At 49.3% G+C, this 142,974-nt stretch overlaps 1 protein-coding gene across 1 annotated transcript; it reads right to left on the bottom strand.

Moving 5' to 3' along the window:
- Positions 1-5,834: 5,834 nt before the first annotated feature.
- Positions 5,835-109,352, bottom strand: LOC128946602 (sodium/calcium exchanger 1). Its single transcript, XM_054290504.1, has 9 exons — positions 109,287-109,352; positions 97,717-99,555; positions 18,835-18,941; positions 16,291-16,311; positions 15,543-15,560; positions 13,817-13,947; positions 13,105-13,204; positions 9,301-9,576; positions 5,835-7,277 (listed from the first exon to the last, which is right to left on the bottom strand). The coding sequence occupies exons 2-9, from the start codon at positions 99,546-99,548 to the stop codon at positions 6,901-6,903; spliced, it is 2,862 nt and encodes a 953-aa protein (XP_054146479.1). The 5' UTR covers positions 99,549-99,555; positions 109,287-109,352; the 3' UTR covers positions 5,835-6,900.
- Positions 109,353-142,974: the final 33,622 nt, after the last annotated feature.

Below are 142,974 nucleotides of genomic sequence, written 5' to 3' on the forward strand. Positions count from 1 at the left end.
TATCACAGTACCTGCAATGTAAGAGATATTATTGCCATCTTTTGCTCTCTTGAGCTGCAGAAAGTAGTGTGTGTTTCCTGATTAAGGAGCAAGACAAGCAGGGCTCCTGCAAGGCTCCCTGCATGGGCACATTTTCCTCAAGAGCTCGCAAGATGAAGGAGGCAACATGGGGCCAGCAAATGAAGACACAAACAGTCATGAGTTTGTTCTCCTTTGAGCAGGGGGAGTTCAGCCAAGGGCCAGCTCATCACAGCTCCTACTGCAAGGCAGGACAGGGCACAGGGCTGGAGCTGAAGCCAAGGCAGGCATCTCAGCATTACATGAAACAAGGAGACATCCACTCGTGCACCTCCCTACGTCCCTGGGAGTCACAAAGCTGCACGTTTGTGAAACCTTTCATTAATGTTCCCAATTAATGTTTCATTAATGTTCTGGGACACTTTTGCACCACCAGGATCCAGCCTCACCTGTGCCAGCACAGCGATTTCACAGGGACTTAGAAATTCTGCATATTTCTAAGTATCTCTGCAAAGCAGCTCATCTGCCAGAATCTCACATTTCTGTGAGTGAGGAGCCTGCCAGGGGCAGTGGGGCACACACTCCTGGGGATGGCAGTGCCATGGACAGGCAATTTCCATCAGGAAGGCAGAGCAAGGCTGTGCTCCATGCAGGTCTCATCCTCCCATCTCTCAAGAGACTCCTCTGAGCTGGAAGAAATGGAGGAGAAATAAATCCCACCCCCACAAAGAGGTTGGGAGGTGCAGGGACAGAGCCCCGTGGCAGTTCCCCACCTGCTGCAAGGGTTTAGGAGCTCCAAGTGTGGACAATCATCCCAAGCCATTGCAACTTGCTCTACTTCAAGTACCCATTTTGAGCAAGGGCAGGAAAGCCTTGAACCCCCAGATAAAGCAAATAAGTCTGTTTTGGAAGCATAGAGGGCATTTGGGTTGGGGAATGGAGTTGGAGCATCTGTTGGACTTGATAATGGTGGAAATTCAGCAAAAAATCTTCCACAGACTAATGAGTGAAGGACAGTGGCTCAATAAAAACTGTGCCTGTGGGTAGTGGCTGTGATGTGCCTGGGTAATGAGCAGGAGGGTTTGTGGGGTTTGTGTGGAAGTTTCTCTGCTCCTTGGTTTTGGGGGCTCAGGTCCATGATGTGGGGGGATTCATCTTGAGACACAAACAGCAAGGCTGAGCTAACAAGTGCTGCTGTTCAGTGCAGTGAGGAAGGAAATCTGTCCCACACAGGAAACCCCCAGCTGTGGGGCAGGAGGGAGGGACAGAGGATGCTCCTCTGCTGGGAGCTTGGGAGAAAATGGAATGTGAAGAGGCTTCACAGGGGAGGCAAGCACAGAGCAGGCTGCAGGCTGGATTGTCACTGAGTGTAGATTTGGGGACCTTGAGATGGCTCGAGGCACAATGTGGAGGACCCTGGCACCAGGTGGGGTCGCTAATGGTGGGTCACTAATGGTCCTTCCCATTGCCACCTGACCCTGTGTACTGGAGGGGCAGGAAGCTTTCCAGGCCAAGGGCTGTTTTGACTCAAAGAGACAAAAATCCTGTCTGGGGTTGGTGCCACGGGCAGCCAGAGAAGCTGGAGGCTGTGCTGTGTCTGTGCAGAATTCCAGGTGCATGCCCGTGCCCCTGGCAGCCAGGACATGCTGTGGCAGTGCTTCAACAAGGTTTCCAGGTCTGGGTGGGAGCCCTTGGCACTTCCCTGTGCCCTCTGGTGCTGGGCATCCCACTGGCACACCCAGCTCCAGCAGTGCTCCAGAGTGGGAACAGTGGGTGCCCCAGTGCCCTCTTCCCCACTTGTGGTGAGGGCAGCCCCAAGCTGGCATTCCCTTTGGGAAAGGGGAAGGAGCCAAGGGAGGGTGCAGAGCCTGCAGGAGAGGGTGCTGAACCACCCTGGGGGTGCTGAGTCCCAGGGGCAGCACTGGCTGCTCTTGAGATGCTCCAGAGAGAGAGCAAGGCCCTGTGGAGACTCCTTGGATGCTCTCAGGGGCATCCCACAGGCAGAAAACCCTGCTGGTAGCAGCAAGCTCCTGCCTGTCTTTGCTGATAACAGCTCCTACGTGGCCAGGCAGGCCCCTTTCCCTTGCAGTGTCCCTTCCCTCCGTGTGAGGGGTGCTGCTAGTTGGCAAGAGGTTCTTGGCACCTCCAGTTCCAGCAGCAGAAAGGCTCAAGTCCTTAAAAGGTGAGGAATCTCTCTGTATTTATTGTCCCTCGGCGCTTTTTGCAGGAATATGGACGCCTCTGGATGCTGTCCTGTGCGAGCCAGTGTTTTACAAGATAAACAGGCTTTTCCAGAGCTGTGCTGAGCACGGGTACAGGCATCAGTAGTTGGTCATTGAGTGCTCAGAGAGGCCAGAGAGGTTCCTGGTGCTCTGCAAACACGTTTCTCCAGGAGGGCTTGGGTGCCAAAGCTTACAGAAAATAATGCAAGGCTTTGTCCTGGAATTACACTGTCCAGCATTAAGTTTTCCTCACTTTCTGGCTCTGCTCAGCTCTGTCCCTCCAGGAATGTAGTTGAACTTCCTCCTGAGTTATGTATATGGCCACCAACGCCGCCGATTCTTAGGCGAGAATTTAAAAATAGCTGTAACAATAACAGAGGGGCTCTGCCTCCCCAGTGCCTGCCCACAGCAGAAACAGAGCAGAGAGTTCACAGCCAGGCTCGTGACCACAGCACGCTCCAGGCCTCCCTTCTCCCCTCTGTCCCTCCAGGGAGCAGGGATGAGGATGCACAAGGACTCTTGTGATGGTCCCTCGGCCCAGAGGCACCAGGGGCTGCCTGGCAGGGGTGACACAGGGGCAGGAGCCTCCTTTGGCTGGAGATGAGATGTTCACACCTTGGGATGGAGCAGTCCCTGTGCTGCCCTGGCACAGGTGGCAGTCAGGGTGGGCCCAGCCACGAGGCACTGCAGATCTGTGGCTCTTTCCTTTTTTCTTGTGCCTTCTCCCAGTGTTCAGGTTGTGGCTGGGATTTGCCTCCACGCCATGGCAATGTGGTTTGTCCAGGATGGCTGGGGCTGTCACTGGTGTGCTCCTTCTGTTTGTCCCCACGGGCTTGGCAGCGTGGGTGTCTCCTGTCCCTGAATGTCCTTTGGACATGTGCTGCATCCTTTTCCATGGAAAGGTTTGCCTTTGGCTGGTGGGGTGATGAGAGGGGGTGAGAGCAAATGGGGCAGGGAAATGAATGGAGGCTGAGGGTTTGAGCTGCTGCTTCTGGGAACATCCATAAACCCAGGCCTGTACCAGAGGTGCTCGATGCTCTCCCCGTGCAGGCAAGGGTGGGAGGCTGGATGAGGAAGAGATGGGAGAGTTCTGGCATTGGACAGGAGATCCAGGGAGCTGAACTGTGACAAGGCGTGACTGTGCTGGGGATGTGCTTCCTCCAGCTGCCTCCCAGTGTCTTCTGCCAGCCAGTGCCTTCTTGGGGAGGGCAGTTCTCTTCTGCCTTTGGAGAGTGTGTTTTGAAGAGGAGACTGTGCAGAAGAGCAGGCCTGGCACCCTTGGGAACACTGCTTCCCCTGGCTGCTCCCTGTGACCCCTCCACGAGCCACTGGGCACACTCAGGTCACACTGGGCACACTCAGGTCACACTGGGCACAGCCTTGGTAAAAATGCCCAAAGCACACAGCTGGCAGAGAGCAACTGCATGACCAGGGCTGGTGCTCAGCCTTGTCCTCAGCAAGCACTGCTCCATCATTGCTTTGGAAAGCTCTGTGAGCAGCAGAGTTATTTACTGTCTGCTAACCTGAGTGGCCACACAAGTCCCATTTGACTTGTTAATTACTTCAGCGAAGGCAATTCATTCTGAAGAAGCAAATGATGAGGGGAAAACACCCACATCACCTTTCAGCAGATGCAATTACTGGGTCAGAAGAGCTGCTTTGCTTTCACAATCCACTGCCTGGGAGAAGCTCATGGACACTGCTGGCTGTGCTCTCTGCCGGGAATGTTGAAGGCAGTGCTTGCCTGGGGCCCATCTCCAGGGCTGGTGTTTGAGTTCAGCTGTCAGAGCAGGACCTCCCAGGCATTGCAGGGAGGGTTTATCTGGGGACAGCTCAACAGATGCTGGATGAAGCACAGGGAGGAGCAACATCCCTGGCCATGGGGAGACTTTTCTGCTCCTCAGTGCTGGCTGAGCTGTGTGGAGGCACAGATGGGTCTGAAATGGCCCCTGGTACCTGGGCTGGGGCTTGGGCAGGCACCTCCTGAGAGCAGCTCAGCCTTGTGGGGTGCCCCAGATCTGCTTTGGCACCCATGGACACGGCCCTGGTAATGCACCTCTTGCATTCTCCCTCATGGTTAGCTCGTGGTTTAACCCTCACAGGTCACTGTGAGGCAGTAGTGAGAGCAGGGGCAGTTCTATAGTGGACACAAGCAGAAAGGGCTGCTTGGTACCTTGGGGCACCCCCACAGCTCTCCCCCAGCCTAGGGCAGGGCTTAACCCAGCACAGGGGCAGCTCCTGGCCCCAGCAGGGTGGGCTGCCCTGCAGCTTTGTCCCTGGGTGGTTTCCTGCCTCCCCTGAGAGTGGAGCAGGCTGTGAGCCGTGGCTGTAGCGCAGCACACACCGAGCCTGAGGCACCATGGAGATGGAGAGGGAGGAAGGGCATGGGATGGGGCAGGGGTGGCCGTGCCAAGGCACCACTGCCTCTGCCAGAGGCAGAAACACAGGGAAGGCAAACCAATGAGTCAAGGAGAGATGGCTACGATGGAAACAGCTGGAGGGGAGAGAAGGGTTTTCCATAGAGAATATGCAGGAGCAGTACTGGATCCATCAGGAATCATTACAAACTTTATTTCTCTGTGCATTGTGTACCATTGATAAGGATCATCACAATTAGTGGACTCACTGCCTATAGTGGTGGGCAATACACACAAAGAAAAAAATGAAGCCAAACAGATGAAAATGAAATCATTGTACATAAAGGTAATCATAAACCTGAACAACCTGCACCTGTGTTTGATTTTCCCCCCAAAACAATGAGAAACAAAAAAGAAAAACCCCAAAACAAATCAAAAGTGAAAAAAGGCTCGAGAAGAAAAAAAACAACCCACAACTTCATATTCCTAGAGAAAATCTTACAGCAGGTTAATTAAAATTTCCACAGATAGTTCAAGATGAGTACAAATACCCCCAGCCAGCTGGTTATGGTACAAGCATCAGACATGGTTTTCAGCTGAGTGGGAAGAGCTCACCATGGGCATGCAGGCTGGGAGTTTGCCTGGCTGGAATGTCAGGAGGCCTGGCAAAGGGCAGCGGGTCAGGAGACATCTCTCAACACCAGTGCCCAGTGTCTGCGCCCTGGGGAGCTCTACACCCACATTTCCCTGGCTCAGCTCTCAATCCCAGCCTGCACTCCTGGCACCAGGGGGTGATGCTGAGTCACACCTCCCTGTCTCATCCTGTCCAGTGACTTGGGATTTGGAGAGTGCAAAACACGACCTTTTCGTGGGGGATGCGTCCTGGTCACGCTCAGTGGAGTGGGAGATCTCGTACGGCCCTTCAGCTCTGCCTCCAAATGGCTGTGGGGAAGGACCAGCTTTGGGGACTGGTCCTGATGGCTTAACACTCAGAAACAGGGGTTGTCACTACACCTCTGGGGGTACAGGCAATAGCAGGGGGCCAAGGGCTTTGAGGCAGCCACTGACTCAAAAGGCAGAAGCATGTGGGGTGCTGGGAGTCAGCCAAGCTTGCTCCCCTCAGACTGCTCACCCCACTCCCTGGGACCCTGTGTAACACCTCCTGTGGGCAGAGGAGGCCTCACACTGGCTTCATCATGTCAGAGGAGCCCATCCACACAGCTGGACAGAGCCTGAGGGCTCTGGGGTGTGGGTTTTCCTCCCCTGAAAGCCTACAACTGCATGGCTGTTATTGCTTCTCATGGAGCCATGCCACGAGCAGTGAGTGGGGACAGCTTTCCATCCTTTCCACCCCCGCTAAGAGGAAACAAACAAACAAACGAGCAAAACCCTATGGCAAAACCGAACTAACTAAAAATAAATAAAACCCAGTGAAAAGAAAATGCTTGTAATCTGCAATGCTCAACCCACATGGTTGGAAGGACTATCGCTATAGGATGCTATATACAGATAGATTTCATTTCATTCATGCAAATGTTACAAGTACCACGACAGCATGCCCGAGGAGGCGGAGGAGTGGGAGGAAGGCTCCCGCCGCTCCGCGCGGCCTCGGCTTGGGACACGGGACACGAGGCTGCGGCTGTGCACCCCCAAAGCACGGACAGGGAAAGGTGAGGGGCATGTGGGTGGGAAATGCTACACACGCCAGAACGAAACAAAAAAACCAACCCCAAAGCAATGACGAAAACGGTTTGTGTTCTATCCTTAGAAAGCTCCCAGTTTCCCCTTGTCTTCAGTTCGGTCTCTCGCTCCTCTCCAGCAGGGCCAGAGGGCCTGTTCCCGGGTGGCGAAGGCAGCTGGATACGGTGGGAGATCAGAACCCTTGCTCTCCTCTCCTTCCCTTGCCCACTGCTCTGTTTCTCACCAGCTACTCTGGCCTTGCTCACACCGGCGCGCCCCGGTCGCCTTCTCATCCGTCTTCCCGGGGCCAGCGGGTGGGAGTCAGCCATGGAAGGGGCTCGGTGGCCATCGGCCGCTCCTGTTGGTCGAGCTGCAGACAGGGCCCTGCCCCTGGCTCCTGGCTAGGGCCGCTGCCTGGGGAGGGGTCCTGCTGGCTTTGGGGTCCTGCCTAGTTCAAAGGATGCTCCAAAGCCGCTTTCCATCAGCAGGTGTGTGAACATGGCAAATCTCTTCTATTCTTTCTCTGTTCATTATACACAGCTTTATATCTATATCTATACCTATATATCACTCTATATAGATATATATAGATATACACATATTTACTATCTCTGATTGTCCCTTTAGAAGCCCTTTATGTGGCAGTAGGCTTCCAGAGATGAGAAGAATATGTACAAGAGCCAGAGGAGGATAAAGAGTGAGGATGTGAGCAGCTTGGAAGTCCGCGGCCCGCCCAGCTCACCTCCGATCTCGGGTCTCCGCCGGTAGAGCAGCACTCCCACACTGATAAAAGCAAAAATGGTGAAGAGGGTGACGGAGAAGGCCAGTGTGCCAGGGGAGACTTGGAAGGCTTGTCCGTGCGCCGCGTGGTAGATGGCTGCAATGGACCAGGCCACCCCGATGCCCAAGAAAACATTCACAGCATTGCTGCCGGTGACATTCCCGATGGACGCGTCTGCATACTGGTCCTGCGTTGCTGCTACTTTGCTGGCAAATGTGTCTGCAAAGGAAAGATGGGGAGAAACCCTCAGGAAACACCCAGGAAAAGAGGGCAGCTTGGGGACAAATGTCAATGGCAACACCTGGGGAAAGAAAGTAATGGGTAAGGGAATAGGGTACGGCCCCTTCTAATGGAAATTCCAGGGAATCGGGGGACCATCTGGTTCTCTTGGACCATCAGGGTCTGGAAATGCACAGGAGGGAATTTCAATAGTCAGAAATAGCCTCTAGAACCTTTTGCCTCCCTGAAGTCCAGTGCCTTGTGCAGGCCCTGATACCTTGGTAAACCAGGCCATCCTCCATCCCTTGGGAAGAAAAAACGTGTGGGTGGGTGCATGCTTGCCCAGATGCTCTGCCAGCTTTAACACCAGTGATAAAACCTGGCTGGCCATTTTAATGGAAAACCTTGTGTCAGGCAGACCAGCATGACACTGCTCTGTGCCACAGGGAAGTGCTGATTTTACATCCAAACCCACTCTGGATCTGCAGGGGGAAGGAAGAGCAGGAGGGGTTAGCCTGTAGGTTGGTTCAGGTGAGCGCTGTCATCTAACAATGAGAAGGTCAGTCCTGAACATATCTGCCCTCCCAGATCCCCTTGGGTACAGGCAGCTCAGTGTGGCTCAGGAAAAAAAACAATGAGGTCATATTTCACATCTTTTAATTCTACAGAATTTGCTTTCTGTTCCTCCCCACCGGGCTCCAAGGTGTGACAGCAAAGTGCAGCCTGGCACAAAGATCCAGCTCCACGGAACAGGAGGGGACGGGCACATATAAGCACAGTGAGAGGGTCCATTTGCAGCAAAGAAATCAAAAGTCTGCTTTATTTAAAAAAAAAAGCTGCCATGGAAATGCACCTAAAGGAAGGAAAAGGCCTTGATCATGGTGCAGTGACAGAGCTGGGGGACAGTGCTGGTGCCTCCATGGCTCTGCAGCTGCCACTGGGGGAGAAGAAATGAGTGTAGAAACAACCACCTGCACTTCTGCAAGTCTGAGCAGCAGATCCTGCTTTCAATGCAGAGAAGGTCCCTGTCAGTGCTGATTTCTCTGCACCCTCCTCTGGTGCCTGCCCATCTCCTGGAAATCAGGGCTGAAGGAGCCCAACCAGCACCCAGCTAACACAGCATGGCCTGGGAGCCAACTGAAACAAGAGTAGCCCAATGTATTCTAAAAAAGAACTGCTTAAATGCCACCTTATGCCAGCCAAAGCAGGAGGGAAGATTTTCACTGTCAAACATGTGAAGAAGCTCTGCAAACCTTCTGCTAAAGCCTCTACTGCCAGAGGTCTAAAAAATGCTCCTTCTTCTGTTCCTTGCCCTAGATCTGCTCTTTTTTCGTTCTGCTGCTTCTTCTCTTTGCCTTTGCTAGCATTAGGACAATTTCAGGATCTTTGAGCATCTGGGTGTGATAACTGGAAGTTTGAAGGTGGTGAGGGAAGGTGTGACCGATGCAAAGGATGGTGGGGTGGGTCAGAGCCCCCTGCTCAGAAATCAGGCTCTGCCTGCCCAGCACAGCCCATGGGACAAGCTGAGTGAAAGGCACAGGCTGACATGGGAATCCACAGAGCTTCACAAGCTACATTTCAAGCAGCTCCCTCAGCTCAGCAACCTCACCTTGATCCATCTGAACCTTGTCTCATACAAAGGTGTCCATGCTGGAAAGTGTGCCCTGAGTACAGACTCACACTTAATTCACCCGGGAGCAAGGTGAAAGCAGCAGATGCTTAAAATGCAGGACTGCTAATGCTGGCAGCATTTTAACTGAAGACCAATTCCAACTCTGAAAGTGGATACCAGGGGGGCTACCCACAGAAACAGGTACTTCACAGTCTTTGCAGTGGGATGGGCCTTGAAATAATTCCCATGGGACTGAATCCACATCCTGGCTCTATCCTTCAGCCCATCTGCAAACCAATTTCCATCTATATCTCAAACCTGTGCTTTGGGATCCTGCAGAGCACAGCCCCAGCCTCAGCCCCAGCCTGGGTGGGGATGGAGCTTCACAACAAAGCCCGTGGCTGTGCTTACCTGGCACCGATGTCCCCAGGGCGACAAACACGACGGCAGTGACCGAGTCCTTCAGGCCAATGGTGCAGCCAAAGTGGGATGCCAGGTCGCCAATGAAGGCTGTCAGGAGGCCAATCATGAGGATGGAGACAACGAAGCAAGCCCAGCCATTCCAGTAGTCTGTCGGGGGCACGAAGGCAAAAAGGACCTTCCAGAAGACGGTCAGAAAGTGCATCACGTAGTCAAAGCAGGAGGGCAGCTTCTCCTCCCCACATTCATCGTCATCGTCATCTTCCCCTGGAGAAAACAGCAGTGCCTGATCAGGTCTGCTCATCCTGGGAGATGTTGGGCAAAGCTCCTGTGCAACTGCAGTCCCCAAAATGCTGTGTCTCATGATTTGGGCCCTGGAAGGCCTTGACTTCCAAATATCTTATTTTCTGAGCAATCATCAGAGTGGCTCGATGGCCTTTCCTTGCCCCTTTCCACAGCACAGGGACACACCCCAGAGGCAATGGCTGAAAAAAACAACCTGCACTTCAGAAAATGCAGGGCCTCGTGCTGGCACCTCTGCCTGAGTTTAACCATCAGTTGATTTCTAGGACTCAGCTCCTGCTCAAGAGCTCTTCCCCCAGAAGGAGTGGGAAAAAACCAAGCTCGTGCTGGCTGGAGCTGACCGGGGCAGGCAAACCCAATGAGCAACTCCTGCCTTGTGGAGACTCCCACAGGGAAGCCCCTTCTGGGCTGCTCTGAGCTGCTTTCTACAAGTGCCTGCAATTGCTTCCAGCTCTCTGGAAAGGCAGCTGGCTTTGATGGTGCTGAGCTGCTCTGGTGCTTCACCTTACCTTTGCTGCAAACCAGGATCAAGTGATGGATTTTTGCCCACCCTAAAGCCTCCCTGCTCAATCACTGCTGGCTGTCCTTCCCTGCTGCATTTCCCTGCCCCTTCACATGCTTCCCTATAAGTCTGGTTGCCCATTCCTTGCTGTCTGGTCTCTCCTGGGTCAGTGGGAACTCCCTTTCCTGCTCCAGGCATTGGCACCTCACCTGTCTCTGCAAAAGCCCTTGGCATCCAGCCTGCAGAGAGTCCCCACGGGGTGGGGGTGACCCCACCAGGGAGTCCCCTGGGGCTGGTGGCCCCTTGCCTGGCTCCTGCAGCTCTGAGGAGCTGTCTGGAGAGCCTGCTGGCCAGCCTGTGCCTTGGGCAAGCTGCATGGAAAATGTGGGGCTTCCCCAGCCTGGCACAGTGCACAACATCACTGCTGGGGCATGGTCAAAAACTCCTGCTCACACTGGAACCACTTCCAGACTTGAAGGGGAGGTGACACTTTTCCAACTAAGCCAGTGGGAGCTTTCCTGCTGCCCTTAAGGAACAAGGATGAGTTTCTAAGTCACAAATGTTCAGGATTCCAAGGCTAAGTCGTGCTAAAGACATCCCTTGCATTTTGTCTGGTGATTTTCCATGTCTTTCCATGCTTTTTATCTTCCCCCCAAGGATGTGGACCACCAGGTCTCCCTGCATGGCTGTTGAAAGAAACTCCTTAGCAAGGGGAAGATGCAAGCTTTGGAGCTTCAAACTCACTATGGCAGAAACAGCAGCTAATCAGTGTTATTGTTTTGGCAGATATAAATATCCATTCCTGTGCATTGTTGTGAAGATAAGGAGCAGTTTTCCAGCCTGGAAAACCTATGTTGGCCTGTGTTTTCCCTCAATGTGCAAAGGCTGCTAATGGCAGGATACACGATGCTGTGCTCGAGCTGTAATTCTGCAGCAGGTACTTCAATCCTCTGCCAAGCTCAGGGAGGCACCAGGACTGCTATGGACCTGAATCTTTATGGAGATGATAAAACAGACTGAAAAACTAACATGAATGCCACTGTCATAACACTCATCCAGATGTGCCTATCATTTTGTTACACAGCCATGATGTCTCTGTTTTGAAGAGCTGGCCAGATCTTGTGGAGGTGACTTGAAACACAGGATGGTGACCAGGGGTGCAGTCACAAACAGGCCTGCAAGCCCCAGAATGTTTTTGCTGCAGCAGAAGCTTTATGGCTTTTGGGAGCAGACTAAAGGAGCTGAGTGACAGGCTCTGGACAGCCCAGAATGGCACAGCACAGTGTGGCACAGCCCTGTCTGCACCTGCACTGCCCTTGCACAGACCTCACCTTCTGCTGCTCCACCCCTTGCAAACACTGCCCTGGGTTGATCATTGGGTGGGAAATGGGGGTTTAATGTTTCTTTTCTCAGCTGGGATGTTACATTTTGAAGTGGTGATGCGGGACTTTCGCCTGGTATCCAGAGGGAGCTGTGGGGGAAAAAACTCAAGCCCAAACTCCAGTGTTTAAGGCATTTTAACTTACTTGGCACAAAGCCTGAGGAAATAAAGCCTGGGTACCTCCAGAGCTCAGAGACAAACTACCACTGAGATCCACAACTGCAAGGGACAGCTCATGTCCACCAAAATACATCTCATTTATTAAATGCTTGTTAATCATCTGTTAGCTCTGATCATGGCTTTATATTCCAGATATGGGGGCAACAGGGCTTCCACATAACTGCAGTCTTTACATGTGTCACAGAAATGGGATCCAACCATCAGTGACTATCTTTGCTTCAACATGGGATGCAATTACATAATTGGTTCTGGCATAGATTAGTTTAGCCATGTTAGCTACAAAACCTGCAGCAAGGATTGTCTTGCATGATAAGTTCATGCTGAATACAAAATAATGGGAGGCTCTTGCCTGGAGGCTCTGAGAAGAACAGTGCTACAAGAGAGGGATCACAATCTGAGGAGAAAGCTGCTGCACAGTGTCCTGCCCTTGTTTTCCAGAGGCAGAGGGCAAATGGTACTGCCATCATTTTTAATTACCTGGTGCTGGGCAGAGGTTACCTTGTATAGCAGAGTTAGAGGTAGGAAGCTGAGTGCTCCCCCTTGCACTTCAGTGCACAATTAGCCAGATGAGAGGTAATTGCCTTCCCCAGGGATTTAACTTAAGCTGGTTGATTTTGCCCTAATGTGCGCACACAGAGCCCAGGCTGGGCTCTGGGGTTGTAACATCCAGCCAGTAACTTATAGTATTTCCAGCTGTTAAAACAACATCTGGAGGAGACCTTCTTTCTTTCTTCCTTCTTCCACATATATGGGAATGATAATATATCCTGTACTGGTAAACATGGCAGTGGCACCTGCGAGAATGGTACAACAAGGCATTTGAGGGAAAGGCAATTCTCCAAGGGAGGGAAGATAAGATCACACAGGATCTGGTTCAACCAGAGATATGATGTGCTGCTGCAGCTATTGGGCTGCTGAGCCATAATCCTCCAGCCACAGCTGGCTGGGGCAGCAGGAACTCTAGAAAGCAGGGTGTGTCAAGGGAGAATTTTGGCTCAGAGAGAGTGACTGCCTTCAGGGTTTGCACCCTCACTACTGCGTTGTCCTCACCACAGAGGTACAGGGAGAACCAGGAAAGGGGAGCACTGTTGCTTCACACCAGCCTTATTTATGCCACTCTGAATTTCCACACTGTGTTCTCCTCCCAGATCTCTCCCACTGAACTGACTTTTCCCCCTCTGCCGTCTGCTACCAGCCAAGGTGTTGCTCTGCCTGGTGCTACAGACACGCTTCACGCAGAAGGTTTCCTACACATGAGACAAGGTGCCCTCACAAAAGGCTTTAATCAGCTGCCTTATTTATGCAGAAGCTGTAAATAACTCTGCCACCTGCTTTGCCTCCTGCTGCTCCACTACAGCCTGTGTTAGTGATGCAGCCGAGGCGAGGCGAGGGTGATCGTAATTCACCTGGAGCTGCGGCCCAAACTCACCCGCGCTGACAGTAATGGCCTCAATAAACTGCTCCCTCCAGCTGTTTGTGCCAACCACCAGGGCCAGGTTCGTCTTCTTAATGAGCTTGTCCACTGTGTTCTGTGGAGGGAGATGCAGAGCACAGAATTAGGGGCTGGAGATACAGGGCTAAAGCCCACCAGTGCCACTGTTTATGGGAACGTGTTTATGGAACAAGCTCAGCAGATTTTAAGCTCAAGAGACCCAAATGTAAGTACTTGCAATTCCGTTCGCTGCTGCTAAAAAGACCTTAGGAAACCTGCTCATGGATGGGAGTTTAAACCATCTCAGAGCCATAGTAAGGGTGGCCTGTTATATTTTTATACTACAGAAAAATGGAGAAGATCATGAAATGACCAGTTTTCTGCTCTTGGCCTGGCACATGAATTCATGGCAGCTGAGCTGCACAACCATTACTTGCATTTGGGGTTATCAGCCCTTTGCACTGGGAGTGCCGGGCTTGGGGCTCTCTCAAGGCTGCCTGTAAGTAGGAGCAGTGTGTAGAACTCACTGTGACAACAGGGTCATATCTTAAAGCAACCTGCAGCATTTGGGACCTCAGCTCCTGTTTCCTGTGTGATTCCATGCACTGCCTTGCTTTGCTCCTATACCATCACCATGTGCCTCCCAGTGCTGCACAGACCCAGAAGGAGGAGGGGGAAGAAGAACAGGGATGCAGGATGTGAACAGTACCTTGAACTCATAGGATTCCTCAATGATGATCTCGAGTTTGGTGTGCTCCCCCAGGACTGGGCGCCCCATCTCTGCGATCCGACGCTCTTCCTCCTCCTTGCTGGTCAGGGGCTGCTTTTCCTCATTCTCCTCTGCAAAGCAAAGAGCCCGTGGGTGAAGCAGGCCCAGCTGGGCACTCTGGATCTGGCCTCCTGTCAGAGGGGGAGGTCAGGAGGCTTCCAGGTGGGAGCGTGAGCGACAGAACAGCAGAGAAGGAGTTCATGAAGCAACAGACAGGATAGCTGTATGGAATGCTACCAAGAGGTCTGCAACTCATCCAACCTCAGACAAGTCCTGCTCATCCTGGGGCTGGGGAATATCTTATTGCTTGGTAATTAATTGCTGCCTCTGCCACTGGGCTGCTGGGAAGGGGAAAGATCAACACTAAGGCTGCTCCATTCCCCAGCACTCCAGGTCAGCACTGAGGTATAGTCAGGGCAATTCCACCAGCCTGTTACAGCAAGAGAGCTCTGTCAGCAGCTCCTGGGCTGAGACACAGATGAAATCTTGGCTCTGCCTCCTTCTGAGCAGGCCTTTGCCTTGGAGAGGGGGCAGGCAGCCAACGCCTGCTGTGATGGTGGGACTGGAGGGAAGAGCACAGATGTAAGAAACCATCCACAGGCCAGTGCCTGGCTCCAAACCCTAAAAGAGGAGGCAGCAGAGGGAGTACAAGATCAGTGAAGCAGGTCTGCACCTCTGCTGTCATCTGTGTGACCTCTGGGGCATGGGGACTGCAGGCAACACTTCCTTTGTCACTGTCCCTTGTGCAGACCCCACTGAACTCCCTTCCAGTCCACCTGAGGGATGGGCAGGAGAACATCAGGGCTAAAAAGGACTGGAGTTAATCTATCAGTAGGCAAACACCCCAGTCAGTCCATGTGAGACTGACATGGTGCCACACCACAGGTACCTTGGATGGAGACCACGGTGCAAGGAAGAGGATGATCTCTAGCCTGGACTTTCCTGAAGACAGGTTTGCCTATTAAAGTGATTAGCAGGAGATCAACAGGGGGGACTGCACACACTCTACAAGCTGTCCCCATGCAGTTAGTAAACTCCACTCTTATGTCACACGGGGTTAGTGCTGCTCCCTTGCTGGATGCCCCTTGTCTGCTCAGAGGGCACAGAGCTGAGGGAAAGCCCTTCTCCTCCTGCAGGCCAGAGAGACCCACCTTGGAGCCTCCTAAATCTCAATTATGTTTCCAGGGCTCCTGCGGAGCAATGTGTGGGGACCCAGGACCTTCTTGTCCTGTGTTGTTCAGCTGAGGGAGGTAAGCTTGGCTGGCTCATGCCAGAGGAGCCATGGAGTCCTGCCCTTCCCGCAGCGCTTGGGCCTGGGAAGTGAGGAAAGGGCCCTGTGCACAGGGAAGGGACAGCTGGACCAAATGGAGAAGCCCCTCCTGCTCCAAGACATGGAGAGGGGTTGTTTGTGGCTTGGGGGGTGACAGGTGACCCTCCCTGAGGCTGAGTTAGGTGTGTGAGGCAGGCAGAGCACTCTGTGGGAGCACACAGGGTTAGCGGGACTGGCCGGGCCCGGCAGGCCGCGGCTCCACGCCTGCTTACCATAGCGGAGTTTCCCTTCAGGACAGAACAAAAGCAAAGAGGAAACCAAGAGGAAAGAGCAGGGTGAGCATATGGCCAATAAGAGAAAGGAACAAGGGGACAGGGGAAGAGTAGAAATCCATACCTGTGATAGTGAAGCCACCTAGATGAAACCAAAAATGAGAAAAAGGGAGAGAGAGAGAGAATAAATGAGGATTAGCATTTGCACGTGAACAAAGACTTCCCTGCCCCACTGTGGACATGGGGTCTGCTCCCCAGCACACACCCCAGGGATAGTGTGGGGAAACCTGAACACAGGCTTTTTAACCCACATCTGCAAGCTGCCACCCCTTGGTCTCTGATATATGGTGTGGATAGTGTGAAATCTGTCCTGGGGCTGCAGGTGCGTGGGGAATGAGGATGCCCACTCCCCAGCTGCCCTACCCTGGAGGTGGCCAGCAAGGAAATTCAAAGGTTTCTCAGGCTCTAAGTCTCCCCAAGACAGGAGGTAAAGTTTGTAAAGGATTGGCCAACTTTCCTGTCCAGCCACAAGCATCTCCCAGCCACCAGGAAATCCTGTATTGCCACGCCAGTTTAGAGGTGATGGGTTCATTTGTGTGGCACAGGTTTGTATCTCAGGGTACTGGTAGGTTTTCTCTGGCTGTAACAGCACCACCTCCCCCCAAAAATGCTCCTTGCACCACCTCTTAATATTGGTGACTTTGGGGCTCTACTCTAAGGAAAGATGGGGCATTAGGTACCTGAGCTTGCTTAAACAGTGCTGACCACCCTAAAAGAGAATGCTGTGAGCAAAGAAAAACATCAAGCAAAATTGATTGTCTTCCAAAGATATGCAAACCAGAAAAATGGAAAGGAAAAATGAATGCGCTTACCAAGCTCATTCAACAACAGGGCTGTGAAGGAGACAGAGACAAACACAGAAGAAGAAAAGTAAATGAATAATGAAATCAAAAGGGATATCCACAGAAAGACACCAGATCCCAGGGCAGAGATTTCAGATCTGTAAAGCTGCAGGATACCATTAGTGTTAAGAGAAAGACACTAAACAGAAATGTTTCATGGGATTGTGGATTTAAAATAAAAACCACTGCAAATATGGGGTAGGTATGGGATTAGAAGACACGCTCCCAAAAATTCATTTTCCCCCTTTGAACTGTATGTGCAAGATCTTCCATTGGTCTCAGAGGCAGTTCTGCCCCGGGGGGGACATAAGATGTCCCATGTGCAGCAGCTACTGGCTTTGACCTCCTCCAGCTGCCTGATGGGGAGCAATGGCTCCGGTGGCAGCTGCACTTTTGGCACAGACAATCAGAGAAGAAAAGTCTGTGGCAAGGCTTGGCTCAAGGGTCTTCTTGCTTAATATTTTAGATATCCAAAATAAAAGAAAAAGCCTCTCCCTTAGTGCCCTGGTGGCTCTTGGGCCCCACCACAGCCCAGGGGTGACATTTCAGAGATGCCCTCGTCTCTCTTGAGCACAGGGCTCCTCCTGCCTCACTGCTTCTTGTACCAAACCAAGTACAAAGAAACAAGTTTAAAACAAAAACAGATTTTTAAATTGCATGGCCAAAGCAGCAAATAGCTGCTTTAAGTAGTCCCTTAAAGTTTTGTCTTGCCTTCCACTTAGTGAGCCAGTAAGCCTGAGCTTCTCTCAGGTTTCCCCAGTTATCTTTGTGACCAGGAAGATAAGAATTTTTTTCCTTTTCCTTTTATTTTTAGATAAAAATTTCATCTGGGATCTTCAGAGCTGGGGTCACAATTTTTAAACCTTGGATCTGGAAAGCATGTTTGCTCCTGCTGGACTTGCAAGGCTGAGCCCACACTGGCCCCTGTGGGCAAGGATGGAGCTGCTGAGTTGAGTCCTCCATATGTAACTTAATCCTGGCTGTACTGTCCATGCTCCACAGATGCCACCAGCACCATTTAATGACACAGACCCCACCTGCAGTGCCTGAGTCATGCCAGTGTCTGATTTTTTAGCCCAGCTTTTGTTAGGTAGTCACGTAAACCATCAGGGAAACTGATGGAGGGGATGATGCAGCTGACTTAGCACCTGAGCTGAAGAGGAACGTGCTCCCACTCAGTGTGGGGACCACTGAGGGCCCTCTCTGTTCTGATCAAAGAAATATTACAGCCTAATGCCTGCTGGAGGGAGAGCTGATGTCCCAGAAACTAGAAAGCAGCTCCAAGGCACACAGACTGAATCTTCTGCAGAGGCTTTAATAATGGTTCATCTCTTAAGTAACTCTAAAACTGCTTCTTGCTCAGCCACCAGTAGTGTGCAGAACCAGCTGTTGCCATTAATCCTCATTTAATTTTCTAGTAGAAAAAAAAATAGCATGGGAAAATAGGTGAACTCTGTCTTTTTGGGAAGTTTGGCATTTGGTTTAGAAATGTGATGAAAGAGGAAATTGTTTTTATTATTCCTGTGAGAAGCTATTATCCAATGCAGAGCCATGAAACTTCATTTGAGCATAACCTGATTTACCTAAACTGATTGCATCTCATGATATTACCTACTTGGGCTGTGATTTTCGTCTATTTTCGGATCCTAGTGCCAGTATAAAAAGGCTAAAATTACTGCTCTGGCCATGCATTTTATCTCAAGTGAAAGCTGTTTTATCTTCTGATAAAAATGATGCAGCGCTGCCCTTATTACTTGTCGAGGCTGGATGTTCTCTTGGATTAAATGAAGGCACAGCAGGGCAGCACTCCCAAAATGTCTCTGGGGGCTGGTGACACTCCTGCTCCGGGGTGGTTGCCAGGAGCACTCCTCGCTCCCTGGGCTGGGACGGAGTCCTCTCCAAACGAAAGAGAGAAGAAAACAGAGCAAAAAGGTGCAGCGGCCAAGCTTCAGAGGAGGGAGGGCAAAACGGCCAGGAGCCAAAGTGCGAGGAGAAAGGAGTGTGAGAGTAGGGAGACACAGAGAAAGCGGCAGCGCCTCGAGAGCTGGTCTGGTTTTACTCTCACACCTTTCACTCCTCGTCGTAGCCACACCGGGTCCCCAAGCACAAGGAAGAAACTGCACTCTTTCTCATACTCCTCACGGTCAAGTACTCTAAGGGTAATGAATTTCCTGTGGGAACACAAGACAGAGGCAAACACATGATTGGCATCGCACACACATGCAGGTCACGTCCGCCCGGGTGCTGTGGTGACAGAGATGGTTGGATGGAGGAAGGGGCTGCACATCCCCCCTTTGGGGCATATGGGGAAGGGCAGGAGCATCCTCACCACCTGGCCCAGGTCGTGCCTTGCTGGCCTGGGGACAGGCTGTGCTCAAGGGGGATGGGAAGTGGCCTTGCTCCTGCCCTTTTCCATAGGCACCGGGGATGTGAGCTCGGTGTTGCAGGTGCCAGACATGAGTGAGCCAGACAGGGACACACAGGCTGGGCTCAGCCCCGGAGCACATCCCCCACCTTTCTTCTCACTCATCTCCACCAGCCGGGGCTCCCCGATCTCTAGGTAGAAGGTCTTGTTTTTCTCATACTCCTCATCATCTATCACCTTGATTGATATCGTTTTGCTGGAACAGAGAAGAAGAAATAGAGATTCAAGAGTAAGGGGGGAAAAGGGAGGAGGAGAAAGAGGGAGCAGAACAGGAGAAGGAGAAGAAGGTAGAGGAGGAAGGTGGAAAGAGTAGGAAAAGGGGGCTGTGGACAGAAAACAGTGGTTTTGGTGGCACAGGCTGGAGGGACAGCACAGTCAAAAGCAAAGGGCAGGAGCCAATAGGCCAAGCGTGTCTCAGGATGGGCAAGGACCACAGAGCACCAGCAGCCTGCAGGTGCCATCCTCCCTGGCATGGCCAGGCTGGGCCAACCTTCCCCAGAGGTGTCTTGGCAAGACATTCCTTTCCAAAAACCTGTGGTGTAGAACAGCCCCTTGGCAGCTTGCACACATTGCATGAGCACAAGCACTGGGAACCAGCACAGACCAAGCCCCTGCAAGCATGATGCTCAAGCTTGGGCATGGAAGGGGCTCTGTCTCCCCAGGCTCAGCAGATTCCTGAACAACATCATGATCAGCTGCTCAGTTCGGGCTTTGGAGGCTCTGATTTACAAGCTTGAAAGGGATGTTGGAGTTAGGACTTTTTCTGTGAACGGAGTGCAAAGGAAGAATGGCCATTCTGGTTAGGGCAGGCACATGGAAAGCTTCACTGACGGTGGGATTTTGTTTCTTAAATTTTACTTTACAAGCTGCACGCTCTTTCCCAAGCCTTCAAGGCTTAGTCCTCTCCCATTAGAGAGCTGAGTAGCAGTGCCCTCTCACATGACCCAGGGGTTGCTGAATTTGCCCCTAGAACATCATCGGGCCAGGTCTGAAGGCCGAGTCACTGCTCAGAGCACAGCCACAAGCACACACCACAGAAGCTGAAAGCTTCACAGGAGGCTGTGGCCACCAGGAGAGAGATCTGCTTCTTGAGCCACTCAATGAAGTAAAAATAGAGGAAGAAAATTAGCACAGAGGTGTTTCAGCTCTTTTCAGGGACTCACAGAAACAGCTGGCTGAAAGCTGCTCACCAGAAGGTGGCCAAACCTGGGGAACAAACATGGGGTGGTGGACCTGTGCTACTGTGGTCCTTCCTACAGCAAAGCCAGTGCAAAGACAGCACAGACAGAAATCCAGCAGCCTCTGCTCCTCCCTGGAGGCTCTGCTCACTGTCCTGGCACTGCTGTGGGGACAGGACCTCCTCCTGGCTCTCATCTCAATCCAGACAAGGAACAGCACCAAACAAAAAGCCAAGGCAGTGATTGTAGTCCTGTGTCTGCTTCTGGCTGGGTTTGCTTTCCCCCCACACTCACCTGACAGCACTGCCCTCCTGTGAATGCTTTTACCTGAACCAGCTTTCCCACTGCTCCCTCCCTGCCCAGGCCTGAATGCCTTTTCCTTCACAGAAATGTTTCCCATCCCACTCCTGGCTCCTCTGCGCTTTCCACGGGCACCCAGCAGAAGCTGAAGCAGCCCCAAGGCTGCTCCAAGACATGATGAAGGAGGTTCTTCTGTTCCTGGCAGGTCCCAGCACTGAAACCCATAAACATGGACGAAAGCCACGCTCTAGGGGAGCGAAACTGAGGCCACACTGCCATGATTTCTGGCTTTCTCCTCTCCTTGCACATCTGCACTGGCCACCCAGAGCCCCTCTGCTAAGCTGACAAGTATTTGGCAGCAGGGCCAACATTTTCTACTCATTCAGGGTAAACACCTCAAGCACTCAGAGGAACAGCCAGGATGATTTCTTGTGCTGTTTGCTGTGAGTCAGAAGTGTATTAAGTTTGCCCTTCATGCTTTTAATGAAACCATTTACTCAAGAGCAAGTGATGGCTGTGAAAAGTGTAACAATGCAGCACGGCTCAGTGTAATTGTATTTTATAATGAATATCTGTAATAATTTGTTCACTTTGTAATTATTGCTGCAATAGGTTTGTACACAGGAAAAATGGTTACCAAGCAGGCAGCTGATCTTGCGTTGCGTTGATGAGTTAGGGGAAATTATCATGTATTAAAAAACTAATGAAGGATATAAAAATGCTCTCAGTTAAGCTTTCAAAGACAACCTGATAGAATTACCAGAATGGCACAATTTCAGAAACATTACTAATCAAATCAATAATTTTCCTGACAGCTCCCATTAAAATGTACACTGCATCCTGGCCTCATGCAGGAAAATTCCCCTCAGGAAAGTTAATTAAGAGAGGTGCCTTTTTAAATTCTGAGGGCAGCAGAGACATCAAGACATAAACTTCTTATGGGTGTACTCTGGCTTGCCATGTGTGGCACTCCTCAAACCCCACAAAATAATTCTCTCTCACAAACAGAAATCTGTGTGCCAATTAAAAAGGAAAATAAAAATCTGATGCTTAGGTACAGCAGCAATAGTACTTCACAGAATAAAGCAGATAACGGGGCTTCAAGTGCCACTGCCAGGAGGTGGTGGTGTTATGCAGTTTTCCAAGTGATCACTCCAGGGTGTGAACAAGTGCCCTGTGCTGGGCAGACTTGTGTGCTGCTGCTGTTTCTGCTGCACAAGGCTGCTGGGAAAATGGGTAGGCAGAACAAATGGCAAGTCTGCTCTCTGGGTGAATTTCCAATCAGCAAAAATTGCTGAGGCAAATTTGTCCCTGGGATGAGACTGCAATCCTGGAGGAAAGGATTACCTCCTAATGGTGTTTGAGAAACAGCAAGGATGTGAAAATAACACAGGCTATTGTTAGAGAGTGTCTGATCTCCATCCCAGCCTTCTGCCTGCCACAGGGCCCCTTCCAGGGTCCTGCACACACGTGGCAGGGCTTGGGCAGTGCAAAGGAGGAGGGCCAGACAACTGCACCTTTTATCCTGCATGCAGTAAGGACTGCTGGCTACAGCAATCTAGGACAGGCACTGGTGTCCCCCTGCTCCTGCTGGACCCTTCCACGTGGTCCCTGCTTCTCACTCCTCTCCCAGGTCCAGGGCGTGGTGGGAATGAGGTGGGGCAGAGCCAGGATGGCTGCCTGAGGATCAAAGAGCAGCCACAGCCCTGCCTGCAGCATCTGTCCCTGCATTTTCCCAGCTGGACACAGCAGGATGGGGAGACCAGAGCCCCCACAGCACAAGTACCTGCTGAAATTTGTATTTTAGATCTCTGTCTCCTGTGCCTCAGGGGCTCTTCCAGAAAAAGCTGTGACAGCGCATAACAGAAAACCAAAGGGACTCTTATTAGCACCCTGAAACCCCTCATGCTGTGTGACTGCAGGGCCGGGATCCACGTGTCCCAAAGCCACAAGACAGAGGGAAAAAAACAAGGGATAAAAGCAGCCTCTAAACCATTACACATTTTCTTCACCTTATGGGAATCTGGGGTCAATATAGATGGTGTTTCCAAGCTCCCCTTCTAGACAGTGGCCAAGAATCAGCTTTGATTTGGGCTGGTGTTTTTGCCATAACCTAACGTCTCCTGGAGCTGAGTATTTAAGCCAAACACTCAAGATCCCATGAGTGCACAACACCACAGCCTTTGGAATGGCTGGATTAGTTTTCCCTCTTTTGACCCTCAGTCGTGCTGCAGGTGGGAAAGAACAATTTCTGAAGAATCCTGGGGACAGAGGTCCTGTGTTGACATAAATCACCAGTCTTGAGACACCTCCCTGTTCCTTCCTCCAGTGATACCATGGGACAAGTTAGCAGCAAACCAGGGCTTGTGCTGCTGGGTTTTCCTTGCACTGGTGCTGGGTCCATCTCACCTGAGCTAAGGAGCCCTGCTCTGCCATGAGGACTGAGGGCATCCATGACCCATCTGTGCCAGAAACTGCTCTTCCCTGAGTCTGCAGCCCAAGCAATTGCTGAGGGAATGAATTTCATCCCATTTCCATATACTGGAAATCAAAGAGTAAACAGGTCTTGCTGAATTTCAGCTCCAGCTCTTCTCCTCTTGCAGACACCCAGCAGCAACAGGAGAGAGGTGGTGACTTTGTGGGCTCTGCCCTCACTCCAAGTCCAATGCTCTCCATCAGGACTTACTTTTCATTTCAAATCACGCTATTTCATTCACACTGAAGAGGTCTTTTATCACAGCATTCCCACACATAACCCTTGGTTACCACAGCCCATGGAAAAGTCCTCTTGGCTGGTGATGCTCTAGGGAAGAGCTGCTACAACAATGGACCATGGCAAAAGCAGGACAAGAAGAGAAGCAAAGCTTAGAGCAAAGTGCCAGCTGGGGAAGGCACCCTGAAAGCAATGCCATGAGTGTGCAGGCACAGGCACATATGCAATGAGCTAGAACAGTCTGGCACGGGGTGCCAGGAGCAGGACAGAGATCAACAGCAAAATATTTCTCTATGAGTATTTTTTCGACCACAGGAGAGAAGATGAGCACAGCATGGGGCAAAGATATAAGGATCTGGGACTCCCAGCTCTCCTGTCTGCACTGGACTTTTCCCTCAAGGGATCAAATGGCATCAGAAATGATTGATGAGGATTTTCATGGACCTTTGCATTCCTTTTGAACCCAAACAACTGCACAGTCATGACACACCTGTGAAAATGCTGAGTGTATTTGCAAAACTCCTGCCATTCCCAATCTCCACTGCACTGCTTAGCCCAGTGAAATGGCAGAAACCCCTCTCCTGGCTCAGGCAAGCAACCAGCATTGCAAGGACCACGGGAGCCTGGAGGGCAGCAGCAGCCAGCTCTGGAAAGATTCAGGCAGGACATGCTGGAGGACAGGGGACATCATCCAGGGCACTGCTTGGCAGGGCCAGATCTCCAGGAGCAGAGATGTCCCAAGTCCAGCTTTCTTTCAGAACCACAGCCGTGCCAGAGCTGGATTGGCCCAGAAGTTCTGCATACAGTCAGTAGTGGTGTCTCCAGTGGGCCAGGAAAACAACAAACACACAAGCAGCTGTCAGAGCAGGCAGTAACAAGCCTGCCCACGAGAACGTGGCATGCTGCTGCTGTCTGCACAGACACTTGTTCCTGAATCAACAGAGGGAATGATGCACTTCTGCAGCTTGTCACCCATCCAGCTTCCACTGATTGCCCAGGAGAGCCACAGGAGTAGCTTGGAGGATGTTCAGCTGCAGATTCACAGCTACAGCATCCAGGCTGGGCAGCCAGGAGTGGGTTGTGCTGCCTAAGCCTGGTGCTGCCAGCCCTGGTGTCCCAGCAGACCAGCACTTCCCACCCAGAGGGCCATCAATTAACTGAGGAACAGCCATGAGGGATACATGTTCTGGAGGTGACATTGCAAAGCCACATCCATCGGTGCTGCCTGTCCTAGCACGGGCTCCCAGACTCCCACAGAACCCTGCCACATTGATTTCTCATACATCTGCCTGTCAGCCACTCACTTAATTAGCTGAAGTTAGAGCTTGCCATGGGAGATGGGCTTGGGCAGCTCCCAGCCTTGCACAGGTCACTGGGCAGTGACTCTGCCTGTGCAGAGGGGCTTTGGGGCAAGAAAACTCCCAAATCATCATCATCATCATCACAGCTGGGCACCACCTGAGTCAGAGAGCAGGGCCACACAAATGGCCCCCAGTCACAGTGAGGAGCCTGGACCAGACCCCTGGGCATGGTTGGAACAGAGCACCAAGAGCAGCTTTCCTGCTCAATTTCCTGACAGATACTCGAGGAAGAAAGTTGCTTGTTGCTGGGAAGAAAAGGAGGTGATGGGGCTTTTCTTTCACCAGTTGACAACAAAATTGCACCTTATGGTGAGGAGGTGGCAGCCTCGTGTACAGAGAGGCACCCAGGTCCATGGTGGAGGTGTTTGTGCCAGCCACAGGGCGCGTGTGTGTGTGGTGGGGGACACAGGTGAGGGCAACGTGACACCTGCTCAGCCAGCACAGGGACAAACCTTCCTGAGGGACAGAAGAGGGGCAGAAATGGGCCACATTATGTGAAAGACCTAGTGCCACACCTTGTTCTTTTAGCTGCTCAACAGTGGTCTTTGGCAGAGGAGAGGGTCTGTCAGGGTTTCTGTCCCTGCTGATGGGTTCCCATCTGTGTAAGATGTCCCATGAGTCACCCACGCAGGATCCTTTGCCAAACCAAGCCTTGCTGACACGAAATGTCTGTACTTAATGAAAATTCTGCCTGCAGCACTCTGCAAACATGACAGGGAAGGAAAAGGAAAACCTGCCTGAAACGAAGCATGACGCATGCTTTGGGAAGTAGGGATGTGAGCTGATCTGATGTGGCAGCTTGGTTTGCTGGTCCAGCAGCCCAGGTCTGCACGGGGCTTCACACTCCAATGCCTCCCAAAATGATTGAGCAAACCAGCCTGGACACAGCACACAAGGGGAGGGGGAAGTGGAAATGGTCCCTCTACACCTTCCCCCCACCTCTGGAGCCAAAATTCATCTGGCTACTCTCATTTTCTTGTGTGCCTTTCCACCTCCTTCCCCAAGGTCTCCTGAATCCATCAGACCGCAGGGCTGTGTTGTCATTTCCATGTCTGCATAAACCAACTGCTCCCCTGGCCTCGGGATGTGCTGAGTTTAAATGACAACATAAGGCTCAAATACACAACACCGTCCTGCTCCAGAGCATCACCACCAGGAAAACCCTGGAACAAGATCCAGCCTGGTCTTCCCTGGCCTTGCAGAAACACAAGGCACGAGACGTGGTCTGCAGAGACAGGAAGACTGAGGGCTGTTGCTGCTCGAATAGCTGGGAGATGACAGGCACAGCTGATGCTCAGTGTCTCAGAAAATACTTTTTAGGAGCAACGATTGCCAGGTAAGATGATTTCACATGCCAGACTGAATGCTGCTTGACTCTCCTCCTAGGAAGACCATATTGAGAAGGATTTGTCAGATCAGAAATGTTTTTCTGGCAAATCCTCAATGTTTGCTCTGATGTGACTGTGAATTCTGTGCTCTGACTAATGCACTTCTTCATCCATCTGCCAGTGTCACATCTTGCAAGGGACCAGCTGGGTGAAGATGAATGGGACTCTCTTCATCTGCCCCAAACCAGTGCCTGAGCCTTCGGTCATGCTGAAATGTTTCCACAGCTCCAGCTGTGGCCTCCTCTTCCATGGCTCTGGATGTGGTGACACCAGGAAAAAGATGTTTTCCTGCTTTTTCCCAATCTCATTGCCATGCATGTCTAGTGATTATGATCCACAGCCCTTAAAGCTCCCAGAGTGCCTGCTGAAGGCAGGATCCCTGAGGAATCAAACAGGAGACCAATCTAGATCAGTGTCTGCAGCTCCAAGGACAGCTTGCCCAAAGAGTGCAATACCATTGATGACTAGGAGGGAAAACACATTTGATGTGAATTTGATCAAGAACACCCCCAGCAGCAATTACTTAAGGTACCCAGGAAAGCTGACAGAGTGGAAATAACTTCTCCCCTGGCTGTGCACAGCCCTGCCCATGCCAGCTGAAAACTGCATTAGTCCTGAAAAATCCAGCCTGTGCTGCAAGCAAAGGATTGACTGCCCAGGGCTCAGCCCAGCCCAGCATCCTTGCTCAGAATAAAAGCCTGAAAATCCCCCTTCTAAGCCTACAGGGTTAAGAGCCAAAATCTGGCATTTCCCCCTGGTCTGCCTTTCTGGGATTTTCTCTCAACTGACCTGGTTGGGCAGTCGGGTCTGTGGGTATTCCAGGCAGGTAAATAAGGGGACAGAAACTTGGCACACAATTGCTTCTTGCACCCAAATACACATCCAGCTTTTCTCTGCAGCCAGGTGCCTCCTCATGACAATAATTGCTCTCACCTTTCAAATAAATATGACTTGCTCTTCCCCGTGTGCACCTGGATAGTTGCCATGACAATGCTCCTCAAACAGAAGACATCACTCTTATTTATATGGCTTTTGGCCTCCACAAAATGAATTTCAATGAGCAACTGCCAGCAAAACAGGACATTTTTGCAGTTCTGTAAATCATTTAGCAACTTTGCCGAGTTAAACCTGACAAAAAAAACCAGTGGCGACCACCAGAAATAATAGGTCAATGTCTAACAGCATGGCTTCAGCATCAGGAATCAGGATTCAAGGAAGCCCAAAATACATGTGCTGTGCATGAACTGCTCCAGCATTGCCACTACAGCAAGACTTTGTATCAATCCTGGCAGTGTTTTCCTCCCAGAGAAGGCACATTTCAATTCCTGCTTGCCTGGGTTTCAGGGCGAGGAACAATTTCCCTTCTTATTTGGGAAGACACTTGACAAGGAGTCATGATTGTGCCCTGCCACTCTGCCAGGGCTGCTGACAGCCAGCTCTGCTGCTGGAAAAGCAGCTGCACATGGGAAAAGAAGGAGAAGATGAGGGATGCTCAGTGACAGCAGAGGGCATGCCACAAAAATTCAAACAGCAAACATCAATACAGAATGTGCAGGTCTGCTTTCAAGAGCAGCATCCACCATCATTTCAGCTCCATGCTCAGCCAGGCATGAGTCTGACTCCTCTTATTTGATGGCTGGCCCCAAAGATCAGGCTCTGCTTTTCCAGACACTCCTCTGAAATCCTTGGTGTGGTGACCCAGCAGCAGGATCAAAGCCTCCTGACGGTGTGACAGGAATAAACACTTGGCCATCACTGCATTCATCATCCCCTGCCCAGTGAAGGACTTCAAGACTTGGACAGTGGACTCACACTGAACTTTTACTAGAAGAAGTTGTAAGTTATCCTCAGCCAGGGTTCTAGGGAGGCTCAAGTGGAATGCTCACAATTCAGCATTTTAAGTGACTGGATGAAGAATTCACCCCTGGTCCAGATTCCCTTTGGCAAGTCCCCCGTGCTGGGACAGTATCAGAGGTTACCTGATGCTATAAAAGACCAAGTGAAGTGTCTGGGTCCCAGCACATGAAATGCTGTCATTACATAGGCTTGAAACATCAGGGATGCTCATTTCTGAAGACCATCATCCAAGCTGAGAGCCACACCCCAGTGCCTTGCTGTGCTGTCACTGTGCCACAAGGAAAGCCCTGTGAGGGAGGTGATGCAGATCCTGCATTCTTGTCCTTTCTATCCAGGGATAAGGCCAGCAAGCTCAGACAATGCCCCATAAAGCATCATCCACCCCCAGAGAGGGGCTGCTGCTGGGAAAATGCTGCCTTAAGCAGGGACACTGTTTGGACCATTAAGTCAAGAGATGACCCCAAAATCTCAAGTCTGCACTAATGGTGATGCCTCATGTATTCACACTGCTATTTTCATCCTTTGGGGATGGCTCTGGCCAAGGAAAAGCATGTGCTGGGGTTGAGTACCAGCAGTGGGGTTCCTTGTCTCCAGCCCAGCAAATCTGCAGACAGCTTGGTAGTTGTTTGGTTTGTTGGTTTCCCCGCCCTCTTCCTTTTCAATGACTTCCATCTCCAGAGCTGAGATGAACAAAATGTATCGGTTGAGATGGGATTTTTCCCCTGCCTTTTCAAACACCTCCAGGTCTTTAGGAATTGCCAGGAATGAATGCCTTTACCCCACAGAAACGGCTCCAAAAAGACCCCAACGTCCTCAGCAGGAGTGTGCAGGGCTGTGGGACCTGGCTGGAGAGTGCTGCCACAGCAGGAGCCATTCCCTGTCCCTGCTGAAGGGTTTTGCCACTCTGGTGGCTGCAGCACCCTGACAAGGGCCATTCCAGTGGAGCTTCCCTGCTGCTGGACACTCTGGAGGTCAGGAGCATGCAGGCAACTTTAGGAGTCACCATTCACACTGTGACTGACACACCACCTGTTCACTGCCAAATAAATTCAGTCGTGAAATACATCCCTCTCACCTGAAACTCGGGGCACAAAAACCCTTTGAAAGAGACACCAGATATCCTGAGGTCCCCAGTGATCCATGGGGTTAAAGCCTATGGTGGGAACAAAAAAGCAAACACAGGTTTGCCAAGGATCCCTCCCAGTGCCGAGATAGGCAGGAGACCAATCCAGTGAGGAGAATGAAAAAATTCTGCTTCTGTCTCCAGTTACCAAGGAGATTGTTCAAACAAAGCTAAAATAAGAGGAACCAAGTGGCCAAGAGAAACGTGAGAGTGGAAGAGCCACTTGAATGCTTTGTGATGGCTTAGCTGGGCAGGGTGCCTGTGATGGGCTCAGCCTTGCCCAGCAGCTCTTTCCCTCTTCCCAGGGGAAAACCTCCATATTTTGGTTTGCAGGTACCTGTGTGAAAATGGCCAAGAGCTTTTAAAAATGGCAATTGAGAAAAGCTCCTGCCCACAGAGGTTTCAGCCATGTGCCAGCCCCGTTTATGGCCATTGTGGCAGCAGGACACAGCACTCGATGGCCTCAGCCTGGACCTGTGTGTCCAGGCTCTCAGAGGAGATCTTCCTGTGGGAGCAAACTAAATCCAGCTCTGTGAGGGGATAAAAATTCCACCCTTTGTGGCCAGCTCAGCAGCTCCAGTGTCTGTCTGTAAGGTCAGAGGGCTGGCAGATACATGGAATATGGGATGAAAAATTCCTACTGCAGAGCCCCATGGACACACATGTGCTGGATTTGCTCCTGTAGCAGCCACAGGATCCCAGAATCATTTAGGTTGGAGAAGACATTTAAGATCATCAAGATCCACCACTAAAGATGAGAAGACAAGCACCACCACAATGTACAAGAAGACAGGGCTCTCTCCAGCCCCACCTCATGCCAGGGCTGCACAGGGGCTGCCTCAGGTCCAGCTGCACATTTCTCTTGTGCTGGGAACTGCAGATTTTACATGTAAGTGGCAATTCCCACACAAACCCCAGAGCCTGTAAGCTGCTGTTCATCCCTCTGCATCCCTTAGTTAAGACAAGGAGAGGGAAAAGTTCCCAGATGCTGTTTCTCCAGCAGATCCTCATATCTTACACATGCTCATCCGGATGCCTGATGCAGTCAAGGGCTGTGAGTTAAAGGCAGAGCCTGTTGTTGAGCCTGCCCACAACTTTCCACTATTTTAGAGTCTGTCTCAGCTGCTTGGTGCTTTGCCAGACTTTAGCCATTCAGAATGAAACTTTCCATGTAGAGTGGCCACTGCTGAGAGAGTAATGAAAAGCCCCACCGTCTCAGCTTTGGAAAAAAAAAGAAATGCTGTTCTGCCCATGCAAACTTTTTTTTCCCCAAACACTATATTGAGTAATTCTCTCTTCCTTATGCTTTGCTGCAGAGGACAAAACTTAGCAGAAGGATCTCTCTCTAGTGCTCAGGATGTGCCAATTTGCTTAAATTAGACCAAGTCCTAAGACTCTAAAAACTTGCAAAATGCGTAGGCTTCTTCAAACTGGCAGCTCAAAGTCTTGGAAGATTTAATCTGCTCTGGAAATGCTCCATTCTTTCCCAGTGCCAAACCTGTTTTTGCACAGGCTGTGCCCTCAGCAGGGCTTTTCCTGTGCCTTGGAGCTGCTGGGAGCTCTGGCAGCAGCAGGAAAGCTGGCTGGCCTGGGTACCCATGGCAGGGGCAACCACGGGGCCTGAGAAATCCCACAGCCATTCCTCCCCTCCTCCTCCTCCTCCTCCTCCTTCAGTGCTGGCCTCTGAGCTATCAGTGTCTCCAGGAACACGGACTCTGCATCACAGACCCTGCATCTCTGCTGGGGGGATGACAGGTTCTCTGCAGTGTTTTCACCAGCCTGTGGAGGGAAATGATGAAGCTTGCTGGGACACAGACACTTGCTCCCTCATACGCAGCCTGGGATCTGCAGGGGATGATTCTCCTTTTCTGTCCTTTTCTGTCCTGATCCTGAGCTTGACTTAGTGAGCCAGGGCTGCTGGGGAAAGCTAGAGTTTATCGAGTTTATCTTGGCTGGGTTGGTAGAGCCTGCTCCCTGTGTTCTCTGGCTGCAGGTGCAGTGATGCAACCAAAAAATCCCTCCTGCTCCTGGAGAGGGCAATTTAATACCAGGAGAAGCATTTAAAGCATGAAAAGGTGGAAACTCAGCTCAGTATTGTGCTCAGGAGTTTCTCCCTGGTGTGGGCCTGGTGGAACCACTGGGATGGTTTAGGAGCTGTTGGGTGCAAGGAAGGCAGGAAGGAGGCCAAGGGGAAAATGGTTTCCCAAAGAGTCCTCCCAGTGCAAAGCTGGGGAAGGGGAGAGAGAGATAAAAGCAAAGCCAGCACGAGCTGCCTTTGGCTCCAGAAAGCCTCCCTAGTGATGGCAGCTGCAGTATTGGAAAAGTAAAAGTAGCTTTTAAGAAGTGCTCTGAAGACACTGTCAGGATTCAAGGAAACTGTAGTAAAGTGGAGTGAGAGGAAACCAAATTGACCAAAGCAACCAGCCAGGAAATACAAGCTGCCTTTTGTATCTTGCCCCTTTTCCTCTCTGAAACTCATTTGCTTTTCCTTCAAGCATGGACAAGTGCTGTTGTGGGGCTAATAACGCTTTCAAAGCAGAGAATGAAATCTCAGCTGGAGACTCCATTCAAAGGCAGGCTGAGGTGCCCTTCCAAGTGCTCTGCAATGCAGCCCCCCTGCTGCCCTTCATCACATCAATTCACATCATCTCATCATGATACCTAGCCTCCCATTGAATATCAGGATGCCAAACTGACCATGAGCATATTTATTTATTTACTGCAGTCAGGTAGGGATCCTCTAGCAGCCACACACAGTTAAGTTTTATTTCCTCACCAGTGTTCACATTTTAAAGCTATTTAGGTTAAATTAAACCCTAACCTCAGCAGGGCTCAAGCATGGAGAGTCAGGGTTCCTGGCCATGTGCTGGAGTATGATGGGCCAGAAGCTGCAAGTGCACCCAAAGACTCAGCCTATGTGCAGTAAAATCAGCGAGGACCCCAACCAAAGCTGAAGAGAGGGGCTGTGAGCCCACACAATCCAGTCAAATTTCCCCCTGCCTCAATCTGCAGCACATTTTGACTGCATTTCAAAATGAATTGGGAAAATCTCAGCAGCAAGCAGGGGATGAGACCCCAGAAGGGCTCTGAGTGTGGCAGCACCAGGAGAGCCGGGGTGAGCCCCAGCTCTGTGTGCTCAGGGCTGGGTTCAGCTGAGCCTTGGGGCCAGGGGCAGCTGCAGCAGCCTCGAGCTCTCCCTGGGAGGGAACATTTGCCCATGGCTGCTGTTTCCCCAGAGGCACCTGCACAGAGCCCCTTAGTGAAAGTCTCTTATTTTATTGGCACTACTCAGAAAAGATGTCATGGCATGGGAAAAAACAAACCCCAAAACCATAAGAATTTGGAATGGTGCTGCATGCATTTTCTGAGAGGGATTTTCAATTTGCTGCCTCCTTTTCTGAGAGCTAGACAATATATCAAAGAACATATTTGGGGTGGGTTTGTTGGGGGGTTTTTTTGGCCTTGTTTTGTTTCGTTTATTTGTTTCTTTTTTTTTTTTTTTTTTTTTTAAAGAACCCTCTAGCAATGGTCTTTATTGTTTTCCAATTCATAGCTGCCAGAGAGCCTGGAGGATTATTCTGCACAGAGCTATAAATGATGCCCCATATTAATGATTGCTTTCACTGATCTTTGGAGGAAAATTCCAGAGTGACTCGTGAAGATGAGATTTCCATTTCTACGTCTCACATAAACAGCTGCATGTCAAAATCCTAGAAATAGGCAGAAAAACATGTTTCCCAGCTCCCAGAAACCCAGATAAAAATGCCCCAGGTATATTCCAAGTGGACAACGATCTGTGTGCAGTGGAAAGCAGGGAACAGAAATGATTCCCAGCTGAAGAACAGAGAAACCTGCACCACATCCTTGGGCAAGGGGGACACCACAGCTTTTTCAGAGGGGCAGAAAATGCCATTGTTTCCCACCTGAAACAGCTGTGCCATGAAAATCATCGGAGGGAGGCTGGTTTGAAAGCTGAAGATGGTGAGATTTATGTCTGATTTGTAGAAGATGTGGGTACAGGCACTGACTCCTCTGGGTTTGCCATGGGACAGAGCCACTCCCACACCATCCCAGTGACTCCCCTGGCACACACCCTGTCTGTGTCCCACAAATAGCAGGGCCATGTATATTTAATAGGCACACACACACACAGAGGCACAGCCTGGAGGCACTCAGCCCCAGCACTTGCAGCTTCCTTGCTGGCTCAGGGTGCTTTTGCCTTTTCAAGTCGGGAGCAGCCCCGTTTCCCTGCTGCAATTCATGGCCAGCAGCCAGGCACAGGTAAGGGCTGCTTTCCCAGCACACTCAAGCCCTGTGTGCACGGTGTGTGCAGAAGGGCAGCGCCACAAGCAGCACAAACCTGTTTGCTGACCTGATGGGACTTACACACACCACGAATTTTGTCCTTTATTAGGTCTCCTCTATCCACTCTATTATTCATGATTCCAGCCTCGTTTTCTCTAACTGCAGGGGAAGCCAAGAGCTAATCAGGACAAATAATTTTTGGGCTGGCAGCCTTCAGCCACCAGCACACCATGGAGATACACTGGGTGCCAGGGAGCCAGGATTTCCATTCCAGGGTTGTTACGAGCTCTAGAAAAATTAGCAATATCCAGGCAAATCAGGACCAGCTGGGAAAGCTACAGCCACTGGGAAAAATTTGACAAGTCTGTAGGGCTTCCCCTTTTCCAGCATGTTGATAGCAACAGGAAACAGACACTTTTTAAAGCTTTCACAACCGGGTTTCAGGAGGACCCATCAGCCTTACTAAATATAATATTTCACTCTGTGAACCATTATTTATTTATTTCTCTTGGCCCTGCTGTCCCCACAAAGCTGCCTGGAAGTGAGGAAACTTGGCCTCACTGCATTTCACACTGAAGCAATGCTCTGGATCTGCAAGCCAAGGGAAAACAGGAATCAAGTAAAAAATATGCACATATTTTTGTGTATATATATTTGTGATTATTCTTTGTGGCAAGGGGTTGGGACTTTTTTTGCTTTTGACAGAACTGCAGGGAGGCCCTGGCAAATGAGAAAGAAGGCTGGGAAGTGAAGGATGTGCAAGGCCTGTTTGAGCTATTTAATAAACTGCTTGTTTAATAAAGATCTTTGCACAAGATCCGTGTACTGATGCACCCAAACTAGGTGCCACCCAAATTTGGTGAGTGCATTCAGGTGCCAGTTGATTTCCCCCTCTCTCCACACTGTTTGCTTCAGCTACGTGCTTGGATCACAAGTGGGTTTGTCCAGCTCCGCCACGTGAACATTAAAAGTGCCCAAATGCCTCAGAGGAAAGAAAAATGCCTGACTTTGGAGCTGGCTGTGCACACCAGCCATTTGCACCAATTTACATGAAATTTGCATTTCATCACTAATCACTACTCAAATGTGCGGAAAATATGGTTTTAATCAGCTGACTGTGGGCAAACAAAGTAATCTCTCTCCCAGTTTTAAGCCAGTGACCTTCTGTCCCAGCATCAGAAATGACACAAATTGCCACTTGGATGGCCCAGGCTTCTCCCAGCCTGAAGACATCAGGACATGCTGCTCTGCCCATTCACTCTTCTCTGGTTCCCTCTCCCTTGCAGTGATAATTTCTTCTAGGAAAAGGGGCACAGGACTCATCCCAGTGCTTCCAGAGCCAATGGATTTGCTCTCGGCAGCCCCCTCCATCACTGGACAGTTCAGAATGTCCAGGGCACAATATTCAGGCTGTCATGAAGCCACACACAGTGGATCACCAATGCACACTCATTTTCCTGCCTTGCCTCCCTCCCTCCCCTCTCCTTGGGATGTCCATGATGGCCTGGGCTTTTTACCCACGTTCAAAAATGCATTTTGGCATAGTGTTCTTATTAGATGGACCTTAGAAAGCTCTGGCCTGCGAGCAGAGTTCTTGGGACAGGAGTGGATGTTTGTGAGCCCGGGGCTGAGACATCCAGCAGAGAAATCCCAGCTCTGCTTGCGACGGACTCTATGAGGTCTCAGGAGAATGAGCCAGGCCAACATTTTGTTGCAGCCTTTGGAGGAGGATGCTGAAGTCACCCAGTCGAGCTGGCCCAGTGCCCAGTGGCCAGTGTCACCCTAGTGGGCAGCAGGCCAGTCCAGCAGCGCTGCAAACGCAGCCTTTTAACAAAAGTATTGAACTGGATCGGGATGTCTGGCCTTAACAAGCCCAGATTAACCAAGGACTGACTCCACTCTGCTGCTATTTTTAGCTTCCAAAAACAGTCTGACCATGTGCTGCCCCACCACATCTGCCTGTGAAGGCTCTCAGCCTGGACTGAGTCAGAAAGGGGCTTGACACGAGTGCTCCTGTCTCTGTTACTCATCCCCAATGTCCCCACGGTGCTGACCTGCCATCTCCCCCCATGCCGTGCCCACCTCAGGCTGTGTTTCCACCCACACCATTGAGTGGGTGTCTCCAAGTGTTGATGCAGTGCTTCCCCAGAGCTGCCCTGGAGCAATGGGAGCCAGGCCCAGTGGGATGCTGCTGAGCAAAACCACCCCGACACGCCAGCGGGGTCTCCTCTGAGCCTCAGATGCTTTGCTGATCTAACAAACTGCTGTGCATGCTGCCTCTCAGCCTCTTCTTGCTGAAATAATGACAGAACACACCTCTGCAAGCAGCAGCTGCTTGGGCTCATGCAGCAGAACACCTCAGCAGGCAGGAGACCCAAGGGATTGAAGTGGCTGTGAGGCAGGAATGGTGTGGATCTGATGGATCTGACCGAGCAGTCTTGGCAGGTGCCAAGTGAAATGTCCCAGCCAGCTGGTGGCATGGGGAGGGCTGCTGGCACATCAAGATGTCCATATCTGCCTGGAACACACTGGAGAAGTGATTTCCTGCTGGGTCCAAGCCAAACAGCTCCAGCTCCAGCTGCCTTTCTCTCAACACCTCCAGGGCTGAGTGCTGGCACACCAGGCAGGAATGCCATGTGTCTCTTCCCAAATAGGTAAGGCACTGCACAGGCAGAACTCTCTGATAGTGAGGTGTGAAATCCAGCACTCAGCCCATGTTTAAAAAGCAAAGGTCCTGCAAGGCTCCTTATCTCTGCTGCTCCATGAAATGCAGTCAGATGAAGACATGAAAAAGAAGCCATGTGGTTTTTTCCCCTCCACTTGTGATTCTCAGAGGAAGGCAGGGTTTTTAAAAGCATAGGCAATTGCTAGTGGTCTGCCTCTAGTTTTTCCCAAATCTCAGTCCATCAGAGAAGACAATTAAGTTTGGATCTAGATGTCAAAATCTACTTGAAAAAAACATGCTCAACCCAACCCTGAAACTCTTCAGCGAGAACTTAAATTCCTGCTGGACTGGGAGCTGCTCTAGCTACTGGATTTTATAAGTGGAAGGAGAAATTTTTTTCCACTTGAATTCAGCAGGGTTTTTTTTTTATGGTTTGGGTTTTTTTTGTCAGAAGGTATAAGATGTTAATTTATTACAAGTATGTATTTCCTGCAGAACAGATGGGGCCCTGTTGTGCAGATCTGAGCAACTAAGCCTTTTCTGCACCTCCCTTTGCAGCTGTTGACTGTAACTCCCCAAGGAGCAGTAACACACAGCCCACACCTGGACACATCTGTCTCCTCCTGCTCAGGACTGTGGTCAGCAGTGGGCTGCACACAGAGAAGCTCTGCTCTGGCTCAGCCTGGCAGGGGCTGTCCCCAGCTCTGGGGTTTGGCACTACAAGTGACAATGCCCTCACTGACACTAAAGGCTGAACTGGCTCTGTTACCCCTCCCATCCTCAAAACCTTCTTGCTCTGGCGGAATAAGATGCTGAAAGATGGGAGATCACCAGAGATTCATTTTCTCAAATATGGTGTTTGTGACCTCAAATATGTAGATGCCTCTTTTATTAAAAATGACGCATTTCCCTATGTCTGAGGATCCATTTAATGTACCTTATGCTATTGGTATTGCATAAGCTGAATGCAATATTTATATTGCATTTGCATTAATATTGAGCTTATGCAATATTGGTATTGCATAAGCCTAAATGCTTATGCATTTACTTGATTCATTTACAATCTTACTTTCCATGTTTGTAATCAAATAGAGGCCACAGCATTCCTATGAACACACTCAAAAGCTCCTCAAAATGACTGAAACTCTCACTTCTATGGAAGCAACTTCCCAGTCCTAAATCCAGCTGTTCTTATATCCTCATTAAACCATACATCAGTCCAGCAGATCACAAAAACTGCTTGGCCCAAGTGACAGATCTGCATTGCCTATGCTCACATCCAAGGCACACTCTGGGACTCCCATTTGTGTTGCACCACCATCCTGGTGGTTTCCAGCTCCACCCCTCTTACATCACTCACTAATCACAGATGGACTCGGCAATCCCAGCCAACAGACATGAACTGAACTCCCCGATATGACCAATCCTCTAAAAATACTGCAGTTTCACAAGGGGCAGGGCCTGGGTGGGAGAGTGCCAGCAGTTCTGCTCTGGCACATTTTGGTCTGGCCCTGCTTGGTTCCCAGCCTGTTCAGCAGTGTGGAACAGTGATCCTGCATCCCACAATTAAACAGGAACCACTCCCTCCTGCTGTGGGGAGAGCGTGTGTGAGATGGATCCCCTCCACGCTTGCCATCTCCAGGGCACCTGCACAAACACTCAGCAAATCCCTTTTTCTCCCCAGCTCCTGCCTGCGGACAGCCTGGATTTCAGGTGGGAATTGTGTGCAGGAAGTCTGGGGACACCAGGCAGGAATTTCATGCCCCTGTGAAACCTGAGGGAAATGTGCTGCCAGTGCCAGGTGTGGCAGTGCTCCCAAGCCCTTCCTCACAGCCTGTTCCTGCCAAGCACACCCATGCCACTTGGCTCTTCATTCCACGTCAAAAACAGGCAGGCAAAGGCTGCTGGTGCTCCAGGGCTGTGGGCAGCAGGCAGCACCCGTGGGTGTCTCAGACCTTGATAAACTGGGAATGATTTCCCCTGAGTGAGCAGGATCAGCCATCTCACAGAGTGCTCATCCATCCCCTTGAGTAAAACCTTGGTTTGTTGTCCCTGTGACCCAGGCACAGGGCAGTGCCACTTGCCAGGTATCATTCCATAAGGAGCAGGAATGACAGGGGAGGGGAGCCCCTCTTTGCACCCTCTTCCTGAGTGTGTTCAGCACCGAGCACCCTGAGCTGAGGCCACCACTGCTCCCTGCATTTCCCCTGCCCTCCCTCATCCCTCCCTCTGTCTCGGCAGGAGCTGCAGGGCAGCCCTGACCCCTCTCCCTGGAGGGGATGCTGGATTGTGCCAGAGTCAGCAGGGAGTGCTGCCTCCTTGGCTCATCCCTGAGTCTTGGTCTGCCAAGACAAACCCAGGCTGGTCACAGAGGGGCCCTGGGAATGTGTCCAGGTGCTCCTCTCGCTTCAGTTTATTTCCTCTGAGCCCACACCTGATGGAAACAAAGTAAGGAAGCCACACCCTCTCTCCAGGTACATCCCACATGCTGGCCCTCCACCGAAAGAATAATGAAATGAAATGAACACCTCGCCCTTTCTCCAGGGTTGGAAAAGGGCCTTTTCCTTTTTGGAAGAAAAGGAGGAGAGGAGAGGAGAGGAGAGGAGAGGAGAGGAGAGGAGAGGAGAGGAGAGAAAGAAAACTTTTCCTTCTGCGGAGAAAAGGGAAGGGGAGTCGTGTGATAACAGCAGCCTGCCAGTGAATGAAGGTGCTGTGACACAGCTGAGCCTGGGGACATGCCAGGAGCTGGCCCAGGCTGGCTGAGCAGGGAGCAGTGCCTGTTAGCCAGATATTATAACTGTGCTGTGCACACTTAGCCAGATATCCTGCCTTCCCTGCTTTCCCTCATTGCTCCAATGCTTTTCCTGCAGCGAGGAAAACCCTTCCTGCTCCTGCACCAGCTGTGAAGAAGGAGCAGAACTGCCCCCAGAAGCAGAGAAGGCCAGAGTGGGTCTGTGCTGCTGCAGGTTTTGGCACAGCAAACAGAGGAGGAAACCATCAGGTCACAGAGCAGCCCCAAGGAGGGGATTACAGAGCTCCTGTTGCACGAGGGACTTGACGTCCAACATAGTTAATGCCTTCTTAATCACTCATAAGCCATTCTGCTCTGAAAGAAAAATAATAATGATAAAAAAACCCTCTTTAGTCTCTTTGCTTTTTATTTTTCTGTTTGTAAATCCCAAGGCCTTCAAAACGCTGTCCCTGATGAGAGAACGTAACCATTAACCTACAAAGAGCCAACAATGATTATGCCTCTGAAAATAGATTTTATCCATTCCCTCCACTTGCCTCTACTGATCTAGACACAAATGCTTAGTGATTGTTACTTGGCAACCATGGTAAAAATGTTCTGAGCCACACGTGGCTACAAAGGATGAAATCACTGTCATGAAATTTCCAAAATAACTACTGTAATACCAGAACACTTATTCCTAAGAGGAACAAACAAACCTCTGCCTTATATATTGTTGTTGCTGGTGTGGTTTTTTTTTAAAGAATTCATTTTTTTTATGAGCAAGGCACAGTTTTTATTCTTGCTTCTTTGTGACTTCATTCAGCCTGTTTTGCTGTAGTGAGCGTCACATATGTGCATATATGGACACACAGCATTCAGGGAAGCACTGACACCCTCTGCTGCAGCCTGGACAGAAATACAGAGCTGTAGGAGGGCTCAGAGGTCAGGGCAGGGACCTCCAGAGGTCTTTGGCCAAAGCAAGGCCCACCCCCAAGCAAGGGCAGGGTGCTCACATGGGTTTCTGTATAGAGGCATGCAGGTGAACTTTCCAGGCTCTAAGAGCACATAATAAAAGGTGAATCCATCTGAGACTGCTTTAAACTAGAAATCACTAGTGCAGGGAAAATCTGGGGTGGATACCAGGCATTGATTAATCAACTGCTTGGACCTACAGTTGTCAAATGTCCAAATCAAGTCCCTGTAAATCCATTCTTCTGCTATGGCTAAGCTCCTGTATCCAAAGCAAGATGGTCCCACAGGCTACCAAAACCAAGATGCCACTTGCAGGAGATAGATACTTCTCCACATACCAAACATCTCAGCTTTAATCTTTGATAAAATATTTTCCAATGGGAAAATGTTTGTGTCGTGGCTCTCCCAAGGAAGAACTCTGTGCCTTTAGATCTGATTGAAAGCTGTCCTGGGTAGCCTTTGATTAATACATGTTTCTCTGTTGGTCTCTCAATAAAGCAGGGAAGAAATGGATGGTTTTGCTTTGCTCAGAGACCCAGGGGCTGGGGCAGCTTCTGGACAGACTGAGCTCCACACAATCAGAAGGATCCGAAACCAACGCACTCCAAGCTGAACCTTTCAAACACGAGCCCCTTGAAGTTGTCTAACTTCTCACCAGGGAAATTTTTAATTTCAGAGATTAAACACTCTGTTTGGAGATTCAAAGGCAAGATGCAATGCTGATTAGCATTTGTCTCAAAGCCTGATTATTCACACTGTTCCTCTTTTAGGGAACATACTTCTTTCAAGCTCGCACATAAATTTGTGCCCACAGATCCGCTTTCTCCTCTGATCAATACCCATTAGTTGCAACTTTTCCTAGATTTGAGCAGCAAGGGCATCTCCTTCTCCCCAGACCAGTGATTGGATCAGGAGCCTGAAATCAGATTCACCCTGGTTTTCAACGCAGCTCATCCCCTGAGCCCTGCATGCTGCACTGGGGCTGCTGGTGAGGACAAGGAGCACAGAGAGGTGCTTGTCCCTCTCTGCCATGGGAAAGGCTGCAAGGGGCTCCCAGCTCCTGCACTGGGAATATCTGCTCAGCTCCCTTCTGCCTCCTTGAGTGGAATTTTATTGGCAATGGAGACACCTGCAAGCAAGGGCTTAGTGAGCAGGGTCTGTCACCTCCCTGGGATATTTCCAGGCTGGTGAAGGCACTGCAGCATGCTTGCAGCATGCCATGAGTTGAATGCTCTGGTTTGCAACAGAAAAACCTTTCCCTGCTCTGCTGCTGCAAAGGAGGGAGAAGCCCTGGTGGCAAACACTGCACTGTGAGCCCCACAGGGGTGCAGTGTGACATCCATGGAGGATGCTCCCCTGGCACAGCAGGGCTGGCTCAGCCCATCACAGCTGGGGCTCTCCCTGAGCCCACTGCACCTTCCATGGCTGAGCCTGGTCCCTCTGAGCCCTGCCTTGGTGGTGTGGGCTACACAAGGAAACCCCTGAGCCCTGGACAGACCCTCGCTGACATCTCCAACCCACTCTCAAATGTTGCTTTTCTGTTTTTCTGTCTATAATGCAAGCACAAACCTACAAAACACATCCCCCCAGCCCTCCCTATGCAAGGGTTTTGGAAGAGCACTTTGAAATCTCTGTGAGGCCCTTGCAGACCATGAAATGGTGGTGACAGCAGCTTAACTGAGTGAAATGAGTTAATGCCAAATAAAAATCACCTTCCCTCTTTTCTGGGTTCATCCTCCCCACCAACCTAAGCCTTCCCCCTACACCTGGCCAGCAGGCTCAGGCTTTTGGGTCAGGGCCTCCCTGATGGATGCATGGCCCATCTTGCTGGGATGTTTTCCTAGGCAAAGCCAGGAAGGAGGCTTCCCAGCTCCCCTGGTTATTTCATGCCCTCTCTCCAAAGCCTTTGAGAAGAAACCAGCCAGAAATCCAGAGACACAGGGAAGAGCTCTGGGGATCCCTAGCTCAGACGAAGATGTTTTCATCTGTAAAGTGAAATGAAACAACACTAAGAAGGGAAAACATCCATGCAAAGAGTTTTAACTTCCCTGCCCCACCTGTGACACAAAACCAGCCTTAGACAACAGCACACCACAAAACCACACACAGCATTTTGCATCTGTTTCCTGAAGCTGGGCTCAGGGTTAAGCTGGGCTCTAAACTCTGGCAGGAATAATTTCTGTTTCCTACTGGCACTTTAGAAATGGGTTTGAGCACTGGCTTTTTAATGGGTGAGAGCTGCCAAGCTGTATCAAGTTTTCCATACTTAAAAGCTGATTTTTCCCAAGTGCACTTTTAAGAGATTCTTCATAAAGAAAATTAAAAAAAAAATCCCTGCTAAATTGCATCTGCTTTCTAAACTCACAATGCAGACATGCAGAGCTATGGGTGACTAATAGGTATTTAAGCTAGTTATTATTTTCTTCTGCAAACAGTGGCAAACCACAAAAGCTAATAATCTTGGATTTCATTATCTTGTGTGCTGAACACTTGGTGCTCCAGACAGCTGAAAGCAAAGGGAAAAAGTCAAACTCTGTATCTCAAAAATGCAAACTGTACAAGAGCTGCTTGGAAGAATGATGACCTCAGCCCAATTCAGCAGGGTTAACCTGTTAGCATCCACTTGCTGAGAGATTCCTGATGAGGGGTTTGTGGAATTTAATGCTTTGATTGCCAGCAGCAGGGCAGTGTGACCATGCAGACTCAGCATTGCCCCCATGGCCTTCTCAGTGCTGCCTTGCCTCAGGCAAGTGCCCTGATGATTTCACACCATATTCTCAGTGGCCTGGCAGTCTCTGCACTGCATGGACTGTGCTGAGAGCTACCTGTGCACACAAGTGCCCACGGGCAGGAAAACAAAGCTTGTCCCTACAACCTTCATTCTGTAACAATTCACCATAAATCTGATGTTCAGTGTTCCCATACCACACCTCCAGCAGCCAGGGGTGATGGTGCTGCCTGCCCAAACCTCTCTGAGCACACAGCAGGGCCAGCCCATGCAATTGAGAGCTCCTGGGAGAGCAGGAGGGAAACAGTTCCTTTTAAACCATTTCCATTCTGAGCTGCCATCACTGGGAGCATTCCCAGCTCAGCATCACTTCCAAGATTCAGCCATCACTAAAACACATTTTTCTGGCTGACAATATTGGCATCAAAGCTGAGCCCTGCCTGCCCCTGCTCTGCATGGACAAAGAGCAGGGGAAAGGAAATATTCCTTCTGCCTTACAGGCAGCAAGAGGAGCTGTTTCTGTATGATTTTAGATGTTTAGGTTGTGTTTTCCCCAACACCTGGAACAAAATAAAAAATGTTTCCCATTTTAATTCCCCCAAAAGCTGATGACCTCCCTGTCTCTGGGTCAGCCCATTCTCCCACCTGCCAGCAAGTGACAGATTAAAACATCCACTTTCACTGCAGCTCTCCAGTCTGGGAGCTTTTTGAATCAAAATGAGACAGGCTATTTGCCAATTCACTTCTACATAAAATGTGGCTTTCAGCAGGGCAGGAGGACAGCTGGGGGAATATCAGCTCCCCTGGCTCCTGTGCTGTGCTGGCAGCCTGTGGCTGGGGCACATCACACCAGGGAGAGAGGCACAGCAAAGAGGTGGCTGAGCTGTGAGTTTTGTGAGGGTCCTGTGTCCACCTGCTTCAACACGTCCATCCTGCTCCCCCTTGGTTCCTCTCTGCCTGCCTCACTTTCCAGCTCTCTCAGGCACCAAAATCCCAGCAGGCAGCCAGGGCAATGTGCTTGAAGATGGTGGACACAGTGCAGCAGCAGCCATGGGCAGGAGGGGGCTTCCGCTTAGCCTGGACAAGTGAGGACCAAATCTCCTCTGCAATGGGACATGGGCACACAAGCCTGACCAAACACTTTTGTGCAGATGCCCTTCTCCATTGGGCCACTTCTTTGTCCACCCTTTTCCCTCCTCCCATCCACTGGAGACAGCATCAGGCCATGCAGGGAGCCTAACAACCCATCCCCAGCCTGTGTGTGTGTGTCCAGCACAGGAGCCCTTATATATCCCTTAGCTGAGCCAAAAGAAGGCTGCCAGAAGAAACTGGTTATAATTTAATATGGTTTATGATTTCCTCATGAACCTGGCAGCCCAGAGGCTCTGCTCAAGGCTAGGTTAGCAATTTATATTTGTGTATGGGACAACATCCTACAACAGGTGATGAGCTGCCCCCATCTCCACAGGCATCCTGGGACACACACGGACAACAGACTAAAAAATATGTAGCCTCAATGGCTCTAAAACTGCTCAGAGATAAAGAAAGATGTGAAGGCAGGAGGTGTTGGGGAGGCAGCAGCTGCTGGAGGAGCCAAGGGACGGATTAGTTTGCATAATTCATTCCTGCACTTCAAGGGGAGGCTCAGGAGCCAAGGTCTTGCTGAAGTCGCTCTCCTCCGTCAGCATGCAGCAGAGACACGATCAATCATGGCCACTGCAGCTCCCCAGTGACATTTCCAAGTGCTCCATTGAGCAGGGATGATTAGAGATGGCCAGGATGCAGCCGTGGGGTGCCCAGGGCTCTCTCCCAGACCCCTGCAGCCACTGAGCATCACCCTTGCTCTCCCCTCAGCCACATTTCCTGAGACAGATGGGATCAAGGAGATAAGGCTTGTACATGGCTGCACCAGACCTGATAACAAGCCATTAACAAGAGGCATTTTCGTGCTGCGCTGCTCCTCACAGGAGACTGACAACTGCAGAGTAAACAGCAGCCTGCAGATGACCCCAAGTGCCTCTGTGGCTGCCCCAGGTGCTGCTCAGAGCCCAGGGCAGTGCTCAGCCTGCCAGCCCCTGTGTGCTGGGGAGCTCTGCTCCAGCACACATCACCTCTGTGCCAGCCTCACCGTGACTGTCCCCTACCTCTGGGACAGCACGAGGCCAGCCAGGTTTGGGAAGCACCTGGGGCACCTCTAACCTGGAAGTGCTGCATGAGACTCTGCATGTTGCTGCAAATTGCTGAGCTACTGCAGATTGGCATTGATGGCATCCTTGGGTGGTGTATGGGACATGGATGGCAGCAGGACCAGCTGGGATTTGGCCTCCTGAGCCTAAAGAAGTTCTGGATTTCTTGTGTGACCACTTCAGCCCTGTTGGTATCAGATGTTCCTCAGTCAGCACAAGAGAAATCCTTTGCCAGGCATGGTGCACTCCCCAGGGCTGCAGCTGCTCCTCACCCTCTGCCTGTCCAAGCATGTTGACCTCAAGAAGAAAGCCCTGAGCTATAACACATTCCCTCCCAGCCCTCCTTGGAGCCTCAGCTCCTGCAAGGAAAGAGCCAGAGAGCCACAAGCGCCTCTGCTCCAACAAGGCAAGAACAGCTCCATCCTGCTTGTGACATTCCAGCCTCTGCCCCAGGGATGTGACCCTGCTGGGCCATGCTCCCAGAGCCAGGCACAGCTCCCAGCTCCAGCTGGTTCTTCTTACTGGGTGATGCCTCTGCAGGTCACACAACCTTCCACTCTGTGTCTGCCCAAGGAGCCATCCGTGTGCTGGGCAGCTGTTTCCACATGTGGGAGGGAGGCAGGAAGGATTCCAGGAAGGAAGGATTCCAGGAAGAAAGAAAAGCAAGGAAAGAAGGAAGGATTCCAGGAAGGAAGAATTCCAGGAAAGAAGGAAGGAAGGAAATGAGGAAAGGAAGGAAGGATTCCAGGAAGGAAGGAAGCATTCCAGGAAGGAAGGATTCCAGGAAGGAAAGAAAGAAGGAGAAAGAGAGAGAAGAGAGAGAAAGAGAGAGAGAAAGAGAGAGAGAGAGAGAGAAAGAGAGGAAGGGAGGAATGGAGGGAGGGATGAAGGAAGGAAGGAAAAGAAAAGAAAAGAAAAGAAAAGAAAAGAAAAGAAAAGAAAAGAAAAGAAAAGAAAAGAAAAGAAAAAAGAAAAGAAAAGAAAAGAAAAAAAGCTAGGACAGCACAGTTTGAATGTGGTGCTTTCCCTTCATCACCTGTACCTCCTTTACCCCAGATACCTGGGGGACCTTAGGTTCCCACCATCACCACCAGGGTCACAAATCTCCTGCCTGAGGCCCAGAGCACCTGAGGAGGGCAAAGGGGAGATCTGGCACTGCTGATGTGGTGATGGCTGGAGCCAGCTGTGATCCCACCTCATCACCCAAGCTCAGAACAAGCACAGACTGGCTCCAGCTGATGCAGAAGACATCTCCCCACAATTCAGGTGCCAGTGAGTCCCTGCACATGCTGGGCTGGATCAGGGGTCAGCATGCCAGGGTGAGTGGGAAGGCAGGCAGGATCTCAGAGTGCAGGGTGAGCACAAGGGGCTCTCTGAAGCTGACAGAGGGAAGGTGCTCCTGCAGGAGGCAGCAAGGTGTGAGAGAATGAAGCTGCTGAGTGAGGAGGTGATGGTGGTGCTTGTGCCTGCAGTGGAGGGCAGCAGCTGCAGTGGGAACAGGCACTTCCCAGGGATCCATGGACACCTGGCCTTGGCACCAAGAGCTAAAAATAACCTGCTCCCAGCAGAGGCCTGGGAAAGGCCATGGGTTTCCCATGGCACAGCCAAAAAAGCAGAGGATGGCACAGTGGCACCAGGGCTGCTGTGCAGACCCACCACCATCCCTGTGAGGGAGCTGGGCTGGGAAATGGATAAAGCAGGAGGAAAATGTGCAAATGATGAGTGACTTCCATACAGTGGAGAATGCAGATGCTTCCAAGACAGGTCTAGCCCTGACACCACAGCCTCAGGTGATGGCTAAGGTTTGAGCTCTTGTTTATTTCCCATTGGAAGACCCTGTCTGTTACCAAACTTTTACTACCGTGGCTGGAATCTGCCCACGCTCAGTGTCAGCCCTGCAAGGGTGCTGCTGCTCACTTGGCAGGATGGAGCAGTGCTCCAACGCTGCCCAAAAGCAGAGCCATGGCACACTGTGGGGTGACAGAACACCCTCCTGCAGCTCTGCTCTCAGCCCGGCTTGAGGGGGCGAGTCCTTGCCTATTCACATAGCCACCTGCCAGGTGGGGGATTTAAATAGATTGTGTGCCTTCAACAGGGGAAGGGGGTGTTGCTTATCAGTGCAGCATGTGAGATCCAGTTTGTCACTTGGAGAAGTGCAGGTTGAAGTCACAGGCAGTGGCACTTTTGAGGCTGCTCACCCGCCTGCTTGGCGTGAACGCACGCATGCCATCTACGCTCACTTTGTTCAGAGGCAATGTTCTTGCCAATCTCAGCAATGCAGGGTGATGTAAGGGTATCATCCATTATTACTATTTTCACTCTTGACACATGGAAAAATTAATTTTCTTTTTAGAAGTGATGTATGAAGGGCCCAGATTTGCCTGAATAATATACGAACCTATAATCTGGCTGCTACCCTTTGTCTGAAGCATTAATATTAGCAGAAGGCAATTTAGGATGATTGCTTTTAAGTTGTAAAGCCAATGTTCAATTAGAGCATGAAATGAAAGACTTATCACTAGTACTGGCATAGAGATTTATTCGCACAGTATTTATTTTCAGCCACAAAGATGCTGGTTTTGTCAAAAGTGACATGTTTAGAACAAGCTGCTTTTGTCTAATATTACTATGAAAAAATGGTTTGGAATCAAACATTTTTATATTTAGGATAATGACAGCATTTTGTTGAAAAAATTCAATGCCATGCTTTGAATTTCAGTCACTGAGTTTGGTTTGAGGAGGTTTCCATTCCTCTGCAGGCTGCGGAGGATACTGCTCACATTCTCCTGCACCTTCTGCTAGGGCAAGGGTAGTGGAAGCAATACCAGGAATATTTTAATAACCAACCAGAGCTCCCAGCAGTCTCCCACAAATCTGAAGCTTTGCTGGACCCCAAACTGAACTGTGAATGAAGCCTTTGTGAAATGCTGGTGACCAGAATCATAGGCAGCCTTCCCTCCAGCAAGCAAAGAAGTAAGTGTAAGTCCATGGCTTGTGTAAAACCCCAAACATGGTTTGGTACCTGCCAGCACTGCCAGTGGCAGCACAGGAGCTGGGGAGCCCTTGTCTGTGTGCAACCCCTGGGGCTTTCAGGCTGCTTCCAAATGGAAATTCCCATTTTGTCTGCACCTTTGGATGGCCAAGACTCCAGACTTTCTAGCAAGACCTCAAGAGAGGCACGGGGAGGTATGGGTTTGTGAAGATCCAGCAGCTCCATCAGGGAAATCCGCGCACACAGCGCAGGAGGTTTCCCATGGGAGATAAAGGTAAGGCAGGGACAAACAGCCTGCTGGCCTGTGACATCAGCACACAGCAGCTGCTCTGTGAGCTGCAAGTGACTGCTTTGTCCCAGGTATTGCTGATTTTCTACACACAGTGCTCCCCAGGCCCCCCTGGAGTCCATTTGTCCCTGTGCTTTCCAAAGGGAAGCGGTTTGTGGCTGCAGACTGGGGGCTTGCACTGGATTGCTCCAAGAATAATGAAAAAAGAGGGACTTTGGTGCTTGCTGTGCCATGAGTGCTTGGAGATATCTGGAGGGAATGAGCCACATGCAGGGGACAGCCATGGTCAGGGGAGCTTGTTCCACCCAGGGCTGGTGGTGTGGGATGGAGAAGGTGCACATCTCTGCACATCTCTGCACATCTCTGCAGGCTGCCTGTCCCTAACTCCCAACATGACCAATCAGTGCAACCCTTAACTGGAGCTTAAGGGAGCTGGGGATGCTGTGAGAGAGCAAGGCCATCAGGGCTGAGCTCTGCCTGGGAGAGGGGAGCCTGTCCCTCCCCTGGCTCCCCTGGAGGGACAGCCAGGACCCACCTGGTCCCAGGGAAACTCGCCAGTACATCTTGTTCCTGCTTGGCACTATTAATTTGGCTAAGCAGCCAGAGCTGGCACAGGGTCTTGCACAGAGTCCTGCACAGAGTAAAAAGCCCCAATGCTGAGACACAATTCAGGGCCAGGATGGTGACCTGCTCCTCTTGGCCTGGCACTGCCCTCCATGCCTGTGGCTCTGTCACCAGCACACTCCTTGTCCCTCCAAAATGCACCACTGCCTCCCAGTTTCCTCTCCATTTAGAATCTGTGATCCAGCCTAGAGGTGCAGAGCATAGTTTAACCTCTGGAGATGGCAGCTCCCATTGCTCTCTGATCCTCTTGCAGCATTTGTGTAAACAATTTGCATTCAAGCAGCAACACACACAGAGCAGCTCTCTGCCAGCACAAGATGGCCAAGTGTGCTCAACAGAGAGGCACTGATTTTATCCCAGGCAAAGGTCTGAACCTGAATTGCCACCAGGACTTTTTCGTTTTAGTGGATGAAGAATGGCAATTAGAAATGTTATTCATGCATGCTTTCAGATGGGTTGGCAGTTATTTAGTTTAATGGTATGAGATGGTTAGTTAGAGTAGGACAGCTGGGTATCTGCAATTAATCTGTGCTCACAACACATTGAAAATGAGCAATACAGTCTGGCTGGGTCTTAGGTTGCTGATATGGAAATCCCAGTGGAAAGATTAAAGGAGTGAAAGGACATATCTCTGAGAGAAGTTTATTCCCACAAAAGAAATCTCTTGGTTCATTTACACAAAGCTGTTTCTCAAGGCTTTAGTGATTATCTCCTTCCTGAGATATTTTCCAGCTGCACTTTGCAGAGGGCTGGATGGATCTGAATTACACCTTGGTTCTGAGCAGCCTCTGGCATAAGTTTACAGCGTCAAGAAGTGGAAAAAAAAGAAGTACTAGAAAGTTTCTTGCAGTGGGAACATTTGTCACTGAGATGTTTCACGGAATAAACCCTGGGCACGAGACCAAGAGAAGTAATTGGACTGGCCACGCTCCATGTTTTAGATACTTGTCTTGGGCTTAGCAAATGTGCAAAGAATATCACTTCTTTCTTCCAGAGCGAAAGGATGAGAGGGTTTGATGGCATTTGTTTCTTCAGCTTGCACATCCTCTAGGCCTTTACCCCAAAGTCACGCTGCTTTGTCCCTTGAAACGCTGCCAGCACAAAAACCTGCTTTTTATTGCTGTCCTGAAAGCCCTGTGATGGCCTGAGCTGCCTGCACAGGCTGACAGAGCAGGCAGGAGCAGGCAGGAGCTGCCACGAGGGAGTCACGCTGTGGCACGTGGTGCATCAGCCCCGGAGTCGTGCAAGGACAGCGTCCCCAGAGAGGCACCTTGCCACATGCCTGCAGCTCAGCAGGGCCAGGGGAGATGTCTGCAGTGTGCTTTCTGCTGGCATCTCCCCCAGGCCATCCATCTGCGACCTCGGTCCCAAGGGTGCCTCCAGACTGCTGAGGAGCAGATAAATCCCTGCCCTTGGTGCACAGCCCCCATTCCTGACAGCTGGGAAAGGGAGGGCAGGGGACGGTGTGAAAGGCAGGGTAGAGGAGGCTGTGCCTGGAGATGTCCCCTGTGCTCTCACACAGCCTGGAAAGGTGTTTGCTCCCCCAGTCCATGCCGTGGATGAAGCTGGCACGTGTGATGGGCCCTGCTCCCTCCTGAGTTGGGCACCCAATGGTCTCGTCTCAAAAATGACCCTTGTGAGGAGATCAGGCCACATGGATGGGCCCAGCAAGAGGAGGAGGAAAAGAAAGTGGAAAAAAGCAGACCCCAGGGTCAGGATTCACCTGGGACAGCCCTGAATTTATCCTTGTGCAGGCAGCCCCTCCCTCTTGGTCTGCTCAGCTTGTGGCTGGTTTTGGGAATGCAGCTCCTGTTAAAGGTGTGAGAAGGCCTGGAGGTGGCAGGGGCAGGATCCACCCGGGAAATGCAGGGTCCTACAGGTCTTTGGAAAGGCTGTGTGGCCTGGGCAGGAATGCAGCTCTGCCTGCACTTGGGAAGCTGCTCCTCACTGCGCTAGTCCCTCAACACAGCGGCTCCCAAAGCTCCTCTGGCATCACACCACCTTTCTCAGCACGGATTTGCTTTTTAATTTTATTTTTGTTTTTAGTTAATCCTCCATACTAATCATGCCTGGCAGGTTTAGAAGTAAAAGGAGAGCAGCAGAAGGCAGCAGCTACTGAAGCAGCTCCGCAGAGGGAACGGCAGCCCCGCGATTCCAGCCGTGCTGCAGTCCCTGCTGAGGTAACCCAGGTTCTGAGGGATGTTCTAAGGATCAGCTTAATAAACACTGCAGCTCCCTGTATTGCCAGCTAGGTGAGTACTCAGGCACAGATTAATTGCCATCTTCAGGAGGTAATTAAAGGGACTGTGAGCCCCCTCTCCATGCCAGGCAGCACAGACCACACGGCTCGGCCGCGGCTGCAGCTCTGCCTCCAAAGTGTGGCAGCCAGAGGAGATGGATGAATTTACACAATCTCTGTTTGCCAACAGGCCATCCACCATCAATATTTAAAGCTGAATGAGTCTCCAGAGTGGGATGAGGAGAGCTTGATAAGGCAGCATCCATCATTTTGGTTTTTAATTTTGCGCCTGCTCACTCAGCGCATGGCATTATACACATATTGAGTAAATGAATAATGGATAAATAATTCACCAAATGGTTCAGCCTCTTGGTTCTCCCAGCCATCATGGAGCTTGGGTGCCTGGCACAGGGATCCTGGAAGCACCAAGTGCTTTTGGGGGGTAGTACCATGGTGATCCATTACCCAGCACTTGTGGAGTCCCTCTGCCAGCAGCTGTGACTCCACAGCTGCCCAGCTGGTTTATAGAGGTGCTTCAAAGCCTTTGCTCACCCAAAACCTCTCAGGGGCTCACTGGAGTCCCACCAGCCCCACAGCCATATCTCTGGTGCCCAGGACCTCCTGCTGTCCCTTCTTTATGCTCCTAGGGCAGCCAGAGAAATCCTGGTCCTCCTGAAGCTTGTGCTGAAACTCTGCTGGTCAGGCAGAAACTCCAGCCTCTGCTGCCATCACTGAATAGGGAGGACAGGCTTTTGTCACCCCAAGGGGCTGTTTGGCACAAGCACTGCGACACTGCATGTCACAGCTCTCAGCAGCACCTTTAAAAGTGGCACTTCAGCTGAGGGGAAAAGGGATAATGATGGCAGTGTCTGCTCTAGGAAAGGCAATGAAACCAAGGATGCAACAGTTTCAGAAAGCTCTCCTCACACTCTTGTGAGGGTGCAAGCTGGCTGCACCCCACTCCACATTTATTCCTCCTGTCCCTTCCCTGTAGGTACAGAGGAGCAGAGAGCTGCACTGGAGCAGAAGGGAGCTGCCAAACCTTGGTCAGCAGCTCTGCTGACCCTCCACGTCCCAGAAAAAGCATCAAGGTCTGCAGGACATGTATGCCTAGTTCAAATATTGCAGGATTGCTTGCTGGAGCACCCAGAAGCCTTACCTGCAGGAAATGCTGACAAATGCCTAGCTGGATGGTGAGAGCATGGCAGGCATGGGAGGGGCTGTGCAGCAGGGATTTACCACGTGTAATTTTTCTGCCAGGCTCCTTCAGGGAGCAGACACTGGTCCTGAGCTCCCCCACAAGTCACACTGTGGAAGATTTTCATCCAAGAGACTTTCATCCGCTTCCACTTGGTCTCAGCATCAGCCTCTCAGTGCCCAGCTGCCCACAGCCCTGGCTGCAGCTCTGTTCTGTGGTTTTAGGCTCAGGCTGGCCAGCCTGCCCCAATGCACCACCAGAGAAACTCAGCTCTGCTGGGAGAGTCCCTCAGGGCCCTGGGGGAGAGAGACCTGTCAGCAGGGCTGCAAAGCTTTCCTGGTCAGCTTCTCCTTCTGCCACCAGGCACACAACTCACTGCTTGGGAAAAACCTGGGAAACACCAAGCCTTAATTTATGGTGGCAAACAGAAAATCAACTCCAAGTGTTTGGTACAAAAGGTTTGGCAGTTCCTGATGGAAGATGCTGGAGTGGATTCTCTCCAGTGGCAATCAGCAGGGTCTGAACCTCTGCAGAACAGTTTGCTTTGTGCTGAAAGCTGTACAGATTCACCAGGACTTCTGCAAATTCTGGTCCCAGAGGGGTGTGCAGGCAGTGTCACCTGTTCCAGAGCAATCTCAGTCTGTCTCTGCCTGCAGATGTCCTGACCTGATGTGATGTCATCCAGGTCTGCTCTGGTTTCACACCTGTGTTGTGTGAGAGCTGCCTCCTCACAGCTCTGTGCATTTCTGACCTCCACATGAGAAGTTAGAACAAGCCAGTATTCATGGATATACAGCATGCCTTAAAATTCAGCAACCAGGTTCCTAAAACATGGATCCTGAAATGTGGAAAAGCTTTGGCTTTCCTACAAGGTTGCAGTGAGCAGCCATTTCCCAATGCCCAACCACTTCAGCCCATGCCTGGGAATGCTCGGCAGGATCTGGCTGAAGCCATGTACAGCCACGGGTCACAAGCACCCTGTGACATGGGGCAGCAAAGGGACACACAGAGATGCCTTTGGCTTCCTCTGCTCCTCTCCTCACTCCTCCTCTCCTGTATTTCTCCCAGCTGCAGCTGTCACACAGGAAAGTGCAGGAAAACTCACTGAGGCAGTGGAAGTGTGGCTCAGGCTCAGCAGGAAGCACATGCAGGACATCCCTGGCACACCATGCACATCCAGGCAGGGGCAGGGGATGGGAACAAGCCTTTCCAAAGCACCTCACCAGAAAAAGGCTCCATCTCACCCCAGCCCCTGCTGTGCCCCTGCAGTCTCAGCACCAGGGCTTGCAGGGGACACAGAAGTGGAATTCCCAAGGGGTCAGCACTGGGATCTCTCAAGCTCTGACAAAGCCTGGCAATAAAATTTGACATTTGGGGGGGAGACAGTTTTTATTACTTTTTTTTTATTTTTAATAGCAACAATAAAAGTCAGTCTTTTGGCAGGTGCCTGGAGCTGTGTTTTGCCAGATGAGAAATGGTTCAGCATGTTCAGCTGAGTTCATGGGCTTGGAAGAGCTTGGCAGAGCAGTGGGATGGTGTCTTTTATACACTTCTTTTAAGGGGAAAATTCACAGAAGGGCAAATGAGCAGAAAGCCAAAGGAAGTGGTGTAGGAGACCCTTTGCAAGCCCCTGTGGGCAGGGTCCAGGTCTCTGGCCAGCTCTGTGCCCAGAGTGAGGACATGGGAGCACAAGGGAAAAAGGGCACTTTGCTTCCATTCCTGCCCCCACCCCCAGTCCAAGGAAGAGAAATAAGAGCCCAGTATCAAAGCAAAAAGCAACCAGATCCCTCCCCTTCCCTGGTTCATTTTGAGCTGACCTTTAATAATTGCAGAAGGGAAAATGGGCTGGTCAGTTTGCATTAGAAATTCACTGGAGTGGCTGGTGCATTCTCCGGCTTATCAAATCCCAGGCACTTGGATAAGCCCTGTGAGCAATCAGTGCTACAACCTACAGCCAAAAAATTTTACAAGTCCATATGCATATAGTTAGGAAAATGTTGATTAATTTGTTCTGATACACTTCAGAAAAAATAAATTCCCTCAAATAGCATCAGGGAGCTCAGGCAGATTATAAATTGCCTTGCTCAAGATTGTAAATATTGCATCCATGCCTCCCTGTGTGTTTTAAAGACATTTTCATGGGCTGTGCCTGTGTGGAAGAGATTTGTTCTAATATTTTACTAAGGAAAGCATATTTCATCTGCGTGGTGCTTGCAAGAGAGGGAATTTTTATTTTGAAAAGCTTCTTCAGCTGTGAAGGGAGCAAGTGTGGACGACACACAGACATGCCACTGCAATAAGGCAGGATGCTGCAGCTGCCCTGAGATGTGATTTAAAATGCACAGGGCAGATGTGAGAAAAAAAAAGAAAAAAAATGGAGATCAGGAAAAAGAGAGCAGGCACTGAGCTTTGAGCCTCTCATCCCCCTGATTCCAGGTGTGCAGGGGGCCAGCCCAGCCTGGGCAGAGAGGGATCTTGGAACACTGACTGCTGCTAATTCAGGGCAATCACCTCTTGCCATCAACAGCCAGGCATCTACTGATCAGGGCTGGCATGGCATCACCATCAAGGGATCAGGGATGGCATGGCATTACCATCAAGGGATCTTATTTGCATCAGGGGATGCCCAGCACAAAAAAGCTACTCTATTTTTTTGCAAACATAAATTTCACCTTGTACAGTCGCAGAGGAAAAGCTGGAAGTGTGGACTGGGTACAATGTGGCAGCTGCCACGACCTATACAAGCACCCTCCTAAACCAAATGTTTCATTCAGGGCTGCTCTGACCCTGGGTTTTCTTGCAGCTCTGGGGCTGCCTGGACTGATTCTCCTGTACTGAGCCATGCAAGCTCCCCCCTGGAGAGTTTCTGTCTCCTGCCATGTGCACACAGAGCTCCCTGTAAGACTTTGCTGGAGGAAGCAACGAGGCTGAATTCTGATGCATTTGAAGAGCAGAGAGGATCCCCTTCCCACCTCCCAGCCCCACCTCACCAAAGTCAAGGATCTACCTGATCAGAGGGTTCCTCTTCTCAAACTGACTGAAGAAACATCCCTGGCTTGGCACTCCCAGGGAGACCATCACACTGGACCTGGTGACATAACCCCAGGAGAGCCTGCCACAGACAGCTCCAAATGCCAGCAGAGCTGCAGACAGCTGCAGGACTGAGGAGGGAGAAAACAGGGCCCATTCTGTGCAACAAGCAGCATTTTAGGGAGAAAGTCAGGAGGATAGACTGAAAGAGCTGCTGTTCAAAGAGCTGCTAACATTTCCAGCTTGCCTTGAAGAATTTTGTCTATTTTTGTGCCGTGAGCTGAGCTCTGCTGATCTAAATCCAGATCAGCTCCGCTTCACAAACGCAGCAGCTCTGAATTCAGCCTGGTTTAGCTCTGGTCTTTTATCCTTGGGAAACATGGCTCGCTCTGAAGATGGGAGGAAGCACAATGCTATGAAAAGCACCAGGAATTCAGCCCTGGGAGCCAAAGAAGCAGGCACATGCTGCAGGGGGTGAGAGCCACGTGCAGCCAGCCGCAGTTATCCTGAGACACCGTGAGCAACGAGCTCAGCAGCCAGCCCGGCCATCCAAGGCAGCCAGGACATGGAAAGACCTCACAGAAATAAGGGCAACTCTCTCCCAGGGCTCCCAGGGGTGGGTTTGGCTTGCATGGTGCTAAAGGTTTGCCAATGACAATCTGCCACTAACAGCAAGATGCGGGATGTGCTGAAGACCTGGACCAGAAAAAGTTCTGCTTTGTGCCTCTGAGACCTCCCCAGCTTCCAGCACCTGATCCTGTGTGCCCTTCTGCAGGGCTGCACTGGGCACTGGCAAGGTTTCAGAGCAGCACAAGCACCGAGCAAGGCCTGTGTGCAGCTGCAAAGGGCCTGGCACGTTGCTCCTTGGTGCATACTCAGACCCTCCTCTAAAAACCCTCCATGATTTTCACTGTGCACTGCTGTGGGGTGGAGAAATGCTATTAAACAGAGAGGAGACACTGCCAGCAATTGTCTTCTGCAGGGGTCAGGACAGACCTCAACACCCTCAGAGCTCTGTCCTGACATGTGCCAGGATATCCCTCTGGTGACTTGCTCCTGGTGCAGCTGCTGGCCTGCCTTCAAGTTCTCTGCTTTCAGCTGCAGGACACCAAAGCAAGGCAGAGTGCTGCTCCATGGTGGAGTGTCTCCAGCATGCACTGGAAAACAGCATTCAGAATGCTCAAAAGGCACCTAAACCCAACTGCTGATGCAGGAGCGGCAGGAACAGGAAACATCTTCCCCTGCTGCACAGCAGCTGTCCCTCAATGACTCCTCCAGGTACTGGCAGCTTCTCTGGCACACATAATCTGCCTGAAATTGTCTGCATTTATCACTTTTGCCATGGTGTTTGAGCACCTAGCAAGCTTTACCAGCTCTCTGCAATACAGGGAGCTGCTGCTGGCTGCTGGAGCAGGTGGGGAGCTGGTGTGGATGGCATGTGTGATGTGTGGATGGCATGTGTGAGTCCTGGGGATGGGAGATGTCCTCCTCAGCCCCTCTCTGCCAGGCTGCACAAAGCTTGCTCCCCTTGCCTGTAGAGAATGACTCTAGAGCATGAGCATCTGCCTTACCCTGGGGTAAGCAGCAAAGACCACGAGCTCGATTTCTGCTTTCTTTTAACCTAGATTAGATTAAAAAAAGCCTTTCAAAGCTCCCTCTTCAGCCTGCTTTTCTTGGCTGCAAGCAGAAAGCCTGCAGGCACAGGAAGGACAGCAAGCAAGCACCCCGAGGCACCCACAGCAGCCCAATGCCCCCAGCCCGATGGGTGACAGTGACCAAGCCTGCCCCTGCCTCTGCTGAGCGCGGCCGCCCCGAGCTGTGCCACCTCTAATTCTGTGAGAAATCCTGCACAGCATCTGGCCACAGCTGTCTGGGCACACACACCCTGCCTGGCCTGCAGCAGCCAGCCCCGAGGAGACAGAGAGGAGAATTGCTGCCCCAAACACAAAACCTCGTGCCTGGATGCACAAGGGACGTCTCCAGCAAAGGGCAGGCACCATTGGCAGGGCGCTGCAGTGACCCAGGATTTAGTTGTTGCATCTGCCTCTGGTTTCATCCCTGTCAAGTGGCATAAACAATCAAATCACCATTAATAAGGGCATTTGGTGGAGGCTTTTAGGTTCTTATCTAGCTTTTAATGATTCATTCAGCTTCCCTCGGCTCTTGCAACCCAAGCCCTCTCCATTCTTCCTGATCAAAACCTGCCGGGAGCCACCCCAGCACAGGCTGGATAAATTAAAGGGACTTGGGCTGCGAGGAATAAAGGACTCAGAAGGGGAGGATGAGCTCTCTGTAGAGGCACACAGAAATAAGCCACATTTGCTTGAGCTTATGATCCCTAATTAGCAGCTTCATGGCCGTGTAACCACCATACTGCTGCTGCCACACGTTCATCCAGGCTGCATTTCCTGATGGGATCATCCCTGGCAGCCCCAGCCCCGTTCTGCCAGTCTGCTCTGGCCCTATGACCACACCAATGCTCTGCTGCAGTCCTCCCACCACAGAGGGGACAGGAGAGCAGAGAAGGGATATTTTTTCCCCACACTGCACCATTTTCATGTCCCATTTTTGTGCCCCACACTTCTGTATCAAGCAGCCTGAGCAGCTCTCAGCCAGGGCAGGGAAAGCCTCCAGCACATCTCACATCCATCAGGAGTTCTCCCTGCCCCTCGATGCTGATGCATGGTCTCCTTGTCCAGCTGCCAGAGGGACCCCTTAGATCAGATAGCTTTTATCTCAAAATAAGCCCTGGAAAAATAACACAGGCTTTATTTGTCATTCACTCTGGGAAAGTTTTGAGCTAATAAATAACGTGAAGTTATTTTAAAGAGCAATAGCTTTCTTAAAAACTTCAGTTCAGGGCTCTGACAGAAATAACAATACCTTTGGTGCCTAAATACCCATCAGCTCGGCTTCTGCAAGATTTGGTTTCTTTGGCTGCAAAGAGCAAAACTTTGCAAATGAATTTGCATCACACTCATGTAATTAGCAGTTAGCTCCCTGGTGGAAAATTATTCCCCTACACAATATTTGGGTGAATCACACCCAGGTGGGGTTTTTGTAACTAGTTTTGTGCATGTGCACATTCATAAGCACAGAGGCACATCAGAAATCTTGGGCAAATTCTTCCCTTTGATCTGCTCTCCATTTCAGTGCAATTGAGGCCAGAGGCCTCAGCTCTTAAACCACAGGAAACTTCAAGTGTGAATGTTGGTATTAGCAACCCCCTGCCCCACTGGCACTGAAAGTCAGAGATGGGCTCCTGCTTCCTGATTTTAGCCCAGGACTCCTGAGGACAGCTCAAGAATTCCTGCACAGTTTTGGGGAGCTATTTGCCGTGCTTGAGTAAAGAGGTGAGAGTGTAACTCCCCCAGTGCAGTGCAGACATGTGAGAAGCACAGCATCATGCAGGACAAAAACCCTTTGCCCTAAGCTGGATTTTGGAGCCTCATTTTCACATGATAGATCAGGGCTTGTCTTCCTCTCCTGCTCCCAGCTCACACATGGGCCAAAAAGTTCCCAACCATTTTTTTCAGGGTACAAAGTGGCTTTGTGCAGTAACTGAATTAAATTTAACTCACTTTTGCCTAAACCTCGTGCAGCAGGCTTGGGAGACGTCCCTTTCAACAATTCCAGAGGTGGGGCATCCACAACTCCTCTGGGCAGCCTGTTCCAGTGTCTCACTCGAGTTTATGAGGGCAAGACACATGAAGATGGGCTTCAAAGCCATTGAAACCCTTGGGTAGGTTCAGTTCCCAAATCAGCAAGAGAAAGAGCCTTAAGGCTTTGCCCTGATAGAGAAGGTTTATGCACAATTTGGGTCGAATCCAGGAGTTCTTAGTCACTTCTTAAAGGTATAGAAATCCCCGTGGCCTTGCAAAGCAGCAAGGCATCTGCACCCATGAAGGAAATGCAGGATGGGAGCCCCAAGGGGGTTTTTCCCTCCTTTTCAGCCAGGGAGAGGAGCTGTGGGAGCAGTGGAAAGCCACCTGCACCCAGTGGGGAAAGCAAACAAGGATGATCAGTTATGTGCAGAGCTGTCCCTGGGCTTCATTCATGTGCAGCCTGCACCAGCCCATCTCCTGTGTTATTTCATTACACAGCTCAACCAGAGCTGCTGACTTTAGGCCTCTGCTGGTATTTCTCCTTGCAAAGTTCAGGGGGTAGAAAGTGTTGCTTTTTTGTTGGGACTGGTTTCCCCATCTGAAGGGAAATGAGCCTTCCCTGAAAAGCGACAATTCTGAAAGCTCAAGGATTGTTTTTATGTTCTCTTTCTCCTCTAGACTGTTTAACATTGTTTCACAGAGACTCAATAACAGCGTGCATGATATGCTCCATTTCTCACAGCATGGGGAACCCAAATTTCATGTATCAGAGAGCTGCTCCCATGCTGAATGAGACACCAGGCCTCACTAGAGTGGAACACTCACTCCCCCCTCGAATTGTCACTGGGAAATTTGCCACAAAGATGTGGGATTCACATTCTCTGAACCTGAGAGAAGCAATGAGAGAAGCAGAGAAAAGAATGATCAAAACAATTCTTCTTTCACTTGCTGCTCCCGTGTTGTGCCAAAGGAGAATGCAATATGGAGACTGTTTACCCAAAGTGATGGGGTTTTGTTTTCTTGGCCTATTAAGGGCCAGGTGTGTGTGTGTGTCGGGACTGTCGGCAGACAGTCACGAGATTCTGGGCAGTTGAGTGCTTGAACAGATTCAGCTTAGGTGTAGTGTAATATAGTATAGAATAATATAGTATAATAAAGTAATTAATTAGACTTCTGATATCAATGGAGTCAGATGCATCATTCCTCCCGGATGTTGGGCAAAAATATCGACTTTTGCCCGATATATGCCCAAATACCGATACAAAGGGACTCAGTGAACGTGAGATTAGCTTAAATTTAAAATAATTTTTAAAAGCCCTTCATAAAATGAAGGAATCTGGCTCCTCTTAAGGTGGGTCTAGAGCTGAAAGGCTACAGCAAAAGCAAGCATGGCAGTAGCTCTCCTTATGTTCACCCAAGAGGATGCACCACTCATTTCAGGATGGAGAGGGGCCAGACAGCCTCGCTGCCTTATGTAAAACTTGTTCATGTTGTTCCTGGCCTCGTGAAGGATTCCCAAGGAAGCTGTCCATCCTCCTCTGCTGAGGGAGGCTGCCTGGATCCGCAGCAGTGATACCATTTCATGGCCCAGCTGGAAAACACAGAGCCTGGCCCAGGTCCTGCATGGACCCTTCACTGGCTTCAGCAGGCTGTGGTGACTGACCCTCTGTAAGGAGCTGGCTGTATTGCTGGATGGGAATTAGATTTGATTATGTGCTTGGCTTATTTGGGTTTCAGTGCACCAAGAGGGGCAGCTGCTGTGTGGGGTGAATGGCCAGTGGCCATGGATGTGCCTTGCTGGTTTGCTGGCAGAGCTAAGAAAAGGCCTTTGACGTTTTGTCTTCCTCTCCTGCCCCCAGCTCATGTGCGGCACGAAAAGTTTCCAACCTCTTTTTCAGGGTACAAAGTGGCTTTGTGCAGTAACTGAATTAAATCTGAAGAGAAAGTGAGCCATCAACCAGAGGTGTCTGGTGTCAGAGCAGGAAATTTGAGGATAAGCATCTAAGAGCGCTCTGTGCGTATCTTGTGCGTAGTTCAGATGGCTTCACCCTGGTCCAGCTTCCATGAAAGGACAGCAGTGAAAGCCACTGACAATGGCTAAGGGATCTGAGAGAGGCTGAGGCTTTGAAAATACCTCAGAAGTGGAAAACAAGGAGGAAGAATAAGTGGTCAGTTTTCAAAGGAATGAGCTCACCTGTGGGGTGCGTGGGAGGATGTACAGGGCTGCAGAAGGCCTTGAACAGGCTGAGAAAAATGTATGGATGTACACACATACAGAATCACAGAATCACAGAATAATGAGGTTGGAAGAGACCTCTAAGATCATTGAGTCCAACCCATGCCCTAGCACCTCAACTAGACTATAGCACCCAGTGCCACGTCCAGTCTTTTTTTAAACACATCCAGAGATGGTGATTCTACCACCTCCCTGGGAAGAGCACTCCAGTACTTTATTATTCTTTTGGTGAAAATCTTTTTCCTAATATCCAACCTATACCTTCCCTGACATAGCCTGAGACTGTGTCCTCTGGTTCTGTCACTGCTGCCCGTGGAAGAGACTGACCCCGCCTGGGACTAACACACACGTGAATGCACATTTAACTTCAGCTTAGAGAGAATGTGAGAGCCTCCAAAGGCACCCGAGGAGGACAAGGGAGTGGGAAGATAAAGAAACTAATGCAGAGCAGCACACATACCAATGGCAAGAGACCCAAACTACTCCTACATGCCCTACACTGTAAATCAGCTGAAGCTGCTCCTGAAAACGACTTCCCAGCAGCCAGCCCGGCAAAGAACTCTGACATCATAAAAACAAAATACAACCTTTTGCTGTGCAAACAGTAGATTGGAAAAAATAGTATCCAACCAGCACAATAACATTCAGTAAAGCAGCTGCAAGGGCACATATGAGGTTTCTGTTATTCCGCTTCAGAAAGGGAGAACATCAAGTAACAGGGTGACAACTGATAAAGGAGTGCAGAGATTTCCATACTAAGCCAGGCTGCTGCACACAGAGGATTTGTTTAGCTTAAAGATAAAGCAATATATAAAGGTCTGCCTGACACTTCTCATTTATTCTTCCTTGACACAAGAATAAATGATCTCGGTGAAATGAAAAAGCAATGTATTTCAAAGAAACAAAAGGGTTTTTATATTCTTACCTACAGTGCACCAAATTGTGGCACTGACACGTTGTTGAGATCAGGAAATTAGCATGATTAAAGACAGAATCAGATGTTTAGGAGGAAAATACATTTACTTTAAATGAAAGTTTAGGAAAAAAACCCATGCAAGCCCCTGTGCTTTTATGAGAAAATATTAACAAATATGCTTTCTCATTCAGTCCAGCCCAAACAACTAAGAACAAAGAACTGGTCCAAAGATGCTGGAAAGTAGCCCCAAACCAGTGAAATGGTGCAGATCTCCCTCCACTCCTCTCTGTGACCTGAGCTGGGTGCATCAGAAAGGGAGTCAGGGACACCACAGCCCAGCACCAGTGAGGCCACCAAGAGGTCCTTCAGCTCCCATGGCCACCTCAGGTCACCAAAAGATCCTTCAGCTCCCATGGCCACCTCTCAACTTGGTTGTTCAAGGCCCTGGTAAAGGCTGAAGAGCAGCTGAGGTCTGGAAAGCTCACCTGGCAAGTGTAGACCCAGAGCAGTGGTTCTGGCAGGTTCTGCTCCTTTGGGAGAGTCTGACCTAACCTGCATGGCCAACAGCACAGTAATAATGGGATCCTAAGGAATCCAGATGATTATTCTGAAACATAAAACTGCATGCAGTAAGATGAACAAAAAAAAAAAAAAATTGCTGTGTCTGTAGAAAGCAAAAAGGGTTGAATTTACTGGGTAAGGGGAGTAATTTAACTCCCTTGTCTCTGAGCCATGCAGGACTCAGCATAACCCAGGAGGAAGGTTTCCCCTGGCTCTCAGTGGATAGGATTTCAACCATCAGCTGTTTTTATCCTACAGCAACCTCACTTCCCCATGCTCCCTCCCTGGCCTGACTCCTTTCAATCTTGTGCCTCACGGCTGAGTGTCTGGTTGGAAGAAAAGGGTATGGAAATGAAATCACTGCAAGATGCAGAGGGCAAACAGGCAGCCCAGGGTGCAGCTCCAGAGGTCACATCCTCCTGTCCTTTCCTATGGGAAAGTGCTCTCTGGATCTGCTCACACCCTTCCCCAACAGTTTCAGAGCCCAGAGCTGACCACACAGCCACAAGCCTGAGATGTCTTTCTCCAGCTGGGCACCCTGGGCAGGGCTGCTCTGCTGCAGGAACAAAAGGCTTTTTCCTCTCTCTGTCTTTGCTGGCACCTTGATGGTGTCCCCCAGAGTCAGAAATTACTCTCAGTGGGAAAAGAGTGAGCAAAGAGGCTGCTCCTTATCAGTGGCAGGGTACAGAAAGGGACAAGATCTTCCCACAGTGGGCTCAGCTTTGTGGTGGGAATGGAACTGCAGCTCCTGACAAGACCCACAAACCAAGCCCAACCAAACTACTCACCGTGGTAGGGGGATGCTTGCAGAGTGAAACAGCTTAATTGCTGATCCTTGTGTACCCTTGGACACGCTGGTATTTTCTTCTTGTGCCATAGATCACTGACATCTTCCATGTGGAACAGCTCTGGGACGTGGGGAGGGAGGAGAAGCCACACAGGAGCAATGTATTGACTCTGCCAAGGTCCTGCTCAGCACCTGCCCTGGGCACAGCACTGTCTGCTGGGGGCTCTGCCCATCTGGGCCCCTGAGAGTGCTCTCCAGCAGTGACTGCTTCTGGCTCAGGGCTTCCCAGCCACAGGAAAACATGGAGCTTTGCCTGGAACTGAGCAAGTGCAGCCAGGGCCTGGCATGGTGCTGCCTGAGCAAAAGCAGGGGTGCACAGAGGCCTGCTGGTCACTGGAACTGGTTACTGCTTCCCTTTCAGTGGTCCCACCAAGGGGAAAAAGGACCCTAATGCTGTTCCCAGCCCCTGCTCTGACCTTGGTGAGCCCCAGTGGGCCATCACCTCTTGTCCTGTTTGCCACAGGGTGATGAAGATGGGTGACATGTACAAGCCAGCCTTCTGGGACTGCTTGAGCACACAGGCCCACAGGAAATCTCCAGTGCAGGTCTCCCCACAATCTCTACAGGGAGGCTGGAAAGGTAACACCCATCATTTTCTGCTGCTGCATTGCTCCCAAAGGCAGCATGGTCTACCAGAATGAGGAGATCTACGTTTGCCCAGGTTCTCTGCAAAGTGTTGGACTTGTTGGACTGTCTTTATCCTGTTTGCCATCAGCAGGCTTAGACTGGCTTTCAGACAATGTCGGTTTGTGATTTTCTTCCAAAGGCATCACATGAAAAATGTTCAGAGGTGTTTAGCCCCAAACAGTGCTGCAGAGGGGCTGGGGGGTTTCCTGCTTGCTCCCCATCAGGGCTGTCCCACCAAGGGGCACGGGGAAAGTCTCCAAGTGCCTTCACTCCCCTTCCATTGTCCCTGTGAGACAGACAACTCTTTGGTATGGGAGCACACAAGGGGAATCATGTCTGGCCAAGACCCAGTTCCACCATGGCACTGGGGCCAGGAGAATGGATGCAATGGATGCATTAAATTTCCCTATGCAATTTAATGGGGCCTTGGAGAGGCCCCATTTCTCTCTCCATGGAGAGAAACTAGACTTGGTTCGTGGTAAAGGGAAACTCAGAGCTGGACCACCATTGAGACAGAGCAAAGGCTGTGGGTTCTGCATGGGCAGAGAGGAGGTGCCCAGACACACATCCAAGGAGGTCAGCTGGGCAATCACACATCAGGGAATGGCCAGAGAAATCACTGCCACCAGTGGCTTCAGGGTCCTCCCCACCCCATAAAACCCTGTCAGAAAAGCAGGAAAAGGGGGTAGATGGCAGCAGCTGGTAGGAGGAAAGTGCCAACAGTGAGAGTCTAAGACTCATCTGGGATGTACAGAAATGCAGCTGGGCCTGTCTCTGGCACCTCCCCAGCAATTCCCCCAAAGCTGGGGATCAGACAGCTTTAACATAAGGAATCTTGATCCTTATAGAAGCTCCCACCCTACACCAGAGTCCTTTGGGAAAGAAAACCAACGATGACAAGTCCCTTCCCTTTGGAGCAGGAGCAGGAGCAGGAGCAGGAGCAGGAGCTGTGGCTTTGCATCACTAAGCACGTCAACACACATTGGACATGCTCTCCTGCAGTCCCAGCTACTATTTCTGTCCCTGGGTTTCCACAGCTTCTTCCAGAGATGCCAGTGTGGTATCCAATTAACTCATCAGTCACAGCTCCCCGAGCTTTGCTGGGTGCAGACTCTCAACCACATAAATAATAAATAGGAAAACTAACATCTTGCTTCTGTTCCTCTGCTCCTTTCAATTGCTAATCTGGAGCAGCCACCTTAGTGCATGCTCACACAAACACACACACACACACATGCACACAGAGACACCAAGTGCCTGCACTCCACTTTGATTAATTGTGCATTTGGTGACGAGTTCAGCTTGTGGCAAGGCTGTACACACGACTAGAAAACAAGGCTGGCTTTAACAGACCCAATTTTCATTAATCTTGTTGCCTCTCTCTGCCTCACTGCTGAAAGGAACTGAGGTTAATCAGAAAAAAGGAGTCTCTTTTGTAGAGCTGGTGGGAGGTTGCAACAGGGCTGCATTGGTTATTTTCCATACTCCCCTGAGGCTCATGTAGGAACAGACATTTAGTCCAAACTATATTACTTGGCTAACAAGATTTACAAGCAGTTTGAGATAATGCAATCATTTCCAAAATTAAGGAAGGGCATTCTCTAAAAAGCAAAGCTTGGGAGGAGGGGGCTGAGGGCTCATTTTCTCAAAATTCATTATCTGCAGCCTGGCTTTTGCACATGTGTGTGTGTGCTGCTTTCAGACTATGACGACTGAAATAAAGGCCAGCTCTATAGATTCAGAGCTAGCTTTGTGTGCAGCATCATTTTTCATCTTCATCCCAATTTTTTCCCCTCCCTCTGCTTCCCATGGATTTTACACAAACAAACAAACAACAGCACCTAAAAACCCAGAGTGCCCAGTCTTGTCTCATCACCCTGTGTGTGTTACCCCACGCAGCCTTTGCTTGCAAGGAGCAGCACAGGAGCAGAACATGCATCAATACCAACAGGAATGCTGAGTTAATGCAATAATGCTCTCCCAGATGGATGCCTGCTTTACAGCGTGCCACGTCCCCAGGGAGTCTGCCTGCTTCCTTATTCACCTGAAGCTGTGGAGTAATGTGGTTAGCTTTCCAAAATGATCGATGGTCCTTGGGCCACAGAAATCAGAGGTGGAAAAGCCAAGTGCATCTTGCTGCTGTCCACCACCTCACCTGTGGATGCATCCATGCCCATACACACAAGCTCCATGCTGCCTGTGCAGGAGCCCTCCCTACGGATGGATGAGTACATTAGGATTTTAATCACTCCAGAGGAAGGGTTCCCAGCCTGTCCTGGAAGGCTGTGAGCTAACCATGCAGACGTCACCCACTGAACCGACAGTCCTTCCTTCCCAAATGACTAATTTTCTCTTGCTCCGTCTCCCTTGCTCAGCTCCAGCATCCTGCAGGGTTTCCTGCCAGTAAACAGTCTTGTCTTGGTTCCACCAGGCTCTGCACACAGATTTCTGCTGTTTCACCATAAGCAAATCCCTCAGGCTTTCTCTGCCCGTGTCTGTGGTCCTCCTGGGCTGTGAACCATGCCCATGTAGGCAGCTGGGGTTTTAGTGCAGAAGCATGATGAGATGTGGATATTGTGGTTGAAAGGGCAGGATGGCCAAGGCAGAGGAACTCTGAGGACAGTGGAAGCTGCACTGAGGTGTGACTGGAGCAGCAGAGGGAAGAGCAAAGGACCAAACCTTGCTCCCCACCCCCCAAAAAAGAATGGGGCACACTAGAAATCCTGCACAGCTGTAAAGACAAACCACCTTCATGCACTTCATCTGCCAAGTTTCACGTGCACAGCAAGGTCTGGTAAGTGCACAGGATGTTTAATATTAAATGTACAATTCATTATTTACACCACAAAAAAAGAGCACACTGAGGAAGCTCTTCTGAGGCGAGCAACGTTCCGAGCCTGGCCCCAAAAAATGTTGCTGGCTCCTCCCAGCAAGGCCAAGGGGAACAAACTCTTTAGAAGTCTGGGAATGCATCCACCAGCAGCAGGGGTGTATGTAGGTCATGGTGATGCAGTGGAGCCTGGGGCTGGGGCCAGTGCTGTGGCTGGGGCTCTTTCCCCACCCTCCTCCTGCCAGCCAGCTCTGCCCACAGAATCACCAGTGCCCTCCATGCCATCCCTCCTCACCCAGACCATGGGGAAAATGTCCTGCCCTTGGTCTTTTCTGATTCCACAAGGTGAAGGCAGCAAGGGGGGAAATAAACAATTTCAAAAGAGGACTGTGACATCAACACAGAAAAGGGATGAGAGAGGCTGCACAGGGAGCTCAGCAACCCAGAGTGTGAGCTCAGAGGAGCCCTGGACTCTGGGAAGGGAACAGGCTGCAGGGAGGGATTCTGGCTAGAGCTGGTGGGGAAAACTCCAGATCTCTTTGGAAATCCCTCTCATTTCACCCAGTAACAAAACAGAGCTGGGTTGCCAAACAAATACAGGGAAGTTAAAGCCAAACATACCTACCAAAGCCTTAGATCCAACCCCAGGCAGTGCTTCTTTAAAAGAAGAACGCATTTTTCTCTTAACTGGTTAATAGTTCAGAGCCTGGCCAAATTTGTAAGAGCCCACAGAGAACCCGAGGATCAGCTCACATTGTTGATGTCTGCCCATTATCCTTGTGCTGCTGCAGGAAGCATAGGTGGACCCTGCCTCCAGTGGCAGCTTTCTCTGGGGGTTGTGCCAGGCTGCCCCAAATCCAGCCCTGCCATGCCCAAAACCACCCCATGGCTCAGGGCTAGGCAGGCAGGCTGCCCCCCTGGCCCCCCCATATCTCTGGAAGTCCTGGCTGTTTTATTTTGGAAATATTGATAGCAGGAATCGTGTTATGAAGCAGAGTGAGCTCCTGAATTATGCCACCAGCAAGGCTTGTCTCCAGCATGCCAGCAGGATGGCTGGGACATAAACAATGTTTTCCAGGGGGGTTCGTGTTGATGCATCCAGAGTACCTCATTGCCTGCCTCCCAGACTCAGGAGCAGTTTAGGAGACATGACTTTTCAGAGAAAGCAGCTGTGGTATTTTCCTCTTGCACAGAGCAAGAGGAAAAAAAAAAAAGGGAAGAAGTTTCCAGCAAGAGCCAGCAGCACACAGTGTAAGAGAATTTCAGCTGATCCCTTTATTTCCACCACCCTGTGATGAGCCAAAGTTGGACACTTTCATATCAGTGCTTCTCCCTTCCAGAGAGCTTCCACCAGAACCTTCTCCAGCATTCCAGTGCTTTCCATTCCTGCATAGACTTGTACTTGTTGATGAGGAAGTGAAACTCAAAACCCCAGAAAATGTGTGTAAAATCCTATTGCACCCAAACTCCATGGAGATCAGACAGAGAACATGCCTCCTCAAGACCAGTGGCTGCGTGCTTAGCAGCAAAACACAACAGAGAGCTGGAGAAAGTTCCTTACCCAAATGCCACCATGCTGAATATTTGCAAGTGTACCTGTTGGAAGCCCTCACCCTTCAGCTTCCATGCTGAATATTTCCAAGTGTATCTGTTGGAAGCCCTCACCCTTCAGCTTCCATGCTGAATATTTCCAAGTGTACCTGTTGGAAGCCCTCACCCTTCAGCTTCCATGCTGAATATTTCCAAGTGTATCTGTTGGAAGCCCTCACCCTTCAGCTTCCAGGTTGCAGTGGATTACACAGCGCACTTCCAAACCACTCACAGTTCCTCAGCAGGGCTGAATGGCTCTGAGTCAGCAGAAGCTGCCTGAGACACTAAAGCTGCTCAGAGTTCAACGTGATGGAAGAAGTAGCAGGCAAAATCCTGTAACTCATCAGACAATGTAAGATATCATAAGTAATAAGCAGCAGTGGCAGTCTACGAAGTGGTTTATAAAGGGCTTGATGAGTAACTCAGCTGAGCCTCTGGATTACACACAAGAGGAATCATTTCATTTCTGTCATGCAGCAGCCCATCTGCAGTGTGCAAGGAACCATCCTTGCTTCTCACATCTCAAGGGCTTCGGATAAAAGGGTGGGAATCGCTGCCAAAGCCAGGAAACACGAGGCAAATTTTTCACTTGCTCCTGAAAGAGATGAGTGCCTCTGTATGCCAGATTTCTGTAATTGGGGAGCACTTGATGTGCACAGATGTGCAAAGCCTGACATGGACACACAACTGGGAAAAGTTCAAGAGGGGGGCCATGCTGGTTGATTGCTGCTCCTGAATTCAAAACCAGATTTGGCTGGAGCCACTGTCTTACATCCTATAAAACTGCACTGATTTCTGCCCTGTGCAATACTGCTGAAATTCAGGGGACAGAATACAGAATGCCTGCAAGGGGGACCCAGAGTGAAGCTGCACACTGTGAGGTGCAGGAGCTACAAACACCCACTTCTCTGGTCCAATCACCACCTCCAGCATCAGCTGTCCTGCTTCCTCAGCAGAGCCTCCCTGGCTATCTGCCCAGGGGATCCTACTGCTTCAGCTCTCCTAATCTCCCTGCATTTTCCACCAGACTGTCTCCATTCTGCCTGCTCACAGAGGGTCCCTCAGTAACCTACTCTCTACTTTGAATTGCTTGAATAATTCAGAGACATGGAGAAGCCAGCAAAGAGCTTGCCTAATTCTCCTGAGAGATTTGAGTCAGCATCTTTGCATTTACCTGCAACAAGGAAGCCTCCTGCACGTGCAGCATGTGTGTTACATCCTAGGCACGTGCTTCCTTGCAGGTTTGCCTGGAAATGCACACAAGGCTGATGTGGCCAAAAGGCACTTGGCTCTTTGCAGAGCACTCACAGAGTCAGACTGATAGTGAGCATTCACCCAGGACTGACAGGACTTCAGCCCTGACACCTCTCTGAGACAGCGTGGGATGGAGTGGGCAGCTGAGCATGAGCCAGCTCATCCCCACACTCCTTGTGAGTCCTGCTTGCTGTTACTGAGCTTCTGCTGGAGGGCAGGAAGGCTCTGCAGAAGGATCTGGACAGGCTGAGGGGTCAAGGCCATTCGTAGAAGGTTCAAAATCCCTGCAGCACTACAGGCTGGGGGAAGAGTGGCTGCAAAACTGCCTGGCAGAAAAGGACCTGGGGGTGCTGGTTCACAGCAGCTGAACATGAGCCAGCAGTGTGCCCAGGTGGCCAAGAAAGCCAATGGCAGCCTGGCCTGGATCAGGAATAGTGTGGCCAGCAGGGCAGGGATTCTTCCCCTGTGCTTGGTACTTGTAAGGCGTCACCTTGAGTGTCCAATCCTGGACCCCCCAATTCAGGACAGACACTGAGGGGCTGGAGTGAGCCCAGAGGACAGTGGAGCTGCTGAAAGGTCTGGAGCACAAGTCCTCTGAGGAGCAGCTGAGGGAGCTGGGGGGGTTTAGCTTGGAGAAAGGAGGCTCAGGGGAGACCTTATCACTTTCTACAAATCCTGGACAGGAGATTTGACCCAAGGTGGGGGTTGGCCTCTTCTCCCAGGCAGCTAGTGACAGGACAAGAGGAAATGGCCTCAAGCTGTCAGATTGGACATCAGGAAGAATTTATTCACTGAAAGGGTAGTCAGGCTGCCCAGGGAAGTGGTGGAGTCACCATCACTGGAAGTGTGAAGGTGGCACTTAGTGCTGTGGTTTAGCTGACATGGTGGTGTTTGGTCAAAGGCTGGACTTGATACCAGAGGTCTCTTTGGAAGAGAATGATGATACCAGGTGGTATCACTGAGTATCAGTGGTGTCATTGAGTATGATACTAGAGATAACATCTCTGGTATCATATCCAATGATACCAGAGGTATCTGGGAAGAGGTCTCTTCCAATCTTAATGGTTCTGTGATTCTCAGCAACAATGCACTCCTGGGCTCTTGCCAGTAGAGTTGGGTTCATGCCAAATGCAAAGACATCGGGAGAAAACATCTTCAAAATGCTTCAGATCACTGCCTTGCACTTCAGCCCACTGTGCTGAGGGGGAGCCACCCCAGCCACCCTCCCTTCTGCATCCCTGTGTGCAATGGCACCACTGCCACTGCCTGAGAAATGCCCTGGCTGGACTTTGGCACGGCTGAGATGCCTCAGGCATGGTGACAGTGGTCCCAGCTCACCCCAAGGATGGCCATTTCCTGAACTCATCCATCTCTCACAGCTCTCTGCTGCTTGGTGCAGCACAGACAGCATCCTCCAGCCCCCACAAGCTCCTCTGCTCCTGCTCAGGCTGCTGGCTGCAGATTCCAGCAGCAGCCCCAAATGCAGCTCTCCATCCTCTGACATTCCCAGGCAGCCCTGCTGTTCCAGCACCTCTTGCTCTGTCTGGTTTGGCACTACCAGAGCTGATTTTAAACCCTGAAGGGTTGGTTTTCACTGTGCCATGGAGCTGGGTGAGGCACAGTTGTGCAAGCCAGGCTGGCTGGGTGTGAGACCAGGAGCACACCAGGCTGGCTTGCGGAGCAATCTGGCTTCCCAAAGCATGGTAAGATAAGCACAGCCCAGCCTTCCCTCCTAATTCATAACCATGAAAAATCTGCGCTTTGCTGCCTTTGTCCATCTGCTCCAAAACAAAGACCCACATCTCTGATGGCAAAAAACAGGGCAAGAACAGCTGCCCTTCACCCAAGAGCACAAAAACTACCCAGGGAAGTGTGCAAACCCTGGTTTCTGCTGCTCTACAGCTGGGGGACTGTCAGTAAGGAGATGGGAACAAGCCCCTTCTGGCTGAGAGACGGCTTCCAAGAGGGCTGTGCTGAGGCAGAGTTTCTATTCTGAGCCACATCTCATAAGGTCCCCAGCACACGGCTGCTTTCCCAGACCTTGCTTTAACTTCTCTGGAATGATGGGAGGGGAGGGGCAGCCATGGAGCCCTCCTTTCTGGGGGGCTGTTTTTGGCACCATGACAGCAGGCTTTCAGTTTCTAGGGGCACACAAATATGCCAGAGGGCTGTGGGCTTTGCTGTTAATCAGTTCAATACACTTAATTCTGCAACATCAAATGTGTCAGGCTCTCCAGTTCTCATTTCCTAATTTATTCTCCCAGGCTGAGATGGTTGATTTGTGCCTGTGCAGCTCCTCTACAAGGCAGATTCAGAGACTATCCCAGCTGGGTAGTAAACCAGGATAACAGGGCTTTGCAGCAGAGGAATTAGCAAATGGAAAGGAAAGCAGAGCGAGGGGATGAGCGTGGATGAGAGCTGGCATGAGCCATCACATCTGCAGTGATTTATTTCCAATTTCACTTATGAAAACCTCCCTGGGTACAGACTGCCTTTCCCCACATCGTCTTCATTATCACTCCACCTTGAGCCTGGGTGATGTGGGCGTTTGATAGACTACCTGGAAGCCTTGTTTATTTCCCTGGTGTTTCCCCGTGGTGGGCTTCAGAGAGCTGTGCCAGCCATGCCAGGCAAAGCCCTTGCTGTCCCCAGGGCAGGCCTGTGCTGCAGTGCCCTGAAGAACAACTGTGTGCCCCCCTTTGAGGCACACCCCAGTTCCTCACAAGCAGAGAGTCTGCACACCAGCCAGCACAGGATCTCTTGGTGTGGGAAGCACAATCAAGCAGGGATTTCCCTGTCTCACACTGACAGAGACCACAAGCATCTCCCTTGCAGGTGGCAAGCTGCCGATGACTCCCAGACGTGCTGCGGCCTGGACCATGCTCAAGAAAGCATCTCATCACATTAACAGCATTATCACTTATCAATCAGCTTTTTTTCTCTCCTGCCTTCTTGGTCATCAAAGTGTTGAGAGCTGGTGTTGCTCCAAAGAATTGGGTTCCTTCTGCAAGAGGTTTGCACCCATCTCTTCTTCCCAAATTGCTTGTGTCCTCCATGTCCCTATGGGTTTGTGAGACCTAATCAGCCAGACCCAGCAGCACCTGCCATCCTGCATTTTGCACCCTGAACAGGACAAACTGCAGCAAAATTAAACAGAGGGCACTAATTTTACAAGTGAAATGCTTCTTTGGAGCAATGCAAAAACACCTACTTCCCCTGTTAAACCAGGATTTGTCCATCTGCCTTCAGCGTCTTGCACAAGGAATTATGGCTGCCTCATTGGCAGGATTTAGAGCTGCAGCCAGCTCAGGAGGATCACGAGGCTGTGTTTACTTCCTGACAGATGTATGGCTTTACCACATCCTCTCCTTTGAACACATATCCCCTCCAGTATGTAGACCCAAGGTGTCTTTGGGCAGAACTCCGACAATACAAGAGTGAGAAGATCCTGGCTTTTTCCTGGCTTAAGCTCCCTGTCCAAGCACAGCAGGACTGATGGTACCAGGCGTGCTGGGGAACGTGTTTCCTCACTTGTGCATGTACCATTTTGGGTCTAATTCATCCTGGCTGACAGCTACTAATTTGACAAGTACTTTAACCAGACATGTTTTTAGAGTGCTTCCCTTGCTCATGCGTGCTGGGCTACACGGTCGCACATTGTGATTGTGCATCTAAAATTATGGTAGCTGATAAACTGAAGGCAGAAAAGGCAGTTAGAGCTCAAGCAGAAGCCTGCCAAGTTTCTAATAAAATTCAAAACACAGCAATATTTAAGAGCGTACACGAAGCCAGCGTTTGTCTGTGTTTCAGTCTGCCTTGAAATCCCCTGAGCAATCAGCCCACATGGAGGCAGCTAAAGGAATGGAAAAATCAGTCACTTCTATTTCTCATGTCTTTTTTAGTCTGCAAAGTACAATATGCAGTGGGAAAATAGGATCCAAACCACTTACTCTGCAACAAAAGCGATTTTGGTTGTTTTCAGCTTGAGAAAACCAATGGTAGCACTTCCTAAGGCCTGTCATGACAGAAGTCCATATGGATGCCTGATCAATCACCTATCCTCAAATATGATGCTTCTTAGCAGAAACCCCAAGTCCCTAAATGATCCTTTAGTTCCATGGGCACTAAAGAAACTTGCTTACAAGTCTAAGTAACAAAAAAAAAATCAATTCCTCCCACTATTACTACTGCAATTCTTAGCTATTTAGTGCCCCACTGCCAAGCACAGGTTTTTAGTCACTTCTTGTTAAATCTCCAGAAGGAAAGAGGCACTTGTGCTGCATCTGTGGTTGTGTCCTCCATCTCTCTCCACCTCCTACAGACCAGGTTTGGGAGATCTCAGCAGCCAAGGTTTCTGGTCCCCCCTAGTCCTACAGTGAAAACAGAGGAAACATCTCTCCGCTGCCAGAAGTGCCCCTCAGAGGTCTTATCCAGGCCTAGATGGATAAGATGGATAGCTGGAGAAATCTTTATGAAAGCTTCCAATAAACAATGCCAATGGCCTTGGGTTGCAGGTGATATTTCCTGAGCTCTGACAATGTTAAGTTGCACGCTGGTGTTTGGCATAACCCTTTAAAATCACAACCTTGTGCAATAAGATCATTTTTATAAATATCATAGGTGACATTTTAGCTGTTTGTTTTACCTACTGGAATTCCAGCTCACATGGTATGAGCAGTGCTCCACAATGAGAAATACCTTTGTTTGTGAAAATTTTGGCTCTAAATTTCACATCTGAAATATTAATTGCCCTTATGGTTGGAGCCTTTCCCAGTTTTCCTTTTGAATATAAGGGATCTCAGATCCTTAAACAAGGCAGCATGAATCACGACATTTGAGTGGAGGCCACTTGCAGCTCAGGCTTAAGGAAAATCACTTTATTTCTTCCAAATGTCCACAATTCTCATTAGAAGAATAATATTTACCATCAGACCTTCCAAAAAATGTCTTGCTAGAAGTTTTTTCCCCACTCTAAACTTATCTTGGAACTATTTTCTGAAAATGTCAAGCCCTCTCTATTCCTCAAACAAAATGTTTGAGTACCACATTTCCCCTGACTAATTTTTACAGTATTATGTTAGTGTTCTTTTTAATTCCTATTATTATTATTACTATACCTATTTCTCTGCCATGACTTTGCATCCTCACTGTTGCTGAGTCCTACCAATTTCTCTGACTTTCAGCATTTCATTAATTTTTCAAAACTGTCAAAAACTGGAGGGGAAGAATGACTGTTGTCTTAATTATCTTTGCTAAACAGTTTTCTACTGAAATTATGAAATGCTACAAGTTACCATTGCTGTGGTTTTACTTTTCATTTGCCATATCAGAGATTTCTTCCCATAAACTCAGGGAATTCCGAGAATGATGGAGAGTAGAAAAAAAGATGTTTAAAGAAGAAAGTAAAGGAAGAATTTCTTCCCAACCCCTCCCAGGGCCTTGACAGTCACATATGGTCCTATTTGAAAAGATTGAATAAGAGCCAGAAAAGAAAGAAAAGGCAATGATTCTAGGTTTTGGGCTGGCTTAGGGATTTTTTTCTGGATTAATCCAGCATTTCCTTATTTCAGTTCTCTGAGGTTTTGTATTTTTTCAGTTAAATCTCTTTTCTCCCTCTTCAATGAGAGACTATGCAATTCAAACTATGCAATAACTTTTCCTATTTAATATTTCACCAGCTCACCTGGCATTTGCCTCCAAAAACAGGGCTCAGCACTGGTTATCTCTGGTTATGGGGATCATTGACCCCCCGCAGCCAAACCTGTGCTGTGCATTGTGTCCGACCACAGTTCTGGGATGCTTTGTGAACAGAGGGCTGCCAGGCACAGGTGACACCTCCCCTGCCCTGGTGGCTGCTCAGGGGCACCCCAAGGCTGTGTCCTGGGGAAGGGCTGTCCCCAAGGCCCGTGTCAGGGCACCCCAAGGCTGTGTCCTGGGGAAGGGCTGTCCCCAAGGGCTGTGTCAGGGCACCCCAAGGCTGTGTCCTGGGGAAGGGCTGTCCCCAAGGGCTGTGTCAGGGCACCCCAAGGCTGTGTCCTGGGGAAAGGCTGTCCCCAAGGGCAGCCCAGCCCCAGGAAGCCCAGGCACAGGCAGTTTCCAGGTTACAAGGTATTTGTCTGGTGAGATGGCACAAAGGCTCTGGGGCTTTATCAGCCTCAGTCAATACACACCATTAATAATCATTACTGCTGCACTGCATATTGCCTGGCACCCTCGGCCAGATTTAGCTCTGCTTTCTGCATCACAGCTCTACACATGCTCATTACCACACAGTTTACAAACAATGCAATTACTTGGGTGATTATTAAAGCTACAGATTACGGCAGAAAGGCTTTTTTTAATCTCTTGAACCATCAGAAAACCTCCGGGGAAAAAAAAAGCCCCACGGCCATAAACCAAAAACCAAACCTAACAATAAAGTGATTGTTACAGGGATTAAATTATTTTTCCCCCCATAATTGCTTGAGTGTTTACCTTTTTCCTGGTTACTGGTTATTAAGGATATAATATACTTGCCCTTTCCATTCTGGCCCTGTATTCTGTGGTGAGAAGGGGAGCAGAGGAGTGTGAGCAGGTGAGTGCTGCTGAGCTGGGGAAAAGCAATTCAGGACAAGTGACCAGCACAGACAGGGACAGAGGGAAGCACTGCCCCATAATTGCAAAGTTTCAGCTATTTTCAGAGCACAACTAAGGCTGTCTGCTTTTAATTCTGAAGCATAACTCTTGGAGTCCTTTAAACTGTCAGAATTAAGAGAGGCAAAAAAAAAAAAAAACAAACCAAAAAAAAAACCAACCAATACCTGGAATAAGGACAAAGCAAACAGAAATTAACATTCAGAGAACACTCCTGATACCTTTAGATTTCTCATTCTGGAGAGAAAGATAAATGCTAAAATCTTAAGCTCTCCTATTGCAGCAAATCCTGCCTTTGCAGGGGAGCACCATGGACCCACACTGTTTTGGACAATCACACCATGCTCCTGCTGCCCAGTATCCTGTCTATCCAGCCTGACCAGATGTGCCCTTGTTTGGGCCACCAAATCAATGCTCTTACGTTTTTTGGAAACCCTTGAGTCTCCCAGGTACACAGATCAGGACCTCCAAACCATGAGCAGCTGCCCTGCTCTTCCCTCATAGTGCACATTCAGGGACACAGAGGGACTGGGAGGCAGGGGCCAAGGAATATGAAAGACCTCAAGGAATTAAAAAAACCAAAACAAAATAAAAAAACCCCCAAAAAACCCCCAAAACAACAAAATAGCTGTGTCCCAAACCCATGAGGTTCCAGTCCAGTTTGAAATGCAGGGTGTGGAGCTGAAGGCAGCCTTTCGGCCCAGCGAATGCTAAAGCACATCAGAAACCCTGGGAAGGCCTGGTGGTTTCCCTCAGGAGACATCTGACTGAAGCCAGCAAGAGGAGGCTCTGAACAGGGCACAGCTGCTGTTCTCCCTCTCCCAGCAGACCCAGGTCCCACCTGTGGGCTGCTGAATTTCTGAGAGCTCACCCCAAAGGCCCTGGGCTGGCAGGGGAGCTGCTGCAATGCTGCAGGCTGCTCCCAGACCCCGCTGCCTTCATTTCCCATCTGCAAGGGCAAGATTTGTGGGGGGTTTAGGTTTGTTGAAAGTCTAAAAGCCCTGTGAATGGGATGGTGCTGGCATGGCATTGGATGTGGAAGTGCTGCTCCATCACCTGAAGGAATAAGCTCCAGTGGGAGCTGGGAGGAGAGGTGACCCAGGCAAGCTGGAGGTGCTGGATGCCACACGCAGCAGGGCAAAGATTTCCCCCACTGGCCTCAGACACCTATTTTTAAACTATTGCATATGTTTCCTTTCATTACCAGTCATACTCATTTGCTTTGAAGGGAGGTTACAAATAAGGAGAAAGCCCCTGGTTAATTGACTGGATGATTTATTGCATCCTCCCTCTCTTAGCAGCCACACAGGCTTAAAAGCTGAGTGAGGAATGGCTGCTCAGCTTTTGTTTGGAAATGAGCAGGGTGAAGGACGTGGAGGAGATGGGAATGACCCCAGGCACTGCCTGCCTGGTTTTTAACTGCAGACAGCTCTTTGGGGGGGAGGGGTCCCCAAAAAGGAGGCAGTCCCTGCACTGTGCTGCTCACAGGTCAAAATCTGTCACTCTGTTGGCAACGTGTCTGGCGTTTACTCTGCAGCATCAGAACTTGCCCTCACTTGGCACTTCTGAGAGATGTAAATACAGACAGGATAAGTAGACAGAGATTTTCTAAAATCTCATTTACAGGCACTTTTTCAATGCACGGAAGCACCCTTACTCTCTGCTAACCCAGAGGGCAATTTGTGATGTCCTTAAAGTCAGTTCCAGCAAGTAATTTAGCAAACAGCTTTCAGAAAGGCCAGAAAGCACCATGGAGAATTGGGCTTCCCTGGCAATGAGAGAGGGGGAGGAAAAAGGTAAAAAAGTCTCAAGGAAAAGGAAAAAGAGTATAAGGAGTAACATAATGCAATAGAGAAGGGACTAAAGAAGGGAAAGTGGAAACAAAGTTTAAAACAAGCTTAAAAAGCCATCCAGGGAACAGAAAATAAAACAAACCCCTGATCTCCAACAAGGTGTTCAAATGTCTTGGTTGTGGGTATGAACAGAGGAGCTTGGACAGAGAGGCCAGAGCAATGTTATTTGGAGCAGCTTGCTGGCTTTCCCTAGAGTTTAATAATAGCAACTGTATTTATACGACTAAAATGTTTTTGTTAAAAGGCTAAGTACTGGTATGTCATGCTAGTCACTTTAATTTAAAATAAATTCTAAAAGTTCTCACTGGAAAGGCTTGCAGCTAACTATAAATATATGCAATATGCTGATGGATTTTTTTTTTTTTAAAGCAAATTTATTCTTCTTCAGAGGCACTAAATTGCACAACTGTGCAGCATTTCTGTGGCACAAATTTCCAGGGGCCCCGGGAGTCAGGATTTCTAACTGATCTAGCTGCAATTTTTTATTTTATTTTAGCCCTACTGCATGTAGTGACAGCTCTGGCTGGTTTGATGGGGGTTTCTGATACATGAAGAGATTCAGAGATAGGTGAGAGGGAGAGATAAAGGGAAACATGAAAAAGGAAGAGTCCTGGGCAAGGTGACAGCACTATTCATCCCTATTACTCTGAGCATTTGGATGACAAAAGTCCACATTTTACACTTCCTTCCATTGGGAACTCATTGCTGGTGGCCAACAGAACCCAGGTGAATCCTTTGGCTGTCACAAAGTGAATTGTGCCAATCCCACCTCCTGTGGCCGGTGTGGCCACAGCAGCAGGCTGCCCTTGGCACTGGGCACTCCCATCTCCTTTGCAAGCCTCAAGACGCCTCTCAAGCCCCAGCTTCTGTAAACCAGCCCAGCCCTGGTCACCCTGCCAGCAAGGAGAAAGCAGCCAGGCAGGGTGAGGGCTGCAGAAGCAGTCCTGGTGAGGACCCTCAGCCAGCAGTCCAGCCCCAGTGAGCTCTGGTTCGTGGTGTCCATCCATCCATCCATCCATCCATCCATCCATCCATCCATCCATCCTCCTGGGGCAGCCAGAGGACGCGCTCCATTCAGCAGCCTCGGCCAGCAGCAGTGCTTCCATTGCAGTTTGGTAAAGGATAATTATGGCAAATTCCTTAGAAGGGGCTGAAGTCAGCCTGCTACCAGATAGCAGGAAATATTTATAACAATCACTTCCAACTGCAGCCTTTCATCTGAAATCTAAACAGAAAGCTGAAATCCCAGGCCTGTAAGTTGATACCTTGGCTATATATGGTCAAAGAACTCCATGGGGGAGAAAAAGATGCGAAGTCCCCAGCACTCCTCACACACAGGGCTCCAAGAAGATCCATTAACCTCTGTAAAATTAGCAAGCCCGTTTCGTCAATTAGCTTTGAAGTATGATTGTCACGCTGTTGCATTAAGAGCTCTGCTCTCGCAGGGATGTCTCAGCATGTCACACTCACAGCCACGTGTACGGCAGGGAGCAGCATTCTCTGAGTGCTGAGACCTCGTGTGCCTGTGACAGCAGCAGGGAATTGAAAAGCAGAAGTTATGGGGTGACCCCCTGCACTCCTGCAGGAAAGCACTGCCAGGCAGAGGCAGGGCGTTCTACAAGACACAGGAACAGAGGAATGGTTCTTTCTGGTATTCAGGCTGGCAAAAAACGAGAGCAAAACCAACTCCTGCATGGAAAGGGACCTAGAAAATCACAAGGCACTGAAATGCGTTGCTTCAGTCTTTACTAGTGTTTATGACTTATCCTTTCTGAAGGAGCTCTTCTGATAGCAAAAGTGCACATTTTACACTTTTTTTTTTTTTTTTAAGAACTCCCACCACACCTCCTTCTGCAGCAGCAGGAAATGAACTGCAGAGCTTTACTCACATTGTGTCCCCCCTGGTGCAGAGCACAAGGTCCTTCTTTCCACCCTGGATCATGCGTGGGATTGAGGCATTTCCTCGTTGCCCTCCTCTGCTTTTACCTGAGCATTTGCTGACAGGGACAGGATGCCCAGAGAAGCTGTGGCTGCCCATCCCTGGGAGTGTTCAAGGGCTGGATGGGGCTCTGAGCTGCCTGCTCTAGTGGAAGGAGACCCTGCCCACAGCAGGAGAGTAGGACTGAGGTGATCTTGAAGGTCCTTTCCAAAGTAAATCATTCTATGATTCTATGGTTCAATGATGTACGTTCAAAACCAGACAGGCCTGAAAAACAGCACTGCAGGCTTTACTTACAGGGGGAAGAACAGGTTCGTGGCCCCTGAAGAATCAACAGCCTTGACCCTGTGATTTTAAAAGCTTTTTCTTGCTGAGACACTGCTGTTCAGCACAGAGATGGCACCGTGCTCAAAAGCAGGGAGCTGGCATTCCTGCTCTCAGCCTGCTGCATGCAGGCTTCTAACAGCTCACCCATGTTAATCTCAAACCAGTCAAGTGAGTTTGCCAACATGTCTAAGCCTTGAGCTGGAGCTCACAATGCTTGGTCCTCATCAAGACATCAGCCTCTGCACTGGACATCTCATAGAGCATTCTGACAGGCATGTGCCCCTGGGGCAGCCTTTCCTTTTCATTGCAGCTGAATGCCTTCCCACTACTCGCAGCTGAAGCTCAAGAACACAGCAGTGAACATCTCAATTAAAAAGCAGAGATTATAACCAAAAAGTCACGTTTCCTTTCTGAGATCTAACATACTGTCTCAACCTGCTTATTGTTATTAAGCAAACAGCAGCAAGTCCATTTCTGCATATGTCCCTGCCATATGGGGTGTCAAAACCATGAGAACCACTTCTATTTCAATACCAACCCTTCTTTGTTTCTCTTTCTGTAACTCACACTGCATCTCACAGGGTGTGATCATGAAACCACCAAACAACCAACCAAATTTTGGTCTGTCTCAGTGCCAAAGCAGCAGTAACACCAGCCAGCTGTGACACAGCAAAGGGTGAGTTCCCAGGGTGGAAACAACCCTGGACACAGCAAACCTCTTTGCAGTGACTGCAAATAAAGATATCCAGGCTTGAGAAATACAGTTTGAAAGAGAACCCACCCCCAAGAGGGGGGTTGTGCTGGTAGTTATTATTTGTGCTAGTTTTTATTGTGTGGGCTGCATCAGAGGGCACTGTTGGGCTCATCCAAGCAGTGCTGGTGCATTCCCACAGGAGCTGATTCTGCAGGCAGCACCAGGCTGGATGCACATGCACCACCGCACATCCCACTGCGGCCCGGGGCACCCGGGTATCCTGATTTATATCCCAGGAAAACACAGCTCATTTGTCCATTTGTGGCCTCTGAGCACTGGGCCTGACAGACAGACACCAGTCCTCTCTGCAGGGAGCCTGCAAGGCCAGGCCAGGAGCAGCATTTCACCTGTGTGGGTAGGCACAGCACATTGTAAGGCAGGATGACCCATGGGCTGGAGCAGGGAAGAAGCCTCTTAACCCTGGGATCATGACACAGAAGATGAGCAGAGGAAGCTGGAATGGCAGGACAGAGGGAAGGATGAGCTTGAAACAGGGGCACTATGGGGTTCTCCAGGCTCAGAGGAGGATTAGCTGTAGTGACGAGAGACCTTGATGCCTGCTGCCTTATGTGAGAGCCCCTTTGCTGCCAACCCTCATTCCATGTGCCTCAGAAGCCTGGCCACCTCTGTCCCCCGTGCACACTGCTCCCTGCCTTGCGTGCCACAGCCCAACACGTGCTGCTCCAAACACTGCGCAGGGACAAATCTGAAAAGAAAGGCACATCTGCCAGATATGCCCAAGCACCAGTCTGGAAAGGAAAAGGAGCTGTCCCCAAAAGAGCACAGTGATATTTGCACGCAGGCTCACTCTCCCCAGCTGCAGGAGCAGCCGTCTCCACTCTTTTATGTGAATACGCGGCGTCCTCGGTAGAAATCTGGTACAAATATTTGTTGGATCTTCTCTCGACAATCTCAACAGATATAACCCAGGGGTTTAGCTACTGGGGAAACTCTGCAGTCTTTTATACTCCTCTAGACTTCAGAGATGCACTGCCTTTGCAGCTGGGATTTCTGAGATTTCAGAAGAGCTCCTTTGCCGAAAGAGCGGCCATGGAGCCTCCCGACAGGAGCAGTGGCCAGGGGATGAGCCCTCCTGCTCCCAGGCATTTTCAGCCCCAGCTGTGGCTCAGCTGCCTTCCCCCTACCAGGCTGCAGCCACCCTTACAGCTCTTCTGGCAGAAAGGGGAATTATCCTCCCTTCACCTCGCAGGGGCTGCTCCCCAGGCCCCAGTGCCCACATCCCCAAGGCAAAGGCACACCGTGCACCCTGCCAGTACATTCCCCTTCCTCCTTTTGGCCCAGTCAGGGCTATTAACAGGATAATGAGAAGAAAGAAGTACAAGCCTGAAAAAAGCATCTCTGATGGGAGCATTTCAAAAGGCAGCCAGTTTCCAGAAGGCAAGAACTATTCTCCACGTCAATTATCTACAGAGATGCAAGAAACTGGATGACAATGAGAAATTAGATAATAAAAGCTCTGATTTAACTCATTAAATTATGGCTCCAGGTATGTGTAGTCCCAGTGCATGCCAAATTTTATTTATGCCTGCATTGCAACCACCACTGGAGAGCATTGCTACAAGGCACAGAGCGACTGAGGAAGAAATTGAAGGTAATTTTGTTCTGTAGCTCAAGAAATGTGAGCCATTTCCACTGTCACAGCACGCAAGCAAACCTCTCTCTCAATGGAACCTGGAGCAATGTGACTGCACCTCCACAGCAGGACAATGGCCCAGGGCCCTCCCAGCATTGTAAATCTCTGCAGGTCACTTATCCTTAGTGTTGCAATGCAGGTTTCTGTCATCAGCCACTAAAGGAGGCAAAAAAGGCATTTTCTTTCATACCAGGTGTTTACTCTAAAATACAAGCAAACAACACCTCTAAATCTACATGGTTTCTCCTCCTCCAGCTTTTTAAATGAAAAGCAGGTATGCTTCTGTGGAGTTTCCAATTTTCCTAACTCACTGAGGGGAGAAAATGCAGCAAGGTACTTGTGGGGGAAATCCTCAACCTAACATTTCCTCAGTTTCTGCTGTTGTAGGAATGACAACCAACAAACATATACAACCTCTGTCCCACAGGGAGGTAAGCCAAATTATCTTCATAGGCCATCCCCAGCTGCTTTGGCATATGTAGCTATGTTGCATTTGCACTTTAGACAAATTTGAGATGAAGCCTTTCTCCACAGCCTTTTATGTTATAAACTGATGGCCTCCATCTCAACTAAAACCAGCTGAGACATCCCACAGAACAATGAAGAAAACCTTGCTGAAACACTAAGGTCACCCAGGCTGCTTGGGCTCACCAGCGGGCAAAGAGGCCCTCAGAGACCCACCTCGCTCCCCCTGCAGCGTGCCCACACCCCTGGGAGCATGGCCCCGAGGGAAGGGCCTCCCCTTATGGTGCCTTCCAGCCTCCCAAGGGTTTAAACTCAGCCTGTTGGTGCCAGCTTTGTTACAGGTGTGACATAAACTGCTCTGTCCCAGATCCTGCTTTGCCTGCAGCAGATTCCCACCGCCCTGTTGCGTTAATGACACGCTGCTCTTTCTGTGCTGGCAGTCATTAGTGCAGTGGTGTTGGGGAGATAACTGCTGCCAAACCAAGGCCCCTGCTCACAATAGCTGGTGCAAAGAGAACATCATTTTACTTCATTTTTAATGACCCAAATGCAAGCCTAAAGCTACCAGCGTTCAAATGCGTTAGCTGAGCTCACCAGCTCTCCTCTAATTAGTCCATGAGCCTCAGCTCAGAAAGAAATAAATGAATAAAACTTATGCCACAAATCAAAGTGCCTGCACCCAGGCAGGGCTGGAGGGCAGGCACTGCTTCCCCATGAGGGTTGCAGGAGGTCACTGTCACGTTGATCTCCAGGTCCAAAACTGGCACGTGGCTCTGCCACTTCCACCTGCTCCTTTGCAGGATTTCCCACCACATAACTGGGGTGCTACAAGCAAATCCTTACTTGCAAAGAGCTGTTGCACAAGCTGCCTGACAATCTATACCTTCCCAATGTATGGGCTTTCACAGAGAAGCTGAGGTGCTGAAGTGTTGTTGCTTCACCTTCTGTCGCAGTTGCTCTTAGCAGGGTTTCCCAAAACACTTGTCCTGAAATGTATCCCCCTGCTTCAGTTTCCCAAGTCAGTGAAGGAAAGTTTGGGTCAAAGTGCAAAATTAATCTTCTCTGAAGGAAGAAATAACTAAAAAAAATAAATCTGACAATCTCAAACTACAATTAATTTCTTTAGACTTCCAAATTGGTTTATCCAGGTTGCAGATTTCCCGAAAGGTAAATCTTCCTTCCCTAAACAATAACATTCACACAGATCAGTACATTTTCCTTCACGTACAGGAAAGGTATTTTAAACCTCTGCTCTAGCTGGGAGGGAAGAGATTAACACAATATTAAAAATGGAGCTCTTCATCTTATCCTTTTTCCTTCCTCTCTCACATGCACTGCGTTGGCACCAAAACGCTGATGAATAGCAGGAAAATTCAGATCAATTTAGTTCTTCCTTTCCCAGACAAGTGATTTTTCTTGGCAAGGCTAGAAGTACTCTCTTTTCCTCATTGCTTTTACCTTTGATGCCTAGTGCCAAGCCAGGGTTCTCCCTGCAAACACACTGAACATGACACTTGACAGCTTTTTCAAAGTACCTGTTGCCAACGTGAGCAGCACAACCTTGCCCTAAGGTTTGATGGGACAGGGGGTTCTGAGGGGAGCGAAGCACCTTGCAGCTCTCAACTGCTCAGCAGCAGCTAAGAGGAGGCATTCATAAAAACCATTGTGATTTTGGCTCCTCTTTCACTTTTTCCTTCCACTCCTTTTCCAGTTATTCATATTTTGCCTTAGCCCACCTCATCCCCCCAGCTGCGTTTCCCTGGTTATCCTTTCACCCACCCAACTGCTGAGGCATGGGCAGGCGCAGCCCTCAGGTACTCGTGCACCTCGAGGTATTTGCATCCCTTTTGGAGGTGGCTGAGCCCATCCACTCCCGCCCAGAGGAAAGGCAATGGTGTGGATTATCTGGCTGAGCTGTGCAGTAGCTGCAGGTGACAAATGAACTGTGCCCGTGAGGCAGAGCACTGGCTGAGCAGTGCCACACTCTCTCTGATATATAGGATTTATAGGATTAAGTGCCTGTTTTTCAAGCCCTGGGAGTGTGGCTGTGTTTTCAGAAGGCCTCTGGTTTATACCATGTGTGTGGTTAAGCAGGTTGCTGTGGCTCTCCCTTGTTGCAGGTGCTGACTCTGCTTTTCTCCATTTCACACCAGAAACCCCAGCACAGTATCAGTGTGCCTGGCCCTGAGATTACAGTGATTGGGGGAGGAAATCAGTCCCTCTTGTGTCCCACAACCACAGAAAGAGAAGTTATTCTCATTGTGAGCTAGCCCCGTGCCCATGCCCACAAAGGCAATGGGCATCTCCTCTCCCAGGCTTCCTCCCAGCACTGCCAAGCCTCTGGCCTTGCTCACAGCTGGCAGCTAACAGCTTCCCAGCATCTCCCCTCAAAATGCACTCCTTCAGCAGGGTAATGAGCTCCCCAGGTTGAGTCTTTTACCGACTCCCCACAAATCACTGAAAGGACAGACTGCTGGTTTGCTTCATTAGCAAGTGTTTTGTGGAAATCTGTTTGTGTATTTGCAAGACACCAACATGCTCATTCATACTAATGCAGGAATGCTTGAACTGAGAAGCAACTTAAGCTTTCCACCTTTCCTTCCAGCTCTAGAGGACTGGCAACACAGAGCAATTCTTCTCCCAAAGCATGGCAGCTTCTTCCCTGGCACACCAAGGACCAGACAGGGCACACTACATATTAGCCAGCATTTTTCTTATGACCACGGCTCTTGGAGCCCTGGGATTCAACAACAAATTCAATTTTCACCTAAAACACAACGAGTGAAGGATGCCCTGAGGTTTTTAGCTCTTGGCACAGCAGAGGAAAACATCACCAGAAAGGCTCAGACAAATAAAATGAGCCTCAATGGCACAGGCATCACTTTTGGGTCTTGTAACATTTTAAGCAGCTGTATCACCAGGGATGGAGGCTGTTTGTGACAACATCACAGATGTGACTCATGGGCTTTGCACATTGAAAGGAGCAAGGCTCTTTGTGGGCAGAATGTGGGGACAAAGGCCAGGCAAGAGATTGCTGAGGAATCTCTGCTGTCTGACCATTCAGGAGCCACTCTGGGAGTCACAGCTGCACCACCCAAGGCTTCCCCTGCTGGGACCAAAGCCCCTTGGCAGCAGGAGGCTCCAGTGAACCCAGCTTGGCTCCCACCTCACCCCACTCACACAGTCAGATTCTCTCACTGTCTCAGTCCCAGGTTTCCTGCACATGTCTGGTTCTTTTCATTTAATGGAGGTGCAGTCACACAGCAACAGCCTGAGCTGATGCTCCAGGGTCAGTGAAGGGATCCCTAGACTTGTGCACCCTTACAGTCTGTGCCCCCATTCCCCTCTTGCTCTCTATGCCCCTTACACTTGATATCTGTTTGGGGTCTCCTGCTTGTTTATTTGGGTTCTGTAGAGTCTCCAGGGGACTGGCCAGCCCCAGGCAGTGCTGCAGGTCCCTGTCCCCTCTGTCAGACACAGGGTTGGTGCCAGGTCACGGCCCCTTGCCTGAAGTTCCAGTTCTTTCCTCCACCCCGGGCACAACCTGCAGCTCCCACTGCAGCTGCACAACAAGAGACCTGCCCTAGGTGTGCTCCTCAACAAGAACAGGCGTCAAGGATGCAGGAAAAGGAGCCCTAGGCTTTCACCCATGCTTTTCAAAGCTGCTGCCTTCAGAAGGCAGAAGCCCTCTGGCACTTTATATTTACAAATTAAAACAGGAACCACTTCCTTCGGCAGCCAAGGCTGAACTAAAAGCCTTCCTTAAGGGTTTGAAGTTGCTGAGGAAGAGGAATTTTGGATAACTTGAGGCTGGTTCTGCAGTTCTAATCTGTCAGATGACATGAATCCATCCAAGCTTTCCCTCGTCGTGATTCTGCATTAACACCCAGCAGCAGCCATGGGATGAGAGCTGCTGCTGCAGTCATGGAGCTTTCAGCTGCCTCAGCTGACAGGGAATGTTTGGGCACAAGGCAGGGAAACCACTCTGCAAGGAAAGCAAACTGCCCTCCTGGCTTGAAGTGGACAGGTGAAAGGATCAGAAGTCAGGGACTGTATATGGGATGCAGCAAAGGAGCAGCAAACTGGCTGCTTTAGTGGCTAGAATAAACTCGTAGGAAAATAACCTAGATAACTTTGCAGGATTTGTGGAGCAAAAGGGAACATTGGCATGGTGTCCCTGGAGATTCTAGGATACCCCTGGCTGGAAGGCACAGGGGCAGGAGATTTTTTCTCCTGCACAATGGGAGAAAAGGGCACAAAGGTTGTTTCTCAGGTATTTACAACCCTCTCTGACTTCCCCTGCATTCTCAGGTTTGCCTTTCCTTGTGTAAGTGCCGGCACTGGCCTTGCTCAGCTGCATGTAAGAGCAGAGCAACCTCCCTTTCTGTTCCCAAGAATTGGGTTCCCATTACCTGCTCTAGGAGAGGGAGGACATCATGCAGCAATAAGGAGGTGGTGATCCAAGGGAATTTTCCTAGTTCTTCTCTTCAGGTGTGTTTCCCAGGTAAAGTCTGATAAGCACAGCCCCTAGCCTACCTCTGCCTTCAGATCTGTTCAGTGGCACCTCTGGGAGGGCTTTCCAGGACTGCCAGCTCTCAGGGGGCTGAGATACGGTGTTTTAATTGTATATAATTAAATACTGCTCCCTTATCTAGATTTCAAAGTTTACTGTTGGGGTTTCAGTGCCAATGCTCTCTTCTCCTCTAATTAGCTTCCTTAATGTGTGCAGCCTTGCTGCTTCCCCCACGGGGACAGGGCTCTCCTGCAGGGAACCTTGGATTGCATCTAATTATTAGCAAAGGAGACAGACAGCAGCACTGCCCCTGCCCCAGGTATCCCTTGAGAGCAAGGGACACAGAATGGGTGGCCACAGGGAAGCTGTGCCATGTGTGTCTGTGGTCTTTCTGCTCCATCTGTAGGTTGTTTTGCATGTTAGCCCATCACAGGTTTGTGGCAGAAGACCCTGCAGGACCAGGGGCCGCCTGGCTGAAGTGCAGCTCACATGAGGAGCACTTTTGCCTGGCTACCACATAGCAAGAGGAGAGGAGGAGTTCCCAAGGCCTCATCTGACCCAAGGGGCATTGAAAGAGACAAAACACCTGATACCTTCAGTCAGTTTTTGGGCAGTGCTTTCTAAGCTGTCTTCTGCTGTTGACAGAGTCCACCCACTCCCCCAGGAGGGAGCCACGAGGATGGTTGCCCTCAGCTTGAACATCTTCAGGATACATCACCTGTCTCATTCATTGCAAGAGCACAGTGTTCTGAGCTCAGATGTGGCTGCCAGGTCATAATGGCACCTCCTGACTTGGTTGTTACCCTCCCACTTGAATTTGTGTTTATGACTGTTCTTACACAAGCACTTTACAGTGTCTTGCTCTTCTGTTCAGGCTAAATCATAACTCTGTAAAGCCCCATCCTACCTATGATAACACTTTCAGACTATTCTAGCTGCAGGCTAAAACACCAATTTTCTCTTTCCCATGCCCAACAAGCTCCATTTCAAGACAAGCACCTACTGAACACCTTTTCACCCCCATCCAGTGACACATTTCTCTTTCCAGACAGATTAGCCCCCTTCACCCCAGTGGCCCATTTAGCCAGGGCTTGCTTATGACAGTGCTAAACAAGACAACATTAAAAGCCCTTCTGAAGCTCAGTGATATGACAACACTGCTTCTCCTTTACCCAAAAGGCTGGCATAAAAGGAAATTAGGTTGGCTTGATAAGATTTGTTCTTGACAAATATATGCTGGCTGTTATTCATCTCCTTGTTATCTTTGAGGTACTTACAAATAACGTGTTGATTTATTCTAGGCTCTTTTAGGTACAAAAGCAGACCTAATCTGGCTCAGCTGCTTTTGAAGGCAGCTTCTGAGCTTGCCTGCACATGTCACCTATTGGCCAGGAAACCTTCCAGAGGGACTGCTAAGAGCCCCCCAAGCACTCCTCTTACAGCACAAGGCCAGATTTCTGTGTCTCCCGTTCTGGGGACAGGCAGACTGTGTCATCTCTGTCCTACACCTCAGGCCTCATGATCACAGACATCACAGAGGGACCTGCTTCTTAGCAGAAGCTGTTGTTCAGCTCCCTTCCCCTTTTCCCTCTGCATTGCTAAGGCATGAATGTCCAGAATATCTCCTTCCCATCTAATTCTTGTCCAGTTCATGCTCTGCCTGATTCTGACCCAACCCTCCCACACTTCTCTGTTACTAAACTCTCCTCCCTACTAAACTGACCCATTTTCAGATTTTTGTACGAGTCTTTCTGAGTTCCAGGTCACCAGAGAGCTCATGAGTCGGGTAAATCTCCTGCTACACTTCCCTCCTTATTCCCAGGGTGATGTGTGCCTGGGGCATTGATACTGACTATGTTTACATTATTTTTGCCCTGTGTATGGGTGATATCTTATTCCCCTAGGTCCTGTCACATACCCAGTCACTAAGGAGGAAGATAAATTTCAATAACCGAACCTAAAGTGTGAATGGAAATCTACTGAACCAAGCGAGCACTTGGCTCCTGTGCAGGTAAAACCTGCTCCCTACCTGCCTGAGCCAAAGTAACAGGTTTTGTTTCAGATCAATCCTCCTCTTCTCAATGAAACCAGGGCGTCTCTCCCCTGCTCTCTGCAGCTCAATTCATTCCAGACTCCCTGCAGAACTGGCTTTTTTCCTGTCTTACCCGCTGCGACAGGGCTGTGAATTTCAGTGAGGGCGGTGCAGCGTGAGCACGGCGGCACCGCCGAGGGCCGAGCGCGGCTGTGGCCGAGGACAGACACACAGATCCTGGGAGCACAGTGTCCACAGGCTCCGGACAGGAGTGCTGCCTGCCCTGCTCCTAAGGCATGCCAGGAGAACTCATCTGCTGCCTGCCCTGATCCAAAGGCGTGCCAGAATAAGGCATCTGCCACAAGGCTGCTGCTCGGGATGCACGGGGGAGGTTTTGGGGCAGAGGTGGCACAGCCACGGCCACATGAGCAGTACAGAGATGGGAGGGCAAGCACCAGGGAGAGAGCCAGGCAGGGGGATGCTGAGAGCCTGCTTGGCAGTTTTGGGGGCTGCTCATGGATCCATAGATTTCTACTCCAAATTGTTTGCAAAAACCCACGTGTAGCTATTTTGCTCTTTAGGATCACGTGTACTGACAAATTAAACCGGGAGCACGCAAGCACCCATATCAAAATGGGTTTCTTACTAGGAAGCAAGCAACCAAGTTTGGAAAAGAACTCTGAGCAAATCAATCCCTTTTTGTCTTCATGTCCTTCTTATGTCCCAGCCAACGAGACAACAGCTTTGCCACCTGGTGACAGTGCATCTGGCCCTTGGGACAAGGGTCTCCTGCAGGGTGTGCTGGGCTTGTGGTTGAATTAGAGCCATACTGCATGGCCCTAAAATAGCACAGTGTGTGACTAGCACACATCAGTGTTTTAATGGGAGCAAATAACCAGAGGATCCACTCAAGCCCTCAAAAGAAGGTTCCTGATAACAATGCCATAGAATTTAAACCATTCCTTGGAAAACTCCAAAGGTAGTGTCTCTGCACTGGACTCCACTCAGCTGTGCCCCATCCCTGCCCCCAGCCATCTGCACTCAGGGGACCTTTCTCTGGAAAGGACTTTGCTCTGGAGGGGCAGGCATATGTCATCAGTTCCATGTCTCTCCTTCCAGCACCCAGCTGACAGGGATCCAGCCATGCCCCCCGTTCTTTGTTATTGCTCTGTTTCTCACTGCCAGACACATTTGATTGTTACTTTGATTGTGTAGGAAGCAGTCCAGACATTATGGAAATGGAACCATATAGGGACTGGGCAGAGGAGGCTCATGCTGGTCACCCTCTTACTTACACAGCAGTGGGAATATTTTCTCTCTTACACTAAGATATTTTTAAAACAGAGAATGCTGTTACTGTTTGTTGTCACCCAGGATCCAGCATTGCCATTCTTGGAAACCAGCACAGTGCTTCTAATGTCATTGTCAGAAACTTTATTAGTAGAGTTTTTGATATCTCCCAAGATGTCCTCAGGCTAAGTGGCATTTATGACTTGGAGAGGACTGACCCTAACTCCAGCCATGCTCAGAACTGCAAAGAGGAACACATACCCCATAGTACCAGTGCAGAGAGACAATGCATACACCATGGCAAACACTGTGGCTGTGAGAGGCTGCTAACCAAAGCTCCTCATCCAAGAGTACTGGGAAAACACAGGTGGGTCAGCAAGACCAGACTGTGAAGGTTAAGCTAAAACAGTTCCCCTGTGGTGCTGGAGAACAGGGGAAGGAGCAGAGACAAGGGACAGGATAGGCGACTTTCCCCTTGCATGGCAGTGATGTGTATGTCCTTGCTAGTGGACACATGATTTTGTCCCTGGTGTGAGCAGAGCCAGTGGAGACACAGAAACCAGCTCCAGACATGGAAGACTGCATCTGACAAGGGCAGGGCAGCATCACATCCCCCTGAGAGCAGAGAGCTGGCTGATCACACTCACTCGCCTGTAGCATGAGGGATGCTGCCTCCTGGCTCAGACTCTCCTTCCGAGGAGGGGCTGCTTCTGACTCACTCTGCCAGGTCCAGCTTCTCCTCTCTGGCTTTGGATGGCAGCAGATGTTTCTCTGCCCATCTGTACAGATGCTTGGATGCTGGCCGTGGTCAGCTGTCTGCCTTTTGTCCTGTCACTCTCATTCTGAGCCCACGGATTCAGCCCTGCTGCTGGAAGAATACCGAGTGCCATCCTCTGAGTTCAAACCCAAGGGCAAAGTGTCACAGGAGAGAAGTCTACTCCCAAGACAAATGCCCAACTTGAACTCCAGTTCCATTGGGATCCTGTGCAACAATGAATTACCTCTCCCTGCTCAAGGGCTTGCCACAGCCATGGATCTCGTGTGCACAGCTGGGAGAGGGATAGATGCCTGTTCTCTTGTAAAAACCTGCTGGTGCCAATGCTGCTCCCAGCGGTGCTCAAGCACAGGCCAGGGAGAGAAGGGGCTGCAAAAAGGAATAGGACTCCTCCTACCTCCTATTCTTGTCTCCCCATCAGGGAGCTGTGGAGCAGTGCTTCACTCTGAGAGAACTTCCCTGCGCCAACAAGCTTTGCTAGGGCTGTTTTTTTAACTTCTTAAAACAAGACTAGATCCTGCATTTTGTGAATCACTACAATGCATTTAATAGGTAGCCTTTTCATAAGGGAGCGCAGCGGATGTGTGCACAGGCCTTGATGAAGCTAATAACTACCTCTCAATGGCTTTCAGGGAGTTATTACATATTTAAGATCCAAGCTCCCTTAATCAACCACAGAGATGCAGCTGGCAGCAGTAAATTGCCAACAACAGTTCATTACAAATAAGGAAACATTGGTTTTTCAAGGACAAAAACTGTGTCAGTTCCTCAGCTAACTCCTGTCCTCACCCTTCTCCCCCCGCCACTCACCCCCAGCGATGTGCTGGCACAACTTGCTTTGTCCAATAACACGACTTCACTGCCTAATCCCCTCCACAGGGGACATCATGCAATCAAGTTCCTGGATTTCCTGACTTATTTGGGCAAACAGCACAGGCTGCATCCCGTGCTCTGTACCCTCCCTGAGGGAGCCAGGGGCAGGACTTGTCCCATACCACCACGGTGAGTGCCACAGGAGCGCCCACAGTGGCTTCATCCTGGGGAGCAAAAGAAGTAATGGGACACTTGGAGACACAGCTGTGAGTTTGTCCTTCAGGGGCTTGAGACCTGACATGGCACTTGGGAATGAGTTTTTCAGCACCTGCCATGTCCTGGGCACAGCACAGAGGGGAAGGTCTGCGGACATCCCGCGGCTTTATTCCCTTGCTGTCTCCTAACAGAGATGTGGTTGACCACGCAGCTGAGGCAGGAGCACAGCACTTTAAGAGAGATGCCCATGCCTGGGAGATATTAAGGTCAATATTTTAAGACTGTTCAGGAAAGACCAAACATTGTTTGAATGAAGAGGAGAAAAAGAAATGACAGCTGACCCTGTTAGAGCTGTATCTTCCCCTCTGAAGAGGCAACAACCAGCTTTTGGACTTCAGGAAACAAAGAAATTACACATTTCAGGCCCAGAGAACTTCTCCTCCTCAAAAGGGAAACAGGCCCTATCCATGTCCCAGCATGGTGCAACAAACCTGCCCAGACCCCTGTTGTGGGCCTTGGCCAGGGCCAGCTCCCCAAGAGGGATCTGTACTGGATGGGCCAGGAAAACTAGGTGCTTCTGCCAAGGATCCAAGCTGGCCATATCTGTACTGCCTGCAAATCCCACTGGAGCAAGGATCCAAGGCCTAGATCCAGCTGGCCATACCTGTACTGCCTGCAAATCTCACTGGAGCAAGGATCCAAGGCCTAGATCCAGCTGGCCATATATATACTGCCTGCAAATCCCCACTAGGCCAGGCAAGACTTCCAGTGGTGAGGGGAGAATACTCTGTAAAGCCCATGCTGGGCCCTGGAAGCAGGCCAAGCAAGAGTTTAATCTTTGTTTGGTCTCCTTTGATACCTCACAGTGTGCTGCCAGACATTAACTCTGTGCAGGCTGGGGCTGGTGAGTCAGGGGATGCACACTGGCCCAGAGGAACAGAGCGGGACCACAAAGAGGAAGAGAATGTGCTCAACAGTGAAACCTGAAAAAGGGAATGTTTCTTTGCTTCCCTTCCAGCCTGGTTTACAGCATTCTCTCTGCCACATCAGAAGACATTCTGCTCTTCAACTGCATCCTATTGCAAGACTGCTCATGCTGGAGGCTTTACTTTTTTCCTCTGAAGCTGCAGGCTACAGATGAAAAACTGATATAGAGGGGTTCCAGGGCTGAGTCAGGATATTATTTTTGCTGTTTCTTTAGAAATACCTGACCAACTTCTTTTTGGAGAAGAAAATAAAAGTGGCACTTAAAAAAGCAGTACCACTTGGTTCCCCTCCTGCCACCATCTCTATTTATTGACACTGACATTTTTAAAGGGCTCTTGGGAAGGAGCCTATGTGGTTTCTGAGGACACTTTCCCAAAAAAAAAAATCAGAGAATGTAGCTGATGGTTTGTGTCTCTTTTAGTATTCAGCTCCTAAATTTATGCTTCCAGAGAAATGCCAAAACTGACTTGGACAAGTAAAATTCAGTGGGCAAAGAGTGTCATTTCCTAAATCTGCAGCGGGCATGTTTTATGAAAACAACTAAACTGCATATTATGAACGGCAAGACCATTTGACATAAGATTTTCCAAGCATTTACAGGTGTGACTGCATAGGTGAAATATGAGTTTAATTGGTTGTCCATATGTACCATCCTCCTCACTGATTTTAATGCAGTAAAATCTTTTCTTTTGGGGTGTGTGTGCAGACATCCGGAGTGCAGATTGTAACAGATCTCTAGTTGCAATGTTATCCCTAGAAAAACTGTGCTTTTTGAACATGAAAGAACACACTGTTTTCAAAGGGCTTTGCAGTCACATCTGGAAGAAGTGCTCCTCCTGATGATGAGACAGAAAGGAGAAGAGCTGATGGGATATCAGCTGAGGGAAAGCTTGCTTCCTCCTCTAATATAGGAAGCTGGACTTCTTTTGAATTATTTAGCATTCAGTCAGCAGATAAAAATACACTGCCTGGATGAACCAGTGACCTCTTCTATGATCACAATAGCTGTAGTAGCTGGGGGGCAGGAAGGGCTACAAGTGCACATCTTCTCCATGTTCTCCTGCAGAAAGCTTCCATCATTAATGGAGATGCAAGACAAGGCTGGAACCACCTTGTTGAGGTTGGGCTCAGAGGGAAGGCTCTCTTACACTTTAAATCACAGCACCCACACTGATATCTCAGAGCCCAAGGTACCTGTGCAGCATCACTGAGCGTGACATTGCTGAGACCCCAGCCAGACACCTTTCCCCACGAAGCTTGGAGCAATGTGCCATGCAAACCCCATCTAAAAGCTGCTTATTTCACCTAACATGCATCCATTGAACACACAAGCTGTGCTCCAGGAATGAGGAGCAGAAAAGCACCACTCCAAGAGGCAGTGCTGAGTTAAATGTTCCACAGGAGGACCAACGTCTTCTCCACTACACATCTTTTTTTGGTAGCATCAGAATGAGATGTTTGATTAAATGCACAGGAGCAGCAAGGCTTCAGCAGTTCAACTGCTATTTTGTGTATTCTGGGAAGGGGGGACATCAACAGATTGCAAAATGGGAAAGTCTCTGGACACTGCAAACAAACAACATGTTACGTAATTAGGCCTTTTGGGAACCAGAGGAAGGTCTCCAGAAGATCAGGGCCCTCCCAGCGCTTTCTAATTTTACTGGGACTTACCAGCAAGCCAGCCCTCTAATAATAGAGGCTTGTGCATGCTTTTCTTTCATCTTCACGTCTCCCTGTACTGCCCTACCTTTGTTAGTACTGCCCCAGAAAAACACATCTTACTCACTTTTATCAAGCTGATTCATTCAGACTTGAATGGCAGAACTGAAGAGGCACTAAAGACCTTTAGAAAGGGCAGCAAAGACATCTCTTGGCCATCAGAGCATGAGAAAACCTAGAATTTTAGAACTTTATTGAATTCAGTATGCTAGGGAATTGCACCATTCCACTTAACCGCAGCTTAACTGAAGTACAGCACTATCAAGCAATGACAGAGCAAAAAGTCTTCAGCTCCATAATCCACATATTGTGCTAGTATATATTTATTGGAGCAAATTCTTCCAAGGGAGCATGCCTGTAACAGCAGCTCAGCATCAGGAGCCCTCTGCCTCTGTGTTGTCCTAAACTCGTGTTCAGGCAAAGCATGGACCTGGCAGGAAACCTGCCAGTCAGATTGTACCACCCAGCACCTCAGCATGGACTGTGGCAGCTGAGCTTTACTTTAAAGCTGAGCTTTAGATTAATACTGCCTTTCAGCCCATGGATAGATTGGAATGTGTACCATTGGTTTCATTCTGCCAGTGTCCTCTCCCACGTGAATGGAGAGAGCCCCTTGGTCAACATCTGTCCCTGCAGTCACCACCTCCTTACACTTCTGAGGTACCATCACTCACTGTGATTCCTGGGAGGGACACTTTAAAGACAATAGAGATACAATGGCAGGCTTGGGTTTCTGAGAAAGCTCCTTTCCCCTGTTTCTTGCTGGCTGTGCACATTCTGGCAGCTGGTAAGAAGAGGAAGGAGGAGGCTTGCAGCCCTGGTGAGGGCACACCAGCACAGATCCCACAGGATGTGGTCAGCTGGCTTCCAGCACACCCCTTGGTTTCTGGGCTGCTGGCAAAAGTCAGCAGTGAGCAGCTCAGAGGAGGGAAGGGCACACCAGGCACAGCAGTGCTGGGGAGAACACCTCACCTCATCACAGCCCAAGCACCAAGGGGCAGCACAGACACAGGTCTTGGATGAAGGACAGCACAGAGATCCTGGCCACAGTGCTGGATCCAAGGCAAGGCATATTCCAAGCCCCTCTGAGTGCTGTTACAGAGCCTGTGGCTGTGTACTTGGTCTGCCATGTAAACATGTCACATCCCGTGGGAGCCGGGAACAAATGGCAAAGGCTAACTGCCACTAGCCCAGTTCTGGTAGTGCTGAGTGACCTGGACAAAAAGCAAAGAGCCTTTGGGAGATATCCTTATAGCCTAGTTCATTGCATCTCTGCAGACAACTCCCTGCTTCTCCCAAAATGATAAAAAAAACCTCAAATAACTGCATTCCTCTCTATTGCATTTATCACTCAGCAGTCAGGAGCCATGTGCTCTTGACCCTTGTGTGAGCAACACGTTTGTTGTAGCCTCCAGAGCTGCAACATCATAGAGCTGTGAACTTTTTGCTCAGTTTTTCCTGGGAAGTCCAAATCCCAACTGGTATAAATCCTGCCTGAGAACTACAAATCACCTTTTTTTTCCCCCTGCCATCTACTTCAAGAAGTTTTATGAAGAAGTTTCATTCTCCCTACCCAGACACAGCAAGTACAGGTGACAGAACACAAGGACCACTGTGGGCACTCATCATGGTTTGTTTCAGCTCCTGGGAGACCAGCAGCACAATAAATAACACCCAAGCCAAAATTTTGCTCTCCCTTTACACAGCTGTGCCCTTTACCAGTTACTTCTTTCAGTTCTATGCAGTGTTTTTGTGCTACAGACCTTAGTCCCTGTTGGGTTCCTACAGAATTCACTGTAGGAAGAGCCTCAGGCTGGAAAAACAGAGCTCCCAACCCTTACTCCTCCCAGAGCACCAGCTGGGCAAGGAAATGTCTTCATGACATACCCAAGGATAGATGCTTTCTACCATGATTTACTGAGCAAATTTATGTTCTCCACATAATGTAATAAGGCTACAGCACTAATAATTTCCCCACCATGCAAATAGCAACACTCAGGAGTAGCCTCCAACAGCTTTCAGCCTCCGTTTTTTACTCGTAAGGAGCCAAATGTGGTTGTGGTTCCATCCTAACCATGAGGCTTCCCTGCATGACAGCACTTCTTCAAGACGTGTATTGGACAGTGACCCAGGCCTGCACCCTTGAGAACAGGAAGAGGTGAAGCAACCTTCACCAAAGCCCTGAGCAGAGCATCAGTAGGATGGCTGTGACCCAGTACTGGAGGATCTGAGCCTCAACAGGAAACAGGAAGCAGGTACCACAATTCACACACTCAGTTCAAGGCCTCTGCAGTTCAGGCCCTCGTGCCTGGGTGGTCACAGCCACCTCAGGTTTGTTCTCTGCTCTACCGCAGAGCAGCAGAAGATGCAGCAGAGGCTGTAGAGATCTGCTCAGTGCATGGGTACGGCTCCTAGATCAGCTCCATCTCCCTGCTGCTGGAAGGCTGCAGTGCCCCTGACCAGGTATCACTCTCCAGTCTGCTGGCAAGGCAGGGACACAGCAGTGTTTCAGGCTCCCCACAGCACCTGAGGCCACTCATGGCTTATTGCAATGCACTGGCACCCAAACACCTCCAGTGCAGCTCTGGGAGCAAAGTGCATTTCATTTCAGGAGAAACAGAAACGGTAAGAAACAAATAAAACCTTGACTTACACTATCTCATCGTTCTGGAACTCCAGCTCCCCGCAGGTGTCTTCAAAGTCCTCCCCTCCACCTTTGGCCGTGCCTTCAATGGTTTTGTAGGGCACAATAACATTTCCTCGTGCTCCAGAGGTTCGCAACACTTTCACTTCCATGGTTCCTACGCTTTCACTGATGTGTGTTACTGGCTCCTCGAAGGTGAAGATGCCGGCGTGGTCATCGTCAAAAATGGTGACGGTGGCAGTAGACGGTGATCCCAAGCAGGCGAGTGTTGAGACACGGCTGGCCTCAAGAACGCCCTCATCTGAGGCCTCGGTGCTCACACGGACATTGCTGAGGTGGACCAGGAAGTTCTCATCCTCCTCAAATATGTCGTCGTCGATGATGCCAACGCGGATTTCCTTCTGGGTCTCTCCAGGCTTGAAGACCACTGTCCCCTCAGTGAACTCATAGTCAGAGCCGGCGTTGGCCGTGCCGTCCTCTGTCCGGAAATCGACGTACACCGTGTTGGTCAGGTCTCCTCCCCGGCGGACAATGGTCAGGGCCACGGTGCCGCAGTTCTCCAGGCACTGGTAGGTGCCCTGCTCGAAGTAGAGCTTGCTGATGGGATCGTTTTCGGTCACTTCGCTGTTGACCTCGTGCATGCTGACGGCCTTGCGGGCCTGGTCTGCGGCGTGTCTCTTCAGGATGTTGCCGGCGCCGGTCATGAGCCGGGTGGCCTGGATGCGGTAGAAGGCCCTGCTCTTCTGCTGCTGGCTCAGGACCTGGTAGTTGGCCAGCTCTATGAGCTGCTCAATTTCCTTGTCTGGGTGCTTTTGTTTCAGCTCCTTCAGGATCCGAGCCATTTCCCTCCTGGCTTCCTCGTCATCCTGGTCTTTCTCGTCCACCTCCAACACCAGTGTCCCGTCCAAAAAGTTCTCCACGTGAGAATTAGCAACCTTTCCGTCCATCTCGATGTCGGCCTTGGAGGAGGGCCGGTCACCCTCGTGCTCAATGATCATGCCTCTCTGCTTGCCAGCTCGGTATTTCTTGTAGACGTACTTGTAAAATAAAAGCCTCCTGTCAGCTATCCAGGCAAACACCACGCAGATGGGGAAGAAGAAGAAGGTGAGCAAGCCTTCCCAAACCTCCACAATCCCAGGAGAAGACACAGATAAAATAATGTAAAGCCAAGTGTAGGCAAAGATGCTCCAGGCCGCTGTAACAAAAAACACTCGCAAGTGCTTGATCTTCCTTATCTCTCCATCTGGCACCACGTACACACAGATTGCAATGATGACAAACATGTTGAAGGCAGCACTCCCCACAATCGTGCTCGGCCCCAGGTCCCCCGCCGTGAAGCCGTGGCCGCACACCTCGATGACAGATAGGAGGATCTCCGGAGCAGACGAGCCCAAGGCCATGAGCGTGAGGTTGGAAACAGTCTCGTTCCAGATCCTCACGGTGGTTTTGCTGGTCTCGCCGTTGGGCTTCTTGATGGTTATTTCCCGCTCTTGGGACGTAATGACTTCGATGGAGGACATGAAGCGGTCGGCTATGATGGACACTCCCAGGAACATGTACACCATGGCTACAAAGTACACCGTCGCCCGAGCGATTTTGTCCCCAAACGAGGGGTCCTGGGGTTCCCATATTGGTAAAATCACTCCCTTCTTGCAGATGTAGGAGCCAGCGCACTCCTCGGTGTCGTTGGCGGGCAGTTCACTGGGGCTCTCGGCACGCGTGGCCCCTGCATGGAGGAGCAGCACCAGGACAAGGCTCAGCAGAGGGAAGCTCCTCCCAGGGGAGGCGTGTGTCGGAGTTACTCGCGACATGGCCGCTTCCACCAGACGGGTCCCAAACATCCTCAACCTGAAGAGGCAAAAAGCAAAGATTAAGTGAGGCCAACCAGAGATAACAGATTTTCCTCTCCGAAGATATGATCAGGTTACCCTGTTACTCAAGAAGATGCAGCTGATGAGCCCATTTTGTTATGATTAGTGATGTTTTCCCTGTAGAAATCCTCTAGTTCAGTCATCTGAACCAGGATGGATTCGGATGGTACCAGCCAGCTAACACCTACCCCCTTTAGCTACCATGGTGTTTCTTTCTCTTTGTTGAAAACCTATTTGTTCAATTGCATTTTCTTGTTCCTCTAATCTAATTAAAGCCCATCGTTCTGCTTCACAGCTGGCAGAAGTGTTTCCCATTTCAAAATTACAGTGCAATCACTCACTTCACTGGAATTCAGGGTAAGAGCAGGAGAGGACAGGAAAATCTACTATCCCCTCATCATGCCTAAAAAATATTTTTGTACTTTTTTAGTCACTGTAAGCTATGTATTTCACAGTCTTTTGTTGCTCACAGTCTTCCCAAGCATCTACTCCACACTGGAAATCTGCACAAAGTGAGCTTGAGCCCTGGCAAAACCTTACTCTTAGCAGTAACTTGGTCATAAGGTGCACCAGAAGGGCAGCCTGTAATTAATGATTTTGGAGCCATTCCTTCCACAGTGCATCACTTTGCACCTTCCCAAAACTGGAAAGAGCCGCATATGCATCGAAGCCTGGCTCTCTTGGCATGCTTCTAGAGGAAACATGTCCCTACGCTCTTTTCCCACTAGGTCAGCTTTGACGGCTTCCCCTTCAAGGGCCTTTCTCACTCCATTTACAACATCACTCATCAGGCATGACAGCCGTTCTTGCCCTTGTCCTGCCTCAGGATTTTCCAGCAATGTAGAGGAGCTGTTAAAGAGGTTTGCAGTTAGTTAACAGTGCATAAACCGACAGAACAGATGCCTTTAAGTACAAAGAGATGCTCAGTGGAAAAAAAAAAAAGCTTGGGCATGCTCAGTGTTACATTCTCAAATTTACTAGCCAATAAAGCTAGATCCCTAGTTATTAAAGCTGTATTTTCTCCTCAAGGAGAGCCTTTGCTATACCACGCTTCTCCAATCCAAGTTAATTTAATCAGATGGTACTTAAAAATGTTTCTATGAAGAGAGGAAAATGAGCACATCAATACCTCGACTTCACTGGGAAATACAAAAAGCTGAGATGATTTTCCTCAGAAAAACCTCATATCCCTGAAAGAAAAAAACCAACAAAGCTCAGCCATAAAATATTTTAACTCCTCGTTAGGGCAGGGGCATATCATGCAGGGACAGAGCTGTGTGCAAGGGAACAAGGCTGGAGGAATCAAGGGGTACCATCCCACACCATGTTATGGGATCTGCTCCACAAAGAGACACTGTAATGGTGGATCAAAGCTCTCTCCTCCATTTGCTTTTATTTATGGATGCTGTTGCACTGTTATTGTTCTGGGAGGGTAATAGTGAGAATTTATCAAGACAGTTTCATATAAATGGCATTTTCTCAGCAGGAACTCTTGGTCTGCCTCCAACCCCCTCCTCCCTGGTATTGCAATTAAGAAAATAAAAAGATACATAGTGGAGGAAGTGAGCAAATCAGAGAGCTGGGTGATAAGAACAGATGAATTGAACAAGAAAAAGCAAGTCTCTTGTAGGAAGCCAGATTTAAAATAAAGTTGTTTGCATTAGGAATCCTGCTAATGCTACAAAAAAGCTCTTACTACCAGACTCATTGCCCCCTGATTGTAGTGCCTGGGCACCCTCTGCTTCCCCAAATGTGAGCTCTAGCCACTGCTTACAAGCCCAAAGTGAAAAAAATGCAAGCATGATGTTTGCAAAGAAGAGCACCTTGTTGCACACCCTTCAGTGGATGGCTAAGCTGAAACAGATGTGCATTCATGGTCATTGAAATTTACCTGAAGCATAAATTAGTCACCCAACATCTGTACTGCCGTGTTTCACACTGCTCCAATCCAAGTCACGGAGAGATTTGATAAAGGGGCTGTCAGAACACAGGCTGACTTGGTACCTACTCTGTTAACCCCAGATAGCTCCTAAGTGTAGTTTTGTTTCCTTTTTAAATATATAGGCTTAAAAAAATTCATAGTGGGCATAAAATATTACTCAGTTGCATGGTTCTTCACCCTCTCCTTCTAAAGGGTAGTAGTTTCTTGAGAAAACTCAAGAACATCCACCTGTCCTTGTTCAGTTAATTTTTCTCCCTGTGGCAAGTCATATCCCTGCACATGTACAATTATTCAGAGCAATCAGGCATTGTGAAATCCCCTTGGCAAGAAGAGAAAACAGATGGTTCTAGAAAAAATATTATGCTTTGGGTCACTGATTTAGGTCATGAAGAATAGGAGAGTCCCATCACACTTTGGACCAACTCTCCAGCCTTAAAAGGATTTGGATACTGGAAGTCTCATTCAGAAAAAAAAAAAAAGACACCCACGAAATCAAATTAATAAGTAATTTGAACTTTATTTACCATGTGTTTCCCCTTCCAAACACTCTAATGTAAGTTGGGTTTTGTTTTGGTTTGTTGATTTTGTTTGCTTGTTTGTTTGTTTGTCTGAAATCAAGTCCCATACTACTTTAAACAGGAGGCAAAAAGGCCTAGAGGCTTGCATCTGAGCAATCTGTATTTCTGGCATTCCCAACCAGCACTCCATGTACAAATAACATTTTTTCCTCAGATGTCAGGAGGTAAGAAATGTGGAGCTTTTCTGGAGAGGGATAAGAAATGGCTGGAGCTTTGGAAGAGACATCCACCAGCCATGCCAATGTGCATCCTTTGGGCAGCAGCAGCATACCCCAACTCTGCTGTACTTCCTCCAGCATTTTGTGGTGTAGTCACCAAGCAAGGCTCACACATCATGACCAGTTTTCCTATTTAAACAAATTCACAGTGAGGCTCAGGAATTATGAAGGGCTAGAAAATGTTTGGCCAGAACATGCTAGTTATTACACACATGCAGCCAGAGCCTGACACTCAAAATATCTCTGAGAAGCACCTGCTATTAAATCACCAGCATTTCTTTATTTGTACAATCCAAAATAAACAGCTTGGTCCCCAGAGACCCTCTTGCTCTGCATTTGCCTACAGTCTCAGCTCACAGTCAGCATACTGTGGCATAGTGTAGAAATATTCCCAGAAAAATAATTTCCAACATGCTGCAAGGGGAAGCAAGGCTACCTGAAGAGCAGCCCTCCCTGCAAACCCAACTTTGTTAGCTTTTCATTAAGGCCTCAATTGCATTTCCCATCCTGGCCATCAGCAATAACAGCGTGTGCAGCAGCTGATGCACAGTGCCAGGCTGGCAGCCCTGGCAAACCCTGCCTGCCCCAGTGGTCAGGCCTTGGTGGCACTGCCACGGTGCTCATGGCCTTGGTGGCACTGTCCCGGTGCTCGTGGCCTTGGTGGCACTGCCCCAGAGCCTCTGGGGACAGAGGGATCAGGGCAGCACAGGGCAGAGACTCAGGCTGCCCTCAGGCTGGGTGCTGGCCATACACACGTGGTGAAAAATGCCAGCCCTGCCCACAAGCACCACCTGTCACCCAGGGACAGCACCCTGAGCCCTTTTTACCACTGCAGCAGGGGAACTGTCCTGGTGCTGCTGGAGAGCTCTCAGGGACAGCTAAAACCAACCAGGAGAGCCAGAGCCCAGCCTGGGCTCTCCTGAGCCCCTTTCCCTCTCCAGACCAGCTCCACAGGGGTGCCAGCAGGTGCTTCTGCACAGCCAGGGAGGAAAGCCTGGGAGAGGCTCCAGAACAAGCTCAATATACATGGAGCTCCTGGCCAAGGGTTTTCAGGGCAGCCTTTCTCCCACCCCTTGGTGCTGTCAAACACCAGGAGGGCAGCTGCTGCCCACAGCAGGGCTGGGAGGGCTGTAGAGATACTTGCCTTCCTGCTGGACATAGGAGCTCTAGGTTTTACAAATTGGTAGGAGAGAGCTCCTGCTGCCAGCTCATGCTCCTGCCCCCCAGCTGAGGAGCTGCCAGATGGGGAGGAAACAGCCTTTTAGACTCTGCTCTGATCTTTCCCTGGCAGCATCGATCCTTCAGGCTGACTGGCTGCCGCATGCAAAGCCAGCCTGAAAGCTGCTCTGCATTTCAACAAAGCACAGCTTTTTCTTTGCAGCAGCCTCCCAAAAGTCCCATCTCCATCAAGGCACTTCAGCTTTGAAATACCCACTGTAAGACCCTCCCTGTTATTTTCCTAAAGCTTTGAATCACACTCAGGTCTATGACCACTTGCAACACACTAGAAGCACCATTATTTTTAAGAGCACTAAAAAACCACTGCTGGTCCAGACACTTTAATTACAGAAGGACTGGGCAAGGAAGGAAATGGCTTGGGTTCAGGAGGAATGAGTGGCTACACAAAAAAAGAGGCTTTCCACATGGAAATTTTCTCCCAGCATCCCACAGGAAACGTGCACAGAGCAGCTGGCACACAGCAGTGTTCACACCATTACAGCCCCCAACGGTGCCCACCCCACTGCGACACCATCATCTTCATCATGAGCATCATTCCTGCCAATTTACTGCCAGCTGGGATGGGAGGTGTCCCCACAGCTGTGTCACCAGCGTGCAGGAGGCTGGAGCAGCACCCTCTCCCCACAGGGTGCCTGGTTGCTTGCTGGGACCAGTAAAAGTTTGTTCCTCATGTGAGAGCAGCTGCTTTGTGGGAGCACAACCAGGAGCGTGTTGCAACACCACAGGGATTCCCAAAGAGTCTTTTCCCATCCTACAGTCAGAGCTAGGCAAGAGAGGACCTTTTCCTAGCAAGAGTGCACTAGGGAGAGACGGGGAAGGCAGCTCAAGCCACCCTTTTCTGGTGTCACAGGCTGGAGAATGACAGTGTGCCTTCAACCAGAGGGGCCAAAAACTGAGGAGAAAGCAGCTAGTGGTCACTGCAAGGAACAGCCAACCTGCATAATAGAGAAACAGAGGCTCAAAGCAGCTCAGCTGCTCCCCACCCTGTCCCAGGGGAAAAGACAGCAAGCCCCAAAAAGACAGACTATGTCAAACCTGAAGTCCCCAGGTTACAGCACCTCTCCCCCAGTTTCTCTTGCAGGAGAAGAGGAACCTACTGCAATCTTCCTGGGAAGAAGCACTGCATGCGTTGCCTCCATGCAGGGCACTTTTTACATCCATGGCCCCATCTTTGGAGGAACAGTCAACTTCTCCTCTGCTGCTGGCCCTGCCTGGCTGTGCCCAAGCCTGTACACCTGTGCAGCCTCACTGGAATCAGCAGCCTGCTCTCCAGCAGACAGCTTGGGCAGAGCCTGCTCTGGGAAAAGATATGGCTGTTGGGAAAAAAACAAACCCAAACAAGCCATCTGGTCTGTGACCATCACAGATCCAGCTTCCTGCAGCCAAGGGACACAAAAGGGATGCCAAGAGCCCTGCAAGGAGGTACAGGGTGCTTGGAGATCTGTCTGGGCAGACACAGGCTCCGCTGGCTTCGCTTCTGATCTCGGTGCTGACCCCGTGGCGCAGCTTTGGTAAAACTGAGCTGCTGACAGCTGTGAGATTCACCCATCAGGGCAGGAAAAGGACCCTTCTGCTGCACTGGCGCATCCAAACTGTGCAGGAGAGCTGCTGAGTCCAAAGGCTGTGCTGCCACTCAGGGCTGCATAGCGTGACGGCGCTTTAAACACTGCTTGGAAAACCCTTGGCTCGCTTCCCTGCTCTGGCTCTGCCTGGCTCCTGCTCCCTTTCACCCAGCTCTGCCACTCCAAAACAGGCACAGCCTGTTGGCATCCCCTACCCATGACCCTGGAGATCTCCACATCAGGAAAATGATTTCCAGGCCATCAGCATCCTGATTGCATCAGTACAAAAAAACATCAAAACCTTTCCAAATATAGTCAGAAGCACAAGCCCTCCATGAAGCCGATCAAGTAAAACACACATCAGGCCACCCTGGTTTCTGTAAAGGACATTAAAAAGTAAGAATAATTATCAGTCTGCAATTGATTTTTCCAAGTATCCTGTCTCTTCAATGAAACATCCAATCTCCTTCCACAATTTCCCCAGCAACTCTCCAAAATAAACGGACAAATAGAGAAAATAAAGCATCCCTGATAGAAAATTTCAACCGCATTGGATGAATTTGGGGGCAGCTTGCAGAAAATGAGCTTGGAACTGTTTGTCAGGGAGATTGCAGTCTTGCTTTTCACACATGGAGACCAAGTGTCAAGTTGTCCCTTTCTCCCATGACTCAAGATCTCAGCAAGGAATATGCCAGGAAATAAGAAGCAAGGGGGAAATGCCACATTTCTCTGGGGCTGGGTTTTTTTGTTTGGTTGTTTGTTTGCTTCTCAAAGAACTGTCTTCCTTCTTGCTGCTGTCTTCAGACCATTTCTTTACCCTTACCACCTGCCTTTGGTCTCTTCTTTATCAAGCAGCATCAGGCTCTTCCCTGTGATTCCTCTTGGGTTGCTGATGCCTTCCTCTGTGCCTGTGCATCTCCCTTGCTGATTTCAGCACAGTCTGCCCGTTCTCCACGACTGGCCCCGAGGCTGCCTGGCTGGCAGACTCCCTGTGTGATCTCAGGGCAGCCCAGCATCTCCCTGAGCTCCATGGCTCTGTGTAACATGGGCAGAGCATCTCCCATGAGTGCTGGGAGAGTAAAACACTGCAAATGAGCCTGAGTCTCTTGGGCAGCCTGGGGAGGAAGTATCTGCCCAGAGGTGCCCCAAAGAGGCCAGAAGGGAGGAATTAACAGGCCTATTGCTTTTCCCTATGCCTGTGTCCTCTCTTCCCTCTGGGACTGTTTTTGCACTGGGTTTGTAGCTGTGTCTGGGTCTTCTGTGCAGCGGGATGCTCCCCTGGGCAGGAACAGAAAGCTTCCAGGGAGAGGAGATAAATCCCCATCCCCAGCTCCCTGTGAACATCCAGGGATGAAGAGATGGAGATGTCCATGGGGATGGCTGTGGGGGAAGACCCATGAAGATGCAGGTTGTTGACCTGAGCAATTCAGGCACGGTGCCAGGCAGGAGCTGGGCAGGCTGGGCTGGGCTGGGGCTCACCCTGGCACGCTCCATCCATCTGTGTGGCTGCTCCTGCCTGGGGAAGGGTGGGAGCACCTCCCAGCAGAGCCACGTCCAGAGGCACAGCTCTGGCACGGCTGACTCTAGAGGGAGCTGGATGCTAGTGCCGAGCAGAGGGACAGCTTTCAGACCCCCAGACCTCAGGCAGGGGATTCTCAGCCCAGGTGTGTGCCAGCCCTGCTTTACCTACCTCACACACGAGGTTAGCCACCCTTCCTTCTCCTCAGACTCCCCCGCCTTCTCTGTCTCCTCAGGAGCTCTTTGCAGCACCAAATCTCACTTCTATTTGTAGCCAGGTTTCCTTAGGAAGCCAGGCACATGAAATCACAGTTTCCATGTCTGTCTGTCTGTTCACATGGCTCCCCCCTCTTTCCAATTTCAGTTGAAATCACCAGAGGGATAGAGATAACAGCAAAAGCCAAGTTCCTCCAAGGTTCCTGAAAGCAGCTGGAGAGATCCCACTCACACCCTTGGCAAGGGAAAGCCCAGCCAGGAGCTCAGCCCACAGTGGATGCCAGAGCACATGAGCCTGCAGCAGCCCCAGGTGCAGCCAGGATTTGCACAGCTGTGTGCACTGATGGCCAGGAGCTGGGAGCAGATCCCAGCACTCTGAGCTTGGACAGAGCTCCAGGTTGCTCCCCGTGCCAGTCACAAGGAGAGCCGCTGTCACTTGTGGTGTCTGTGACCAACCTGTTGGTTGATTGCCCAGTGATGCTTGTATCTTGCAGGACACTGGGCTTTATTACAGGATCTCAGTTTCATTAGGATGATGGAGAACAGGGGCTTCTTTTTCCCCAGTGAGCAATCAGGACTGTATCCCCTCAAAGCCACAGAAAAAACTCAAATTCTGTCCCAGATGTAACACCTGAAAATCGCAACCCCGAACACCCTTGGTGTATCAGGGCACTACAAAAGGCAGAGAAGTGGCTGTGCCTATACAGCATCATTTCAGGTGCTGTAGAGACTCCCAAGAGCGAGGACAAAAACCAAAGTTGTGCCAGGTGAGAAGTGCCAGGCAGTGCCAGGTGAGAAGACCAGGCACAGCCTGGGCAGGTACAGGACAGTGAACATTTAAGTTTCAGGAGCCATTCACAGCCAAGAGATTGCAAAAATCTTAGAGAAAGTGAGGGAAGGAGAAGCAAGTGAAGTTTCATCAGGTTAGAACTGTGCTGCTGCTGACACTCAGGGGTGCTGGACACAGAGAGTGTGTCCAACCTCCTCAGCTACCTGGAATGCAAAGCCTGGTAGAGAGGAAGCTTTGACCCATGTGGCTCCTCAGCACTGACTTAGGAATTGTCCATGTCAGCTGGTGAGGTGAGGTGGTGGGGGTGTGAGAGGAGCCAGACAGCTTTCCTGGGAGCTGGTGGTGGGGCTCATGGCTTGGCTGGCAGGTGATGCTCCTAGAAATGTCACAGTATTTCCCTATTTGGCCTTAATGTCTGCGCTGGACAAGGGGCAAAGCTGCTATTGCAAAACCAGTCAGAAGGAAAAGGGGAGAAAGGAACAGCTGATAGACACTCCATAAGGACCACAAATGCCTTTCTTTGATGATAGCCACGTCCCCAACCAAAGCCATATGTCACAGCCCATTTTTTCCTGGATGCCACCATCACATCAATATGCAAGTGTCCCAGCTTCCCTTTTCTAAACAAAAGCACACCCCTTCCCTTTGCGATGGCGACAAACAGCACGTGAATTCCCAGGCAGGTGCCAGGGGAGCACACAAAGAACCCCAGCCCCTCTCAGCCATCATTTCAATTGCCAGACTTGCGGATTTGCAACATCTGGGACTGGAGGAATGAACAGGTTCCTGCAAAGCGCAGGAGAAAAGGAGCCCTGAGAGCACACGCTCGCACCCTCACACCCGTGACCTTGTGATTTTACTACAGCTTTCATTTTCAGACTCCAGTCCTCCCTAGTGCTTGCTGCATTTCTGCAACATTTTGGCAGTTTGCTCTCGCCTTGGAGACAGAGCAGAGTGTGGAGTTGTTTTGCATGGCTCGGCGGGGAGGGAAGCAACAAGGCTGTGAATAAAGAATTAAACTCAAGATGACGGAAGAGCCCCAGCCATGCTTCCACCTAGACAAAGCCTACGTGATGAGCGCTGCTTAATGCCAGCCCTTAACACCGCACGCTGCTCGAGAGGAAAAGGGGAATTTCGGCGTGGCTGCAGGTGCCGCCGAGCACTCCCCTCGGGCAGCGTTTCGAGGCAGGCAGAGCAGCGCTGCCCGGCGGCACGCACAGCCCCGCCAGGCGGAGGCACCGCGCCCCGCCGCGCACGGGGATGCGCCCCGAGCCCCCCGGGAGCGGGATCAGCTCAGCCCTGCCCGACCCCACCTGCCCGGCGATGCCCGGCTCCCGGGCTAAAGGAGAACCGATCCCCGCCGCAGCCGCGCCTCCCGTCGCGACATGTCGCGATTGGCCGCCGGGGGAGGGCGGCGAGCCCCTCCGCCCGCCCGGAGGTGCCGCGGCGGGGCTGTAGGGAGCGTTCCCCGTGTGTGTGTGCCGAGTGCGAGCATCCCACCCCGCCTCCCCATCGCTCCCGCACGGCCCCGGTGCCCCGTGCCGCCCCCCAGCAGCCCCCGCCGGCGCTGGGATCGCGCTCGGGCAGCAGCGTGGGGCTGGGCAGGGTCGGGGCGGGGGCCGGCCGCTCTCTCGCTCGGTCCTACCTGGCGGGCAGCGGAGCGGGCGGCGGCTCAGCAGCGGCGGGGCATCGCGGCGGGGCGGGCGGCGGAGCCCCCGTGCGCGGCTGCGGCGGCGGGCGGGAGGCAGAGAGAGAGAGAGGGAGGGAGGGAGGGAGGGAGGGAGAAGGGAGGGAGGGAGGAAGGGAGGGATGGAGGGATGGATGGAGGGAGCGCGCGCGCACACACACGGCCGGGCGCGCCCGGGGATGCGCTCAGCCGGCCCGCCCCGCAGGCTGCCTCCCCTCCCTCCGCATCCCTCGGCCCCGGCCCGGCCGCTCCCGGGCAGCAGCTCCAGCACTCCTCCTCGTCCTCCCGCTGCTGGAAGTATTTCCCGAATTCCTCCTCCGATCGAGGGACTTTGAAAGGCAGGGCTGGTTGCGGACCCACCCCCAGCAGCCCTGCCCTCCCTGCTCGGGGCAGTCCCCAGCCCTGCCCTGCCTGCCCCTAGCCCTGCCCGTGCTGCCCGGGACAGTCCCCATCCATGCCCTGCCTGCCTCCAGCACAGCCCACCCCACCCTGGTTGGTCATCTCCTGCCCGCATCCCCCGGCCGACCTGCAGCCTGCCAGGGCCATCCTGGACCCATCTGCACCCTTCAGGAGGGAGAGAGCCCTGGGGAGGATGGAGAGAAGGGAAACGTGTGTGTGTCTGTGTGTCTGTGTGTCTGTGTGTCTGTGTGTCTGTGTCTGTGTCTGTGTGCGTGTCTGTGTCTATGTCTGTGTGTGTGTGTGTGTCTCTGTGTCTCTGTCCGTGTGTCCGTGTGTGTGTGTGTCTGCGTGTGTCTGTGTGTCCGTGTCTGTATGTGCGTGTCTTTTTGTGTGTGTGTGTGTCTGTGTGTGTGTGTCCGTGTGTGTGTGTGTCCACGCGTGTCCATGTGTGTCTGTGTGTCTGTGTGTGTACAAGCAGTGCCTTGCTGTGTCTGTCCCTGTGCCCCACAGTGTTGCCCATGGCAGCTGTGGGGAGGCAGGAGGTCAGGAGTATACCAAGGGGCCCTGGGTTGACGTTCACCCCCCTCTCTCATCCTCAGAGTTGTGGCCAGGATCAGCAGGGGACGTGGGGTGACAGGCAAGGAGCAATATGGGTCAGCTGGGACCCTCCTGGCAGCTGGCTCAGCCCCTGAGCCCACAGAGTCCCCTGTCCCCACGGGAGGGTCCTGCAGGAAGGCAGCAGCCTGGCACAGCAGGACTTGCTTCACCTCAGGCTGACCAACGTGTCCTTCCTGTGGGCAATTCCCCTTTCACCATGCCTGAATGACTCCTCCACCCTTCGCTGGCTCCAGCAAGGAGCAGATGAACCCATTGTCCCACCCTCCAGGCAAAACTCTGTGACTTTGGGAACTTAAAATAGGACCAGAGCTAATAGCTCACACACTGGTGTGCAAGTTCCCAGCGATCTTGATGAACCCTCTGTGCCCAGATCCCCAGGTGCAACAAGAACTGTGGGCAAGCAGAGACATTGTTCTAGCTCCTGCACCGTATTGTGCCCAGAATTTTACCTGTCAATTTCATTTGTGCTTTTCTTACTTGCTTTCAAAAAAAATTTTTTTGGAAGATTTTTGCACCGCCGTGTCTTTCAGAAGAATTGGAAAACTAAATTTCTCTGCTCAGCATGAGGGGTAGGACATCGACACTGTCATGAAACTCCTTTGTGAAGCACTTTGTGATGAGCTGGCCAACCAGCAAACCAGCTACTTATAATTAGTGTTGCAGCAGTCATGGGTGTTATTTTATTTTGGTCTCACTTTAAGAGCTTATTGCCTGTATATGGAATGAAAGGCATTTCCATATAAGAATTTGGTTTAGAAAAAACCAGGATTTTGTGTCAAATAGCCAACTCTGACTTTCTGCCTCACCTCTTTTGATTTAAAACTCTTTAGAGGAGGGATAAGTTTGCATCTGGCCATGTGTGGTACATTGATGGTACTCAATTCTCCCAGCAGGGCCATTGAAATAAAATGAGCCCGGCTAAATGTGTGCAGCATGGCCAGTGCTGTGCTGGGCTCAGGAGCTGAGCAGGGCAGTGGATGTGGATCAGTGGCATTTGGTGTGGCAGGGGCTGCAGGATGCACTGCCCAAGCTGGCATGGCAAAAGGATAGTGTGAGCAGCAGAAATTGGCATGGGTGCAGCAAACACAGTCCCTGCTGGTGCTTTTCACCCTGCACACTGAAATCCAATCACTGCACTGGTAAGCAGTGGAACTCAAATTTTAGTCATGGAGTTCTCCCTAAAACTCCCTAATTCCCTCAGTAATGTTGCTGACCTACTTCCCAGCTCTTTCAGTGAATGCAGTACCCAGCTCCTCTGGATCACCAGGGCTGTGCTGATGGCATGCACTGGTGAGCTGCCCTCTGAAGAGCCAGGCACTCCTCCAAACTCACCTCTCCCTGCAGCTTGCAGTGGTGCTCCAGTCTCCAGTGCCTCCTGTGAGCCCCTCAGAAAGGCTGCTTCAGCTGAGGGATTTTTGTGACATTCCAGGGGAGCTGGAGAAAACAAAGAGTTGGTCAGTGTTGGTGGTGATGCTCATCAGTCCAGGAGCCCTTTGTACCCACCCAGCCCTAATGGCACTGGGACAGAAAAGGCGGAGCAGCACTATCCCATCTGAACATGGGAGCAGCTTTGATCTGGCTGCTTCAAAAGGAAGAATATGAGGCTGGGAGGCTTGGAGAAGATGTGTCCCACTCCCTGGTCCCTCACACAGCCCTTTTCAGGCACATTTAGACCTTAATTTCCCACAGTCTCCAAGAGAAAGGCGGAGATGGGCTCTGAAGGAAAGGGTGGAAGTCAGGGAGTGGGAGAGACAGTGAGTCCAGTTGCTGAGAGGACGTGCTGTGTTCCAGCACTGCTCCCCACTGCAGTGGCCATGCTTCACCCTGCTCTTTCTCAGCCAAGCTAGCTGGAGTGGTGGCTGTGACAGAATGGAGCTCTGCATGGGCTGTGAGATCTGCTGGGCGAACTGAGCAAACGCTCCTGCTCTCTGCCTGGTGCTCCAGGCAAAAACCCAACAGGACTGCTCATGTCCTGACACAGCAAGTTCTGTCACCGTGGGGGCACATCTGTGCTTCAGCACTCCAGACTGCAGCCTGCTCTGGGCTGGGAGAGGCAACTGCTTGCTCCAGCCACCTCTCCCTGCCTGTCACTCCTTGCAGCCATGCAGGAGAGCACCTGCCACTGCAGCCATGCAAGAGAGCACCTACCACTGCAGCCATGCAAGAGAGCACCTACCACTGCAGCCATGCTTGCAAGAGAGCACCTGCCACTGCAGCCATGCAGGAGAGCACCCGCCACTGCAGCCATGCAGGAGAGCACCTGCCACTGCAGCCCTGCTTACAGCACGGGTTCCTCCTCTCCAAATCATGGAGATTCTCATGGCAGTAGTAGGGAGCGGCTCATTCATTCCCTCATTCATTCATGCCCACCCACAGCTCTCCCCGACAGCAGCCTGCATCCCTTTGCAGTTGCTGGAGAAGGTTTCTGGGTATTGTCTGCATGTGCAGAGCACAAAGGCAATTCCTCCTGGCAAAGAATGGGGTTAGTGGGCTGTGGAGCCCTGAGCACAGGACAGAACGGTGCAGGCCAATTCTCTGTGCTGTGCCTTGTGAAAAAAGACATCTGAACTGCTGCACAGTTTAGGGGAGGGGAACACAAAGCCTCAGGCACTTTTTGCTTGAAAAAATTCTGCCTTGTATTCCTTTTAAGAGACAAGAGGTCAGGACAATGCTCAGGCCAGCCAAAGTATGTTCATCTCCGAGGAGCTGTCCTACCACCCTTTCTTGTCCCTCTTTGGAACATCTCCTCAGTGGAATGCTTTGGTCTCAGATGATGCTGGGATAACCAGTGAGCCTGCTTTGGCTGGTTATCTCTGGTCATGGCTTTCCTCGAGTCCCTCAGGAGATGCCAGAGAGGTCCTGCAGAAGCAGATGGGTTGTCACCTCTGCTTGCCATCCATCTGCCTTTGCTCCTTGCTGCAGCAGGCTTGAGCATGCGCTCCCTGAACATTCTCTGGCTCTCCAATGCATGTTCTTGGCAGAGACCTGGAGATCCCTGGAGAGTGGTGTTTCTAAAAAAGATGCTTAGAAACATCCTTTCCAGCAATTTGAGCACTTCCTTTCACTGACACCTTCAAACCAGCCTTTGCTGTTGGGAGGATAAATCAGGCCTTTAGAAATGTGGCAGATGGAGTGCGACACAGCAGTGAGTAGGAAGGGCAATTTCGTGTGCTGGACATCAATATATTTCTCTTTGAGCTCTCCAGGCAGTGCCTGTGTAGCTGTTTCCAAGTACCTGGTGCAGTCTGAGCCCTGATGGTCCCGTGGAGGTCTGATTGAACCACAGTTGTCCATCAGCCAGCCAGGGGGCTTGGATGTGAAAGGTGTCTCCTGCCCTGGAAGGCTGAGAGTACATACTGCACCCCGGGGAGGAGGCAGGGTTTGATGGAATGTTTGGGCACACCTGTGAAAAATGGGCAATGTGTGATTTGCTGTCCCTCCCCTGCTTTGAAAGCCTGTAGAGGTAAATGGGGAAACCAAGCTTGTGCCCCTTTAGATCTTCCCCCCGGATATTTGCTCTGTGCTGTGTTTTATATATGTTTAAACAATAAATCCAGAGCATAGCATTTAACAGCTTGGGAGAGAGCTTTCCTGGAAGAAGCATTGACTGGCCAAATTTTGCAGAGCCCTGCTTATGTGTAACAGACACAAAAGTACATTTGCACTGGAAACCACCTGCTGCATGGGGACTGAAAGGAGTAGTTAGAGGGGCTGGACTTGAATTTAGAAAGCTTGGAAATGGGGTGAATTGCACACATTTTGCAAAACATCTAGGCTGAAAAACAAGATGCTTGTTCTTCTCTTCAAATTCTGCTTCACAGTCGTACTTTTCTTTGTGGAAAAAACTCGTTTTCTGGTCACCAGGAATGTACAGGAAAACTTCAATATGTGCACAGAATGACTTCAGCAGCTGGGCTGATTGGGAGAGATGTACAAGGTGCAAACTGTCTCCTCACTCTTCTCAAAGGGGTGGAAACAGAAAAGCCTCCTGGCAGCTGTCAGTTGTCTCAGCAGCAGTGCATGCTAACACCAGCATCTCACTCCCACTTCTCAGGCAAAAAACAGCTCCTAGCTGGAGCCACTGAATCACTGGAAAATGAGGGGCCAGATGTCCCCTGCTGAACTGGCTGTCCCTTAGCATCTTTCCCTAGCAGAGCCATGACACCAACGGAGTTTTATTTTGCTGTTTCAAGACTTCAGACCGCAGGGACTCAAAATGCAGATGCAAAGTTGACTGAAATTTGTTTCTCAGTGAAAGCCACAGTCCAGTGACTCTGCTGCTTCCCTGCATAGGGCCATGGAAGTGCAATGTGCCAGCCCTGGGGTAGGCATTAGCACTCCCCAGCTGACACTCCAGCCCTCTTCACCACCATTCCAAGGCCTGGAAAAATTTTGGTTGGAAAAAAATAATCCCCCATAAGTACAGAATTATAAAGTAACAAATAACATGTTCTCTGGATTTGTCTTCTGCTCTTGAGCCCTCAAGTTTGGTGCTTTCCAATTTACTTGGCAACCATAAGCAGGTTAAAAAAACCATAAGAGTGTTGAAATAGTAATCACATGACTCCAGGAGCTGGGACTTCCAGAAAAATAGAAGTGCAAGTACCACGTGGCACAGTCTGGGAGCTGTGTCCTGCAAACTGGGGATTGTGAGGCTTCCCCAGCAGCTCTGGCCCTATTCCTCCTTTGATCCATGAGCAGGGTTCCCATAGTTACCAGTGGGAGCACAAGGCAAATCAGATGTAGAGCATGGTTCTGGCTGTGGCCCCTGGTTGTGAAAGTAATTTGGCCTCCTCTGTATCATCTGTTTGCCAGCCTTCAGCAAGGCTGGGTATTCCAGGGAAAATGGCCTTTTTTGTTAAAAGTGAGATGTGACTGGCCTGAGCTGCACAAAGCGCTGTATTGATATTTTATTTATGTTTTCTAGATCAAGAGGGCTGGTGGAACACCTTGCAAAAGCCAGGCCCATTAGGTGAGAGGCTGTGCAATGATTTCTCCTAAAGGGAAATTTTCTTCTCTGCAGTGGGCTCTAATCTCTGATCTGCTGTCCTTGAGGGTGGTCAGAAATGTTCCCTGACTCCTTGCTGCTTTGAGGGGGGTCAGAAATGCTCCCTGACTCCTTCCTTGCTGCTTTGACTTTACCAAGCTCTGCTTTGTTTCACCTCCAAGTGGCCTTGCCAGGCGAGGTGTGCCTCCAGCACACAAGAGCTCTGCCAGAGATGAGTCCTCGAGTCCTGGGGACAGAGGGACATGTTGTCTGCTGTTATCAGTCAATTTTAGCCACAAGGACCCATGTGGTTGGAATTTCTGTGCTCCTTGGCCTTCCCAAGGCACCTTGCAGAAATCCTGTGTCCTTGCTCCTGGTTGACTTTCCCCCTGGGACAGCTGAGACAGCAGCTGGGTTCTTTTCTTCCCAGTTCCCTTCCCCACAGTTCAGTCTGCTGGCCAGGGACTCACACTGGTGCACGCACAGATTTTGCTGTTTGGGCACAGGCTGCTCTAGTTCTTCTGTTTTTTTCTGAAGATGGATGAACCAAAAATGCTCATCCTCTCTGTGCTGCCTGCTCAGGCAGTACCGAGGCAGAAACCACTGCTGCATGTCCTAAATGTAGGAATTGAAGCCTTGCATGTAAAGAGAATTTACAAAAAAAAAAAAAAAAAAAAAAGAAACAAGAAAACCAGATGTAACTTCCTGATTGCTTAGTGGTTATGGGGTTGGGGGTTTTGCTGGACACTTTGGAGATATGAAACTGCACCATTTGTAGGACTGGATTCTCCTTTCAAATTTCCATGCTCTCACGTGCTGTTTCCCCCTTGAAATTTCAAACATGGCCTGTTTAAAAGCTGCCCTGAGCTGAATGCTTTTATCATGTCTTTGTGGATTGTGATGATGCTTTAAAATGATTGAAGATGCTTCTTTGCCACTTGTCTCATGGTTAGAAATCCCCAGGTCCCTTAAGGAAATCTTCTGCTCTTAGGGGAAGCTGTACCCAGCTTCTCTGAGATCTGTTTTGGTTCTGAGGCTGCAGAAGCAGTTTGCTGGTGTGTTTGGTAGGGCAGTGTCTTACAGGCCTGATGGGAATCCATGCTTTCCCTTTTCACTCAGCTCCCTCAGTCACTCAGAACCTTTATGCCCCCTGCACCTCAAGATAGCAGCGTGGTGTTTTGGTCATTGTGCCAGGGCTGCTAACAGTACCTGGACTTTATTTGCCACCAGTGGATTCCAGAGTTCACAGCTGTATTTGTATGGCCAGGGGCATTAGGGAAGCAGGCAACAGCTGCATAAGGAATAAGAGGGGTGAGAGGTCTCCAAGACATGATTCAAGAGGAAACATTGCAGGAATGCAAACTGACAAGTCAAGAGGAGACATATATCCTTGCACATCTGAAAGAGTGGATGCTTTCCATTCCTCCTGTGGACATGATAAGAAGTCAGGGGGTTAAACTACAGGCAGGGACACTGAAGTTTGGCACAAGGAAAAACTTTCCATAGCCATGAGAGGAATGGTGTGGGCAGATGGGCTGTGTGTATAGAGGGAGTAGTGTGTCTTTTATCACTGAAAAGTTTTAAGATCAGGATGAGCAAACCTCAGATCAGGTGTAGATGACCTAGTTCTCAACATCATTTCAGCAGAAAAATTTGAGAGATGAACAATCAGAAGACAGTGAGCACATCACAAAGAGAACACCAAGGTTGTGATTAGGCTGAAAGGAAAGAAGATGTGCCTTTAGGCTTGGGACAAAAATTTGGTGTTGTTGAAGAGTCAGAACTTTGGAAATTAGTCCATGCTGGGGGAGCATAGCAAAGTCTAGGTGGCAAAACTATCCAATTTCACCCAACCTGGGAGCAGACCGACCTTCATTGCAGGCTGGCAGCCAATTTCCTGGGGGGATGAGGCACTTAGCTCACAGGACACCAGGGAAGAGAGCTGACTGCTGCTCTGGAGCCCATGGTGCATCCCACTAGTGTTTTGTCCTGTCAAAGTTTGTTACAGGCTGTCGTGGTTTAGTAATGGTATTCCCCAGTTTAATACTCCACTAAAGCCACGTGCTGCTCCCACTCCCCCTTCCAACACAAATGGCAAAGATCATGGGCTGAGATGAGAACAATTTACTGGAAACAGCAGAGAGATAAGAAAATGAATGGTAACAGCAACACTTAATTTTAAAAGTGTACAAAAGAGAGAGAGTGATTCACATGCCAATATGCTCACGAGAGAGCCATTTTTTTGCACAGGCAGATAGTGATAGAACAATGCTGGTTGTTTTAAACTAAAAGAGAAGAGATTTAGATTAGATGCTAACAAGAAATCCTTTACTGTGAGCGTGGTGAGGCACTGGAACAGGTTGCCCAGAGAAGCTGTGAATGCCCCATCCTTGGAAGTGTTCCTGGCAGGTTGGATGGGGCTCTGAGCCAAGTGGTGTTGTGGAAGGTGTCCCTACCCATAGCAGGGGGGTTGGAACTGGATGATCTTTAAACTCCCTTCCAACCCAAACCATGCTGTGATTTTATGATTCTATGAAAATAATATCTTTGGTTAAGCCTGATTTATGGCTGTCTAACAACATGAAATAAAGATATGAAAAGCTACCAGGACCTGCAGATTGTAAGAAGAGGGGTGATGCACATGCAGCTGACCGTGTCTGATCAGTGGCTGCACTGACTAGACAGCAGCAGGAAAAATGGCAGGAAAGAGAAACAATCCTGATAACAAAGGCAGGGCACCAGCTTAATCACTGGCTTGTCTGGGGGAGAGGGACTGGACAAAGAAGCAGAACCCAGGAAGAAAAAAAGAGGCAAAACCAAAGTGTGAGGTAAAGGAAGTGACACAGCCAGGCTGATCTGGGGCCTTTGGTCAGCTGTGTGCTGGACTATGGCAACGTGACAAATGAGCCACTGTGGTGGGTTTGGTGTTGGCCAGTTGCTATTGTGCTCACTGGAATGTACTCACTCGTTTCTTATTGTGGGATAGGACTGGGAGAAAGGTAAAGTAGATTTAAAACTTTAAAAGGGTATAAAGAAAAATTTATTAATAGTAACTAAGAGAAAGAGTTATAAGAATTAGAACAAAACTTTTAGGGCACTTTTCTTCTCCTCACAACTTTTTCTTTCCTAATGACAATGTGAAGAAAGGATGCCTAAAATTTCAGTTAGTTTGCTACTTTTAGAATAGTCTTTCTTCAGCTTGCTTAGGGAGAGAAGTCTCTTGTTAATGTTATGGAGACTTCTCCACAAGAAAACAGTTCTTTTGTGGCTCTTAATTTTCATGAATAGCAGCTGCCCAGGGAGATTTGTAATCATGAAACCCCTCCCATTTTCTGTAAGCTTTTCTTACATCTGTATTTATGGGTTATGCCAACTTATGGGGTATTGTTTTAGTGTTTAAAGGTAAAACTTCTCATTATCTATCTCTGAAATAATTTTCATCTTTAGGAACAGAGATCTTCTTCTATTTCTTGGGGTTACAGGACCTTCATTACTCTTCTCTATTTCTTTGTTCAAACTTCTCATAGGATTACACTTAGTTTAATATTTGCTTACTTTAGCATGGAGGCCTTTGTTTGATATCTATAATTTGAACACTTTTATTTCCTTATACCTTCATGCATTGTAAGGAAAAAGAGTCTTTCTTCCTGTTTTTACAAGAGGATTTTACCTTAAAACTAAAGGCATTTCTTCATCCTTCTTATCTGGGACTTGACTTCTTCTTTACTGACTTAAGTGTTTTTATGTTGTTCTTCCACATGTCTAGATCTTATTATTTTCTCCCACTCAAAAGAAGATTGAAGCACTAAAAAAAGTTAATGTCTCACCCAGGGCTTACAAATAGTCACTTAACCCTAGCTGAGCTCAGTATCTTACAGATCAAAGTTACAACTAAAGAAAAGTAAGAAAGATCTTAGCAACTAAACTAAAGCTCAGCAGTGACACACTAAAGAAAGAAGCTAATTAATTCTCCTCTCCCTTTACTCAGCAACTAATAAGAAAAACCCAGCAAGTGCCCACAGCAGGGGCTGCCCAACCTAACCTAACCAAAACAAGGGCTGGGCCAGCCACGTTACTTCTTTACCAACCAGGAAAAAAACCAAAAAATTCACGGGTTTCTTCCATCTTTAACATGTATTTTTCACAAAAGCATATCCAACTTCTTAGTAGTTCAAACGGATTGTCAACTGCACAAAAACTTTACATCATAATCCATAAATACCTCCTATACAAAACCACCACGGCAGTGTAGGTGTGAGGCTGGACCTGAAGTCAGCCAGGTCACGAACATCTGCCACATCCAGCACATCCCCAGCTCCTCAGAGAGCCTGACTCCGCACAGGCCTTCCCTGCAGATGGCTTTGTGTGCCCGAGACCCTGCTGAAGTGCAGTGTCTGCATGAGACACTGCCACAAAGGAAGGGACATGCGTCAAATGACATCCACGCCAAAGGCAAGAAATGAAGTTACAACTCAGGATGAAGGCAGGGAGTCTGTGCTGGAGAAACATCAACTTTATTAAGGTTAGAACCTTCAAGCTTGTCTTGCTGTGTGATTTTCCGTAAGCTGTGTACACCACGGCATGTTTCAAGATAAGCAGAATGTGTTTCAAAGAGAAGGATGTTAAAATTTGGCATGTTCTTATCAACAGGGACAGAAAATATCTAGAAAACATTGGTAGTGGCACAGCTTGTAATGCCTACAAACTTGTCTTGTTTTGTAGCAATCTTCTAGGTCTGTGCCTCAAGGCATGCTCAAAATAGTCTGCCTGGTTAGTTTTAAGGTAAGAACATTGAAATTAAGGGTAAGAGGATGAATACTTTTTTAGTTCATTATTGTAGAGGTACATCTTCAGGCATTTTAACATCTTCAGGCATTTTAGCACCTTAAGGCCCTTTCCAGGTACACATGAAGATGGTGCACAAATAGACAGACTTGTCCTGGCCTCTAAAAATGCAATGACTCGCACCAAATTATGGATCCTCAGGTGGGTCTTTGGTGATTTATTTTGGAGGTTTTAAGCATCTAAAAAAGGTCTGAGTAATTTTTCTAAAATAATAATTATTTGTCCTGAATCCTAACTGGTGATTGACAACTTAACAGACAAACCATTGCCCACTAAGCAGATTTTCAGTGGCAAGCAGTATGAAGATTTCTCTTCTCTGACAATGAAAGGTTCACATCCCACACACAGCATTCTCCTTCACATGATCCCCACACACATCTCCATGGTTCTTGTGCACACTCACAGCAGAGAACCTTCAAGATTAACTCTTTTGTCAAGATTAATTTGGACACATGTCACACTTCAGGGAAGGGGTGAGGTTATCAGCAAGGCTCTAAAAAACTCTAAGTGTCAGTTACTCTTGCTCTCAAAACTTCACTTTGGATCACATCAACTCAAGCCAAAAGGCAAATCTCTCAGTTATCAAGAAGGAGCATCTCTTTTCTTCAACCAGTGGCTAAAAAAGTAGGATCACAGAATGTTTTAGGTTGAAAAGGCCTCTAGGATCATGAATCCAGTTGTTAACTTAACACACCAAAGTCCACCACTAAACCATGTCCCCCAGCTGCCACGTCTTTTCAATACCTTCAGGGATGGTGATTCCACCATTTCCTAAATAAATAAACAGGACTCGTCCTGATACTGAGGCCTGGGGAACACCCCTAGTGACAAGAGAAACTTTTAAATGTGTTTTTAGCAGTGCTGTGGGCTGAGTCTAGGATAGAACATGGCAGGAACACAAGGACTGTGGTGCTGGACCTTGTTGGGTCAAACCTTTGAGTGATGCTGCCAGAGAGTGAAGTGAGGACACCTCTCACAGCTGCATGTCTCTCTTTCTGCAGTATTTTTCTCATGAATTAAGGCTACCAAGGAGATTTGGAAAACATACTAGGATTCCACAAATAATTGGTTCATCAGCGACTTGGAAAAACATGCATAGGAGGTAAATGCTGGAAGTTAAAATTATTTCCTTGGTCCGGATAGAGCTTCTGCCCTGTGCATGTGGCTTACATCTGAAAGATGTCATAGCAGGCAGCAGAGCAGCAGTAAACATCACTATTGTGGCCACTCAATAAAAGTGGGGACCTGCTTATCCAGATAAAAAGAGGGCAATCCCCAACATCTGTCTTGCTCCTGAACTGGGAATTTTTCCTGGACAGAGAATGCTTTCAGAGCCCTGCTTCAAGTAGCAATGTTCTAGATCTGTGAGTTCATCTTGAAATAATAGTTGGCAGCCCAAAGCCATGTAACGTTTAGCATGCTTTAAGGGACCATATGGAATAAGTTACACTGGAGTAAAACAAACACCAGTCTCTCACATCCAGTGTTATTGTTAACAACTTACTGGGCTGTGTGTATTTTTCAGCAGCGAGGATGACTCACTAAATAACAGGATAATGCCATGGATCACTAGCATGTTGTGGTCTGTGGCCACAGGAAGGCTTTACTTTTATTGTGTACATGTTGGCAGTCTCAGCTCAGCAGCAGCAAATCCAGAAGTTTATTGCTGCGTCTCGGGCAGAAGCATAAGATCTCCGCTTGGAGCCTTTCCGTAAGCCAAAGAAATAACACAGGATAATTCTCCTGTCCTGCTTGCCAGGCTGCAGCTAAAGCAGCGAGCTGGGAATCAGGGGCTGGGAAAGGAGTTGTCACCTCGGATTTTCTTCCTTGCTCCAGTGTGCAGATGTGGCAAACGCTGATGCTGGGAGGGGGCTCTATCAAGGAGATGGGATCCCCATTCCCAGACTGAAGCCTGGATGCATGGCTCCCTCTTAGAAACAGCTGTCAAACCAAGTGGGTTTGGAAGGGTAAAGGGGTTGTAGGGCAAGAGATACATTCCACAAAACCCTAGGCCCCTGCAGAAACCCTGAGGGTGGTGAGGGATGCCTTAGGTGGATATGCACAGCCCATCAGCTGCTTCATGACTACTCCATGACTTCTGTGCCTGAGGCTGAAACCTCAGGCACAGTCACTGTGGGCCCCTTCATCACCTCCACTGAGCTCATGTGCTGTCCTTTGATTCCTAAGGCTTGTTGAGATGGAAGATCTCCCTGTGGCCTGGGAGACCCCAGCTGTAGTAGCCAGAAGGGGACATGGCTGGGACTGGAAGGTTATTCCGTACCCCCTCACATCATTGCCAGGAGCAGGGGGAAGGGAAACTGTCCTGGGCACAAGGGGTTCCTCCTGATGGAGAAAATGTGGCTGGGGGATCCATCAGATACCACTGTTACCAGGGGGGTGGTTCTATGTGAATTGTTTCTTTCCTTATCTCCGCTGACATTCCATATTATTGCTGTTATTGTTCATTCTCTTATTCCATTGCTGTTTCCAGTAAATTGTCCTTATCTTTGTGATCTTTGCCTTTTCTGCCTCCAATTGGAGGGGAGAGGGAGCAACACAGAGTGATTTTAATGGCTGTATTAAACTGGGGAATACCATTCCTAAACCACAACAAGGGAGCATTTCCTGTGTGTTTCCAAGAGGGACTCAAGGAAACCTTTGCCTGGAGGGACATAGAAAGGCAGCATTAGTTTTGCAGGCCCCATTCCTGCACTTTCCATGTTTTGTTATTTTTACATTTTCCTCTGTTTTTCCTGCTTTTCCTTATATAAGGGGGCAAAAAACTCCAAACTGATGTTCCAGTGAAAGAAGGAACATTTCCCTGGAAGAGCAGGAAATGATGCATGGTGGTGTCATGCAGGATTAGTCTGCAACCTCCAGGGCACACTGTGGTCTGTGGGATAACCTGGGAAATACCACAGGGACAAAACTTCTGGTGAAACTCATCCTGAGCAGAGCTTGAGAGCCCTGGGGGACTGATGGCAAGAAAAGGATTTTTTATACTATTCAGTGTGCTTTATTCCTGTGGGGAGTAAAGCAACCCAAGTGCTGAATCTCCTGCCTGGCAGGGGAAAATCTATACCTGAACAGCTCTCTGTGGCAGAAGTTCCTAAGCATTTGTGCTTTTTGGTTATTTAGAGAAAAGTCATTAATCATTGTTAAGCTGAGTGGAATCCAAACTGGTCTTCCCACTGCACGTGTATCCAATACTCACATTTTGCAGAATACCAATTCTGTTAGTATTTTCCTTCTCCTATGCCCACTTTTCTCCATAAATAAACTGATGTGGAATCCTCCAGAGTGAAATGTTCTCTCTTCTCTCTCCTCTCTCCTCTCTCCTCTCCCCTCTCTCCTCTCCTCTCCTCTCCTCTCCTCTCCTCTCCTCTCCTCTCCTCTCCTCTCCTCTCCTCTCCCTCTCCCTCTCCCTCTCCCTCTCCCTCTCCCTCATGTCCCTTGAAAAGACTCAGCCAGAGACATCACAAATGGAAACCTGCATTTTATGATAGCAACGTCAGAGTTCAGCATTCCAAGGATTTGGGAAAGATCCTAAAAACAAATATCCCAAACTCAGGAGGAAGTTCAGCATTAAATATAAGAGAAATCCAAATATATTGAAGAATGGAAATCAAAATAACTTAAGCTTTGCCCTGCAGTGACCCCATGCAATGAGAATACATTTATGATTAGATAACAGTGATGGCTGGAGCCCTAAATAGGAATAAACTGAGTTTTGAAGACGTCCAGATTTACTGCATTGTTGCTGTTTTTCCCCTATATGCTTCCAAAATAATAGTGAGCTCCCCAAAGGATCAACTCTGGAATGAATGTCCACTCATAAATTCTCTGCTTTATTTGTAAATTGTCAGAAAACACCACCACTACTAAAAGCTGTCATGTTGTTTCCTCTTCCTGTAAGAAAAGGAAGATTATGTTTTTGTGAGAAAACCAAAGAAGAGAGCTGGACATTTTCAGATTTTTTTTGAAGAGGCCTCAATTCCTGGGGGCCAAATCAGATTTCAATTTGCAAATGGGTCTGCAGGTTTCTAGGCTGGGAGCAGGCAGAGCAACTGCACACAGCCCATTTTGCTAGGACATGGGCAGGAATGTGTATCTGGCCAGAGAAGTGGATCAGTCTGTCAGTGTGTCCTCAGAATGTGCTCCAATCTTCTGACTTCCTAGAGAAAAGACTGAGATGGTGCCCAAACACCATCCTTCCATAAAAACACTGAGGTGTCTGGAGGAGGAGAATGTGCAGTGGGCTTACTTCAAGTCAGAGCCAGTTTGCAAAATCCTTACTGAGTGAATTCAGGCTGTAGCTCTGCTTGCTGATTTCTCTTTGGAGATGCTCTCTTCCTGGGCACCCTGTAAACCACAAAGGTGGTTTTGCCTCCTCACACAAAAGTCTGAATTCAGGGACTACCTGTGGGTGCCTGGTGCAAAGGCTTTCTTCAGATGTGTTCTCTGAAACCCAGGTGTGTTTGGCTTTGTTTTTTTAAAGCCACTAAGGTTTGGGAGCAGAAGCCACCAGTGCATCTAGAAGTCCTGTGTGCCTTGGCTCCTTTCATGAGACACAGAACAAATTCCTGCTCCCTCCAGGTGCCACCGGGGCGAGGACAGGAATAGGCACATCAGCTTTGCCCTTGATCCTTCACTGCCGGTGTTTGTGCTGCCCCGAGTGAGCCGTGCTGAGGCTGATGGTGAGGAGGAGCAGAGCTCCCCCTTCCCCCTCTCCTGCTGCACTCTGGCAGAGGATGGAGCGTGGGAGGACCTCGGGCGGATGCTCGGAGGCTGCAGCGCTCCCAATGACGGGTCACTGGTGAAAGATGTTAGTGATACCATCACCGATGCTCCTGGGGCTCTTTGTGCTCACGCTGGGGTCTCTCAGTGACATCCCACCCGCTGCACACAGGGGGCTGAACACGTCCCAGCGGTACCCGGGATAATCGATAGTAAATATTAACAGCAGCCAGCACACTGATAACAGCAATAAGTATTACAGATAACACTAATGCCTGCAAATGCTCCTGACAGAGGGAGGGGGGCACAAAGGGCAGTCTGCCTTGGGGCTGGCAACCAAGAGATGACTCATGCCACCAGGGCTTTGTCTGCCAGGCCTCACTGCCCCAGGCCCTGCACCGAATGGAAACAGCAAATTAAATAAACTTTCCCAGCTTTTCCAGCTCCTCCATCCTGCCATCCTGCTCCTGGCCTGCCCAGCACAGCTGTCTGGTAACACCACACATGGATCAGCTGGTCCTTGTGTCTCTTGGGGAAGGGAAAGCTCTCAATCTGGGGAAGGGAGGTGGGGAGAAAAAGGAAAAATTGAGGAAGAAATTTTTTATATCAGCATATTTATATTCACCGCAACCTATGAACCAGGACCATATGCAATAGAAAATGGAAGCAATCTGAGTAAGAATGAAATGCAGAAATGTTATTTCATAGCATTAGCAGCTAAAAGGTTTATTGGTTAGTGACTCACTAGCAATTTAAAAGCTATCTATTGACCCCAATTATTTAAAGATTGATTTCTGTCTTAGCATTCCTGCAGGCAGGTGGCACGTGTTTTAAAGGTACCTCTCAAAAGAATCAAAGTTTGCCTAGCACAGACAAAGGAAACCAGACAAAGACAAGATGTGTATTTCAGTGAGGGTGAAAGCTGAGGAAAGTGGGAATATCTGTGGAGATGCTGGCCAAATAAGGGAGGATGAGGGCATTGGCCCTTTCAACTGCAGACTCTACTATGGGGTTACAAGCAAACACTTCCATTATGTTCCTCTTATGTAAGGACAAGGGAAGGCATTTTCATTCATGAATGGAAATGTTTATGACATTTGTGGTTGAGTGATTTCCCTTTACAATCATCCTTCATATCTCTGGAGATCTCTTACAATTTCAGTAATACTCCTGATATTATTTTCAGTTCTTTCTGTATAATTTCACTTCACCTGCTCTGATGGTTTTTTCCAGTCTATTAACCACCTGAAAAATGACAATGCTTTACCTAGAACTTTGCAGTGGGACTATGAATACAATATTGTAACACCTGAAAACACATGAAATGTTAACCCAAAGCCATTCACTAGCATTTATAGAAAAACATCATGTTTAACTGTACCACCATATACCAGCCAGATTTTAAGCCATGGCAATAAAAAGCTTTTTTTGTGTTCTTTTTAACAAAACACTTGGTGAAGAAAGCCTCTCTGCCAAGGCTATGCTCTGTTTTTGTGACAGTGCCCAATTCCCAGAGCTGACACATTTCTGTGCTAGGTTGAAGGAGACCTATTACTTCAGTACTTTGGAAATATTCACAACAGCACACAGCTGTTTTCGCTGGAGCTGGCTTTCACAACACTGTAATGGCAGTTAAACTGAACCAAAAATCCTTGCACAGGATGTAATCAACCTCAAATCTACAGAGAAACATTGGGAAACTGCCTTTAAGTGCCAAGAAAAACAACAGTCGTTTACAACGAGCTCTTCCTAATGTCCAGTCAGCTCAACCCAAGTGAAACATGTTTCTCAAAACGAAAGTAGCGCAGAGCAGGGAAGAAAAAGCCCTTGACTTTTGAAATGAATTTTTTAAAATAGAAACACAGAGAGACTCTGACACTGGCAACCACCACTGATCCTTCCTGCCCACTGAAGCTCTATCGTCACCCAGTCTGTGAATCCACTTCTTGAGTGATAAAACTCTTGTTTTCCAACATTTTTCTCCGGCCTCCTTCAGACCCTTGGAAAGTTCCTGTCCCTCCAGCGGCAGGGCTGTTATATGTCATGTTCCCTACTCAGAGAGCTTAACCATTATCCAGCTCTTGGAGCCATCCCATCGCCCCAGATTTACGGCTTTTCCCAGGATGTCAGTCCAACCGAATCCCCAGGTGTTCCCAAGAAATGCCTGAGTCGCTCTTCACTTACCCCAGCCAAGGCTCAGCAGTTGTGGGTCATGCAGAATGGAAAAAAGCCCTCATATGATAGTGTCTCTATATTTACCAGAAAGAAAGGAGCTGGAGTGCTTGTCCTTTAAGTGTCTCTAAAGATGGTTTGCATAGCTGGATCTCAGCTTATCTATGCTTTTCTGCTTTCGCTTCCATACATGGATCTGTTCCCAACAGTAACTCCAAGCTGTCGAAAAGGAGCTATCTGGCAGCTTTCAGCTTCATCTGACACGTAAATGAGCGCGAATAAATAATTACATTTGCTGCCGTCTCTCCTTTTTTTTTTTTTAATTGCACCTCAGGACACCTTTTCTTTTTTTCCTTCTCCCCAGATTAACATTTTGCTGTTTTTCCCAAAGTTATTCCTAGGGGAAAGCAAACAGAAATGACCCAGGCAGATTTTTCTCTCCCCTTCCCGCAGGCTCACATAATTTCATTCTCATAAATATCTTTTTTTTTTTTCCATTTGCTTTGCTTATAGGTCAGAGTTTTGCATGTTTGCTACTTGGAATCATGTCAAAGCAATATACATCATGTCTGTACCAAAGGAAGGTTAAAAGTCAAATTTTTGGAGAGAGAGAATACAGCTGAGCCACGTGACTGCTCCCAGATTAGCAGCAGTAGCAGGAGTAAGCATTCCTCTGATATTACAGTAGCCACCGTGGGACATGCCTGAAACTCTGAAGAGAGAAGCTGCAGTTTGGAAGCTTCCTGCAGATCTATTTATGAATAAATCACTCCTTGCTCTTTTCCCTATCTTTCTAGGTACTTTCCTGCTTCCTCGATTTCAGTTTCAGAAAGGGCTGATAAAGAACAAATATGGGAGGGAGCCCTGTGGCACAGGCCAGGAAAGAAGTCATATAATTACCCTTAACTCTGCCCTTTGTAATCTTTGCTGTGCAAATGGAAATGTTAAGGGCTCCAGTGAAAGGGAAACACTAAATAAATGTCTTTATTATTGTTTGTTATAGTGGCAGCTGGGAGTAGAAAAGATATTAGTGAGCTAATCAATTTCTTCATAGTGGGCTCTCTGGATGAAAGAAAAGTGGTAAAAGTCACATTCAGAGAGACTTGAGATATCTAAAGCTGAATGTAGGTGTTCCTATTCGGGCACTTGCATGGAAAATGGCATCCTCAAACATGGTGGCTTTGATTCATTGCAGGAGATGGAAATTCCTTGTATATTCCCACACACCAACGACCTTGACTGTTTGAGATTTTTCCTAAACATCTGTTGAACACCAGGCGGAAGAGAAGTTTTTAAAAGAGCTCACCAGCTCCACCTTTACAATTAATGATAAACTACATTTTCTACATTAACAAATTGTCCAAGTAGAAATGCCTTTTCAATTGACATATTTGACTCCTGCTGTTTGCTGTCTCAGAAACTGGAGGGAATGTGCATGGGAGTGTGTGTATAAATGGGGATCTGAGGAGATTCCCAGCATCTCCCCAGCATCCAGAGCAGATAGGCCCCCTGGGAGCACATCCCAGAGCAAACTGAAGGCCTATGGAAGCATGCAACAGGCAGCAAAAGGAGTCTTTTGGAAAAGATAAGTAGTTACAAAGGAGACCCTGCAGTTTTCAGTACATTTTCCAAGTGGCTGTATTGTGTACAGACCCCTGTTGTCTGGGGTTGTGCAGAGGAATGGGATGAGAAAAATTCCTTCTGGAAGTTTGTTCTGGAGTTTCTCCAGCCCTGCAAGAGCACGAGCCAAGCTGATCCTGGGAAGGTGCTTGAACAGGAATATCACCATTGCATGTTAGACACACCTGGTGACTCAGGAGGTCTGTGCTCTAATGCAAATGAGAACATGATTCAGCAAAGTGTTTAAATTCCAGTTTAATTTTAAATATTGAATAATGCTTCTGATTCCTCTGGGGTTACTCATGTGATTTTCATTCTATGCTTTACTAGGTTGCCCACATATGGACATGAAGCTGCCATGAAGCAGCACAAAAAATAAACAAGGTTTGGCACTCACACGTGAGTGTATTTGCATCTCACAAACATCTCGACTTTAGGTATTGCTCCTAGGAGGTCTAAGGGCCAACAAAAAATGGGCTAAGACGAGAAAAACCTCAGTTCATTGCATGTGTCTTCCTTTCCATGAGGGAAATGTTGAAAACCACAGGTGTCTGTGGTTTTCAGTGCCAAAGAAAAACCTAGGTGGCTTTGAGAATAACATGACAAAGCTGCACTGAGAATTTCACTAGCTACAAGGACAAGGGAGTAGGCTGTTTTCTGGCTTTGATCTGCCTTTTGGCACAGTGGCCTTGTCACCCTCCAGATGGGTGACACCACCCCCTTTAAACTCTGCTCCCCACAGAGAGAGGCCAAAGAGCTTCTCAGATTTTCCGTGAGAGGTTTTTCCATTCTTCCCCGCTGGGAGAGGTGAAGTCTGTATCAGGGTGGTGATAAGGTGAAAGGCATTTTCCTGAAGCAAAAGAAAGAGCAGACAGCAGTGTTGCCAAGCACCGAGAGGGCCTCAGGGAGATGGAAATAAAGCACCTTTGACCTCTGTGCCCACTGCCTTCCCTCCTCCTCCCCAGAACAAGCAGACCAGGGGGATGAAGTCCATCTTTGTGGTGATACATGCAGGGGACATCACAGCTCTGCCAGGCTTGGCACTAGCTGGACTTGCAGAGTGCTGGTGGATGCAGGGCTGGACCAGGGCCTGTGTCTGTGCCAGGCGAGGGTGGTGGGGTTCACCTGCTGAAGCCTGGAGAGCCCCCAACACCTGAGTCCCATCCCAGAGCCTCCCCAGGCTCTTCCATAGCATTTAGATGTTTATTGTCCAGGATTGTTCTCCAGGAGGCTGAGCTTTTTGTGCTTTCTGTCCTCTCTGCCTGCCGCTATCAACGCTGTAGCCACAAAATGAAAGCAGGCCTTGGTCCTCAGAAACACGTGTGCTCTTCCCCAGGCTGTGTGCTGCAGTTTGGAGCCACCAAAGAGGTGTTGAAGTGTCTTTTATGAATATCAATGTGGATTTCGTAAGAGTGATTTAAATATAGCTGCCTGCTTTCCTGGGAGACCCTGTAGCTGTATTCTCACTGCAGCAAAGGCTGCACCATCTGCCCAGCATTCGCAGCCGCTTCCCAGAGACCGCCAGGGACTTGTCATCCTGCATTTGCCTTGCACAGGGCTCCAAAATGAAGGCTTTCTGGGGAAAAAGGGATGGATGGGGAGCCTTCAGCGCATTCAGATGCATTTATGTGGCATTATGCACAGGGAAAGCTGGACACAGCTCTGAGCAACCTGATCTAACATGGAAGCCAGCCCAGCCCTGAGCAGGGGCTGAACCTCCAGAGGTCCCTTACAGCCTTAATTATCCTGTGGTTCAGTGAGAAATTCAGTTCAGGATATAACCATATGGTAGAGGAGTAGCAAGGAAATCTGAACTCCTAGGGCACCTGTGACATTTTCTGTCTTCCTCTTGTTTCTTGTGGCTACCTTCAAGCTCTTTGAGTGTGGTTCAGCTCTTTTTCCACGTCCATGGCTTTTTTCCAGTGTTGTTTGAACCTTACTGCTCTGCAAGTGAAAATCCACTACTTACCCTTTTTTTTTTTTTAAAGTAAAGTGATTAAAATGCAGTTGGGCCTGTGCCCAGGTAAAGCACAAGAAAGTCAGGCAGGCATTCTTTCCTTGTGTTAAGTATGTAAAGTTTTGCAAGCAAATAAGACTTTTTTCTGTTTAGGGTAAGCAAATATGCCTTGAACCTGGGGAGTGTCCAATTCTTAGTGATTGTTTATTTCACCAAGGCATAAATTACTGTGCCTTCAGGACAAAGCTAATAGAAAAAATGCTAATTAGTGCTGGTCAAAAATTTTCCAGTGGAACATTTTTCTGTCAGAAACTCTCCTGATTAGTCAAAGTTGAAATGTTCCAGAGGAACATGTTGATTTTGCTGAGCCTCAAATGCCACGGGGTGAGCTGAGGTGGGGTGGGAGCGAGGAAAGAGGGAATCCATCAAAACCCTCTTGCTGATTCTCTGACAATTCATCTGCTTGGCTGCCAGCCTTGTGGCACTGCTGAGGATCAGAGTTTGGGGCAGTCTGCCATGCAGAAAACGTGCTGAGGAACAAGTTGTGAAAATCCCCTTTTCCTGGATGGAAGCTGTAAATACAGAAGTCAGGGAGCCTCTCTCACCTCCCCAGCTCCCTTCCACTGGACACCAGCCTGGGAACATGCTTGCAGAATGGCATATCAGCATTCCCAGATGAGATACCTCAGGCAGCTGAGTCAGGCCTTCTCTTCAGCTTATAAAAGAGAAGGCATGAATTTTGTTCTGGGCTTTCTGCTGGGAGGAAAGGACGAGTTGCTCTGATATTATCAGTGTTCATTTGAACTCGGGCTTCTGCAGGTGCAGCTTTTCCAGCTGTGACATGCCAAATCCTCATGCAGTGCTTTTTTATATCTCACACTTCCTTGTGTTCTGACAGAGCTGCCTCTGCAGGTGGAGAGATGAGGATCACAGCACTGTGATATTCACAAATTCAGAAACAGCTACATGAGCTTCAATTTGCATGGAACTTTGAGGGCTCTGTGGCCAAACAGGAGCTGAAAACCCCACGAGCTTGGGTCTGGTGGTCCCAGCTCACTCCAGACCTGCTCTGCTGGCCTTGGGGCCAGACATGCCACCAGCAGCATGTTTGGATGGTGTCTGCACCAGTCCATGCTTGCTCCTGGCTCTGCTTGTGCCTGCTCACTCCTTGGCTTCCCTCCTGCTGGAACCAGCCCAGCTCTTTGGTCTTCCCCATTTCCCCCTTCCAAAAACACCCCTGGGGCAGGGCACCAGGTCCTGGGGGTGGTGGTCACGACCTTCCCTTGGGTAGGACCCCTCTTCAGATCCCAGAGCAGGCAGAACGTGGCTCTAATGCTGATCAGAATATTGCAGGAACCAGGACTGAGGATACTCTGAATTGCTCAGCATTAATATTTGATGCATTTCAATATTTAAAGAGCTAAGATAATTTAAGAAACACTGTCACTTTTTAAAATTATTTGTAGGCAACTTATAATGGAGCAAATCCACTTGGAATGAACAATATTTTGGCTAGGGGAGATGTATGGCTCAGACAGCTGCCTACATTTATTTAAAACATCAGAGAAATGACAATTTTGAAATTCTCTGCTAGAAACCTCAGGTCTCAACAGGCCAGACTCCCAGCCAGCAGAAGCAAGTAGAGGATCCAGACAATGTTTTAACACTGGATGTGCTCAACAATTTTGTTGAAAGTTTTGCCTTTGGAAAAAAAAAAAAAAAAAAAGTGAAAGACACAGAGGGTTTCCCTAAGAGTTTTGCATTCAGTGAAAATATTTGGGTTATCATCTGAAACTCGAAAACCACAGCTGGAAGAAAAAATGAACTGCTGGTTGCCAAGCAAGGAGAAAAAAATCCTCCTGCCTTTTTCCTTTATTTTTTTTTAATTTTATTTTTAATTTGTTTGCCTAGAGCTGACTGTCATGAGGGGCTGCAGCTGTGTACACCTGATCAGGTGCTGATAGCCCCGTCATTTGCCTGATAAAAGCCTCTGAGGCTGCTCGGAGCTGTGACAGGAGCATCATCTCCCTCCCATATCACATCGCTGCCCGGAGCACAGGGCAGGGGGACGGTGGCACCATTCAAACGCCACCAAACCGAGCAGCTTTATGTAACACAATCTGCTTCAAAAGAACCCAACGCACCACGGAAACTATGCGAGGCGAGCCAAGAAACGCTGGTACAATAGCACAAACAGAGACAAACAGTCTGTAAAGGACAGCACACTTGGTTACCAGCGAGGGAACATTCTGCATTAAACAGTCCCTTTGTTTCTCATTTTCTCATCATGATCATCAAGGGAGATCTGCAAACACGACATCAAAAGATCAGCCTAGGAGCAAAAATTCATACCTGCAGCGGGTTTTGGCAAACAGGAGCTGCTTGTTGTACAGTGCACAGGAATTTTGTCCAGCTGCCCCTGAGGAGCCTGGGGAGAATCACTACACTTTTATTTTCTTCCCTAACCACCCCTGTGGTCTAAGCCACTTCTTCACCTTCCTCCTCTCTGGTTCTCCTGTGTGCTGCCCAAACACCACCCTGTGCTCTGAAATTCATAGGACCATGGGGTCATAGAATATGTGGAGTTGGAAGGGACCCATCAGGGTCATAGAGTCCAGCTCCTGGCCCTGTGCAGGACACTCCAGGGGTCACACCCTGTGCTTGAGATTGTTGTCCAATGTTCTTGAACTCTGTCAGGCTGGTGCTGTGAGCACTGCCCTGGGGAGCCTGTTTCAGTGCCCAGCCACCCTCCAGGTGAAGAAACTTTCCCTGATACCCAACACAAAGCTTCCCTGACTCAGCTGCATGCCTTTTCCTCATATCCTGTCACTGGTCACCAGAGAGAAGAAATCAGTGCCTGCCCCTCCACCTGCTCCAGTGAGGATGTTGAAGAACCCCACTGAGGTTTCCACTCCTCTTTTCCAGGCTGAACAGACCAAGTGACCTCAGCCACTCCTCACAGCTTCCTTGGCCATCCTTGTGGCCTCCCTTGGACACTCTCTAACACCTTCATGTCTGTTTTATACCATGGCACCCAAAGCTGCCCCCAGCACTCGAGGTGAGGCTGCCCCAGTGCAGAGCAGAGCAGGACAATCCCCTCCCTTGCCTGGCTGGGGATGCTGTCCCTGATGTCCCCCAGGACACAGGTCACCCTCCTGGCTGCCAGGGCACTGCTGGCTCATGTTCACCTTGCCATGGACCAGGATCCCCAGGTCCCTTTCCATGGCACTGCTCTCCAGCCTCCCATTCCCCAGGCTGTACATCCAGGGCTGCCCCATCCCAGGTGCAGAATCCAGCACTTGCCCTTGTTAAACTTCATACAGTTGCTGATTGCCCATCTGTCTAATATGTCTAATTTGTATGAGTCGGGGTAATTAAAAAAAATTATTCTCAATCTGCAAAAAGTGGCAAGATCAAGGTTCTGCTCTGCATGGCTTTCCTGCTGAATTGCTGGCTTGGTCCAACTCCCTGCCTCTGCCTACAAATCCTGCCCAGCTCATAGCCTCAGGCCCTGGCTGATCCTGCAGTCCAGTTGTTTATTCAGCCAACACACAAGGACAGTGCAGGGAAAGGGTTTCCTATGGAAATCTCCCCATATCTTCACAGCTGCCTGGTGCATTAGCATCTGGGACCTCAGCCTGCAAGCAGAAACTGGGTTTGATCTTGTTCTGTTCTAGTTCATTCCTGCACAAAGCAGAAATGGAGTGAGTTTGTTTTCTGCTGCTGTGTCTCTTTGGGGCGACTTCTGTCTGTCACTGGAGGTGTGGAGGCACTTGTGACAGAAGAGTCTGATTCTGCTGGGTTCTGGGTACAGCTACAATGCAGTGAGGGAAAGCAGCTATTTTTCTCACTAGTGATGCACATGGCAAAACTGCTATGGCAAAAAGGAAACAGCACCTGCCCCAGAAAACAGAAGCAAACATGCCAGAAGTGTAGTAACACAACAGTCGAAGGTTTCAAAATGTTCACAGTCTTCTGATGGATGAAGGCAAGAGAAAGGCAGACAGAAAGGAGATTCACACTTCTAATCACAGCAAAACACCCAGAGGAAGGTCTGGTTCAGCCACCACTGAATGTCACGAGCATAGCTCTGCCAATCTTCCTTGCAGCCAGAGGGGATTTTGGAGCCCTGAATGGTTGAATATTGTGAATTTCAGAAATTTCTCATCTTTACAGTTTGCTCATGGCCGGATACTCCTTTGTCCTGACTAGAAAGGAGATCCCATATTTTGATTTCTTCCCCTGATGTGAAACCATGACCAGATTCACCCAGGCCAGTGGAGCTGCCAGGATAAAAGTGGTGCTTTATCTGAAGAAAGCTTGGCCACAGAACTCTGCCTGAAGGTATCTGCCATCCAGGGAATCACAGAGATCATCTTGAGCCCTCTGGGATTAGGAAGGAGTTCCCATCCTGTAGCTCAGGGGTTCCCTTGCATCTGCAGTCATGTTGAGGTGATGGGATTTTGACAACTTTTCTCCAGAGTGTTTTCATTTCTGAAACCTTGTTGGTGTGATAACATTAATCAGCACTTCTGTGGAAATAGTGCTTTTGGAGATGAACATTGTAATCAGGATGAAGAGCCTCTGATGAGTATTGCTGAAATTAAAGAGTCTAAATTCAGCAAAATTGCTTTCACTGGGAAAATGCATTTTAATCTGAATCCACTGTTATCCACTAGCTCCATGCTAGCTTGACAAGGCCAGGGATGCTCACAGTCAGAGGGGCTGGAGACCCAGCAGAGATGGTCCTCATCCCCCCCATGTCCCAGCCTTGCTTTCCTCAATGTGCCAGGGCTGTCCCCCTTGTGCTGTGCTCTGGCCAGCCTCTCTGGCATCTCTGGCTCCTGGAAGGCAGTGCAGAAGCAGAAATCCTGGCCCATGCCTGTGCTGGAGAAACTGGGAGCTGCCCATTTCTTGCTGCAGGTCTCCTCATTCCAGATCCTGTTGCCCTGCTGAAGAGATTCAGATTTTTCTCCCTTTTTTTGTGTGGTCCCTAGGTGTTCCAGGGCTCTCAGGGACCTGCAGGGTCGGGAGGGAAGTCCAGGGTGACAATGTTGATGTCCTTTATTGGTCTCCCTGTGGAAGGGGCTGTCTCCAGACTCTCCTGGATATGTTGAAGCCTTGCTGAAGGCAGCAGCTTCTCCCATGGGCGCTGGGGAAAGGCAGTTCTTTGCACCTCCTTATTGCAACCTCCAGTACAAACTGGAATAAATAAATATTCAAACCCAGAGTGCAAAGCGAGGGTGTAATGTCAGTGTTGGTGTGACTGGAATTAGGTAATTTGTGCATGAACATGACTAAATATGAAAGAAAGGTATCAGGTTTGTAAACCTGTCAGGGGTGAAACATTTCAGAAAGTCTGGCCTATAAAACAGAAATACAAAGACTAAAAGTATCACTTCCCTCCAAAAAGCATGAAATTACTCACTCTGCCTGTGCTGGGGCCATAAAGCTGCAAGTGCACAGCTCTGGGGCAACCCAAAATTCTCTTTTCCCACCTTCAGCCTCCTTGAGTGGCTTCCTTCTTTACCACCTCCCTGGAAAGAGAGAGGAAAGCAGAGGAGAAAGCAGAATTTCTTATTGCTGGCTACTACTGCTTATACTTCACAAACTGCTCCTTAATGCTGTTAATGCATTTCATACAACACAGGAGAGATCTAATATGCAATTAAAATAATTACTAGGTAATCATTAATAATTTCCTGCATGTTCTCAGGGGTCTGAAAGTGAGCTCCAGGCTGGCAGAGCTGTCGTCCTGCACGGCACGTCCCATCATTGATTAAGTGTCCTCATTTTTTACCCCTTCCTCAGGACTATCTGCCCAGAATAATAGAACCACAGAAGCACAGAATGGTTTGGGTTAGAAGGGACCCTAAAGATCATCCAGTTCCAAACCCTCTGCCGTGGGCATGGGCACCTGCACTAGACCACCTTGCTCAAAGCTCCATCCAGCCTGTCCTTGAACACTTCCAGGGATGGTGTATCCACAACTTCCCTCCAAAATTTCTTCCTTACACCTGATCTAAATCTATCCCCTGTTTGGGGGTAGTTGGAGGGCAGAAAGAAGAAGAAGGGAGCTGATTTTGCCTGCGGCTTCCTTTTGTACTGTCAGAAACATCCCCATTCTTCTTGAGGCACAGGAAAAGGGACAGTGTCAGCAGCCAGAGGAAGACAGGAAGGTTTGCCAGGAAATCTTCTTTCTCTGTGTTGTTCAAACATGGGCATGGAAGCCCAAGGAGGCTGTAGGATGTCCCTGCTTGGAACCCTCAAATCACAGCCAGACATGGTCCTGAGCAACCTCATCCGAGCCTGGCCACAGTCCCTTCCCACCTTGATTATCCTGTAATTCCCTGTATTTCCTCAACAGAGGAACTTTTCTGGCACTGATGACTGCTGTTTACCCAGCAGGAGGCCCAGAGCAGAGAGCCAAGTGCTCCTTCCATGGGTGTGGGCTGGCTCCAGATTTACCTCCCCATCAGACACCCTAACCTTCACACTGTGTTTCATCTTCTGCTAATTAAATATTCAGGACTGGAAGGCAGTGGAGACAGAGATTGATCACTTGATATTTCAGCTGTGATTACTATGAATTCATTCATTTAAACCAATTTGGAATTTATTTTTCTTGCTTTTGAAGGCTGCCTTTGGATAGTTTAATAACATTACTTCTATTGACTGCAAAAATAAATATCTGACAGCTCTAGTTTAGCAATGTCTCATGTGTATGGATGCTTTCTGATGTATAATAATAAATACATCCTTGTTAGGAATATATGATCTATAAATCAAAATTTCCAAGGTCTTTGATTAATCTGTGTGAGTGGTGTGAGGAGGATTGCTTTCAGCCTGTCACGAGCAATCCCTGCTCTGGGCTCTCGCAGCAACCACTGGCACTGAGGTCATGAGTCAGATTCTATTCAATCCCGTTTGTTTTCATTTCCCCATAACCTTCCGAGACATTCACCTCTGGGGCTAACATTTTCTGTGCTGTGCCTCTGCCCGAGGAGGGTTTCAGACAGCTGTATTTTGGGAGGAAGGGCAGTAAGAGGCACTATTTTCCCCTGCCTCCTATGGCAAGGACAGTGGGATAACATTTGCAAAGTAGCAGGAAAGTTCTCCTTCTCTCCAAAGAGGTGGATACAAGTTTTCTTCCAGCCACAGCTGGAATGGGTGAAAAATATTGTATGAAGCATGAACTCCAAGGAGTCACATGGGAAATAGTTTGGTAGAGCCCCAGAGCATCCCAATCCTGCACAGGCAATTCTATTCTCATTTTTGGGGTGCTTCACTGCCCAAGCATCATGGGAGAGGGCAAGGCACTGGGATATCTCCAAGAGAGTGTAAAATTTTCAGAAAAATGCCTGGGCCTCCCTGATACCAGTAGATATTCTGTTTTAGTGTAGGCCATGGGTATCCATGCCCTGTTCACAGCACTTGAAAAACCTTTTAACTGAGACTTTTACATCAGTGAGCCCTTGTGTAAATGTCCTGACCTCCCTTTTCCTGGGCATGCTGTTTCCACTAATGAAAGTGATGTTAATTAACAAAACCTCTTTGTAAAAGTTAGCCCTAGGTTCAGAAATAGCCGAGCTTACCTGCCTGTCCACTCCCCATAACAGCCCTGGTCAGCAATCCTGCAGGTGTATGGCCATGGGATGGCCCTCCTGGAAACCTGAGTCACCACATAACATGGTTTTTTTCTACAGCAGCAGGTTTGCCAGTTTAGAGTTGGAGATGTGGTATCTTCTGACGTGGATTTAGTAATACAATTTTAAAATTTACATAAACTCCAACAAGATTTTTTTGCAACAAGATTATGGTTTTACTTAACTCTAGCCTTAACTTAAACTCTAGCTAGCTCTTCTAGATTAAACTTGTTCTTTTCAAGCCCACACAGTTATTCTTAATGGTCTAAGCTCTCGAGGTTGCCAGAAGTGCAAGGATTCTGCTTTTAGAATATCCAAGCATTTTCAAGCCTGTGCTTCCAGTGTATGTGGAAGCAGTGAGAGATTATTAATAATTCCAACCCCACTGCAGAGTGGAACTGCAGTGTGGTGGTGCTAAGGTTGTCTCTCTGCCTGGAACTGAGTCAACAGGAGCTAAGATAAGCCTGGGAGCAGCCGGAGCTCTGCTGGCGTCAGCTGGGGTGTCTCTGCAGAGGGAACATATGTTCTCCAGAGCAGCCCCTTCATTTGCTCTTCCCTCATAAACTTTTATGGTATGATTTCCTTCCCCCCTTCCCTGCCTAAATTAAGAACTTCAGCTTTTTTTTTTTTTTTTTTTAAGTTTTTTTTTTTTTAAATTTCCCCTTCCCTGTTGGGGGGCAGGGAAGGGCAGATGCTGAGCGACAGAAGTGTTCATTGATTAAACCGATGAGATCTTTCATGTCCTACCTAAGAAGAGAACTCGAATAACTGGAAACTTGAGCAATGCTCTGAAAGATCTTAATGATTGTCAGGTTGTTAAATTGGCACCCATGCTGCATGGTAAAGAGGGAGAAAAATGAGATGGAGCTACATTAGGCTGGTGAAGAAATCTCTAAAGGCTGCAGAGTCCTCAGAAATGTTCTGCAGACTTGATGGTGGTGCAGGGGTTTAGATCTGCCAAGCACATTCATAATAAATCATGAGAAAGAAAAGAGTTAGAGGGGACATAGAAATAAGAAATGGAGTTGTGTAGGAAAGCATATTAACAAATGTTCCAAAAGGTAAAGGAAGAATGAATGCTTGTTTTCTCCATGGAGAGAACTTGCCTGTGGAATCTCCTACACAGCACCCAGGAGGATATGGCCAAGATTGCTGCTGATACAGACCTGTTCTGGATTGCCTAAACTAACTTAGGAGCTCCAGAAAAAAATGAACTTTGCCAATAAAATTAATTTTGTTAAACTGCAAAATTGTATCTGTGCATGCGGGGGAGCCTTCAATATGCATATATGCTGTTTGTCTCTAAATTATCATGTACCAATTACAGAGAGGGTCTGATGATTTGTGAGACTCTGCAAATCCCTGTGCAAACGTCAATTTGCAGCTCAGCATGGTCAAAATTGAAAATGGGATGTGAGAAACTATTAGGATAGATATCCAGGGAAAAGCAGATGACATGGTTATCCTGCTGCATAAACCCCACATGTGCCTCAGACTTGCACATGGCATGAAGCTGTGTGCACTCTGCCTCAGAGAATTCCATGGGAGCAGTGGAGGGACAGGGAGAAGCAATCTGGGAACCAAGGATGGGTGAATGGTCTTTAAGAAGAGTTTAAATACAAGTTTAAATATAAATATAAAAGAAAACAACTGAAAGGGCTGTGATCAGGTCCTCCATTAATAAGGATGAGAGCAGAGAAACAGCAGCTGCTGCTTTTCATCACTGAAAAACCTTAAAAAATTTTAAAGGAGATATTAAAAGAGACTGAAGAGAAGACCCTCTTCCATGGATCCTGTGTTGCACAGTGAAGCCATGGTGCTCCCTGCCAGAAAGTGCTGCACAAGCTAAAGATCTAAATGGGAGAAAGAAAGCTTCAGAAAATAATTAGAGAACTCTTCCAGAGATGATCTGTCAAAGGTCATTGTCTAACAGGACAATAACTCCTGTGGCCTGCGCTCTGACCAATGTGCTGGGCAGATATGGCAAGGAGGAGGTGTTTATGTGTCTCCCTTAGAATTTGTCCCCAGCATGTGATGATCACACAAAGTGCAGACAGATATAACGACTGGGTCTGGTCCATGTATCTGCTGGAAGAATAACTTTTTGCGTCCCTCCTGTATTCTCCTCCCTGGCCCTGAGTTTTCAGGCTGTGCTACTTTGTGAATTTACAGAAATAAGTATGGGGAACTCTGTTTGGGTTGGATTCCTCCAAAGGATAACAACATAGTGTGCAAGGACAGGGGACAGTCCGATTCTGCAGTGTATTTGAGACAATGAATCTATTCTGTTCTACATAATCTCCAGAGCCCAAGTACAAGGTGCCTTGCAGTCAGCATTTTCCATGTGCCCCTGAATGACTTGGAACAAGAATGTGAAACGTGTTTTAACAGTTTCAATGCTTGTTCTCAGAAGTAGTAGCATTTTGGTGGCATGGGATCCCATCCCAAATATTTTTTTCCTCAGTCCTGGTATCTTTTATAGTGAAGGCACTTTGCACATTTTGAGTTACTCTAGCAGTGACTGCTTTCACTGCTAGAGTGAAAGTGTGAAAATTTCTTTTTATTTCTACCACTTGCTAATCCTGTTTTGGCTGGTGCAGCCCCTGCAAAGAGCTCTCTCCATGGGATGTGTTACTCAGAAATGATCGGTACTATGGCTGAGATTCGGGAGTGCTTTGAACTGTTTTATGATCTGCTTCACTTGCAAAGCAAACTTGTTTACTGTTTGCCCATTTGGTGGAAAGGGGGAAAAACCTTGCATTCTTTATTTTATCCCTTTGCTTGACAGGGACAATTTTGCCTTTAGATATTCACCAGATTTTTAAAAGGAGGTGTTTCTGGGTACAGGGCAGCTTAGGGGGGCAGGTAGCACATCCTGATACACTGGGCATGAGTGTGGGTGTGGGATGTAGGGGTAACAAATTCCCTGCAGACCCCCAGGGAAAGGGAGACTGTTTTACAAAAGGTAGATGGCACAGATGGGGGGATAGGCTGGGAAAGGATGGGAAGAGGATTTTGGTGGGAAGCAAAGGAAGGGTCTGGCTTTGAGGTGAAGGTGAGGAGAGAGAGCTGGGAAAAGGGAATATGGGTAGAGGAAGAGGCTGGCATACCCCAGCTAGCTGGGAGGGAGGTTGGGATGGCCTGAGAAAAAAAAGAGTGAATCAAAGTATCACAGACAGAGATCAAATAAGAGGAGACAAGCATGTGAGCCCATGCCACTTCAAATGTGTTTTTTCTCTGTTAGCCTGAGAGGAAATCCCTAATCCCTGTTTCATTCTCTGGAGCCAAATGCCTATTACAGCTTTCGTTTGATGATTTGGGAATAGTATCACCTCAGTGCTGTGGTGAAAACGGGTGTATTCATGTGACAAAATAAATGTTTTATTAAAAAAAAAGAAAAGTAATACACACAGGAGGTGGTGAATTAGTGATGGACAGACTTGCAGATTCATTTCTGGGGCCTTTTTTATTTGTACTCTGAACTGAGGGAGACACCAAGAACCATAGCACCTGTTTCCACAAGATGCGTTAGAAATTTAGCTTAAAAGATGCTCTAGATGCTCTAAATATCTAGAATATTTAGATATTCTAAAGGTTAAACACTTTAGAATATCTAAATACCTCCTCTTATCTTCATGGTACAGTAATTTACTACCAAGTCCTGTGCCTGAAAACAGAGGAGCAAATTGTGTTGTTTCTGCTTTTCTTTCGATGGACTGATTTCTGCCTGGTAACTCTTCCATGTGGCTTCTTACTTTTACTACTTTTTCCATATTAATAGCATCCTTGCCTTTCTGACATGTATTTCTTATGAGAGCTATCAATTCCTCTTACCCTCATCGGTGAGGAAATCTGGCAAACATATTTATGCACTGGATCAGATGCCAGTTCTCCAGAGCAAAATGAAACTAAAGTTACCACAGCTGGTGTCTAAATCTGCTGACGCTGCATTCCCTTGGGAGCAAACTGATTTACTCAGTCTCTACTGAGCAAGTGAAGCAGGGAGGTGAGCCCAGGTCAGGAAATGGGCAGGGCAGACCAAGCCATGATGCTGTGTGGTAGGGAGAAAAAAGGCTTTAAATAAGAGCACAATCTGGCATGAGGGAAAGGATTCCCCTCTTCCCCTTTGGAGGCAGCAGGTGAAATGTGCCCAAGGACAAAGACAATCACTCCACGACACATTTGGATTTTAGACTACTCTTACACTTTGTTAATAGTCCAGGCTCTTCCTAGCACTGAATTGTGAAATCTTTGCAGACATAATTCTAATAGACTTCCTTTACAGTACAGCAATTATGGTGATTGATATGGACAAATGTGATCTTGAAACAGCAATAACGAGACAATATAGCTCAATACTGAAGCAAATGCATTTTGAAAATCAATTTTTGAGATGAAAATTGCAGGAAAAATCATGCAAGTGTGCGCTTGACTCTCTCAGTCTTGTCTGGCTTTTGTCCTGCAAAACTTTTAGCAGTGACCTCAACCACATTGATGTGGATTATTACTCCCTCAGAGGGCTGTGCTGTGACAAATGAGCTTACCTGCTTATACCAAAAGGCTGGAAGTTAAGGTATATTTTGCTGCATAGTATCTTTTTAGAGGAAGAGAAAATGTTCTGGAACATGCTTAGCAGTACCGAAGAGGAAAATGTGAATCCATTAC

This window comes from Melozone crissalis, unplaced genomic scaffold, assembly GCF_028551555.1.
Source record: "Melozone crissalis strain CALT ecotype California unplaced genomic scaffold, PUWL_Pcris_2 ptg000081l_1, whole genome shotgun sequence".
NCBI classification, from domain to species: Eukaryota; Metazoa; Chordata; class Aves; order Passeriformes; family Passerellidae; genus Melozone; species Melozone crissalis.

What these genes read in the sequence shown, in the direction of transcription:
- LOC128946602 (XM_054290504.1), bottom strand. Translation starts at nt 99,548, where the DNA reads ATGTTTGGGACCCGTCTGGTGGAAGCGGCCATGTCGCGAGTAACTCCG. An exon ending in GGAGATGAGTGAGAAGAAAG is followed by an intron (nt 16,312 to 18,834) that starts GTGGGGGATGTG and finishes TCTCCTTCACAG; the next exon opens with CCCTGTTGTTGAATGAGCTT. An exon ending in CCTGGGGACATCGGTGCCAG is followed by an intron (nt 7,278 to 9,300) that starts GTAAGCACAGCC and finishes TTTCCTTTGCAG; the next exon opens with ACACATTTGCCAGCAAAGTA.